The sequence below is a fragment of the Balaenoptera physalus genome (assembly GCF_965194825.1).
Source record: "Balaenoptera physalus genome assembly, chromosome: 2".
NCBI lineage: Eukaryota > Metazoa > Chordata > Mammalia > Artiodactyla > Balaenopteridae > Balaenoptera > Balaenoptera physalus.
The window spans coordinates 2,317,177-2,442,204 of record NC_138883.1 but is presented as its reverse complement, the minus strand read 5'-3'; the positions used below and the strand labels follow the sequence as shown (position 1 = coordinate 2,442,204).

Sequence of the window (125,028 nt, the reverse complement as noted above, 5' to 3'; positions counted from 1 at the left end):
TGTTTTTGTTTCTGCACTTGGCATAAATGGAATCATGCTTTATATAGTCTATATGAACTGTTTTTGTACTCAAGAACTGGGATTCATTCACGTCGTTCTACATGGTTGCAATAAAGTTCTCTCTGCTATATACTATTTCTTGGCGTGAACATGCTATATTCTTTATTCACACAGATAATGGACAACTAGGTTTTTTCTAGTGTTTGCCTATTACAAATGGCAATGTGGTAATATTTTTATGCATGTCCCCTGTGCACATGGTCAGGAGGTTCTTTAGGGTAAATACTGTAGATGGCATTGCTGGGTTGCAGGGGATACACAACTTCAAGCGTACTCACTGATGCCAGATTGTTTCCCAAGATGTCAGTTGTATTCATTTTTGCCAAGGAACCAATTTTTGGCTTTGTTGGTCCTCTGTGTGGTGCATGTGTTGCATCTCATAATTTTCTGCTCTGGCCTTTTATATCAATTTCCACTCCTCCCAGCAGCATCTTAGAGTTCCTTTCGCTCCACATACTCACCAACACTTGCTTTTGTCTGACTGTTTCTGGTGGCTGTTGCATGGTAACTCATTATGGTCTTGGTTTGCATTTGCATTAACAAGTCAGTTTCAGCATTTGTTCTTTACATTTATTGACCACTGTGAAGTGCCTGCTTTTATGTCTTTCCCATATTCATATTATGCTATTTATCTTACTAAATTGTAGACATTCTTTTTTTTTTTTTAAAGTATTTCTTTCTTTCTTTATTTTTGGCTGCGTTGGGTCTTGTTGCAGTGTGCGGGCTTCTCATCGCAGTGGCTTCTCTTGTTGCGGAACACAGGCTCTAGGCGCGCGGGCTTCAGTAGTTGTGGCACGAGGGCTCAGTAGTTGTGGCTCGTGGGCTCTAGAGCGCGGGCTCAGTAGTTGTGGTGCACGGGCTTAGTTGCTCCGCGGCATGTGCGATCTTCCCAGACCAGGGCTCGAACCCATGTCCCCTGCATTGGCAGGCTGATTCTTAACCACTGCGCCACCAGGGAAGCCCCAATTGTAGACATTCTTTATGGAGTATGGATATGAATCCTTTATCAGTTACATCTTCTCTCGATTTGAGGTTTGTATTGTCACCTTCTTGATAGTGTTTTTGAAAAACAGAAATTGTTATAGGGTGGAGGGGAGCTTTTTTGTAACTGTATGTTCCTTTGCAACTTTTAAATTTTGCACCATGTGCATCTATTACCAAAAGAAAAAAAATGAATAAAATTTGAATTAAAACAAAAGAACTAGGGAATGCCCTGGTGGTCCAGTGGTTAGGACTCCATGCTTCCACTGCAGGGGGTGCAGCTTCAATCCCTGGTTGGGGAACTAAGATCCCACATGCCACGGGGCAACTAAGCCCATGTGCCACAACTAGAGAGCCCAAGTGCCGCAACTACAGAGCCCACGCAACACAACGAAAGAGCCCGTGTGCTGCAACTAAGACCCGACTCAGCCAAAAATAAATAAATAAATAAATATTTAAACAAAGAGCTAGTTTCTATCACTTTACCCTGATTAAATTTTTTATTAGTCATTGTCTTAAAATTATATTATTCTTGAGTTCTTTTACACGTATCCTGTAAGTGACGCTTAAGAACTTAACTTTTTCTGTTCACAGCTATATCCCCAGTGCTGAAACCACTGCTTTGCATAAGGCAGGTGCTCACCTAACACTGTGGAAAAAAGGAACAGAGGAAAGAGAGGAGGGAAGGATAGAGGGCCACCCTTAAGGGCTAACACGGCTTTTTGTGGGGGTCCCATGGCTCCAAGAGTTGGGCAGGAACCTATATAATGGAAGAAATATTCTTTCCTCTGACAGAGCTTAGATTTAAAAGTTATGATTTGTATTTGGGAGATTTGTATTTTCGGGGGATGTTAACTTTAATAGGACAACCCTAAAGGAAGGGGCAGATATGACGCTCCAGGAAAGAGCAGGTTTTATTTACCCACTCATCCTTTTTCTCCCCCGTTCTTTTGTTGCCCATCTGTCTTTGCCGCCAGCATGGTGTCAGAGCCACCAGAGTGGAATCTGAGGGCACTGCTTTCTGCCCTGGGCAGCTTGAGCACGCCTCCTGCCCTTTCTGAGTTTCCATGTTCCTGTCTGCAAAATAGAGGCAATAATAGAAACACCAACACCTTTTGTATTGCAGCACCCCTTACCAAGCTCTTTTGTACCCATTACCTCCTATAATGAGCTCAGTGCCCAGTGAGCTAGGTGAAACTGGATGGGGCGAGGACTGACAATCTGACTCGCAGCCGTGTGTGGCCTGGTAAGCCTTGACCTTCGTCTCCAGATTCCAAGTCCTGTGCTCATCCAGGGGAGGACTGAGGAGCGCAGCTGCCCGGGAAGGAGGGTCCTCTCTGCGGTGGGAGGGTGACCTCTGCACATACATGCTGGCTCTTCTCTGGGCATTATCTCCATGGATCCCCACAGCAACCATGGGTGGAAGGTTCTAATATTCCCATTTGACTGATTAAGAAATTGAGCCTTAGGACTTCCCTGGTGGGCCAGTGGCTAAGACTCTGTGCTCCCAATGCAGGGGGCCCGGGTTCAATCCCTGCTCAGGGAACTAGATTCTGCATGCCGCAAGGAAGATCCCACATGCCGCAACTAAGACCCAGCGCAGCCAAATTAATTAACTAATTAATTATTTTTAAAAAAAGAAATTGAGCCTCAAACACATGAAGTGATTTGCCAAGGTCACCTAGCATTCAGGGTCATAGCCAGGGTTGAAATCCAGGGTTGAAACTCCAGAGCCCTTGCTTTCCTACCACCTCTGTTGTCTCCATAGACCTTTGGATACAGTTCTAAACAGTGGGTTTTCCCAGCTCAGAGCCGAGTGGATGGGGGAAAGGGCCTGCACAGAGAGCTCCACTGTCAGGATGTAGCAGCGACACCCAACAGAAGGTCATATACGTGTGCTTCTGTACCTAGATCTGGATCTATAATCTCCAACGATTGAGAGAATAGAACATTTCAATAGCCTGGGGCCGCTAACTGCAGGGGCGAATGGCCCTTTCTATCCCCATATCCCCCAAGGCCATCCCAATATTGCAGTGCATCATGGGAGATGATAAAAGGACTATGAGTCCTTCATAAAAGTTGAAAATTTCAGAACAGTGTGTTTAGGAAGGCTGGGAAGTCTGTGATCCGTCTCAGAAGCAGTCCATCCACGATTATCCTGAAAAGATACAGAACTGTGGAAGAGAGACGGGCGGAAAATCCCTGACAGATCTATGCTGGGTCTCTAACTGGGCCCTCCTTGGAGCTAAGCAGACGGACTAGAATGCCCTCCACTTACCAGAACAAAAGGAACCAATCACCGCTAGACAACTGGAGGGCAGAGCACAGCTTTGGAGTCCGATCGTGGCTCTTCTCTGAACTGTGGTGACGTGGGACAAGTTACAGCCTCTCTCTGAGCACTGGCTGACACCTCCCTCACCGGGCCGGTGCAGTTAGTGGTCTTACCCTAGGTGCTTGGTGCATTGCCAACAGAGCTGGAGCACAGTAAATGTACTCAAAATGGAACTCAGTAAATGTACTATGACCTCAGGCAGCAAAAATCAAGGATTCTGGGAGTGGGGGAATGCTCACTGAGAGCTAGTCTGAGAAGGTCCCATAGAAGAAGTAAGATGACAGGGCTTTGTAACAGTAGGGAAGATTCAACTAGACCAGAAGCCATCCCAGGCAGAAAGGCAGGGACAAGTCTTGGATGTGAGAATTCCTAAGCTGCCTGCTGGCCCTCACAGAGGAAAACAATGGCCCCACTGGGGTGAAGAAGGAGACCAGAGCAGTGAATTAAAAGAATAGCAGCATGTCTGCTCTGACCCCTGATATGTTGGGGAAGGTGGAGTCTGGAATGGACTTTATATTTCCCTGCGTGGCGGCCTCTAAGCATCTGTGGCCTACTTGGGGGCACACCTGTCCCTGCCTCCAGGCATGATGACCCCAGATGTCCCACAATTATCACACTCCTTCTCTTCTTGACTTTATTCTCAGTGCTCAGCTCTCTGCTCCCTATCAATTACACAACAACAACACACACATGCACACACATGCTGAGGAATGGATCCTGGATCCCAGCAGTTCCCACACCTTCTCAAAGGGGAGTTGTGCTTGTGAGTGCTGTGGTGTGATGGCCAGGCAGAAGCAGGCCTCTCCACCTCTGTCCAAACTAGGTGTGGTGCAGAGAACACAGGCCCAGGGGTCAGGAGATCTGACCACTTGACATGATAGTCTTGGTTAGGAATGCACTGGGCTGCAAGTAACAGACAGCTTAAACTCTCATGGCTTAAACAAATGGGGACTTATTTTTCTTGCGTAAGAAGTCCGGAGGAGAGCAGTTTCAGGACTAGTGCAGTTACTCTTTCTTTCTGGTGCTGGGATGGGGTGGGTGCTAAACAAATCTCCCCACCACATGCCCACAGTAGCTGTGGAGCAGGGACATAGGCCTGGGGCTTCTGAAATCTGGGCCCCATTCTGGCTCTGCTGCTAACCAGCTGTGCAACTTCAGACAAGTCACTTCACCTCTTTGAGGCTCAGTTTCTCTTGTGTCCTACAGCAGCAAGGGTAGGGCTAGATTATCTTCAGTTTCTTACCTCTCAGGATGACCTTCCTCCTTGACATGAAAGTAGGCACTACCTAGGCGCATACACAACTTGGTACATTTAGTTATGTCTTTTCAGTTTAAGGAGGCTGAGACACAACCTATTTTAATATGAAGATAGGAAACAGGAATATGAAAAAGGACAGAAGAAGGGATTCCAGGAACAACTTCCAGATCCTGAGCTTCCATTCCTTCCAGACCATAGATCCACAGAAGTACATATTTCAGGCTACAGAGGGTCCTTCAGACAGAACAATGTGTTGTTTTTTCTTTTTTCTTTTTTCTCCTCCTCTTCCTCTCCAGTTTTCATGTAACATGTACGCCTTGCCTCCCATTTCCAGCTCCTTATGGTACCATGATATCATTTGACATAAGTGCTATGAAAAGTTCAAAGTGTTTCTTTAATTCTAGCCTTTATGAAAACCAGAAGCATCTTGAGTTAAGTACTGTCAGTTTCACTTCCTACCTCTTGGCATTCACTCACTCATTATTTAATGTGTGGCTTCAGTGAAAAAAGCATCAAGGTGGAAACCTCACCCCCAGCCACTTCTCTGGCCAATGTGGAACGTTCTGAATCATCCAAACCCTTTCTCTCAGCTCCTGCCCAAGGCTGAAACCCTTTTGTGGGTCCTCTGGGTGTTTTCCCAGCTGACCTAGTTGACATTCCTGTCGTCAGGAGTGCCATGCTGTGTCTAAACCTGGCCTGGCCCCTGCCTACCCCTCCAGTCTCACCTCTCATCTCTTGACATTGACCTAAACCCACCATGTTGTTCCTCATCTGTACAGGCCATCCTGCTTAGCATCCCTTTCCACCCATCCTCACCTAGCTAACTCGACTCATGCTTCTAGACTCAGCATAACCACCACTCTTCCAGGAAGCTTCCTTGACCCAACTCCCCAAGTTGGGCTAAGTGTCCCTACAGGGACTCCCACAATTTTGTGCTCACCCACATTTCACTTGAACTGTGTGAAACACATGTGTAACTAACAAGAATTCAACCATCTCTGCTTGGCCAAAGAGGGAGAAAGAGAAGGGCATTTTAAACAGGGCTGTCCTTGGCCCAGTGAACACTTTCCTGACAGGGAGAGATGAAAGCCCTGACTGCATCTTAGCCCTCGCATGTTCTTACGCTGTGAGCATCTGTCCTCTCTGGGAATGATTCTGGTGATTAAAGACGTATATGTCTCACGGAGCAGGAAATGTCCCAGACATAGCAAGAGGAGTCACATCCTGGGGGACCAAAGGAGAAAACATTAAAAATAGAAAAAGAAAAGCAAGACATACCCACTACAAAGGCTTATCTATTATGGAAGTTTTAGGATATGGGTTCAAATCCCAGCTTTGCGGCTAACCAACTTGGGTACTTTGGTCAAATCACTGTAACCTGTTTAGACTTGGGATCACAAGGTTTGTCTGCCCATCTTGTAGGGTTACTCTGAGGCTTAAATGAGGTAACAAATGTAATGAACCCACAAGGTAGACTCTCAGTAACAGTTCATGTTACTCCAGCCCATTCCGCTCTTCCTCCTCAGAACCCTGCACCAAAGCATTCCATCCAACGCTGGCCAGGCTCTAGGCAGGTCCACGGGAAACATTCAGAGGCTCGAGAGCAAGGAAGGCTTCTAGGGGAGGTTCCATTTCCAACGTCCCAGTCTGCAAGCGTCCACCGAGCTCCGCCCCAAGGTGGAGCATCCGTCCACTGAGCGTCCGACCCGGGGATGAGGAGTCTGGTTGTAAATCCCCTACAAGCATTTAGGCGGTGGTCCCAGGAGGCTTCTAGGGCTCCCCGCCCCCTTCTAGCACTCTTCCTTCCCAAAGGCTTTTAGCTGGGTCCGGGTCCCTCTCCCTCCTGACCGCGAGCTCCTTGAAGGCAGGACGCGTCTGCCGCCTTCGGGATGCTGAGCCCAGCCCCGGCTGCTCAGAGCCGGAGGCAGGAAGGGTGATTTGAGTCCTCGGCTCCCGGGTCACCGTTAACGATGCAGGAACTCGGCTCCTCCCCACAGCCCCGGCCCTATAGTTACTGTCATATCTCGATTTGGGGCAGCGCGGTCCCAGCTTTTGAGGGGCGCTACCTCAGCTTTTGCATACAGCAGGCGCTCGATCAACACTATAAGTATCAATCCAGCAGTCAAGCTCAGGCCGCCGCCCAGGGCCTTTTGCCGGCTCTTTCGCGGGTGCCGCGTGCTCTGGACGCTGGGAACCCGCTGCCCCGGCTGCCCGCCGGCACCCGCCAGCCCTGCCCAGCCTTGGGTTCCGCCCCCTCGGCCCCAGACCAGGCCGAGTCGCCCCTAGCAACAGCAGCCGGGCCAGCTTCCTCGGGCCGCGCTGATTGGCCGGACTCCGGGAGGTGGCGGTGCCGTCACTTCCGGCATCCGGAGGCAGCAAAGGAAGCCGAGGGGCGGCCATCTTGGGTCTGTGAGGCTCGGAGGTGCCGGGGGCGGCGGTGTCGGCGGCCACCGGGCGGAGGCTGAGGCGGAAAGCGAGCCGGAGGGAGAAGAACAGCCGGGTGCAGGCGCCGCCTCCGCAGCCCCCTCCATGGTCGGCGCCCGCAGCCCGCGGGGACCTGTCTTGCACTTCACCTCCTCCACATCCTCCTCTTCTTCAGGGGCCGCCGGCGGCGCTGTGTGGAGGCTCCGGCGCTGAAATCCGCGGCGCGACGGGCGGGGGCGGAGGAGGAGGCGAGGGGGTCCGGGCTCGCGGGGCGCCCGGAGGCCCGGGGACGCCAGTGGGCCGACCCGCAGCCCGCCGCCGCCGGCCCGGCCCCGCCACCGCCGCCCGCGGGGCTCCTCGGCGCGGCCGCCGGGGCCGGGGGAGCATGAGCCCCGCGACCCGCCGGGGGACGGCCCGGGCCCGGCCCGGGATCTAGACGGCCGTGGGGGAGGGGAGCCGCCCTGCCGCGGCGCCGCTCCGGAACCGCCGGGCCCTCGACGCCGCTTCTCCGGCCCCCGGGGCCGCGCTGTTTTGTTTCACCCTCGCGTTGTGCAGAAGTGAAGTGAAGTAAAATGTCCACTAGGACCCCGCTGCCGACGGTGAATGAACGGGACACTGAGAACGTGAGTAACCTAGGCGACTGCCCCGGGCCGGGTCTGCGCGCGCCGTCCCCGGGAGCGCGGCCGCAGCCCTCGCCTCGCCTCGCCTCGCCGCCGGCGGGTCCCCAGGCCGCGGCGCTCTGGGCCCGGTGGACGGCCGTGGGCCCCGGGAGGCGGCCTCGGCGGCCCGTTTCCCGAGCGCGCGGGCCGGGGAAGTGCATCCGCGATTACGCCGGGGGCTCGCTTCGTAGCGAAGCCTGAGGGCTGCAGCGTGGCCGGCCGGTGTCCTGAGAGGCCGGTGGCCGCGCGGTGGGCTCTCCGAGCGTGTGTCGGGTCCCCGCAGCGTACAGGGCTTATTTCCACTGAACTCGCCTTTTAAATTAGGTAGGCAGCTTCGAGGGGCTGTCGGGTTAAAAACACGTTCGTGGTGTTGATTAAACGCAATTGATTGGATCGAGTGGACTGTCCGTTATGCCTCGTTTTTTAAGTTGTCTCGAACTAAATTTAGTGACAGTCACTAAACTAAGTGACAGTCACTAAAACTAGGTGCGCACTGAGGAACCTTCTCGGCCCCCTTCGACGCAACTCCGAAGCTATTCAGAAGTTCTTGGAGAGAGCTAAGACTTTGTCGAGGAGTAGCCTCGTTTCCATACGAATCTGTTGTGAAGGAGCTGGTTAAGCACATTTCAGAGGAGGAGGTGTAGTCAGCAGCCCTGCCACGCACTGCCTAGCGGAGGGCCACCCACTCTGGGCTTAGCTTTCCTCTTTCCCCAAAAGAAGTTGGCTTAGATGAGCTCCTAGGTCCATTCTGGCACTCACATTCTATGATTCTGTAAAAGGAACCTTTGATTTTGTTCACGTAAACCTTTTCAAAAGGCCAGGAACAGCAAGCAGTTTTTTAGGGCCTGACAACTTGTAGTAGAAATTCCATTGGAGAAATGTTGACTCTGTCCAGGTGCATTCTGAACTCTTCTCTAGCACTGGCTTCAGGACTGTTCCAAGCTACCTGGGAGTTATCTTCTGTTAAGAGCAAAAATATCTAAAAAATAACTCATAAAGAAACTTCACTGGCCTTTTATTATAAGTGTTATGAGGTAATTCCTGGCAAGAAAATGCGATCACTTAGGAAAAGCTTCCTGGCTCTGCCTGTTTTCATGCTTTCAATAACGTCCTGAGACCTTGTGGCCTAGTGGTATCAAATGCCTTCATTTTAATCTTTAAAATGCCACTTGTTTGCTGGATAGCTGTCAGGTGATTTAATCTGTTTGTGTAAACCTTGGTCTAAAGTATCCCTTCAGTATATTAAGGTGTGGTATTTAATGCTCTTTAACCTGGTAAATAAGTAGTACGGTGGTGTATGTTCCTTCACCTGAGATGGATTAGAAAGTTGCATAAAAAGTAGTAGAAAATCTACACTAGGTGAGTCAGTGAACTCATTTTCTCATAGATCCTTTGAAGAACCTAATTCTTCATCATTTTGTTGTTCTTCGACTACCCTGTAGGGCGGAGCAAGCAAAAAAGTGAGTTGATTAGCTTTGATCACTGACTTCCATTGCAAAGTCTTACATTGAACCAGAGCAGGAGCTCCATACTTACTGAATAAACTGAAGCCAGAAACAATCATAGCAGGTTTGTGATAATGAAGGATTTACACCAAATGGGTCTTTACCTTGTTCTCTGTTGAATTTGTTGAATTATGGTGTAGTCTTTCTGTGTTGTTAGGAATTACTAACTTTAAAAACAATGTAGGGTATGGAGTATGCCTTTATTCTCATGGAATGTATTTAAAATGGAATTTTTGACAGTGCTAAAATAGAGGTTTGTAGCACATCATTGCATTAATTCACCATGCCCTGTTTTTAACTCCGGTAATGACATGTTTTGGAAGTAGTTGTGTATCTTTTACAGTGTGGTGCCCTTGTGGCAGTGTTACACATCTGGCATATACCATATTATTTACCTACCACTACTGAACTGCTAAGTGTTAGACCTCCTGCCAATCGAGTGATGAGGGTTCAAGAATGAATGGGAGTTCTCAGTCTGTTGGGCAGCTCTTTTGTTAAAGTTGGGTGTATTGAGATAGAACATTCACTCTTTTTAAGTGTACAGTTTGGTGAGTTTTGACAAATGTATAATCACGGAATCACTATCACGGTCAAGTTAGAGGACGTTTCCATTGCCTAAGAAGGTCCCTTGTGTCTCTTTACAGTCAATTCCCTCTCCCTTCCCCCAGCCCCTGGCAACTACTGATCTGTTATCTGTCTCTGTAGTTTTACCTTTTCTAGAACGTTATTTAAATGGAGTCAAAGAGCATATAATCTTGCGTGTAGCATCTTTCACTTGGCATAATGCTTTTGAGTTTTATTCATGTTTGTGTGTGTATCAATAGTTCATTCCTTTTTATTGCTGAGTAGTAAGTAGTTCATTGTTTGGATGTACCAGTTTTTTTTAATCCATTCACCAGTTGATGGACATTTTGGCTGATATGACAAATAGCTTTGTCTTTATATTTTGTAAAAAGACTCTCCATTTTGCTTACCCTAGGAATCTCATTTAAATTTTAAGTAAATATAATTGTGGTAAGAATTTTGCTTATAGATCAGGAGTAATAAAAGGCAGATAATTTGCAAGAAGAATATTATCTTCATGCTAGTACACTACTCTCTTTTCATTTGTTTGATTTCCAGATGTGAGTATTCACCTTTAGCTGATAGGTGTATAAAAAGATAAACTGTTATCAAATCATTTTAAAACTCAAAAGGACTAGTCAAACAGTCAGACCTAATGAGGATGTTGAGGTTCAGAGAGGTGACAGGAGCTGCTTGTGACTATTCACTGTTTAGCAGCAGAGCCTGTACTAGACCTCAGGTCTCCATCTCAATTCTCTCTGCTTTTTTGTGTAGCAGGCTGTTTCTCAAAAGCTATGTACTAATTATTCAACCAGGGAGATGTAGTTGTACCAATACACAGAGTATAATTAAAATTAGACTTTTAAAAATGTTTTGCTATGGAAAATTTCAAACAAGTAAAGAGAATTTAATAAGTATTTATCAATGGTTCTCAACTGGGGACAATTTTGCTGCCCGCCCCCCCCCCCCCCCCCCCGCCCAAGTGGACATTTGACAATGTCTGGAGACACTGTTGGTTGTCACAACTGAAGAGCGTTGCTACTGACCAGAAATGCAACTAAACATTTTACAGTACATAGGACAGTGCCCCCTGGCCCTCAACAAAGAAATATTTGGCCCAAAATGTCAAGAGTGCCAGGGTTGGGAAACCCTGGTATATAGTTAGCCCCCCCATGTACTCAACAGCTCAATGACCAGACTTCTTTTATTTGTTCTCTCCCCAAGAAGCAAGCTCAATACATCATATCATTTCATCTCCAAAGGTTTTAGAAGAGATAAAGCTTCTTTAAAAAATGTAACCTTAGTCCCTTTATCATAATTTTTTAATATCAAATATCCAGTCAGTGCTCGTTTCCTCAGTTGTCTTTTTTTAAAAAACACTTTGTTCAAATTAGAATAAATGTTGTTTCCATGTATTATAGATGGCTAATATGTGAAATAAGATGCTTTTTTAAATTTATTTTTTAAATCCTTCACAGATGAGTCTTTTTAAAAAAAAAAAAAATTTATTTATTTAGTTGCACCGGGTCTTAGTTGTGGCTTGCGGGGTCCTTAGTTGTGGCATGCGAACTCTTAGTTGCAGCATGCATGTGGGATCTAGTTCCCTGACCAGGGATTGAACCCGGGCATTGGGAGCGCGGAGCCTTAGCCAGTGGACCACCAGGGAAGTCCCCAAGATGTTTTTTTTTTTTTTTTTTTTTGGCTGAGTTGGGTCTTAGCTGTGGCATGCGAGATTTTTCCTTGTGGTGCGCGGGCTCTTCGTTGTGGTGGGCGGGCTTCTTTGTAGTTGTGGCGTGCGGGTTTTCTCTTCTCTAGTTTTGGTGCTTGGGCTCCAGAGCGCGTGGGCTCTGTAGTTTGCGGCACGCGGGCTCTCTCGTTGAGGCGTGTGAACTCAGTAGTTGTGGTGCGGAGCCCAGCTGCCCCGCCGCATGTGGGATCCTAGTTTCCCGACCAGGGATCAAACCGGCGTCCCCTGCATTGCAAGGCGGATTATCTACCACTGGACCATCAGGGAAGTCCCCCAAGATGCTTTTTTTTAAAGGCAACAAAAAAGTTTGCATTTTAGTTTATGTTCTACAGTTGACTTGTATAGAGGTCATGGACAAATCCTGTTTGTGTACTGGTAAAATTAGAAATGTATTTTTCACTTACATTTCAAAGCGTATGACACTTTGTAAGTAAGCCTGGGTTATTTGCCAAAAGTACCAGAGGTCCTGGAGGGCTTTGCCAATTTAACAGCTCCTGGTGTGTGTGCACACCATGTACTTACTTATTATTAGTTAATGCAGACAGTCATCAGAATTCCTTATCTCTGTGAAATAAATAAACTGATGGTGTTATTGTCTAGCCAGCTGTTGGTTGTATGAGACTGTTAACCTGTTAAGATCTGAGTGCCTGCTATGTGTATGACACTGTGCTAGGCGCCGTAGAGGATATACCTAGGAACCATATCACTCCCCTGCCTTAGGACTTCCCAGTCCCTGCAGAACAAAGCACCCTGAGCTCTGTGAAACTAGTCTGTAAACTCTCAAACTGGAACAAACAACACAATCACCTGGAGGGCTTATGAAAGCACTGATTGCTGGGCCTCACCCCCAGACCTTGATTCTACCTTCGGGGCCCTAGAGTTTACATTTCTAGCAAGTTACCAGGTGATGTTGATGCTGCAGGTCCAGGAACCACACTTTAAAGAATTGCTATCTTAGTATTCAGTGAAGACTTGCTGACTAAACAGTGTTCCTTTAGATTGTATTGTGACTAAAGAAAAGAGATTTCAATGGTTTCAATAACATTTTCAGTTTCCTTGAGGTTTTTTTTTGTGTGTGTGTGACTGCACTGGGTCTTCCTTGCTGCGCGCAGGCTTTCTCTAGTTGCGGCAAGCAGGGGCTACTCTTCGTTGTGGTGCACGGGCTTCTCATTGCAGTGGCTTCTCTTGTTGCGGAGCATGGGCTCTAGATGCACGGGCTTCAGTAGCTGGGGCTCGTGGGCTCAGTAGTTGTGGCTCGTGGGCTCTAGAGCACAGGCTCAGTAGTTGTGGCGCACAGGCTTAGTTGCTCTGCGGCATGTGGGATCTTCCTCGACCAGGGCTTCAACCCGTGTCCCCTGCGTTGGCAGGCGGATTCTTAACCACTGAACCACCAGGGAAGTCCCAATAGTCCCTGTTATTTTTAATTTCAGAGAGGATTGTTCTGGATTCTGAAACGTAGCCAATTTTTTTTTCATCTGTGCCGGGTCTTAGTTGCGGCACGCGGGATCTTTTAGTTGCGACATGTGAGATCTAGTTCCCTGACCAGGGAATTGAACCCGAGCCCCCTGCGTTGGGAGCACGGAGTCTTAGCCACTGGACCACCAGGGAAGTCCCCATAGTCAAATTTTATCCCTGGAATTTGTTTCCAAGCTGGAAGTAAGAGTCAGGGAGTACAGCCCCTTCTGATCACCATTGGGAGGACTAAAGCAGAAATTCACTTGTCTCACATCCATTTTGAACTTTCAGAATGAACAAGGAGAAAACAAATCTCTTCCTTGGGAATCTCCCAGCTTTAATGTTGTTTTATGTAGGAATTTAAAAAATGTGCTTGGAGTTGGTCTGCAAGTAGTAATAAGGGGTTTGTGCTGACCCACATGGCACCTGCCTGAACAGTAATTGAGAGGGCAGAAGTCGGCACTGGAAGAAAATGACTTTTTGAGGGGGAGTCCAACTTTCAAGCTAGAGTTTTTAGCACTGCACTTTAGTCACCTGAGCTGCTTGGCCATGGTTAGTCTTATACAGTCTTATGCAGACTAGATAAGGCATTGTTTCTGTGGGTTACCTGGGATCTTGGTGTTCAGAGTTGAAGCTTGAATAAAGCTTGAGATGTTTTGTTTGTATTTCTTGCTAATAGTTAGGTGTTGCTTGGGGGTGGAGTTGAAATATTGTGGGGTTTGTATTATGGACATTTTACATGGAAATCTGTATTGGAAGAATTTAACATGAAGTTCAAGTAAGCTGAACCAAAGGTTTTATTCCAGAATTTTATATAACCCCATTCTTTATGTAGTCAGTACCTTTATGACTTCATTGAGTACAGTAGCAGACTAGAATGAGGGTCTTGGAGAGGAGCAGACGTAGAACCATTTCCTAGCACAGCCTTTTGCCCTTAGCCTTGCCATTCTTTGTCCAGAAGAATAATTTAAGCTGGGCAAGCAGCTTTTGTTGTTCAAGGCACTTGAGGTATTTTTGATGGCATTCTATTCACATACTGTCTCCACCTCTTTCCTTGTCTTCCTTCCCTTGTGTAGCCCTTGCCTACCTTAGGCCTGCCTTGGTATTTATAGGCACATGTTAGCTTTACTAGTGGAATGGATTAAAGGAACTTACATTTTCTTTTCTTAAAAGAAGATTGCCTTCTAGACATTAAAGATATTCAATGATAAAGAACCTTCTACATACCATGGTAAGGTATTCTAGTTGCTTTTTCCATTTCTGTTAATTTAGGTCAGGTGCTTAACATTTATATCCTGCTTATTGTATAGTTGTCCTACTTATTACTGCTGTGGAACTAGCCAGTCCACAACTTAGTATTGTAAAACAACAAGTGTTTCATTCTACTCACAGATTTTGTGTGAGGAATTCAGACGGGAATGGTTTATGGCTGGGACTTCAGTTTGGGGGAATAACGAAAGGCTGGGGGATTTGAGTAGCTGGGCTGGAAGATCCACATCCTAAGACCGCTTCTTCACTCACAGATCTGGCACCTTGGCAGGTATTGTTAAAAGGCTGGGCTCAGCTGGGACTTGGCCAGAGTGGCTACCTGGGCCTCTCCAGCATGGAGACTCCAGTGTGATCAGACCCATGAGGCGGCTCGGCGTTTCAGCAAACAAGACAGAAGCTGCTTGCCTTTTATGACCCAGCCTCAGAAGTCACATAGTATCACTTCTGCCATTTATTCTTAAAATGTTAGAGCAGTCATGGGCACCCCGATTCAAGTGGAAGGGACATAGACCTTTCCTTGTAATGGGAGGTATGTCAAAGACTTTGGGCTCATGTTTTCCAACCAGTATAATAGTAACTCTTTGGGTTTATAATCTGACCTAGCATTTTTTGTGTGACCTTGGACAAGTTATTTAACTTCTTCATGCCCCAGTTACCTCATCTATAAAGTGGGATTGGTAGTAGTAATGACCTCATAGGGCTGTTATAAGAATAAGGCCTTCCATGCTGTGGCCTCCCTTACCTCTTTGTCCTCATCTCCTACCTCTCCGCACCCACTACATTCATAGACCCAGGTGTCTTCTTGCTGTTCTTTGAACACACCAGGGACACTCCAACCTCAGTGCCTTGACATTGGCTCTTCTCTTTGAACACTTTTCTTCCAGATAGCCACATGGCCGTCTCACCTTCTACTCTTTTCGAACATCAGCTCAGTGAGTCTTACTCTGACCATCTATGGCCCTCCCAGCCTCCCTAATCCTGATCTAGTTTTATTTTTCCATTGCATTGTTACCTTTAACATATTATATAATTTACATATTTCTTATGTTTATTGTATTTTGTCAGTTTCCTCTGGTATACTGAAAGCTTCCTGAGAGCAAGAATATTTGTTTTGTTTATTGATACTATTTCAAATACCTAGAACATGCTGGTCATTTATTACAGGTGAAGAGTAAATAAATATTGGTCGAATTAGTGATTAAATGAGACAATATGTGTAAAGCATTTAGAATGGTGCCTGACTCATGATAAGTGATAGATAAATGTTAGCCATCATTAGTGGTTTGTTTACTGGTCTATTCATCTCTCATCTCTATGTTGTCATTTCTCTCATCTCTCGTGTCCTGTATCTTCAGCCTCTTCCCTCTGTAGTTCCAATGAATTCATCTTCTTTCTCCTTTCTTAAAACCTCAGATAGCTTTCTTAAAGGGAGGCTTGATGGAAAGAGTCTGGGCTTGGAAGTGAGAGATAAAGTGGGAGCCTAGGACTGTGGTTGAGGGAGAGATTCTGAAGACACTTCTGAGGAATAGTTGACCAGATGAGGAGCCAAAAAGTAAGATTGACAGAACATAAGAGAAATTGGGATTTGGAGTTAGAGGCTTGCATTTGAAACCGGTCTTCAAATACAAGTCACTTAACTATGGGCAAGTTAATTACTTGTCTATGCTTCATTTAAAAAATTTTAATAAATAAAACTTTAATTGATATAATCGACATATAACATTACAGCCAAACAATTCTCCTTGGCTGTCTATTCATCTAGCAGTTTCACAGTTGCTGGTTGCCAGGTCCTGTGTACTAAGAATACAGAGATGAGATAATTCTTACCCTCAGGGAGCTCATTGTCAAGTACTTTAGTGTAGGAATTAACTAAGCTAAGCAAGGGGATGCAAGACAGAGAAGTACCAGCCTAGTCAAGAACATAAAGATAAGAAACTGCCAGCAATCATGATGTCAAGGAACTAAAGCCATTTTTTTTTTTTCAGTGTTAGAGTTGTGAGAGATGAAACTGGCTAGACTTGCAGGTTAAGGGAGGTTCCACCCCCCCCCCCCCCCCCAATCCCCCAAGCTTTTTAAGCTTTCCTTGTGCTGGTGCCTGGCTTGAAATGGCCTTCATCTTTCATTAGAACTCTACTACTTGTCCCATCGAAGACTCCATCCCTTTTTTTCCTTCATCTCACCCAAATGTGATCATACCCTCTGAGTGCTTAGAGCTGCATTGTCCAGCACATGTGGCTACTGAGCACTTGAAATGTGGCTAGTCTGAATTAAGATGTCCTGTGAGTATAAAATATATACTAGATTTCAAAGACAGTATGAAAAAAGGAATGTAAATCTTACTCTTTTTATATTATGTGTTGAAACATTTGGGAATATATTGGGTTAAATAAACTATTATTAAAATTAACCTATTTTCATGTTTTTTAAAAAGTTTATGTTATTTTTAATTTTATTTTTGGCTGCGTTGGGTCTTCGTTGCTGCGCGCGGGCTTTTCTCTAGTTGTGGCGAGCAGGGGCTACTCTTCGTTGCGGTGCACGGGCTTCTTACTGCAGTGGCTTCTCTTGTTGCAGAGCATGGGCTCTAGGCGCGCCGGCTTCAGTAGTTGTGGCACATGGGCTCAGTAGTTGTGGCTCGCGGGCTCTAGAGCGCAGGCTCAGTAGTTGTGGCGCACAAGCTTAGTTGCTCCGCGGCATGTGGGATCTTCCCGGACCAGGGCTCGAACCCGTGTCCCCTGCATTGGCAGGCGGATTCTTAACCACTGCACCACCAGGGAAGCCCTTTTTATGTTTTTTTAATGTTGCTACTAGAAAATTGAAAATTTCATGCATAGCTCACAAATCTATTGGATGGAGCTTGGAGTATTCACTCTCTGATTTTCTCATGGGGCGGAGATTGCCCCTTGTTTCAGTTACTGTTCCCCGTGTTAGCTCCCCAGCTAGATTATGAGTGTTAAAAGTTTGACACCATACTTTTCTATTTCTTTTATCCCCTTATAGTGCCTGCTACTTAGTAAGTGCTTAGCATATAATTAACTGGTCGAAAGCTACCAAGTCAAAGTTTTCTTTAGCCACAATTTATTTGTGCCTTATTCTTCTGAGGATTGGTCAAGTAAATTATTTTTCAGTTTATTTCATTATTATGATAGCTCACTTGCTATGCCAGTAATAAGTGCTTTATTACAAGTGAAACCAATTTGAATTTATGCATATGAACAATAATAGTTCCCCTTCCCTATTATTCATATTTTTGGAAACATTTTCATAAACTCAGCTGCAAAAGTCGTATCTTTGATCTGAACAGTGTGAGGCTGTTCTCTTGCTTATTTATTCCTGTTAATTCCTATATGTCATTTTCCTTATCCTTCCAACAGGTTACTGTTCTAACATTTTAACATATTGTCATGCGTGTACATGTATGTGTTCTTAGAACTGTATGTTTCATACTTTGTGTAAATACTGCATAGTCTCATCTATGCGTCGAATCTGTTGCTTCTAACTGCTGCATAGCACTCTGTGGTATGAGTCTACCACATTTTACCTACTTGCTGAGGTAGACTACTTGCCGCCTCACCCCCCCCCCACCATGCAATGCAGCAATGAATATCTTCGTACATGTACCCTTGTGGAGCTGTGTAAGAATTTCTTGGGGATGTGTAGCTAGGAGTGGACCTCCTGGGTCACAGGAAATGTCAGATAGTGCCAGGTTGCTCTTCTGGATGGCTCTGTCAGCCCACACTCCCGCCAGTAGTGCACAGGGGTTTTTGTCTCCTTGGTTCCTCCAACATTTAGAATTATCCAGCTTTCTAATTTTTTTTGCCAGCCTACTAAAGTAGTTTAATGTGCTACTTCATTATTAACTTGCGTTTCTCTATGGTTTTTAGTATGTCTATATATTCCTTGGCTCTGGGGGCCTTCTGTAAATTGCTGCTTTTCCTTTGTCCCTTTTTCTATTTGGTTGTTGTTTTTTTCTTGTAGATTCTTAGGTGTTCCTTGATTTTCTAGATATTAATCTGATGTAGGTTTTAGACATTGCATGTATCTTCTGTCATCTTTCTATAAGACCCTTATTGGACAGAAATTCTTAATTTTGGTGTAACCAACGTTTGCCTTATGTTTGTGCTTTTGAAGTTTTGCTTAAATGCCTGGCTCACAAGGATATATTCTCTCACATTTCACATTAACCTTTTATCATTTTACCTTTCACATGTAGGTTTTTTAATCCCTCTAGATTAAAAGGGAGCCTGCCTTTTGTGTATGGACTTAGGTAGGGATCTAGTTTTATTTTCCTCTATAGACTGATACAGTGAACCAGTTTTCCTACTGCTATCCACTCAATGGTCCATCCTTTCCCCATTGGTTTATAGGACTGCTTTCATTGTATCTTATGTTCCCATACATTCATGTCTTTTAGCTTTGTATTTTGCTGCATTGGTCTGTTTTTCTGTTGTGCCGATACCCTACAGGTTTTCTTTTCTTTAAAAATTACCATGGCTTTGTAATATATGTAATCTACGTACCTTTATATGTATCTATTGAATTTTTTGTTTTAAAATAATTTTAGACTTAAAATTGCAGGATTAGTACAGAGTTCATGTATACTTTTCACTCAGGTTCTCCTGATGTTAACACTTAGATAACCATGGTGCAGTTATGAAAACCAGAAAGTTAACATTGGTCCGATACCGTTAATGATGACTGCAGAACTAATTTGAATTGTCACCAGTTTTTCTCCAGGGTTCTTTTTCTGTTCTAAGTTCCAATCGAAGATCCCACAATTTAAGTTTGTCTGATGTTTTCTCAAAATTAGATTAAGGTTATATATTTTTGGCAAGAATGCCACAGAAAAGATGTTGTGTCCCTCTCAGTGCATGCTTTTAGAGGGTGCAATGAAAGAGATACGTCTTGTTACTGGTTTTAACCTTGATCACTTTTCATTTCTGAACTTTTTTTTTTTTTAACTTCTTTTTCAAGGCTGACCTGGCAGCCGTGAAATATTCGTCCATGTACACTTTAGAGTAAGTTTAAGATTACTCATAAATTACTGGCTGGAAATTTTAATTGATATTGCATTGAACTTATTGATTAATTTGGGTAGATTGTATAATATTATCTATCTAAGAGTGTAGAATTCCCATTTATTCAGAGTATCTTTTATGTCTTTTATTAAAAATTTAAAGCTTTCTCCAGAGAGCTCTTATATATTCTTAATTAAGTTACTTTCTACCTACTTTCTAGTTTTTATTGCTATTATAAATACTTATTTTTAGTTAAATTTTGTGGTACGTTACTACTGGTGTAGAGAACTGTGGTTATAGGTTGGTCTTGCACCTTGCCAGGCTCTCTCTTGAGTTCTAGTGGTATTTCCAATTCTTTTGGTTTGCAGTTAGATCATATCATCTACAGATAACGACACTTTTTTCTCTCCGAGTTTTTTGGGTTTTTTAAAAAATTTATCTGTCTTATTTATTTATTTTTGGCTGCATTGGGTCTTCATTGCTGTGCGCGGGCTTTCTCTAGTTGCGGCGAGTGAGGGCTACTCTTTGTTGCGGTGCACGGGCTTCTCACTGCAGTGGCTTCTCTTGTTGCGGAGCACCGGTTCTAGGCGCGTAGCCTTCAATAGTTGCGGTGTGTGGGCTCAGTAGTTGTGGCTCGTGAGCTCTAGAGCACAGGGTCAGTAGTTGTGGCGCATGGACTTCACTGCTCCGCAGCATGTGGGATCTTCCTGGACCAGGGGTAGAAGCCGTGTCCCTTGCATTGGCAGGCGGATTCTTGACCACTGCGCCACCAGGGAAGTCCTATGTGGTATATATATATACCACATCTTCTTTATCCATTCCTCTGTCAATGGACATTTAGGTTGCTTCCACGTCCTGGCTATTGTAAACAGCTCTGCAATGAACATTGGGGTACAGGAATCTTTCCCAGTTGTGGTTTTCTCTGGATATATGCACAGGATTAGGATTGCTGGATCATATAGTAGCTCTGTTTTTAGTTTTCTAGGGAACCTCCATACCGTTCTCCATAGTGGCTGTACCAATTTACATTCCCACCAACAGTGCAAGAGGGTTCCCTCTTCTCCACACCCTCTCCAGCATTTATTGTTTGTAGATTTTTTGATGATACCCATTCTGACCGGTGTGAGGTGATACCTTTTTGTAGTTCTATGGCTCTTATATAGACACATTTTTTTTTTAACATCTTTTTTGGAGTATAATTGCTTTACAGTGGTGTGTTAGTTTCTGCTTTATATATATATATATATACACACACACACACACACACACACACACACACACACAAATATATAGACACATTTTTAAAGAAGAACTAATATATATAACATAAAATGGAGTGCATTCCCCATTCACTTTTCTTACTGCCTCTTACATTAGTATTGATATGGCCCCTGTAACAATTTAGTAGTGCTTTGGTTGAAAGTAACTAAACCTTATATGATGGCTTAACCAAATAAGGGTTTATTTTTCTCACAAAAGAAGTCTGGACAGCTTCTAGCTTTGGTTCAGCAGTTCAGTAATATTGGAGCTGGTGGTGTTTAAAAATATTTTTGTCTTTTCTCTCACATTTGAGACCTTAACGGCTGCAGGGTAACTTACATAGCTCTAGTTGTTACGGTTGCATTCAAGGGAGGAGAAGGGAGGAAGGGGCTGTGCTAGTGTACCTGTCTCCCTTTATGAGAAACAAAAAGTTTTCCAAGGACCCCCCAGTAGACTTTCCCTAATGAGAACTGACCAGAACTAAGCCATAAGCTACCTCCAGCTACAGGGAAGTTTGGGAAAACAGGAATTTCACTGGCCATATTGCCTCCCCAAACACACATCTGGCTTCTCTTAGAAATGAAGAAGGGAGGAATGGATATGGAGTAGATACCTACAGTATTTGCTCCATTCCTTAATATTACCTGGCAACTTAAATGTGTTGCAATAAACGGAAGTTTTAGTTTGAAAATGAACACTTTATGGGTTTGTTAACAGTGTTCTCTCTTTGACTTGATTCTGCCTGATTTTTAGTAGCACTGCCCATATTCTAGTTTTCATGGTGGATATAGTGGTTCAGCTCAATTCCTTGAGGAGAAGGAGAAGGATCAGGACTCCTTTAATCTTTTTTTCTTTTTTTTTTTGGCTGCGTTCGGTCTTTGTTGTTGTGCACAGGCTTTCTCTAGTTGCGGCAAGCAGGGGCTACTCTTTGTTGCAGTGCACAGCCTTCTCATTGCGGTGGCTTCTCTTGTTACGGAGCACGGGCTCTAGGCGCACCAGCTTCAGTAGTTGTGGCACACGGGCTTAGTTGCTCCGCGGCATGTGGGATATTCCTGGACCAGGGCTCAAACCTGTGTCCCCTGCATTGTCAGGTGGATTTTTAACCACTGCGCCACCAGGGAAGTCCCTGGACTCCTTTAATCTTTGAGATTAAATTAAACAGCTCTGAGTGCCTGTTGTGTGTTTAGTGCTGCCACAAAAAGTGGCTACTATTATGTAACTTTTTTTTTTTTGGTCCTCAGGTTGTTTATTGTCACCTTAGGAAGAAAAAAAAAATTCATGCATGAAGTAATCGGCTAATAGTACAAGAATTCAAAATTATTTTTTAGAATACTAGGAAATTTTTTCTTCTTTAGGGCCACTGATGGATGCATGGGAAAAATAAAATGAAGGCCAAGAAAAGGCAATTTAATTTGCTTCTGTTTGAGAGAATTTTTTAGTTAAACACAGTAGATTTTAAAATTTCAGGACTTTATGTATCAAACTAAATATACTAAGTTCAATAACTGTTGGAATTTAACAAACATCAGATATTTCAATCTGTTATATGAGTTTACACTCTTACGGGGAAGTACGGGTTTCTTTTGGGTTTGTATTATGATTATTTGCATAAGGGTGTATTAGGTTAAGCTAGGTTATGCTGTGGTAACATACATGACCAAAATCTTAGTGTCTTAACACAGTTTAAAAAAACTGTCAACTTCATTGACTCCATGGAGAGTGATCTCCATTTCCAGGCCATTTGGTCCTGTGACCCTCCATCTTTGGACAGTGCTCTGGGTTCAGGAGAGACCACAGGGCTGGAGTCAAGCACTGGCAATAAATGCTTCAGCATGGAAATTACATGTCACTTTCACTCATATCTCACTGGCCAATCTTAGGCACATGGCTATTGGGAACCTCAAGTGAGGGGAGTAAGTTTCTCTGGGAAGTCAGTGTATTGTGGTGGATAATTGTCTACAACAAAGTAGCCAAATAGAGATAGATACAAGCAGAGTACATCCAGAGCCCAGAGGAAAAGAAATTCTGATGGGATGCAGGGAGAGTCATGGAAGGCTTCATAAAGATGGTGACAAATGACTCAAACATAAGGGAATGAGTAGGATTTTCTTAGGTTTGAAGAGAAGAAAGGGCGCTCAAACTGAGGGAGGATCATGCTAAAGAATAGTGGATGATGTAGCGGGAGAGGAGGAATGGATTACATCACAGAGGGCCTTGAATTCATTTAACATTCACTCAACAACAATGTATTGCACAGCTACTATGTGCCAGGCACTGTTCCAATTTCAGGGAATATCTGATAAGGAACAAAACAGACAAAGATCTCTGTGTTCTCCTGCAGGTTACATGCTAGTGGATGTAGTGCTAAGGAATTAGTTTTTATTCTAAGTAGATCGGAGAGTATGCAAAGGTATAAACTAGATGCCTTTGAATTTTAAGTTTCTGATATTTCTATTTTACGTGCAGAAGACAGTTGATTTGCATAAAAGTTAATATTTTGTCTGTTTAACTGTACCTCACTCTATAAAACTTAATACATGAAGGGCTGAATTTATAAAACATATAAATTAGAAAGTGTATGTTTGCATTTAAAAAGCTTTTTTGACCAAAATTTTGGATAGCAGTATAATTTTAAAAACTATATTTTCATTGCATAAATAGTAAAACCACTTGACGTATACCTCGTGGGAACAGGGACTTTGTTTTATGCACTGCTGTTTCTAACACTCAAAACAGTGCCCAGCTCATATTTATATAACATCTATTATACAGGGCTTCCCTGGTGGCGCAGTGGTTAAGAATCTGCCTGCCAGTGCAGGGGACACGGGTTTGAGCCCTGGTCCGGGAAGATCCCACACGCTGCGGAGCGACTAAGCCTGTGCACCACAACTACTGAGCCCGTGTGCCACAACTACTGGAGCCCACGTGCCTAAAGCCTGTGCTCCGCAACAAGAGAAGCCACTGCAATGAGAAGCCTGTGCAGCACAACGAAGAGTAGCCGCCACTTGCTGCAACCAGAGAAAAGCCCGCGTGCAGCAACAAAGACCCAATGCAGCCAAAAATAAAAATAATAAAATAAAATAAAATAAATTTATTTTTAAAAATCTATTATACATTATCATTTGATAAATATTTGAATGAATGAATAGAAGAAAGAAATTTGGGAGATAAAAATTTCCCATAATTTAACCATGTGAATGTTACAGTGATCAGTATTTTGATATCATTTATTTAGTCATCCCAATATTTATTAAGTACCTGTTCTATGCCAACTGCTAAGATCTGAGGAACAATAAATTACTGTCCCTGTTTTTATGAAACTTACATCTAGTTTGGAAATAAACATAATGGTTACCAAAATTTTTTAAAAACTGTACTCCAGCTGATCTACAAAAATTTGCATTACAATATACCTATTTTGTGTAAAGCCTTAGTGTAATAACTTAGTTGTTATTTTAGTTTTTTCTTTAATCAAGTCCTCGTTTATAATAGGCTATTTTTTAAATAATCTTTTTAAAATTTATTTATTTTATTTATTTTTGACTGCATTGGGTGTTTGTTGCTCTGCGCAGGCTTTCTCTAGTTGGAGCGAGTGGGGGCTGTTCTTTGTTGTGGCGTGCGGGCTTCTCATTGCGGTGGCTTCTCTTGTTGTGGAGCACAGGCTCTAGGCGCATGGCCTTCAGTAGTTGTGGCACGCAGGCTCAGTAGTTGTGGCTCATGGGGTCTAGAGCGCAGGCTCAGTAGTTGTGGCACATGGGCTTAGTTGCTCCGTGGCATGTGGGATCTTCCCGGACCAGGGCTCGAACCCGTGTCCCCCGCATTGGCAGGTGGATTCTTAACCACTGAATCACCAGCGGAGACCCTATAATAGGCTATTTTATAATTTGGAAATTAGAATCTTTTTGTTATAGGAACAAAGTTGCTTAGATTTGTAACCAGTTTGTAAAAAGTCTATTTAACCTAAAATATACATTTACAGTAAAAAACATAGAAATTGTTGTTTGCAATGCAGTATTATGTGATAATTGAATAAAACAGAAGAGAACCTATCCCAAAACCTGGTACATGAGAGACAGAGATTTACTTAGTGGAATACGAAAAAGTAGATAGAAATTAACGTGGACATTCTGAAAAGGACATCTTTTGAGGACTTCAGTTGATGGCACAAATTCTTAAGCTTTTACTGTAAAATACTTGTTTTTCCTTTTTCCTTGATATGAGTGTGTTACAAAGTATAGTTTCTTATGTTTATCACCTAGAATCAGGCTTGTTGTGATCTATACGTAGAGAGAGAGAGAGCATGAGAAACAAGGGACATTTTCCTGGACAAAAAGTTGGAAAAGAGAAAAGAGTGAAAGAGGTTGAAAGTGTCTTTGTAGAGTGTTGTGAGAGTGAGAGGCCTTCCTTGAGCAGGAAGGAGTTAGCAGCCATGAAAAGTAGGCAGTGGGGCATGGCATCCTTTGGGCACTAGGGGAAAGAGGAAGCACTAGGCAGCTGGCTGCTTGTACGTACAGAATTGTACACATCAGGCATTTGTATCTCTCGTACCTTTATATTTAAGATGGTTAGAGGCATATATGATTTGTTTTACCTTTATGGAGTATATTGAGTACTGTATTCATCTCTTCAACAAATATTTGTCAGGGACTACAGAGTCTGGCTGTTTCTTTAAACACATTGTTTTAAATTATCGTTAGCAGCATAGTTTAGAAAGAAGTTGGGAATCTAGGTTCTCTTTGAATTTCTCACTAGTGATGTGGCAGTGAATAAATCTCAAGGTATGCTCATCTGGTGAATGGTGATATTAGCTGTTCTGCCTGCATCACAGGGTGTGTTAAGGATAATATGTGCTGGTACATTTAATAGCATATGAAAAAGTCAAGTTCCTTTTTTTTTTTAATTTTTATTGGAGTATAGTTGTTTTACAATGGAAAAGTTAAACTCTTTACGACTGTAAGGCAGTCCTGTTTCTCTTATTTTATGTTACAGCCACATATAGAAAATATCTTCTTTCTTTCTGAACAGCCAGTTGAATTTCAACACTTGGTATTTCTCTTCTCAGCATTTTCTTGTTTTCCTCATAAATTTATATCAGGTGGGCAAATCCCTTTAAAGTGCCACATGTATTGGGATTAAAATTAAAGCAGTGATGTGTTTTTTTAAAATTAATTAATTAATTTATTTATTTATTTTTGGCTGTGTTGGGTCTTCGTTTCTGTGCGAGGGCTTTCCCTAGTTGCGGCAAGCGGGGGCCACTCTTCATCGCGGTGCGTGGGCCTCTCACTATCGCGGCCTCTCTTGTTGCAGAGCACAGGCTCCAGACGCGCAGTCTCAGTAGTTGTGGCGCATGGGCCTAGTTGCTCCACGGCATGTGGGATCTTCCCAGACCAGGGCTCGAACCCGTGTCCCCTGCATTGGCAGGCAGATTCTCAACCACTGCGCCACGAGGGAAGCCCCAGCAGTGATGTTTTGTTTCTTCAACTAGAGGCTCTTAAAACTTGTCAAGTACTGTGGGTCTCTCATTTCCTAATGTTTGTTGTATGTTTTATTGTAGCACACGTCACATGGAGACGGGCGGCAAGAAGTTACCTCTCGCACTGGGCGCTCTGGAGCACGGTGTAGAAACTCTGTAGCTTCCTGTGCAGATGAACAACCTCACATCGGAAACTACAGACTGTTGAAAACAATCGGCAAGGGGAATTTTGCAAAAGTGAAATTGGCAAGACACATCCTTACAGGCAGAGAGGTAAATACAAATTATGCTTGATTTCTGTTAGTACACTTGCTCTGTTTAGTTCCATGTGAGAGAAAGAGGAAAAGAATGTATATATTTGGGCTAATTAAACATTTTTTTAAGAACAAGAAGCTTATGTATTAATTATGTGGGAGTTCTTTTGCTTTCTCATTTCTTTAAATGTTATAAAGATTATATTGAGTGTTTGAATAATCTTTTGCATTTAAAAAGAGGTAGTGTTCTTTTCAGTGGTAAATGTATACCACCACAGTAAAAATTTTTAACTTCATTATAAGCTCATGGTGCTTGAAAAAATCAATAGTGTTGTCTGTTTTTATAGATTTATCCTCAAGAAGTTTCTTCATCTCCCCAAATATTTTTCTCATAGCTTATGTTTGACAGGTTATTGTGCAGGAAGGCACCTGCTTTCCTAGTTTTTGTGATATTGGCTTTCTACTCGACCACATGCCATATTTATTAAAAACACTTCCATTAAAACTGCTACTAGGGGGACTTTCCTGGTGGTCCAGTGGTTGAGAATATGCCTGCCAATGCAGGGGACACGGGTTCGATTCCTGGTTCGGGAAGATACCACATGCCGTGGAGCAACTAAGCCCTTGGGCCACAACTACTGAGCCTGTGCTGTGGAGCCCACGGACCACAACTGCTGAAGCCCGTGTGCCTAGAGCCCATGCTCAGCAGCAAGAGAAGCCACCGCAATTAGAGGCCTGTGCACCACAATGAAGAGTAGCCCCCGCTCACTGCAACTAGATAAAGCCCGCGCACAGCAATGAAGACCCAACGCAGCCAAAAATTTAAAAAAAAAAAAAATCATAATAAAAATAAGTTAATTAAAAAAAAACAACTGTTACTAGGGACTTCCCTGGTGGTCCAGTGGGTAAGGCTCCGCTCTCCCAGTGCAGGGGGCCTGGGTTCAGTCCCCGGTCGGGGAACTAGATCCTGCATGCATGCCGCGACTAAGAGTCCGCATGATGCAACTAAAGGATCCCACATGCTGCAGTGAAGATCCTGCCTGCCGCAGCTAAGACCTGGCACAGCCAAAATAAATAGATAATAAAATAATTAATAGGGACTTCCCTGGTGGTGCAGTGGTTAAGCATCCGCCTGCCAATGCAGGGGACACGGGTTTGATCCAGGTCCGGGAAGACCCCACATGCCATGGAGCAACTAAGCCTGTGCTCCACAGCTACTGAGCCTGCGTTCTAGAGCCCGCAAGCCACAACTACTGAGCCCACGTGCCACAACTATTGAAGCCCGCACACCTAGAGCCCATGCTCTGCAACAAGAGAAGCCACCACAATGAGAAGCCCGCGCACCACAACGAAGAGTAGCCTCTGCTCGCCGCAACTATAGAAAGGTCTTAGTGCAGCAACTAAGACCCAACGCAGCCAAAAATAATAATAATAATAATAATTGGGCTTCCCTGGTGGCACAGTGGTTGAGAATCTGCCTGCCAATGCAGGGGACACGGGTTCGAGCCCTGGTCTGGGAAGATCCCACATGCTGTGGAGCAACTGGGCCCGTGAGCCACAACTACTGAGCCTGCGCGTCTGGAGCCTGTGCTCTGCAACAGGAAAGGCCGCGATAGTGAGAGGCCCACACACCGCGATGAAGAGTGGCCCTCGCTTGCCGCAACTAGAGAAAGCCCTCGCACAGAAACGAAGACCCAACACAGCCAAAAATAAATAAAATAAATTTAAAAATAATAATAATAACCATAATAATTAATAAATAATTTTTTAAACGAAACTGCTACTAAACTAACTCCCTCCTCACATTCTACTTATTCAGTACAGAACTGTTCTGCCTTTTTTTTTTTTTTTTGACATAGTTTATTGCATTTGGATCTTTGTACCTGCAATTCCTTTGCCTAAAATACACTTCACCCTTTTGTATAGGAGTCACTTCTTCTGGAAAGTAGTCATTGACAGACTCCCTTTCCCCAGGCATGGGATTCATGTTAAAAATCCTGATACTTTCCTTAGATAGCATGTTTTACTATTACAATTACATAAACAATTATGTTTTACTGTTACAATTACAATTATATTGGAATTGCTTGTTTACCTGTCTTCCCCCTCTAGTCTATAGGGTAGACGTCAGTACTTAATCATGTTTGGCACATATTAGGTACTTAATAAATATTTATTGAATGAATTTAATGTTACTTTTGAAGGAAGCTTTATAAAGAAATGCCTCCCATGTACCAAAGCCTCGTGATATGTGTGCCAAGGTGGTATTACAGATGTGCCATGGTACTGATGCCTGCAGCCCACCATGCTGAGGGCTGCTGGAGCAGGACCCACCCTGGGTTTGCTACAATTTGCCCTACAAATATTCCGATTTTCTGTGTGTGCTGACCTGAAGAAGGTTGGGGAGCATTGGTCTGTGCTAACTGGAGTCTTAAGTAAAGACTGTAACTAAAAATTTGCCTCTTCACATTTCATCTCAATTTTAGTGACAGTTCCCTGGTTAAGACTTCTGGTTGTAGAGATGCCTGGACTGCTTTTGGAACCAGTAAATAGCATGAGTGGGTGCAGGTTTCTTTGCTGCCCTTGATCAAAAATTTTTGAAATAAGGAACAAAACCTCTGAGTTTATTTCCCTCACCAATCTCGAGTGGTTACTCGGCCAGTTTCCTTACATAGGTAGAGATGGTGGGTTAAAAGAGGAGTGGGACGGACAGACCCTCTCCCCTTTTACATAACATGTGTGCTGGAGTGTGGCTTACCATGTTTATATCTAGTAGGTTCTCTCTCCAGAAATGGCTTGAATCTGACTAGATAGTGGGTAAATTAAAACACTTTTTTTTTTAATTTGAAAAAAACAATTTTATTCTTTTTTTCCCCCTATTGTAGGTCTTATCCAGAATCATATAAAATGTAAACATTATAGAAATTCATTATGTAGAAAATAAAATTCCTTGAACTTTCTCTCCTCAAAGAGGATCATCATTTTCAGCAGTTTGGTGTAGATTACCACAGTTTTTTATATACACAGTAACTTTTTATTTTAACAAAAAGGGACTCATGGGACTTAATGTTAATTTTTCTTAGCAACATACTTGATCACGTCTGGATCTTAGTGCTCATAGATCTGACATTATGTTTAATGGAACGTCATCTTCCAGTGTGTGCTGGCACCGTAGTTCACCCCCGTTGGTGGGCATTGGGTGGTTTCTGATTTTTTTGCTATTACAAACATCTGCAGTGAACGTTCTTTAACATAACTTTCTGTGCTCTTGTTAAGAGTGTTTCTGAAGGATAAATTCCTAGAAGTGTGGAGGTCCTGGGTCAGAGGGGATGAATATTTGATACTGTAATAGGTACTGCTAAATTGGTTTTGAGAGAACATTGTACTGTTTTATTAGCCCTACCGGAATGAATGAGAGTGCCCATTTTTCTACACCCTTGCTAACATTGTAGATAATTTTTGTCTATCGGATGAGCAATAAACGGTATTTTTAAAAAAAGATTGCTTTTTCCTGATAACTACTTAGATTGATGATATTTTCATATATTTGTGTCATTTTTATTTTCTTTTTAAAATAAGTTTCCTGTTGTATATCCTTTATCCATTTTTCTTTTCTCTTTTAAATCTTAGTGATTTAAACCTTTTATGTGTTTCAGACATCAGTCTGATCTGTCTGGGTTTCATGTCTTGGTGAGAAAGGTTTACTTCCAAGATTTTTTAAATTGATTCTGTTTTTTCTTCAAATACTCCTGTGGCTGGCATCTGAATGTTTAATTCATTTGGTATGTATTTTGGGGGATTAGTATGAGGTGTAGGGCTCTAATTTTTTTTCCCCTATGTGCATTACTCCTTGTCCCACATCATCTGTTCTTTCCCCCCTGTTTATTAAATTCCCTTTTGTTTCTTTGATTTAATTTATTTAGTTTTGTACCCATATCATGGTGTTTTTATTACTGCACCTTTTGATTGTACATTTTGATTTTTCTGGAGTAGGTTAAGTCCCCTGCTGATTATTCTTATTTTTTACAAATTTCATTGCTCTTTTTTGCAATTTACTCTGTCAGATGAATTTTATTTCATTTCATTTCATTCCATTTCATTATTTTGGTGGTGCCATGCAGCTTGCGGGATCTTACTTCACCGACCAGGGATTGAACCCAGGCCACGGCAGTGACAGTGCTGAGTGGTAACCACTGGACTGCCAGGGAACTCCCAGTCAGATGAATTTTAGTAATAAGTTGCCATGTTCTAAAAACAGCCTTACTGGAATTTTGATTGGATTAATTTTGATGAAATTAATTGAATTTATAAACTGATTTGGAAGGCAATTTGCTGTTTTAATGATACCCAGTGTTTCTATCCAGGCATATGAAGTGTGTCTCGATTTTGTTTTTAAGGTTCATAATTTTCTTCATCTGGGTTTTGCATAGTTCTTGTTATGTTCATTACAAAGTGTTTTATAATTTTTGTTGCTGTTGTGAATGGGGTTTGTGAATATATGGGAAGGCTACCAAATTTGCATAATATCTTGTATCTGAGCACCTTTTGAACTTACTCTCATTTTGGATATCAAAATTAAGCAAGTTTATGTTATTTTTAAAATTATACATCATTTTTTCTTTTGATGTACAGTTCTGTGGATTTTAACACATTTATAGATTGATGTTACCAGTACCGTAATCAAGATACAGAACAGTCCCATTACCTCAGGAAATTCCCTTGTGGTCCCTTTATGGTTGCTCCCTCCCCCATCATAACCTCCTGTAACCACCTGTCTATTCTTCATCCTCATAATTTTGTTTCTTTCAAGTCTGTCAAGTAAACGAGATCATACAGTATATCTTCTCTAATGCCTTTGAGATTGATCCAGGTTGTTGCATATAGTATTCTTAGTTTGTTCTTTTTTATTGCTGAGTAGTATCCCATTGTATGACTGGACCACAGTTTGTATCCACTCCCCCACTAAAGGACATTTGAGTTGTTTCCATGTTTGGCAATTATGAATAGAACTGCTATAAACATTCCTGTACAGGTTTCTATGTGAACATAAATTTTTATTTCTCTAGGATAATTAACCCAGGAGTGGGATTGCTGTCATATGGTAAAAAACTGAAGTTTTTCTAGAAAGTTGGTTTTATTACAGGCTTATTATTGTATAATATTCCTAATAGAAAGAAACTTAAAACTCTAGTCTAGTTATTATTTTTATCACTTGGTACTGTTCTCAGCCCACTAGAAACTAAAGTTTTTCCATCAGCATTCTCTTGCCCTTTTATGGGAATGTGATATATCTTTCCTATTGAGGTAGTAAGACTGCTAAAGAAAACCCAGAGTGCTCCAGAAAGTGGTATTGGTGATTCAGAGACTTAATTCATTCTGAGTCAGTAGGAGATAAAGAGTTACTATATGTTATGTTAAGAGACAGTTTTAATTGCTGTCGTTGGGATAAAACTAGCAATGTAGTAGAATTATATAGTGGAAAGAATTCCCTGAAAGAAGAGAGTGGGGATAATCTATATCATGCACTTAGGTCACAAGGGCATTGTGAACATAAAAGATACTCAAGAAAATTTATGTGATGGAAGAATGGCATTTTTACTGAACAGACAAATTAGTTTTTGTGAGTTTTTTTTTTTTTTTGGTCTGTTTTGTGGGGGCTGAGGTGCGCACCGCACGACTTTTTGGGCTCTTAGTTCCCCAGCCAGGGATTGAATCCAGGCCCTTTGCAGTGAGAGCGCTGCATCCTAACCACTGGACTGCCAGGGAACTCCTGTGAACAGACAGATTAGATTAAAGAATTATAACCAATAGAACGTCTTACATCTAGTGAACAGTTTCTAATCAAGTCTTTAAATAGAATGATTGTGGTAGAAGTCCACTGTAGATGAGACCTATCTCTCTAGGATGATTCTTAATTTTAGACCAGAAAAACACCAAAATCCTTATTTTATATATATTTAAAAATACAGGCACCAGTCATAAAATTCATCTGATTTAACTCTTTGATGAAAATGCTACCTATTGTCATAGAAGCAGCTATCCCATATTTGGGATTTGGGGATGTTAGTTCCATCTGCTGTCTTGGTTTTGGCTAGCTTTTCACAGCTGAAGATTATTTTGGGTTTTGAAATATTGTTTGTTTTAATATTACAGTTTTCTTTCAAGTCAAGTTTTTCTTTCAAGTTCATTTTTCCCCATAGTTATTTTCATAGGCCCCCAGGGATCTCTCCCCTAACATGAACTATAGGAGAACTCACTTGTATCTGTCATTTGGTACTTAATTGAGGCTGTTTTTTTACTGCCTTAAAAAATTATTTTCCAAAGTAATACATGCCTATAGCTTAAAAAGTCAAATAATACTAAAAAGCTTCTAACTAAAATCGGACTTTCTTTGCCTCCTCTTTATCATTCAGTACCATTAATCAAAGGCTCCTACTTTCAATTTTCTAGGCTCTTTTTTCTGATACTCTTTTGGTTATCTCCTGATTTATAATTGTAGACATCACTGACTTTCTCCTTATGGAAGATGGATATAGCTTTCTTATGATTCACTTCCACATCTACTTTCCTTTCCTCAGCCTTTCTATTGCAATGATATATTTAGTTAAAGTTAGATTTTTTTTAACTTAATCAAGCTATGTAAATGTTCAGTGTTGGACCACAATAATTTATTTTCTTATATAATTTTTTATTTTGTCTAGAATTAATAGTTACCTCAAGTTTTGTGTTTTTTTTTTTTAACTTTCTTATGGTTCTATGTATTTTCTGCAAATTGTTCCAACATATCTTTCAAATACCTTGCAGTACCGATGCATATGATGTAACGTATTAGTTCAAGAGAGAATAGGTGGGTAGAGGTTAGAAACAGCAAGATAGCGCTTTCAAGGCACAGATGAATGGGGTGGTGGCTACAGGGAGATGTCAGGCCAAGATATTTTTTAAAAGATGGGCAAAATACCAACATGTTTGTCTGCTAGTGGGAATAATTTAAGAGAAAGGGTACAAATGGTGCTTTGAGGAGAGGTGCTGGAATGGGTGAGAGGGGATGGTAGAGGTATTGGCTTTGGATAACGTGGACAGTCCTTACTTAGAAGTAGGAGGAAAGTAGAGGGTACTATGCCAGTATTCTGCAGGTGAGTGGTTCTAGATGAGGGTGGGAGCTTGAGAAGTTTTCTTCTCATTGCAGCTCTTTTTTCAGTAAAATAGAAAGCAAGATTACCAACTAAGAATGTGACTATCAAGGAGATAGGAGATATTAGAGATCTGAGAAAGTTACAGTAATTAGCAGGTTAGTAGGAGAGTGAATGGACTGAGAAATATAGTAGAATTACCAGGCAGCCTTAACGCTTCCCTGAGGTTACTGATCATGGATTTAGAGCGGGAATAGACAGCCTGGCTGTAATTTACTGTCCAGCAACATTCAGTTAACCAGACACAGGCATAGCATTTGTAGATGGTTGGGATTTTGCTATAGTAAGTGTAGTGAAATGGAAACAGAGCAAGGGCATTGATTTGGAATACCCAAGGGAGTGATTTCAATTAAAGACAATAGATTTAAGTAGGAAGTAAGTACTTGAGGGGGAAGGCAGACCATAAGAAGGTGATGGTTAAAGCAGAAACTAACACACCATTGTAAAGCAATTATACTTCAATAAAGATGTTAAAAAAAAAAAAAAAAAAAGAAGGTGATGGGATCAATGGCTATGGATCCCGGTGAGTTCAGATAGTTATTGGGATTCTAGAGTGGGTGGGTGGGAAAGGTAGGAGGAGGTGGTTGGAGAGTGGGAAACTCAAGATTAAGATCATAGTGGGTTTTCCGATATTGGTAGTTCCAAAGTCTAGAGTATAACAGTGTAAATGGCTTCAGTATGTGGCTTTTCCCCCCCTCCTTTCTAGCAGCTTTTTAGACTCTTCTTATTTATCCATGCTGTTGAGACATTTCACAGTGAAGTGCCAAGGAGTTGGTCTTCATTCTTTGTTCCTGGTACTCATTGAACCCTTTCAATATGAACATTCTTATCTTTCAGTTCTGGAGAATTGTCTCATTTTATTATTTAAAAATCGTCATTCTAGAATTCCTTTTTTTTGGCTGCGCCGTGTGGTTTACAGGATCCTGGTTCCCTGACTAGGGATTGAACCTGGGCCCTGGCAGTGAAAGTGCCCAGTCCTAACCACTGGACTGCCAGGGAGTTCCCAAGAGCCTTGATTATTTATTTTATTTACTTATTTATCTATCTATCTATCTGTCTGTCTTGGTTTTCTGTCTCTGTTTCTGTTTTACCTTCTGAGTGTCGTCTTTAACTTTATCTTCCAATCTTCCTGATAAATTTGTTGGAGTTCCTGCGTGTGTCCTCCTCCTAGTTCTTTCCTGTTCTGATTATTTGTCTTTGTAGTATCCAGTTCTGGCATCAGTACTGTTTCTTCTGTTAACTCTCTGAGGATAGTAAAAGCTTTATTCTTTTTTTTTTTTTTTTAAGTAGATTTTTTGCTCCCTACATTGTTTCTCTTTTCTCTGGGATTCTTTCTTGGTGTCTGTCTTTCATACAGAGACTTTCTTTGGAATCTGGTAACCCCTGGTTGTCTGTGTCTATTTAAGGTGGAACCCTAAGAAGCTGATCAGAAGCTGGTTTGCATGTATAGGATATGTTTGACCACAGAACTTTCCTTTGGGAGTCATCCAGTGCTTTTATTGGAGGACCCAGATATCTTTGTCTTTAGATCTCTTCTCTGGGACCATTCTGTTCTCTAGGTTAAGAATCCTCTGTTCTGCCCGGGAGGAGCCATGGTCCCACCCCTCAGTGGCAGTCTGACACTTAATCTCCGCCCCCCTTTTCATCTCCATGCCTCACTCCTGCCCTCTCCTGGGCCGGTTGACCTTGAGTCCAGAGCCTCATTGTCTTCTCCACAGAATTAAGTTTACAGTCCCTTAAGAACTGGTGGTCATTGGTTTGGTTGGGGAGCAGCAGCATTCTTTATACAGACTTTTGACTTTGGAATTAGCCCAGCAGCTCCCCTGTCGCCTTTGGTCCCCTGGGACCTCCAAGTCTGGAGCTGTTTCCAAGTCATGCTGGGAAGTCACACTGTTCCTGGTTATAGTGTCCTTTCCTCTGTTGTCTCTTCTCTCTCTTTCAGGAAGTTGCTGAAATAGTTTTCCCACTGTTGTCTTCTCAGCTTATTGTGCTCTTGTGGCTGCATGCGTTTATTGTCAGTCTGTGTCCTCCTACACTAGAGGAGAGACCAGAGAGAGGCCAGAGGGAGAAAGATTCAGTCTTGAACCTCATTTGTCCTTGGCCTCTAAACACTCAATAACTATTTGTTGTTGGTTGTAAGAATGATAAAATCGTACTTCTTTTTCCTTGAATGTGCTAAACTTCTTGAGATTTTAGTCACAACTTTTTGTGTATATGAAGACTATGTTAATAGCTTTACAGGAAGTTTGGAGACCAGAGAGGAAAAAAAATTCCCACAATCAAAATATTCTGAATACCATTTTTATTTTTTGTATATTCTCCATATTTTATATGTATTTTCAACATACTTTTGGCCATAATTTTGTATCCTGGTGTTTTTCCCTCAGAATATTAATTATCCTAAACAGGTTTCCCTGTTGCTGCATAATCATAATTGTAGGTTTCAGTGCTTATGTGCAATTCCATTGATTAGAACAATAGTTCTTAAACTTTTTTTTTGGTCTCAAAATTCCATTAAACTTTTAAAATTGAGAACTCACAACAAGCTTTTGTTTATATGGGTTATATCTGTTGCTGTTTACGGTATTAGAAGTTAGCACTAAGAAACCTAAAATATATATTAATTCATTTAAAATAATGGCAGACCTTTTACCTGTTAATATAATGTATTTTTATGAAAAACAACTATTTTCCAAAACAAATTACAGAGAAGAGTGACACTGTTTTAATTCTTTGCAAATCTCTTTAACGTCTTGTTTAGTAAAAGTTAGCTGGATTTTCATATCTGATCTGCGTTCACGCTGTTTTGGTAGTTGCTCTGGTTGGAGTGTATGAAGAAAATGTGGCCCCACACAGATAGGTAGCGAGAAGAGAAAGGAGGACCTCAGTATCTTTTTCAGGCGGTTCTGGGTATTGCTCTTTGATACTCTACTAAAACTCAATAAATAGTCATTTCTTGGAAGGGGGGCAGTGATTAATAGAATGTTTATTCAAAACCCTGTTGATGGACAAAAAGAGTTAATACTCTGAACAATTTGCTTCAATTGGAAGTTAATAGTAGCAGATTTGGAAGTGAGCAAGCAGAACGGTAAAGATAGCCTTAGTAGTCTGATAACAGATACAGCTGAAAATCATAAAGATGATCATCATGGTTTATTGTGGAGTATTTACAGTTAATGTGCAGAAAAAGAAAAAACTTCCCATAAACCCAGTTCCCACAAATTAAAAATCACTTAATTACATAGTTGTGACACTTTTTTTTTATCATGGTAAAATATACATAACATTTACCATTGTAGCCATTTTTAAGTGTGCAGCTCAATGGCGTTAAGTACATTTGCAGTGTTTGCAACCATCACTGTCCATCTTCGGAACAGATATAGTCAGTCTCATTATTCACAAATTCCATATTTGCAAATTCACATACTACAAAATTTATTTGTAATCCCAAAAATGAGTACTAGCTGTGCTTTTGCAGTCTTTTTCGGACATGCACGGAGCAGTAAAAAGTTTGAATTGCTTAATGTGCGTTTCCCCAGCTGAGGCCCAACAAGGTGACACTCTGCCTTCTTTCAGCCTTCATACTATAAACAGATGCCCTTTTTGTGGTTATTTAGTACACATTTTCCACATTTTTGTGCATTTTGTTGGTGATTTTGTTGTTTAAAATGGCCCCCAACTGTAGGGCTGAGTATTAGCCAGTGTTCCTAAGTGCAAGGCTTTGATGTGCCTTACAGAGAAAATACATTTGTTAGGTAAGCTTCATTCAGGCATGAGTTAGATAGTGCTGTTCAGTGTTAATGAATCAATAATGTATAGTAAATGAGGTATCCTTAAACAGAAACACACATAAAACAAGGTTATGTGTTGATCAGTTGATGAAAATGTTATGACCAGGGGCTCACAGGAGTCTTAACTCTTTCCCCCCAGGAACAGTGGTTCAGTATTCACTAGTTCAGTGTTCAGAGTGACTTCATAGAATGTAATTACTGTGAATAACGTGAATCAACTGTCCTTTTTTTTCTGAAGGAGGAGGGTTAATTGTTACTGGTGTTTTCCCCTAACAACAGATATATGGGAAGGGGTATTAGAAAAGGGTATAGGCTTTCCTCAGATGTCTGATTCTTGAAAACGTTTTTAAGAGCGGAGAAATAGGATTCACATTGAGAGCTCTCTACATGAGGTGTGTGGAAGGTGCTGCTCAGGTGCCTGGCTTGGCTTCACAGTGGCTGGGAGGAAAGTTGGCCTTTCGCCGGGATCTTCCGTATTCAAGGCACTGAGTTATTTTCTCTGGTCAGTACTAAGTTTTTCCTGGATTGCACCCTTCTTAGAGCATACTCTAGGCTTGTATGTGCCCTGCTCTGGGTGCCTCTGATTTTTGTCCCCCAGAAATTATTTAAAGTCACTTGTCTGCTGATGCCACCTCTCCCATTCTCTTTGCCATTCTTTGTCATTTTGTCTTTATTGTTTAATTGGACTATCAGGTGGAAGAAGAGAGAATGCATGTGATTAGTATGCCATCTTTAACTGAATGTCCTCATTATGGGTATGAAGGAGCTTTTCATTGTTATTTTTATTCAAGTTAATTATATATTATACAGTTTAAAGAGTCAAGACTTTTTTTTCTTTTTTTTATGTGTTCCCTGCCCACCCCCACCAATTCCCTAATCTCCTAAGATGGCCACTTTCAGTCTTTTAAACTGATTCTTTAGGTTTTACTTTCATATCTTTTAATAGCATGTTTTATTCTTAATTATTTTTTCAGTTTTAGGCATCATTATCTATTAACTTCACTATGATTTTTTAAAGTCATCACTGACTTTTAAAAATTAACTCCTTATTGATATATAGCACACATCCAGAAAAAGTGTAAACATTTGCTTAACCATGATCCAGGGCAAAAATATACCATGACTTGAACCCCAGAAGTCCTCCTTTCTACCTCCTTCTAATCATTTCACTGTCCTTCCTCCTCAAGATAGCCACTATCCTGACTTCTAAAACACCATATTCTGGTTTTTTCTCTTAAAGTTTTACTAATGGAATCATACAGTATTGATGATTTTGTGTCTGCCTCTTTTACTCCGCCCTGTGCTTGTGCCATTCACCCGTTTTGTTTGTATTGTTAGGTGTTAATTTGAAGTTTTATTTTGTAGGGAGCTGTTATAGTTGATAGGCTTGTTCTCCGTTGCTGTAGACTGAATTGTGTCCCCCAGAATTTAGATGTTAAAGCCTGTTTGGAGGTAGGGCCTTTGTGGAAATAATTAGGTTAAATTAGGTCATAAGGGTAGGCCCCTGATCTGATAGGATTAGTGTCCTTATAAAAAGAGACACCAGAGAGCTTGCTTGCTTTCTTCCACTTGTAAGGACACAGTGAGAAGGTGGGCATCTGCAAGCCAAGAGGAACTGCCCATGCTGACACCCCGATCTCTGACTTCCAGCTTCCCAAACTGTGAGAAAATAAATTTCTGCTCTTTAAGCTGCCCAGTCTGTGGTATTTTTTGTTTTGACAGCCTGAGCTGACTAATATACCATGCTTCTGGATTACTGTGTCCTCTTAAAGGACTTGGGATCTTTTTTCTGCCTGCTCATGTAGATGCTGGCGGTTGTAGATGCTTTAACACCAGTCAGGAGCAGGATGTAAGGATCTTTTGACCAGTAGTTAATTGACAGGAAGTGGAAGATAAGGATTTTTCCTCCAGTGAGTATTTGCTGCAGGTTTGTTGGACTCTTGATTTGAGGAATGTGGGGGGAAGCCCTTCTCATGTGTGAGCTCTCTTTATCCCTATTTTGTAATTTTCCACTTTGCTTTAGGCGTCAGAGTGAATAAATGGAATTTCCCAGAATTTTACACAAGTGCCAGGAACACTCCTCTTTCCTTGCCTAGTGAATTCCCTTGGCTTTTGCTGTGTGCGCATGCACACGCACACACGCACGCGTGCACACACACACACACACACACACACACACCCTCCACAACCTTGGGAATGAGTCAGTGGTCTTCTCTGCGGTCTGCATCTTTCTGAGGCACCTAGTGATGCCCCACAGTTGCCTCCTCTTTTGGTGACCTCGAGGTCTGAGCTCTTCTCCAGGCTCCAGCTCTGGGCCAAGGTTATTTTGGTAGTTGAGTCATCCCAGCAAGGGAACTGGAAGGAAGAGGGGATTAGGAGCTTCCCCCTCAGTTTTCATTGCCACACATAGACACATCATGTTAAATGATAATGTTTCACTCTGAGGACACTTGCTTTTGATAAAATGACTCTCTTCTACAGTTTGATTTAACTGAATGCAACACTTTTTTTTGTTTTTGCTTTAGATACTTTTTGAACAGCAGTACTTGAAAATGAAAATGTATAATAACAAAATCAGAATAGAATTGAGCAGAACCAGAAGAAACTAGTGATCAAAGGGCCTGTCATGAGAATAGAAACAAAGTCTCAGAAGATCAGAAGAAAGAGGAAGTGGAAAGGCAGCATTTTTGATGGATTTGGCCATGAGAATGAGGAAGAAAACAGAATCGTGGCCAGAACAGTGTTATTGAAGGGGTTTCTTTAGAAATCCCTTTGGGAGATGGAAATCCCTTGGATCTTTGGGAGATCCAAGTATACCACATAAAATTACTTATGAAAGTAAAGTTTGAAGAAAATTCATTCATTCAACTTTAAATTATTATTTTCTTTTTTGGCCACGCCACACAGCTTGCAAGATCTTAGTTCCCCGACCAGGAATCGAACCTGTGCACCGTCCAGTGGAAATGCAGAGTCCTAACCACTGGACTGCCAGGGAGTTCCCTCAACTTTAAAATAACGGAATTTTAAAACCACATTGGTATTTGTTGAAACACCAGAAACCATGTTTCTTCACTGTTCTGTCTCTATCTCTGATGCGAGTGTTCGAGGCCTCAGATCACCCCAGTAAGTGTTCACTGAATGCTTCTTGTGTACAGGTAGTGCTCTAGGGCTATAACAGGATGTCTTCTCCCCGATTGAATTATGCACAAGGTGGTCCTTGTTTGCATATTCCAGCAGCCAGTATTTCCTTTAGACTTATTTACTGTAGTTTCCATCAAGACTTATATTTTCCAAATATAGAATCAGAATTTTGACTTTGCTTTTTGCAAGCACACACACTCATTAACTCTCCCCTCCTCCACCAATTCTGATTTTTTTTTCCTCCCCCAGTCAGGGGTGAAGAGGTGGTGGGTTCCTTGCACTTCAGGGTCAGACTCACTGGATGCCTTGCCGCAGTGTTTCCCTTTCTTTAGCTCCTTAGGAGGTTAATAGGTTCATAGGAAGTAATCAAATGGCATGGGCAGATGGAGGCTTTAAACCAAGTTAATCAGTTAAAAAAAAAAAAGCATTAATATGAATAGTGCAGCAGTTCTTGAAGTAGGGATGTGGACCCCTGGAGGTTTTCTGAGACCATTTTAGGGGGTCTGCAAAATCAAAACTGTTTTGGTAATACTATTTAAGACATTATTTGCTTCTTCCATTCTTTCTCACGAGTGTACAGTAGAATTTTCCAGAAGTATGTGACGTGTGATATCATAACAGATTGACTATGGGAGGACATATGAGAATTTCATTAAAATGTTATTTATATTGACACTAACAGACTTTTTTCTCCAATTTTTTTATTGTGATAAAATACATATAACATAAAATGTTTTAACTGTTTTAAAGTGTATATTTCAATGGTATTAAATACATCCATAATGCTGTGCAGCCATCACCACCATTCATCTCTAGAACTCTACATCTTATAAAACTGAAACTCTACACCCATTAAATTCCCCATCCCCCCTGCCCCCAGCCCCTGGCAACCACCATTCTACTTTCTGTCGCTATGCTTTTGAATACTCTAGGGACCTCATAAGAGTGGAAGCATGCAGTAGTTGTCTTTTTGTGACTGGCTTATTTCACTTAGCATAGTGTCCTCAAGGTTCATCCACGTTGTAGCAGGTGCCAGAATTTCCTTCCTTTATAAGACCGAATAATATTCCATCTTATGGATGTACCACGTTAAGCTTTTCCATTAATCCCTTGATGAACTTTTTTATTTGGCCATGCTACGTGGCTTGTGGGATCTTAGTTCCCTGACCAGAGATTGAACCTGTGCCCCCTGCAGTGGAAGTCTGGAGTCCTAACCACTGGACCTCCAGGGAGGTCCCCCTTGATGATCTCGAGTTGCTTCCACATCTTAGCTACTATGAATAATGCTGCTATGAACATGGATGCACAAATAGCTTTTTAAATCCTTGCTTTCGGGCTTACCTGGTGGCGCAGTGGTTAAGAATCCGCCTGCCGGTGCAGGGGGGGACACAGGTTTGAGCCCTGGTTGGGGAAGATCCCACATGCCACGGAGCAACTAAGCCCATGGGCCACAACTACTGAGCCTGAGCTCTAGAGCCCGCGAGCCACAACTACTGAGCCTGTGTGCCACAACTACTGAAGCCTACACGCCTAGAGCCTGTGCTCCACAACAAGAGAAGCCACCGCTATGAGAAGCCCATGCACCGCAACGAAGAGTAGCCCCCAGTCACCACAACTAGAGAAGGCCTGCGGTGCAGCAACGAAGACCCAACACAGCCAAAAATCAATCAGTCAGTCAATCCATCTGTCCATCCATCCTTGCTTTCAGTTCTGGGTACATACCCGGAAGTGGAGCTGCTGGATCATCTGGTAATTCTATTTTTAATTTTTTGAGGAACTCTGTACTTTTTTTTTTTTTTTTTTTTTTTACAGTGGCTGTACCATTTTATACAATCCTACCAACAGTGTACAAGGGTTAGTTTCTCCACATCCTCACAAAGGCTTATTATTTTTTGGGGGGTTTTGGCAGTAAGCCATCCTGATGGGTGTGAAGTGGTATTTCTTAGTTTTGATTTGCATTTTTCTAATGATAAGGGATGTTGAGCGTCTTTTTTATGTGCTTATTGACCATTTGTATATCTTCTTTGGAGAAACATCTCAAGTCCTTTGCCCATTTTTAAGTCAGGTTTTTGTTGAGTTTTCAGAGTTCTTTGTATATTCTGGATATTAATCCTTTATCGCATATGTAATTTGCAAATATTATTTCCCATTCTGTGGGTTGCCTTTTTACTCTGTTGATAACGTCTTTTGATGCATAAAATTTTAAATGTCATGAAGCTTTGCCCTATGTTTTCTTCTAAGAATTTGATAGTTTCATAGGTCGTATATTTAGGTCTTTGATCCACGCTGAGCTAATTTTTGTATTTGATGTTAGGTCAAGAGTCTGATAACTTCATTCTTTTGCATGTGGATATCATTTCCCCAGCACCATTTTTTTTTAATTTTTAAATTTTATTTGTTTATTATGTTTGGCTGTGTTGGGTCTTTGTTGCTGCGTGCGGGCTTCCTCTAGTTGTGGCGAGTGGGGGCTACTGTTTGTTGCAGTGCACAGGCTTCTCACTGCAGTGGCTTCTCTTGTTGCAGAGCACGGGCTCTAGGCGCATGGGCTTCAGTAGTTGTGGCTCACAGGCTCTAGAGCTCAGGCTCAGTAGTTGTGGCGCACCGACTTAGTTGCTCCGTGGCATGTGGGATCTTCCTGGACCAGGGTCGAACCCATGTCCCCTGCATTGGCAGGCGGATTCTTAACCACTGCGCCACCAGGGAAGTCCAGCATAATCTTTAAGAATATAAAGGGGACCAAAAAGTGCGAGAACCGTTGACAAAGAATCTTTGAACACTTTCCCCAGACTTTGACTATAGTCCCTTTCTTCATTGGTGCTTCTTATTGGATCTGTGTTCTGAGGGACACATAGTAGGAACACAGCCTCATTGACATGGGGTGAGATCATTTGTTGTTCTGGACCTCAGGTGCAAAGCTGGGTTAATTATGTTCCCTAATTCATAGCAAAGCCTCTCTCTTCACTTATGTTTCCTTCTGTCCCCTATCACCCCATCCCCCCTTCTCGATATCCATAATTCCTAGTTCTGGTTATCCGTAGTTCACTTTTTTCTTTTAATTAATTTTTATTGGAGTATGGTTGCTTTACAGTGTTGTGTTAGCCTCCACTGCACAACAAAATGAATGAGCCGTACACATACAGATATCCCCTCCCTTTTGGACTTCCCTCCCGTTTAGGTTACCACAGTGCACATAGTTCATTTTTAAGCAAGAAAAGACAGACTGACTAGGTGAGGATGTCAGTGCAGGGTTAGTACAACTTAATTTTTTTTTCTTTTTTTTTTAAGATAAGAAGTGCATATAATTAGAAGCTGTAGCTCTTTCTTCCTATATCTTAGTGGCTTATTTTTAGACTGCCTCACCCCTTTTTGAACAAAGGCTACCAGGTGACCCATTTGTTGCCTCTGTACATACTCATTTGGTTAGCCTGTAGATTGATCTGAAGCTAGGGTCTTTTCCTTCTTTAAGGAAGAGTGCCTTTTCCTTCTCAAAGAGCTAGTGCCTCTTCCTCTTCTCTAAAGAGCTTTTCTATTTTATTGAAATAAGATGTTTTTAAAGTTTTCAGATTCAACACCAACTTATTTGTTCGTATATTTACTCAATTAACCAGCTCCCACTTTGTGCCGGACACTCTGGAAAGCATTTTGGGCTGTATAAACCTATAAAAGCTATAGTTCCTGCCCTTGTATTCCAGAGTCAGATAAAATTAAACTGTCAGAAAATAATGAATAGATTTGCTACTACACTGCCATGTTTTTAGAAGTATTTTCATTGTATAATCTCTCTCCCCTTTTGGGAGGGGTTAAGAGGTGGTTTCTGGGAGACTTTTTTTCCCTGTGTCTATAGGTAACTTAAAATGTTATAAAATACCCTTATTTGCATGAAGCCCCTCTTGTCAATTATAAAATATTTATAAGGTGTAAAATATAATTGTAACTGGTTGAGTTTTGGGTTTTTGAGGTTTGTTTACTTGCTTGCTATTTAACAGTGCTACATGTCTGGGCATTTACAAAACTATTACTAATTAGTCTGTAATGACCAAATTCTTAAAATCCATAAATATTAATTTTTTTCTAGGTCGCAATAAAAATAATTGACAAAACTCAGTTGAATCCAACAAGTCTACAAAAGGTAAGATTGGTCCAGTATCCAGTATTTTTTTTTTAATGATTTTCAGTGCTAATTGTCATCTAATTTGTCCATTAATTACCTCTACTATTATTTTTATTTATTGTGTTTAGTACACAGTAAAGCTTCCTCTTCCTCAAATGAATGCAACTTAAATTTAGTATGGTTTAAATGTTGTATTGTTGGATTTTTTTCCTTCGGTTGAAGATAATGATTTTTAAATGTTCTTAATAGCACAAACTGAAGGCTGTACTTTTAAATTGAATATTCTAAATATTGACTAGAATAGAGTTATAAAAAAGACAGAACAACATAGTTTCATGTAATTAGTCTTAAGCAGAATTACACATCTTTCTTACAGCTGATACTGAGATCTCTAAAGTCAGCACTTTGGCTTTATTAAACTACCACAATATGTCTAATCAAGGAGTGATGATTAATTGATATAAAAGGAAAATATAAAAGTAAAACTAAACTGATGGTTGAAAACATGTTTGTTAATGCACTATTGCCATTTGTATTATCTAATGTAGATCAGAAGTTCTCAACCCGGTGCATGTTAAAATCACCTGGGCCTCTTTTCAAAATCCTGATGACTGGCCCATGGGGAGATTTAATTGCTCAGGTAGGGCCTGGTCATAGGTATTTCACTGGTGCATCAGTGAATGATTAATGATCTTCATAATAAGATCCTTCTAGTTCCTTTTGGTTTTGCAGAGCCTTTTTACATACTTCATTTGATTTCTAGACTTGGCCTTTGGTAGCTGGGGGATACAGAGACCTAGAAATAAGAACAGGAAGTCTTCTGCCACTTAGCTGAATGTGTAACTTGACCTTGAGCAAGTCACTTAACTTTCTGGATGTTGGGTTTCTTATCTTTAAAAATGAAGATAATTTCACTAAGTGAAATAAGTCAGAAAGACAGGTACCATATGATCTCATTTATATGTGGAATCTAAAAAATAAAACAAATAGACAAACAAAACAGAAACAGACTTACAGAGAGCGAAACTGTTGGTTGCCGAGGGGAGTTGAGTGAAATAGGTAAAGGGGATTAACAGATACAAACTTTTAGTTATAAAGTAAACAAATCATGGGGATATAATATACAGCATCAGGAATGTAGTCAGTAATGCTGTAATAATTTTGTAGGGTGACAGATGGTTATTGGACTTATCATGGTGATCATTTCATAATGTATTTGATTGTCACATCACTATGTTGTACACCTGAAACTAACGTAATATTGTATGTCAACTATACTTCAGTTGAAAATAATAATAAAAATAACTAATTAAATGGAGATTTAATCTTCTCATGATGGATTATATTAATGAAATAATACATATAAAAGAGTTTTGTAAACTACAAAGCAGTGCGTAAGATGTTTTAAGGGTAATGCCCTATGTACATTTCTAATGTAGTTCTAGTTCTAATGATTATTTTCTATTTATATCATCATAATTTTGAAACTCTGTGTGTGTGGGGTGGTGGGATTAAGGTGGAGAGGGAGACAGATTTTATCTTGCACTGAAAATGTTATTTAAACAAGTGGTTCTGCAGGGCATAGTGGGCCTTAAGAGTTCTCAGGGTGGCCCTGGAAGGATCCAAAAATTCCAGTCCTTTGTTCTGAAGATGAAATTGTATCCATTTCCTTAAACTCATTTCTTCATATATCTAAGGACTTGGTACTAATTAATAAGTTAGGGGTTACTAAAATGTGGTATTCAGAACTAAAATTAGCATGTAGAGAAGTTTGCTAAGGATTCTAATTCAGTATTCTAATGTTACAGATCTTCCACTATTCATGTGTACTTGCAGATAACTGGAATTCTAGCAGTTTTCTAGGAAGAATTTTATTATAGTATTGTCTTGAGTTGGTTGTGATTTTTCTTTCTTGCTTGCTTGCTTTTTTTCATTATTTTTGGTCATAGTTTTTAATTGCCACTGTTCTTTTTTGTTATTATTCCAAATTAGTGTTTGTCACATCATTATCAATTTAGTACCTGGTAGGTTGTCTGTTTAACTTGATGGTGTGATGCAGATTTGCATCAGTATTAATTTTGGCATATAAATAATAAGACTTTTAAGATTTGTTTGGTATAGTTCAAGTATGAACCATCCACAAAAGATTTATACTACAGGCAGATCCGTCCAAGTTAAATAATTTGATAAGTGTAATGTTTTCAGTTTGTAAGGTGTTGTTTTAAATCATAAATCATGTGTTTGTATTCTTATAAATTAGAAGCATTCTATAAATATTTCCTTCACATTCTTTTTCGCTGAGTTCCTTTTCCATGGAGAAGTGGCAGCAGAGTGGTGTATACCTGGCATCTTTTGCCCTTGGAATAGTGGTGCTTGCAGCTTGTTTTCTTCCTCAGCACCACTCACAGTTGTATCACACCTGCATCAGGAACAGTTCTCTTTATATTGTAATTTTAAACTCTGGAGCTTGGTGTATGGCCTTAGGAGCTAACATTTACATTAAGCAACATTCTGCCATCAACAATATGCGATCTTTTTGTACTGCCACTACCAAAAAAAATGTGGACTGGCTCATTCAGGCAGTGTTTGAACACAGGTGTTAAAGTAGTGTCATTTCAAAATGTTCACAATATCCTGGCTTACACATTGAATCATGTACATCTGATAAATGCATTTAAGCAAACCTGAGTTGACTGCATATTAGTAAACTGATGTTATTTTCACTGACAAGTTCTTCACTTTTCCTTTTAATTTTTCCAGCCACTGAGTGAATAAATGTTAGATTCTAGTAAGATATATTTTTCTCCATTGTTTTTGTACATCTCAATTTCTGAGTACTATCCCTGAGACATTTTCTGTTCATAAATGTCTTTTAGGTCAGCCTTTAAAGAACTCTGTAATGTTGTGTACCTTTAATGGTTTTGAAAACAACAGGAGAGAAAAAAATGTTAGTCTTCCTCCTGGTTTTACAAAGTCATTTTTAGCTTTGATTTGGTTACAGATAATCTTGTTTTATTAAATTCAAGTCTGTCATTAAGAAGCAAGTTATGACTTTATTAAGACATGCAGGTAGGGCTTCCCTGGTGGCCCAGTGGTTAAGAACCCACCTGCCAGTGCAGGGGACACGGGTTCGATCCCTGGTCCGGGAAGATCCCACATGCTGCGGAGCAACTAAGCCCATGTGGCACAACTACTGAGCCTGCGCTGTAGAGCCCGTGAGCCACAACTACTGAAGCCAGCGAGCCACAACTACTGAAGCCCTCAAGCCACAACTACTGAAGCCCGCGTGCCTAGAGCCTGTGCTCTGCAACAAGAGAAGCCACCGCAGTGAGAAGCCCGTGCACAGCAACGAAGACCCAACGCAGCCAAAAACAAATAAATAAATAAATTTATAAAAGAAAAAAGAAAAGACATGCAAGTACACTAAGTGTAACTCATCTAAAGTTATTTTCTTTTCTCATCTTGGAGTAGTGTGTTAACGTAAAGAGGGAGTATAGAGTAATGGTTAGGAACACAGTTAGGCCAGCCTACATGGATTCAAATCTCGGCTTCAACCCAACCTAGCTGTGTGACAAGTCACCTTCCTGGATCTTAGTTTCCCTGTTTGTAAAATGGAAATAATAACAGTACCTCTAGGGCTGTGGTGAGAATTAAATAAGTTAACATTTAAAAGCCCTTAGCACAGGGAGATCAGCTTGGTGCTTTGTGACCATCTAGAAGGGTGGGATAGGGAGGGTGGGAGGGAGATGCAAGAGGGAGGAGATATGGGGATATATGTATATGTATAGCTGATTCACTTTGTTATAAAGCAGAAACTAACACACCATTGTAAAGCAATTATACTCCGATAAAGATGTTAAAAAAATAATAATAAAGTAAAAGCCCGTAGAAGAGCTGAGTGTAGTTCCTAGCACATGGTAAGGACCGAATGTTTGCTGTTATTGTGTGTCCTGCTGAATATTGGTTTTGAGGGAGAGTTGGAGATTTTTTTTTTTTTTTTTAATTTTTATTTATTTATTTTTGGCTGTGTTGGGTCTTTGTTTCTGTGCGAGGGCTTTCTCTAGTTGCGGCAAGTGGGGGCCACTCTTCATTGCGGTGCGCGGGCCTCTCACTATCGCAGCCTCTCTTGTTGCGGAGCACAGGCTCCAGACGCGCAGGCTCAGTAGTTGTGGCTCACGGGCCTAGTTGCTCTGCGGCATGTGGGATCTTCCCAGACCAGGGCTCGAACCCGTGTCCCCTGCATTGGCAGGCAGATTCTCAACCACTGCGCCCCCAGGGAAGCCCCTTTTTTTAAACTTTTATTGGCGTATAGTTGATTTACAATGTTGTGTTAGTTTCAGCTGTACAGCAGAGTGAATCAGTTATACATATATATCCACTCCTTTTTTTTTTAAGATTCTTTTCCCAGGAGATATTTTTTGTTTGTTTTTTAAATTTTACCCTCACAGGAAATAAGTAAAGCTTAAGAATTGAATGGTAGGTTGTGGCTTAGGTCTCATAGGACTTATTTGCAGTAGACTACTTCTGATCACGGCTAATATTTGCTCATGTAGTATATATTGAGTGCTGTATTAGTTTGCTTGAGCTGCTATAACAAAATTCTGTAGACTGGGTGTCTTAAACAACAGACATTTATTTTACACAGTTGTAGAGGCTGTAGAAGTCCAAAATCAGGGTTGCCAGCATGGTTGGGTTCTGGTGCGAGCTCTCTTTTTGGCTTACAGAGGGCTGCCATCTCACTGTGTCTTCATGGCAAAGTAGGGGGAAGGTACATGAGCATGCTGTTTGATGTCTCTACTTATAAGGGTACTAATCCCATCATAAGGACCCACCCTCATGACCTTATCTAAACCAACTTAATTCCCAAATGCCCCATCTCCAGATATCACAGTGTGGGACAACTTCATGAGGTAAGTTCTGTTATTCAGGAAAGAGAGGCCAGGGAGATAAAGTAATCTGCCCAAAGTCCCCTAACCAATAAGTGATAGATGCTCGGGCAGTCATTTTATGATAGGTGTAGTCATCATTGAGTCGAGCATTAATGATCTCTAAATGAAAACATGTTTACCACAGTTTAGACAATAGAGCATTTGCGGTAAGCAATGTCCCAGGTTTATTAATTGGATAGGAATTCATTGTCATTAGATACTAGAGCATGTGCTTCCCATGTTCTTACACATATAGGCTTTCTCACAGTAGCTAGTCTGATAGATATCTTTTCACCTTCATACTCTGTTAGGTGAGTATTACTACCATCTTGATTTTCCATTGAGGAGACAGACTCTGAGAAGTTGATATAGTCAGACTCTCCAGTTCGTAAGTGATGGAGCAAAGATGTAAATCTTAGTCTGACTCCAAAGCGTGGACTATTTCCATTTCATTATGCCCCCCTCCTGTAATTAAATTTCCCTAACTGAGATGGGAACTAACCTGAGGCTTTCTTTGTAGTAGCTATGAAGAAGTTAGTAAATAGTTTCAAGGTTGAGGAAATATTGGGTTGGCCAAAAAGTGCCTTCAGTTTTTTTGTTTTTTTTTTTTTTTAGTTTATTTATTTTAATTTATTTATTTTTGGCTGTGCTGGGTCTTCGTAGCTGCACGGTCTTTCTCTAGCTGCAGCGAAAGGGGGCTGCTCTTCGTTGCAGTGTGCAGTCTTCTCATTGCGGTGGCTTCTCTTGTTGCAGAGCGTGTGCTCTAGGCACACAGGCTTCAGTAGTTGTGGCACACAGGCTCAGTAGATGTGGCTCACAGGCTCTAGAGCACAGGCTCAGTAGTTGTGGTGCACGGGCTTAGTTGCTCCGCAGCATGTGGGATCTTCCCGGACCAGGGCTCAAACCCGTGTGCCCTGCATTGGCAGGCAGATTCTTAACCACCGTGCCACCAGGGAAGCCTGTGCCTTCAGTTTTAAAATAAAAATAAAAGACACATTTTTCATTTTCACGAAGAACTTTATTGAATAATGTATTCACCCTTTTGTTCCACTACCTTCTGCCATTTTTCAGGCAACTTCGTAATTCCATCTTCCCAAAACTTTTTATCTTTTTGAGCAAAGAACTGTTCCAGGTGCCTTTTACAGTCTCCCAGGGAATTGACATTTTTTCCATTAAGAGAATTTTGTAAAGACCGAAATAAATGGAAATCTGAAGTTGCAATGTCTGGTGAATACGGCGGATGAATCAGAACTTCCCAGCCAAGCTGTAACAGTTTTTTCCTGGTCATCAAAAAAACATGCGGTCTTGCAGTATCCTGATGGAAGATTATGCGTTCTCTGTTGACTAATTCTGAACGCTTTTTGTCAAGTGCTGCTTTCAGCTGGTCTAATTGGGAGCAGTACTTGTTGGAATTAATCATTTGGTTTTCCGGAAGGAGCTCTTAATAGAGGACTCCCTTCCAGTCCCACCATATACAGAACATCACCTTCTTTGGATGAAGACCGGCCTTTGGTGTGGTTGGTGGTGGTTCATTTCGCTTGCCCCACGATCTCTTCTGTTCCACATTATTGTACAGTATCCACTTTTCATCGCCCGTCACAATTTGTTTTAAAAACGGAACGTTTTCATTATGTTTCAGTAGAGAATCGCATGAGGAAATACGGTCAAGAATGTCTTTTTCGCTTAACTTACGTGGAACCCATACATCAAAGCGATGAACATAACCAAGCTGGTGCAAATGATTTTCAATGCTTGATTTGGATATTTTGAGTATGTCAGCTATCTCACGCATGGTATAACGTTGAGTGTTCTCAGTTAATGTCTCGATTTGATCGCTATCAACTCCAACTGGTCTACCTGGCCGTGGAGCATCGTCCAGCGAGAAATCTCCAGCACGAACCTTCACAAACCGCTTTTGACATGTTCAGTCACAGCACCTTCTCCATACACTGAGCAAATCTGTTTTTGCATTTCAGTTGAGTTTTTACCTTTCTTGAAATAATAAAGCATAATATGCCGAAAATGTTGCTTTTTTTCTTCCATCTTCAATATTAAAATGGCTACACAAAAATTCACCAATTTTGTTAAGCCTTTTTTTAAATGCACTCTGATATGATAGCTGTCACACACAATCTAACAAAATTGTTTCAAATGAAGTTAAAGACAACTAAGTGCTACTAGAGCCATCTTACAGAAAAAACCAAGCAAACCTTTTGGCGAACCCAATATTTCAAGTATGAAAGAGAAGTAGGCCTTGTACCCCACCTCCCCTTCCAAATTTTGCGTAAGTCATATTTTTATGCAAATTTGTTTATTCACTCCTTCACTTAACAAACACGTATTAGTAAATACCTGCTGTGTGCCAGGCACTGTTCTAAGCACTGAGGGTACAACATTGAACCAAATGAAGTTCCTACTTTCATGGAATTGATATCATAGTGGGAGAGCAGCAATAAACAGATATATGATATAATGTCATGTCAGTGCCATGAAGAAAAATAAAGCAAGATGTATGAACTGTATTTTCTTATTTTTTGTATTCTTGTTGCTCTGGCATCTGGGACCTTGCTGACCTGAGATAGACTACTCCCCAGGGCTAGCTAGTTCCTGGAAATAGTAAGCTACTCCCCTGTGAGTACACTGTTCAGATGCAAACTAACCAGTGCAGAGCCCCTACTCTGAACCACCTCCCCTGTCTGGCTCTTAAACTCCAAGAGGCAATATTTCTCTGCCCTAATCATTGCAGAGCCGGTATCAGACACCTAGAGACTGTACTTATACCCAAGAACCTGCTGAAATTATTCCAATGAACCAGTCCTCAGCCTGCTTACCCTGCCTGGACTTACCCTTCCTGTGGAAACCAGAATAAAAACTCTTCCTTGTGCTTTCCCCTTGCTCCATCGGCCTTCTAACCCATCCTGGTGCTTCCTCACATGGCCCTGCATGGCGCTGTGTGCCCCCTTCTTTTGGGAACTATAAGTAACAAACCACCATACCTGAATAATAATAGAACCTACATTTTAAAACACAGGGTGGGGACTTCCCTGGTGGCACAGTGGTTAAGAATCCGCCTGCCAATGCAGGGGACACAGGTTCAAGCCCTGGTCTGGGAAGATCCCACATGCCGCGGAGCAACTAAGCCCGTGCGCCACAACTACTGAGCCTGCGCTCTAGAGCCCGCGAGCCACAACTTCTGAGCCTGCATGCCACAACTACTGAAGCCTGCATGCCTAGAGCCCATGCTCTGCAACAAGAGAAGACACTGCAGTGAGAAGCCTGTGCACCGCAATGAAGAGTAGCCCCTGCTCGCCACAACTAGAGAAAGCCCGCCTGCGCAACAACGAAGACCCAATGCAGCCAAAAATAAATAAATTTTTTAAAAAACCAAAAACACAGGGTGAGGAGATAGTATGCGAGGAATGTGTAGATTTCAAGTGAAAAGTAGGGGTGCCCTCTTAATAATTCGTTTAAGAAACATTCTTGTTCTCCTGAACCAAGCGTTGTGATAAGAAGAGTCAGATAAGTACAACAGACTCTGGGTGAACCCATGTGGTTTGCAGTAAAAGTTTACTTAGGCCTTTAGGATCTAAATGTTTTTTACCAAGTAATAAAGAATGGAAAGACCTTTGCAGTCCTCCTTGCAGCGTTGACGTGGAGGTCCTCACTAAGTGTTCCTGGGAGGATTGCACACACAGCTCGAGGAGCAGCACCTGCAGCAGTGGGCTGCCGAGGCCTGCGAGCGTGCAGGGCAGTGCAAGGTCCTGAGCTGGCGGTTACCTCAGGCCAAACTGGGAGCCTTGAATGCCCCGGCTCTTTAAGGAACAGTCATCTCTGTGTAATAAACTTTTCAGTAATCCCCTAACTTTCCCCTGGGTTCTTCTGACTAAGATTTTGTTATCTTAGAAATACTCAGTCTTCTCAGTGGCAGAAACTTTCATTGTCACCATACTGTGACATAATCAGTTTAAACAGTAATCTCTTTTTCTTAAACTGGAACCATTAGTTAAAAACAAATGTGTGAATGTAATGAAATAATTGATTTTTAAAAATATGTGTTTATGATAGCTGGTTAGCCAGCTTTAAACATGTATAAGGATGGAGGCACACTCCTTCCTATGCTATCTTGTTCCAGTGTTGGACGACTCTAGTTATTAAACAGGTTTTTTTTTTCTTAATTAATTAATTTATTTATGGCTGTGTTGGGTCTTCATTGCTGCACACGGGCTTTCTCTAGTTGTGGCGAGCAGGGGCTATTCTTAGTTGTGGTGCACGGGCTTCTCACTGCGATGGCTTCTCTTGTTGCGGAGCACGGGCTCTAGGCGCGCGGGCTTCAGTAGTTGTGGCTGGTGGTCTCTAGAGCGCAGGCTCAGTAGTTGTGGCGCACGGGCTTAGTTGCTCCGCAGCATGTGGGATCCTCCCGGACCAGGAATCGAACCTGTGTCCCCTGCATTGGCAGGTGGGTTCTTAACAACTGCACCACCAGGGAAGTCCCTAAACAGTTTTTTTTCTTTCATAGTTTACACTAGCATCTGTCTTCTAGAAACATGTACAATACTGTTCTCTATTCTTTCACTTGGAGCTTTGGAGGTTAAATCTACCAATCCACAAAAAAAAACTCTACCAATCCAACATAACCATCTATCTTGGGTCTTCTTGGTCCCTTCTCCAGAGTAAATACTCAGCCTCTTGGGCCAGCTACAGGACTTGCCCTCAACACAGGGCTAGTTTATTCCATATCTGTAATTGATTTTTTTCTTAATTGAATTTATTTCATTCTTGCTGAAGACCATTTAAATGGTTTCCTACCATAATTCCAGTCTGTTTAGGGTATTTTTTAAAAATGAGTCTTTTGTATTAGCTATCACTTCTAGTTTGGTGCTGTATACATTGGACAAGGATGTTTTCATCCAATTAAAATATCTGACAAGGTAGGGACAAGGCACCTCATTGGAGAAACCACCCTTTAGTTGGTCCTGCTGACTCATCAAGCAATTTTTGAGTAATATTCAAGCACCATTCTTAAATCCAGACTTTTAGTAAGAGAGAAACGGAAATCCCTGTGTTCAAAAAAAATTAATCAAAATTACTGAGAAAAAAAAAAAGAATGATTTTAAATTCAAATATGTGCATAAATTCAAGTATGTGCAAAATACGGGAATTCCCTGGAGGTCCAGTGGTTAGGACTCCACGCTTCCACTGCAGGGGGCACGGGTTTGATCCCTGGTCGGGGAACTAAGATCTGACATAGCCGTGCACTGCGGCCAAAAGAAAAAGAAAAAAAGTATATACAGCAGATTGCTGAATGATTATCGGAGTATTATTGACTATAGATTCCTTTTATCAGGGTCTTTGTGGGAAATTTTACTTACACCCACTCAGGTCTGGTTGCTTTTTAAAGTTGGTGTTTATTTTGGAGCCACTGTTAATGGTTAGAGTTCTGTAATAGCAGTGACCTTTTTTTGGCATCCCAGGGAATCTTAGTCGTGGGACAAGCCAGGGAACTGTATATTTGGAAGCAGAGAGAGCCCGTTCATGCTTTTCTTATGGTCTACAATGTAATTTACTCTTACTGTTACCACCACTGAGTTATTTGGGGTACTTTTGCTTCAGCCTCCTTAGGGCAGTCTTTTTTAACCCTTGTTGTGCAGTAGAATCATCTGTGTAGTTTTAAAAAAATTCTTAATTTCTCTTCTTTTTCTAAGGGTAACCTGTTTTAAAGGTGACCCCCTCCTCCAGTGTTTTAAGTCTTATAGACTGCTGCCACTACAGCTGCCGAACATCTCCCCCCTCTCTCGAACTCTTCCTGACCCAATTTCTGGACTTCTTTCCTTCTCCTTGCCCATCTGGTGAAGCACAAATCATTGTTGGGATCTTTTTCATTGATGAGCGCTGTCCATCTTTTCCTCTCTTAATATCTTCCTCTTTCCATATTGACTTGTAGGAGACTAAACAGCTCAGGCCATTAACAAAAGTAGTTGTTAGAATCCTTTTTTTAAAATTTTTAAAAATTGAAGTATAGTTGTATAATGTTATATAAGTTACAGGTGTACAATATAGTGGTGATTCACAGTTTTTAAAGGTTATACTCCATTTATAGTTATTATGAAATATTGGTTATATTCCCTGTGTTGTACAGTATATCCTTGCAGCTTATTACCTAATAGTTTGTTTCTCTTACTCCCCTACCCCTATATTGCCCCTCCCCACTTCCCTCTCCCCACTGGTAACCACTAGTTTGTTCTCTGTATCTGGGAGTCTGCTTCTTTCATATATGTTGGATACTAATTCCTTATCAATCATATCATTTGAAAATATTTTCTCCCATTCAGTAGGTTGCCTTTTCATTTTGTCAGTGGTTGCCTTTGCTGTGCAAAAGCTTTTAAATTTAATTAGGTCCCATTTGTTTATTTTTGCTTTTATTTCCTTTACTTTAGGAAATGGATCCAAAAAAATATTGCTGCAATTTATGTCAAAGAGTGTTCTGCCTATATTTTTCTCCAGGAGTTTTATAGTATCCAGTCTTACATTTAGGTCTTTAATCCATTTTGAGTTTATTTTTGTATATAGTGTTAGAGGATGTTCTAATTTCATTCTTTTACATATAGCTGTCCAGTTTTCCCAACACCACTTATTGAAGAGACTGTCTTTTCTTCATTGTATATTCTTGCCCCCCTTGTCATATATTAATTGACCATAAATGTGTGGGTTTGTTTCTGGGCTCTGTATCTTGTTCCATTTATCTATGTGTCTTTTTTTGTGCCAGTACCATACTGTGTTGACTACTGTAGCTTTGTAGTATAGTCTGAAGTCAGGGAGTGTGATTCCTCCATCTCTGTTCTTCTTTCTCAAGATTGTTTTGGTTATTTGGGGTCTTTTGTGTTTCCATACAAATTTTCTTATTACTTTTTTTTTTAAACATGTTCCTTTTTTTTTTTTAATTTTTTTTTTTTTTTAATTATTTATGGCTGCGTTGGGTCTTCGTTTCTGTGGGAGGGCTTTCTCTAGTTGCGGCAAGTGTGGTCCACTCTTCATCGCGGTGCGCGGGCCTCTCACTATCGCGGCCTCTCTTGTTGTGGAGCACAGGCTCCAGACGCGCAGGCTCAGTAATTGTGGCTCACGGGCCTAGTTGTTCCGCAGCATGTGGGATCTTCCCAGACCAGGGCTCGAACCCGTGTCCCCTGCATTGGCAGGCGGATTCTCAACCACTGCGCCACCAGGGAAGCCCCTCCATACAAATTTTAAAATTATTTGTTCTAGTTCTGTGAAAAATGCCATTGGTATTTTAATAGAGATTGCATTCAATCTGTAGATTGCCTTCATTAGTATGGACATTTTAACGGTATTGATTCTTTAGAGCAGTCCATCTGAAAGCAGCAGAATACACATTTTCTTCAAGTATACATGGAACGTTCTCCAGGATAGATCACATGCTAGGCCACAAAACAAGCCTTGGCAAATTTAAGAAGCTGTAAATCATATCAAGTGTCTTTTCTGACTACAACACTGTGAGACTAGAAATCAACCACAAGAAAAAGAGCTGCGAAAAACACAAACACGTGGAGGCTAAACAATATGGATCACTAGACCAGTGGATCACTGAAGGAATCAAAGAGGAGATTAAAAAATACCTAGAGTCCTGACTATTAATTACAATCCAGCATCTGCATTCAGATCAGTGTAATGAATTAGGTAAACTTTTACAAACAGGATATGGTAAATGAAATCTAAGTCAAACCCTCTTCATTTTACATGTTTAAAATATTGAGAATAAAAATATATGTATATTGTTACCTTTCAAAAATGGTAATAGGAGTGTAAGAAAATATAGCTTCAGTGTTGCTGCTGCTTTATGGGGAAATTTTTAATTTATTGCCAGACTTATTTTCACTTTGGCAGCAAATTTAGAATATAGATTGTGAATTGAGAATATTAGAATTTATTTTTAATTGTACCAGTTGTTCATTGTGCTATTTTAGAAAAGCCACTGAAGAACCAACTATTTTATTTTATTTTATTTTATTTTATTTTGCTGTATCGGGTCTCAGTTGCGGCACACAGATCTTCCTCACGGCATGCAGGATCTTTCGTTGTGGCGTGCAGGCTCTTTGTTGCAGCGCATGGGCCTCTCTCTAGTTGTGGTGTGAGGGCTCCAGAGCGCACAAGCTCAGTAGTTGTGGCACATGGGCTTAGTTGTCCCATGGCATGTGGGATCTTAGTTCCCTGACCAAGGATCAAACCTGCGTCCCCTGCATTGGGAGGCGGATTCTTAACCCCTGGACCACCAGGGAAGTCCCAAGAACCAGGTATTTTAAATGGGTTAAACTTAGAGCCTAGCATGGACCCATTTGTAGAAAATTGAAAGTTGGGCAAAAACTAGACCTTTGGGAAAGAATCCTAGCAACAACAACCAGAATCACAGCCTCATGTTGCTTATTGTGTGCTAGGCACTGTTCCAAGATCTCAACATGTCAGGTTCCTTTATCCCTGGGGGTACCAGAGGCCCAGAGAGGTCAAGCCACCTAGATTCAGTCAGTGAGTGGTAGATCCCCAGGTGGGGCCAGATAGTGGGCTCCAGAGTTCAAATTCTTAATGACTGTGCACTAACTGACACACTGACTGAACTAACATTAGAACTTAAAGCCCTAACTTCAAATAGCCTTTTCCCAACATGTCCCCTTGGAAGGAATCAGGCCCAGCACCTTCCATATGGGAAGGATACAAAGGAGCTTACTGAAGCCCCTTCACCTTGTGTGTGGTAGATACCCAATAATATCTGTTCATTATTTTATAAGTACCAAATTTATTTTAATACTAAATTAATATTTTTCTCATATTTCCCTAATTCCAGGAATCTTGACCACCAGAACCTTAGGTTTTGAGGGGATAGGAAAATTTCTTTGTCTTTGAAATACTTGATCATAAAAATGCACATTGGGCTTCCCTGGTGGCGCAGTGGTTAAGAATCCGCCTGCCAATGCAGGGGACATGGGTTCAAGCCCTGGTCCGGGAAGATCCCACATGCCATGGAGCAACTAAACCCGTGCGCCACAACTACTGAGCCTGTGCTCTAGAGCCCGTGAGCCACAACTACTGAGCCCATGTGCCACAACTACTAAAGCCTGTGCACCTAGAGCCCGTGCTCCGCGACAAGAGAAGCCACTGCAATGAGAAGCCCACACACCACGACGAAGAGTAGCCCCCGCTCACCGCAACTAGAGAAAGCCTGCGCTCAGCAATGAAGACCCAGTGCAGCCAAAAATGAATGAATGAATGAATAAATTAATTAATTAAATGCTTTACATACAGAAAAATGTTACATATTTGCCATGTAAATATGTTCAGGGTATTTGATTCAAGAAATGGATCAGTCACGTTGTAACCTTCCCCAGCCTGACCTCTTTCTTTGTTTCCCACCTTGTAAGGTAATCACTAACAAAAATTTTGTGTTACTATTTTCTTTCTTTTTAAAATTAATTTATTTTTATATATTAATTTTTTATTTATTTTGGCTGCATTGGGTCTTTGTTGCTGTGCGCGGGCTTTCTCTAGTTGCAGCAAGTGGGGGCTACTGTTCGTTGCAGTGCGTGGGATTCTCATTGCAGTGGCTTCTCTTGCTGCGGAGCACAGGCTTTAGGCATGTGGGCTTCCGTAGTTGCAGCACGTGGGCTCAGTAGTATAATTTTACCACATAAGGATCCCTCATCAGTATAGTGTGAAGATTTTAAATATTATATAAATGGAATCATGTTATTTGTGTCCTTCTCCTATTTGCTTTCTTTTGCCCAAATTGTGTTCCATGTTGATGTATTTAGATGTAATTTACTTTCACTGCTATGCTTATTTTCATGGTTATATAGTATCCTATTATATGAATATTTCATGATTTATTTATCCATTTTCTGTCTGATTCAGAGACATTTGGATTGCTTATAGCTATTTGTATCACAGACACTGCTACGGATTGTCCCGTATGTGTCCTGGTGAAGTTGTTTATGTTTCTTAAGGATACGTGTCCAGTAGTAGAATTATTGGTTCACAGGGTATGTACATCCTCATTCATTAGAGGAGGCCAACTTGTTTCCAAAGCAGTTGTGTTAATTTATATTCCCACCATTAGCATATAAGACAGCTCAAGTAATGTCACATCCTTGTCAAAATTTGATTTTGTCTGATTTTTCAATTCTTGCCTATCTGATGGATATAAAACTATGTCATTGTGGTTATCATTTATATTCCATGATTGCTGATGAGTATTACATCATTCATATTTTTATTGGCTTTTGTTTCTTCTTCTGTGAATTGCCTGTTCAAGCCTTTTCAGTTTCTAGTGGATTTTTTCTTAATCATTTTAGAGATTATGTATTCTGGATACTGACATGTGGCACATATCTTCTTCTGTTTGGTGGTATATCTTTTCATTCTCTGGATGTTGTCTTTTGATGAATAGCAGAATTTCTTAATTTTAACACACCTGAATTTGTCAGTCTTTTCTTATATGGTTTGTACCTTTTCTGTGTTCTTTAAGAAATTCTTCCCTGCCTGGGGCCATAAAGATATTTTTCTCTGTTGTCTCAAAGGTTTATAATCTTTAATCTACCTTGAAGTTGTGCATATTGTGAAGTAGCAATCCAATTATGTTTTTTCATACATGTTACAACTTATTGCCTCATCTCTCCTTTCCCCACTCCTCTGCAATACAGAGTTTCCGTATCTACCTCTACACACACATACTGTGTTCTTCCAAAGTGGTTATTCTGGTTCACTTCACAATGGCTATTTTAAAGGCAGTTTTTTTACATTTATTTTCATATTTAAAATTTTTATTTTCAGTAGTAGAATGGCAGGGCTTCCCTCGTGGCGCATTGGTTAAGAATCTGCCTGCCAACACAGGGGACACCAGTTCGAACCCTGGTCCAGGAAGATCCCACATGCCGCGGAGCAACTAAGCCTGTGAACCACAGCTACTGAGCCTGCGCTCTAGAGCCCGCGAGCCACAACTACTGAAGCCTGTGCGCCTAGAGCCCGTGCTCCGCAACAGGAGAAGCCACCGCAATGAGAAACCTGCGCACTGCAATGAAGAGTAGACCCCGCTCGCCGCAACTAGAGAAAGCCCGCACGTGGCAACAAAAACCCAACACAGCCAAAAATAAATAAATTTATTTTAAAAATAGTAGAATGGCAAATGATAAACAGAACCCCAAAATATATGACAGGAAAAATCTGAGCTAAATTTATAGAAGCACAAGAGTGACAAAGGAGACTTATCCTCTCTCAGGCTATGTATGACACATTAAGTAGAGGAAAAAAAGATACAGATCTTAATATAGAGCCCCTCTACTAGCCCATGTTACAAATTGCGCATTTTTAATTTAATTAATTTATTTTTTATTTTATTTTTTATTTTTGGCCACACCGTGTGGCATGCTGGATCTTAGTTCCCTGACCAGGGACCGAACCCGTGCCCCCTGCAGTGGAAGCACGGAGTCTTAACCACTGGTCTGCCAGGGAAGTCCCACACATTTGTGCATTTTTTTTTAAAAAAGTGCCCCTTTCTTAGGAGACTTTACAGCTCTGTGCCAGGAAATTATTGTGATAACTATTCAAATCTATGATGACTGCAGCGTAAATGATTTCCTCACCGTTGGGCAATGCATAACTTGCGCAGCTATAAACAGTTAATATGATTAATAAGCCTGACTAAGAGATCTTTCCAGGCTACATTTTCTGAACAAGCAATAAAAATAGAAACCAATAAAAATAGAAACAAACAAAAAGTACAAACATGTGGAACTTGAAAACAGTCTTTGAATTCATGGGGTCAAAGAGAAAATGCAAACCAAAATTGCAGTGTATCTAGAAAGTAACACTGTGTATCCGAACCTATAGAATACTGCTTTTGGTGTTCAAGAAAATTTGAAACCTTGAACACATTATTAAACAAAAAATGACAATACATTAAATATTCAACTAATACGTTAGAGAAGGGAACAAAATAAATCTCAGGAATGAAGAATAATGTAAGGAACTTACAAAGGGCAGAAATTAGTGAATTGGAAAAACAATCAAAATGATCTAGAGCTTTTTTTTTTTTTTTGAGAGGGCGATGAGAAGGGAGGCAGTAAAATAGATAAACCACTAGTTAACTTAATCCAGGGGATAGGGAGAGACAACACAAAGTATGAGTATGAAATGAGGGGCAGGGAAAAGACCAGATAGAGAAGAATTAAAATTATTATGAGAAAACCTTTTGTGCAAATAAACTAGAACACCTAAAAAATGGATAATTTTCTAGGAAAATGTAACTTATCAAAATTAAGTCTACAAAAGAATCTAAATGCATCAGTAACTACAGAAGAAATTGAATAGTGGTAAAAAGGCCAGCTGCCACCTCAGATTGCCATATGCAGAATTTCATGATTGGCTTCTTTGAAACCTTCAGTGAATAGATCTTGAAGGGAAGCTTCCAAATTCTTCTCTGGAATTCACATACATGGCATCAAAATGTATTAGAAACAGGGAAGAAAACTATAGTTCAATCCCACTTATAGCATCCATTCAAAAATTGGGAATTAAAGTATTAGCATATAGGACTTCCAGTTAAACATTAGTACATTTATGTTTGCTCCTTCCTCCCACTCACTAAATAGTAGTAAAGGAATTAAAAAGGAGTGTCAAAAATAGAGAAGACTGGCAGACAAAGAATTAAACCTAGTTTGCCAGATGGAAAACAGATGGATGAATAGTTGTGTGTGTGTGTGTGTGTGTGTGTACACTATTGTATATATTTTTTCATGTAATAGACTTAGCAAATCATAGTGAACTGAAACCAGTGCCTAAGGGGAGCACTTAGGGGTGGGAATAGGTAGGCTGGTGCCAGCAAAAATCATGCTGAGTCATGCCACAGAATTCAGAAAGTTGAAGGATGAGTTCTGTTAGCTTCTTTTGTGGGTGGAGGTACACATAGAAATGGAAACAGGATTGGCTTAAAATGTATAACTGGGGCTTCCCTGGTGGCGCAGTGGTTGGGAGTCTGCCTGCTAATGCGGGGGACACGGGTTCGAGCCCTGGTTTGGGAGGATCCCACATGCCGCGGAGCAACTGGGCCCGTGAGCCACAGCTACTGAGCCTGCGCGTCTGGAGCCTGTGCTCCGCAACAAGAGAGGCCGCGATAGTGAGGGGCCCGCGCACCACGATGAGGAGTGGTCCCTGCTCGCCGTAACTAGAGAGAGCCCTAGCACAGAAACGAAGACCCAACATAGCAATCAATCAATCAATCAATCAATAAAATAAATAAATCTTTAAAAAAAAAAAAAAATGTATAACTGGGCCTCATATCACCTTCAGGCAACCCGCCCTTCTCTGCCCCAGTAGAAATTGGGCACTTTATTTTCTGAAGAGGCGGAATTGAAGAGCATCTAGACTTGGGGACCTCATACTAAAAACAGGGGCCCACTGAGTGGTGAGACACTCTTTCTGTCTTCCCGCTCCTTGCGTGCCTCCCAGAACTCTTTAGCCCTTCATGTGTTGCCTGAAAAGGAGATTGGAGGATTCTTCTCCAGGAAAATTGAGTTAAATGAAAATATAGGTAGAGACATTTATTGTCTTTCAGTAAATCTACTTAATCTCTGCCCGGTCATCCTATGGTCCAGCTTTTATATATATGATGTTTAGTCCAGCATTTTGGTGCCTCTTAAATATGGGAGGACAGCCAAGAATCTCCAGATATTTGAGGATAACCTGAAACTAAAACAAACAGGAATAAGAAAGAGAAAGGAACACTGGAAGAGGAAACTCAGCTACTTTAAAAAACAACAACACTATAATTATGTTTTCAAAGATTTTAAAAAGAGGGAGACGGAATGCAATAACGGCCGTTATATTCATGAAAGAAGAACATGGTGCATTGAGAAAGGACTGTTGGGGAGAGGGTAATTTATGGTATTGGAAAGAAATTCAATAAAGGGGTTGGAAAATAAAGTCAAGGAAATCTCTCAGAAAGTATTACAGAAGTTCATAGAGATGAAAATTAAGAAAGATACCATGTGAAATTGAGGTACCTATCTAGGAGGTCTAGTTTCTGGTAAAGAGGTGTTGTAAAAAGAACTGGGGATAGGAAGGGAGATTATCAAAGACTAACAGAAGGTGATTTCCCAGAACTGTAGGACCTGAATTCCAGATTGAAAGGCTCAGTGCCCAATGCAGTAAATGACAAAAGACCCACAATATATCTGGACTGAATGCTAATGTACCACAGAGACTGAATCTGTGGTACATTAAAATTTAAATACATCAAAATTAAAGAGAAGGAAGAGGAAAAAATAGGTCACAAAGAATTGTAACAGAATGTCATCATACCATTCCACACCACTGTAAGCTGGAAGGAAATGGATCGAGGCCTTTAACATTCTGAGAGAACTGGATATTCATGTGTAAAAGAATGAAACTGGACCCCTGTCTTATACCATGCACAAAAATTAACTCATGGATTAAGGATTTAAACGGAAGGTATGAAACCATAAAGCTCATGGAAGAAAACAGTGGGAAAAAGCTCCTTGACATTGTTCTTAGCAATGACTTTTTTTTTAATGACACCAAAATCACAAGCCAAAAAAGTGGGACTACAAAAAACTTCACAGCAAAAAAAAAAAAAAAAAAAAACAGTCAACAAAATGAAAAGGCAGCCTACAAAATGGGAGAAAAGGAACCCCTACAACCAGTAGCAAATAAAATCCCAAATAATCCAATTTAAAAAGCAACAAAGGATCTGAATAGACATTTTTCCAACGAAGACATTCAAATAGCCAACAAGTGCATGAAAAGGTGTTCAACATCACTAACCATCAAGGGAATGCAAATCGAAACTGCAGTGAGATATCACCTCAACCTGTTAGAATGGTTGTTATCAAAAAGACGAGATAAATGCTGACAAAGGTGTAGAGAAATGGGATACCTTGTGTACTGTTGGTAGGAATGTAGATTGGTACAACTACTTTGGAAAACAGTATGGAAGTTTCTCAAAAAATTAAAAATAGAGCTACCATATGATTCAGCAGTTTCACTTCTGGGTGTATATCCACAGGAAATGCAGTTACTATCTCAGAGAGATATCTGAGCTCCCATGTTCGTTGCATTGTATTCTCAATAGCCAAGCTAGGGAAACAACCTAAGCGTTCATTGACAGATGAATGGATAAAGAACGTGTGAGGAGTATTATTATTATATATTCTATCCTATAGTAATAGGAATATTATTCAGCTGTAAAAATGGAAATCCTGCTCTTTGTGACAACATGGTTGGACCTTGAGGGCATTATGCTAAGTTAAATCAGACAAATACTCTATGATATCAGTTATATGTGGAATCTTTAAAAAAATTGAACTTATAAAAACAGTAGATGGTGGTTGCCAGGGGATGGGGGTGTTGAGGGAAATGGGGAGCTGTTGGTCAAAGGGTACAAACACCCAGTTACAAGTTAGAAAGTTCCAGGGATCTAATGTACAGCATGGTGACTATAGTTAACAAGTACTGTGTACTTGAAAGTTGCTGTGAGAGTGGATCTTAAATGTTCTCACCACAATGAAAACAACAACAAAATGATAATTATGTGAGGTGAGGGATGTGTTAGCTAACTTTACTGTGGTAAAGATTTCACAATATATATGTGTATCAAATCATCACATTGTACAACCTTAGACTTACACAGTATTCTATGTCAATTATATCTCATTAAAACGGGGGGGGCGTTTCTGAGAGAAAACAGTTATGACCTAGAATTCTTTTTTTTCTTTTCGTTTTTTAATTTGTTTATTTATTTTTGGCTGCTTTTGGGTCTTCGTTGCTGTGCGCAGGCTTTCTCTGCTTGCGGTGAGCGGGGGCTACTCTTCGTTGCGGTGCGCGGGCTTCTCATTGCGGTGGTTTCTCTTGTTGCAGAGCACAGGCTCTAGGCGCATGGGCCTCAGTAGTTGTGGCACGTGGGCTCAGTAGTTGTGGCTCGCGAGCTCTAGAGTAAAGGCTCAGTAGTTGTGGCGCACGGGCTTGGTTGCTCCGTGGCATGTGGGATCTTCCCGGACCAGGGCTCAAACCCATGTCCCCTGCGTTGGCAAGCGGATTCTTAACCACTGTGCCACCAGGGAATACCCGACCTAGAATTCTTTACCCAGCCAAAATGTCAATCAAATGTGAAGATAGAATCAGAACATTCTTGCAAGGTTTTAATCATACACTTACCCTTCCTCAGGAGCTATTGGTGGGATATTTCACCACAACGGGGGACAATACTAAAAAAGAGAAGAGCATAGGGTCTAGAACAGGAAATCCAACACAGCAGGCCTTGAGAGCAGGACAGAGGCCTCCAGAATATGCATATTTCCGGGGGGGAGAAAAAAGAATACTTGACTATTTGAAAGTATTTGAGAGGAGGTATACACTTCTGTTACAAAGTTTAAGGATGAATTAGTAAAGTGAGAGATACATAGAAAACCTAAGTGAACAAAATAACCGAGACAGTCATTAGCTCAAAGGAAATCAGAAACATTTTTGATAAACAAAAAGAATGGAAATGCATTCCTAGCGTGGCTATAAAGAATATTTATATAATGTAAACTGAATACTTTAGCCAAATATTATGATAACTGATCAGGAGGAAGGCGGGAAGGGATGTGGGGTGGGGGACAGGATGTAAGAGAGCTAAATCTTCACTGCCAATACTAAGAAAATAGCTAATATCAGGGGGAGTGGCTAAGAAATCATAGAATAACAGCACAAGCATGCTATTCAGAAGTAAGGTAGCAGGGACTTCCCTGGCGGTCCAGTGGTTAAGACTTTGCAATGCAGGGGGTGCGTGTTCAATCCCTGGTCGGGGAGCTAAGATCCCACATGCCTTGTGGCCAAAACACCAAAACATGAAACAGAAGCAATATTGTAACAAATTCAATAAAGACTTTAAAATGGTCCATGTCAAAAAGAAAAAAAAATCTTATAAAAAAAGAAAAAGAAGTAAGGCAGCAAATACCTGAGTTGAAAGTGCTTGACATTATGAACAAGGGTTGAGGGTGGAGAGATATATTACATTACACAGTTCGACTTTTAAAACTATATGTACTACTTTTAGCAATAAAAATTAAACATAATATTTGTTTAGCCAAAACTGTAATAGAACCTCATGAAGAGGATGGAGAGGGGAAGCATAAGTCTGTGTTTGGAAGGGTGTAGGAAAGCTAAATCCAAAGTGGGAGTCACAAAACAGTGTCTAAAATGGTAAATCAAGGAAGCAATATAATCTGGCATTTTAGAAATATGCAGTAAACAATAGATGAAATAGCTAAAAAAGTTGAAAGGATTGCTCATGATAGTCAGCAAAGGAGTCAGGGTGAATTTGAGTAAGGACCCAACATTGTCTGCTATGGCAGACAAAGGTCTTATTTCCATACTATATAAAAGGTCTTGCAAATCGAGGAGAAACAGGAGTATATAACCTAATAGAAAATAGTCAAAAGAGACACTCAGGCAATTAGTAGGACAGATGGTCAATATTCAAGTAAAAAATGTTTAACATCCGAAAAGGTAACATTTTTTCACCAGATTTGCAAAAACCTGGTAATACATATTGTTGACAAGAGTGTAGAGAATCAGGAACTCTGTTATTGGTGACATAGTTTAAATTAATATATTTTTAGACAGTAATATAGCACTAACAAAATTTTAAAAGCATGTATGCCCTTTGGCCCCCCAACCTACTCTGCCAATATATTTGCATAAGTGTATGAGGATGTATATATACAAGGATGCTCATTGTAATGTTACAACAGCAAAAAGTTAGGGATAACCTACATGATATCAGTAAAATTCTGGTTAATTACACTATAGTACACCCACACATATATCTCCCCCCATCTATAGACAGCTCTTCCTGGGTGGGAGATAGGTCACTGCCTTTGCCTAGTGTTAAACAAATGGTCTTTAACAGTGCTCTTATCTTCTCTGTTATTTGTTAACTTTCCTATTCTGTTGTTTATTTTAATGTTAGGGTGGTTCTGAGAGTAACTAAACTCTCTTTAAGCTCCTTAAGTTTTGCCTTACTGTGCTGGCTGTCATATTTGCTGGACTTTAAAGATATTCCCTGGAAGACTTGCTTGCCTTTCATCCATCAGCAGCCTTGGCCCACACTATGGAAAGGAATAGTAAACTCTCTTCTTGTTAACAGTCCTCAGAATACAGCAGTTTTCTTTTGCAGGAATTCCCCTTTTGTCAAAAAACACTTTTCTTTGTTCATTCTCCACCTTTTTCTTAAAATTCAAATTAATTGGAGGAGAGGAGATAGATACTACAGTTGTGATTCAGAGTTTAAAGGACAGATAAAAGTATAGAAGGCAAAGTCTTCATCTACTGCTTGACTTCTATCCATCCAGGTCCCTGCCCTGGGACCACCAGTGGCATCAGTTTCTATTTGTCCTTCTAGAGGTATTCTGTCTATAGAGAAGCAAAGACATTTTTTTTTTTTTTTTTCTTTTTCACATCAGAGCATTTTGACAGTTCCTTCTCCATGAACTCTTTGGGCTTTTGCCAGGCTCTCTCCCTCAGTTTTGTCTGAGAGGGTCTTTGATTTGTTCTTTCGTTCAGCAGAGGTGCTGTGATCAGTGTGGTGAGTGAGACAAAGGGACCTAATGAGGAAGAGCAGGCACACCATCCTTCTCTCTTTCCTTCATGAAGGACCCCAGAGCTGTTCCAGGGTCTGGGAAGCTGCTTACAAACAGAGCTTTGTGACCCCACTTGTAGGTCTGTGGTAGGCATTAGATTCCAGTGTCTGGATTTCATTCTGTCACTCTGGCTGCCTTTTCTGAGTCTCCACTGTGGGCCTCAGCTCTCTTCTCTCTGAAATGCTTGTTCGTTGATGTTTCTGTTTTTTCATTTTACAGTTAAGCGGTGTCATTTCCTTCCAAGGATACTATCCCTATGCTAATAATTCTACAAAATTTATCTCTAGCCCAGATTTCTTTCCTGAGCTTCAGACCCAAATACCAAGTACCATGCTATGCTTTCAGTATCCTCACTTAACTGCCCCTCACATGGCATGTCCAAAGCCAGACTCACCTTCCTCACTGCAGCTTGAGTCTTCTCTGTCTCAAAGTGGCACCCAGATTCACAAACTTGGGTGTCAGCTTCAACTCTGCCTCCCTCTCCCTTACCCCCTGAATGCTTCTTACCTGTATCTCCTTCTCTTCATCCAAGGCAGCTAATAATTACTCATAATCTTGGATTTACAGTTCAGCTCTTTCCTAGTAAAGAAAAGGTTGGCAATTATATTCCTGTCCATTATTTCTAACACATAAGTTGTCACCCAGCGTGTCACTCAGCTGCCATGAAAAGCACAGGCTCTCAACCTTTGGCCTGTTCATTCTGTCTCATACCTATGTATCTGGAGAAGCAAGTCTGAACACTTTGGTCATGATGATTTAGATCACAGTTTGATGACTATGATAACATCTCACCCCACCCTATGCTGTCTCTTATATGCTCATTTTATTTTTATATCAATTGGTAAAATTGTTTTTTTCCCAAGGATAATTCCTGTACATCCTCAGTACAGGCTTTGGGGGCATTTCTTTACTCTGTAGTACTGTGGGCTTAGTGTGTTCAGTGTTCTCGTCACCAGGGTCCAAGTCTTTGCCTTTAGAGATGTTTGTTCTCCTCCTATCTACCAGTTCCTAAAGGACATAAAAATGGGAAGATGTGTAGAGGATGGAGATTAGTTGATGAGGAGAGAACTCTTTCACTTTACACATTTCTGTGTTATTTCATTTTATTTTTTACAACTAGCATCTGCATAAGGTTGAAAGGGAATGTAGAGAAATAAGATAGTAGAAATAGGTGAACGTCTTATTTAAATGTCCTTTTATAGTAGCAAAACTTTAAAAAATATGTTGTACAATCCTAGTAGGGACTTTGCTTAAAGTTCATGTTTTCTTTTCAGTAAATTATTTATATCCAAATTTGTCTTCAGCCATCAAGTTCACAGTTGATACAAATAAATGAAATCTCTGGCATCTTAACCATATATGCAAATTGTCAACTTTTAAAAAAATTCTGTGCCAGTACCCACCTGTTGCTCTGGGTTTTCTGTATTGCCAGCTTGTAATCTCTCAGCTCCGGCATGTGTTAGCTGAGAGAACTTGGGCGAGTTTCTTAACTTTCTTAGTCCTCCTCTCCTGTACATTGGAGATGATCATAGTCACCTGACAGAGGTGTGGAAATTAAGTTAGATAGGATCATAGACGTGAAGCATCTAGTGCTGAGCTTCGGACAGAGGTGACACTTGATCACTGTTAGCTTCTTGCTTCCTCTCCCCACCCCCTTTGATTAACTTGGTATAGAGTTTATGAACTCATTTCTACCTGATGTATCATTCTGATAGAGGCAGATATGTAAAGTCATTTTGGTTAATACCCTGACACTATCCTGCCAGGGAACCTTTGGCTATTCTTTCTACAGCCTACAGAAAGAAGCTTGTACTATCCATCCTTCTATCTGGTGCCACTCACCTTTCCTCTGTTTTCACAACGCAGCCCTTGGTGTGACCTCTGCTGTATGTAACTCAGGGGGTTTCAAACTTCAGTGTGTTACCGGTAGTGTACTACTACTCTCTAAAAATTACTCCAAAACTTAGCAGCTTAGAACCATGTGTCATCTCACAGTTTCTGTGAGTCATGTGTTAGGGAGTGACTTAGTTGGATGGTTCTGGTTCAGGTGCTCTCAAGAGATTTGGGGTGAGAGCCACAGATGCAGCATCGGCAGATTTGATTGGTCTGGTGTGTCCGCTTCCAAAAGGCCCTCTCACCTGGCTCTTGTCTGGGGCCTGCAGTTCCTCACCAGCGTGGGTAGGAGTCCTCATTTCCCTGCCATCTGGGCCTGTCCATTGACGTGCTCAGTGTGCTCATACATGCAAGGAGGTGATCTGTGAGAGCAAGGAGGGAGTCCCAGTGCCTTTTAAGACCTAGTCAGTCTCTGAAGTCCCCTCACCGTTGCCTCTGCCTTACTCTGTTCATTAGAAGCAAGTCACTCAGTGCAGCCCCCACGCAAAGGGAGGGGTATTAAGTTCTGCCTTTTGAGGGTAGGATTACCAAAGGATTTGTGGACCTGTTTGAAAACCACCACACCTGGGGTGGTGGTTGAAAGGTGAGATTCTCAAGGCCCATTTCAGATCTAGTGATGGGTAGAGCCCAGGAACCTACAGTTTGCACAAACACCCTAGTGATTCTGATGCTGGTGGCCAGAAGCCCACACTTGGAAACCCACTGCTCTGCCAGATGGATCACTTGGTCTTCTTCTTTTTTTTTTTTTTTTTTTAATTTTTATTTATTTATTTATTATTTTTGGCTGTGTTGAGTCTTCGTTTCTGTGCGAGGGCTTTCTCTAGTTGCGGCGAGTGGGAGCCACTCCTCATCGCGGTGCGCGGGCCTCTCACTGTTGCGGCCTCTCTTGTTGCGGAGCTCAGGCTCAGTAGGTGTGGTGCACGGGTCTAGTTGCTCCGCGGCATGTGGGATCCTCCCAGACCAGGGCTCGAACCCGTGTCCCCTGCATTGGCAGGCAGATTCTCAACCACTGCGCCACCGGGGAAGCCCCACTTGGTCTTCTTTAAATGGTCTTAGTTGGTTGCACCTCCCTGTCTTTGCTCCATATATGGAGCACACATAGCCAGCCCATTTCAACTGCATAAATCCAGTGACCTCCATGGTGCCCACTACCCCGCACATAAGTGAGGTCTCCCTCCCTTGAATCCCTATAGTATTACATTTTTTTTCCTGCTCTTTGGTTCTAATCACTTTAGTTCTGATGTTTTAGTGCTGCACTGCTAGTAGGGATTTAAAAAACAGTCGCTTTCATCTGAACTCTCTCGCCAGCAGAACTACGGCAACCCTGTAATAGGCATTCTGCTACTCAGGATTTCAAAGCAGTGTGGTCATTAGAATGCGGAGGATCCTGGCTCAGACCACACTTCTTGGTAGTTAGTACTTTCCTGCAGGCATTTGTCGAACAGATGAGTTCCTGTTGTGGGCCAGGCTTGGTTTCAAGGATGCATTAGTGAAGGGAGACAGACACGCTCCCTGTGGGTGAGGACACAACAGTGAACTGGTAAACAGAAATGTATTATCACAACTTGAAAGACAGTCTAGGAAGGAAGTAAACAGATTGCTATGATGTAAAACAAAGGAGACCTACTTAGATAGATGAGGTTTTTAGAGAATCTGCCTGCGTCTTGAAGGATGAAAAGGAAAAAGACTCTAAGGAAGGAAAGAGCTTAGTATGTTCTAACATCTGAGAGAAATCAGGGTGGCTGGAGCTGAGGTTGGAGGGTAGGCAGAGGCTGCCATGGCCGTGGTCAGGGTTTCATTCTAAATGCAGTGCCCTAAGCTGTGTTCGTATGGTATCCAACTTGGCGCTCTTCTAATTTAGCATTTGTAGAAATAACTGGGAGGTTCAAATTATAGCTACAAGTCCAGCTATAATGGATTGGAAAACGAGATTCCTGTGTTAGCTTGACAGAGGGAAATTAAGAACTGAAGCCTGAATGGTTGTCAGGGAGGCTATCTTCTCATCTCAGGACAGAAGATGTGGGAATGACCACAGCAATAGGAAGTATGTATGTTGGAGATAAAAGTGCTCCTGCCTTTAGGGATGATCCCTTATTCTAGACAGGAAGGCTCTTCACCTTGATTACATGTTTTTAAGCTCGGAGCTGTCTGTAGGTCAGATACCATGGCTTTCAGCTGTTAGTTGCTGATTCAGTTCTCCATCAGACCTGGGGACAAGGACGAGCGCGGGGAGGGCCCCAGCTTCCTTTTCCCATAGCCGGCGGCTGCTCGCTGCCCAAACCACCTGCCAGCCTTGTCTCCTGTAGGCTGTGTCGTACGCTGGGTGCTGGGAGACTAGTTCTGGCCGTATTCCCCATGGAAAGATAGGAGGACCTTGGAAGATCTTTTCCTCTCTTTTTCTGGTTCCCATTTGTTTGCAGGAGGGTTGTATAAGATGACCTCTAAAATTCTGTTATTTTCTGCAATCTCATATTAGCCCAGGCGCTAATGCTGTGACCCGCCTCTGAACTCACAGCATGTGTTTGTGCAACAATTTAATATTTCCCCTTATTCTGTGTGATGGGTAGTCAGGTTGAAGTGGTTTTATTCAAAATCTTCTTACAGAATTACTTGGAATTATCATGATGCAGTTCATTGTGACTATACAAGTTTTGATTTGCAGAATTAGAGCCCCTAGGTAGTTATTGAATCAGACTAAGTCTAATCACAAACTATTCCTGCTTAAATCTGATTTCTGTGTTCAAGATAGCAAAATATAATTCAAAGTATAATTCACAATAACAAAATATCATCCTCTTCTGGGACCTCTGCTTTTTCGTAAGATAAAATTAAAGTATTTAGTATTAGGTAACAAAACTACCTCATAATTACCCTGGATTTCTATTTCTTAGATGTGGACTACTAAACATTATCAGTGAATCAGTTATCTAAGAGAAAATTTAAATTTATATTGCAACCATGGAATATAAATATATCTTCATTAAATATATATAATGTTTAATAACCTGTGTTGGGGGAATTGTGTGTGTGTTTGCTTTTTAGCTCTTCAGAGAAGTAAGAATAATGAAGATTTTAAATCATCCAAACATAGGTACTTTCTGCTTTCTTAAATACTTTTGGGTCTAAATGCATTCTTGAAAGTATGTCATAAAGCTAAACATATATTCCAGGAGTGACAGGAGATTTCTTCCGTTCTCCCAGCCCAGGTACACTTTTAGAATATATATGTATATATATATTGATCATTTCTGTTAACTTTTTGAAATTACTAAAGACAGGTTAAAAGATTAATGTAAAGCTTTAATTCAGTAGAAACATACGTAATCAGATTATAATTTTCTAATTTATTAGAAAATGTCATAATTGTACTTAATTTATGGATAAAGAAGAAGGAATTATAGTAAGTTAGAGTTACAATTTTCAAAGGTGTAAAACTTTCTGCTCTAGCTGTGTTCCCAAGAAAATACTGGTACATTGAATCATACTTTAAAAGACATAGGGAACTAGCTAGCCAACTCTGGATTTCAAATTCCAACTTCCCACCAAAAAATAACTGCCAAGAACTAGCTAACTTAAACCTTTTTGTTTTGTTTTTTAATTACTTACGTTGTACCCTGATTAGAGTTCTCTATACTTACTACTAAATGACATATCTTTGAAAATGTAAATTTCTAAAAATTTAAGTTCCCATTGGATTAAAATAGTTTACACAGAAGAGCCAATATTTGCATTGGAATTTTATTTTATTTTATTTATTATTATTATTTTTTTGGCCGGGCCATGTGGCTTGTAGGATCTTAGTTCCCTGACCAGGGATCGAACCCCAGCCCCCTGCAGTGGAAGCTAGGAATCCTAACCACTGGACTGCCAGGGAATTCCCCCTGCATTGGAATTTTAGAAAGCTATTATTTATATGTTGATGGTTTACCAGCATATATGCCTTACATTTCTTTAAATTTTTCTTAACAGCCTGAACATATATCATCTTAGAAATGATATGATACTTTTATTCATCAGTTTGACAAACACATCCAGTACTGTGTAAGGTACTTTATTTGATCTAATACTCTGTGTTAAAGCATCAGAAAATAACCTACAATATAAGAGATTAGCATTCTCCCTCCCTGCTCCCTTTTTTGCTAAATTTAATTGTAAAGTATGTATTACCAAAGTAGATACAGGAGATAGTGATTTGATAGCTTGAGAGATTAACTTCAGTTTCATTTAAAAATTTTATATTTCTGATTTTGTTATGGTTTTATGAATTAGCAGTAATAGAAATATTATTTGTATCTGTAACAAGAGTGCTATAGTAGTCACACTGACCCATTGAAAATAATTCTTTTTAAAAAGTTATTTTCAATTATTTATAGTATAATTCCTTCTACTTTGCCATCTCTGGCTTTAGAATAGAAACAAAGGAACCTCCTTAGGAATTCCCTGGCAGTCCAGTGGTTAGGACTCCGCACTCTCACTGCCAGGGGCTCCGGTTGGATCCCTGGTTGGGGAACTAAGATCCTGCATGGCGCAGCCAAAAAAAAATAAAAAATAAAATAAAATACATCTTTAAGAAAAAGAACAGAAACAAAGGGACCTTGTTCTCTGAGAACTGTGATAAGTTTCCCAAGCAACGGAAGTCTCAAGAGGAATTATATGTATCCTTAAAGCCATAATGACAAGTGAATGGACTTGCACTTTTAGGAATAGAACAGATATAGACGTAATACAGGAGGATGAAATGAGAGCAGATACACTTCACTAGACTGCTGAGTGCATCCTGAAGTTACACCGTTTGAGCACCCAGAAACTATGTTTATTTTTATAGAATTCCATGTTTTTATAAAATCTTTTCTGCTGTTGTAATATATTATAAATTTTCCTAAAAGAATTTTGTAGAGGGCCAGCTATTAAAATCTTTAACAGGGAAAAAGTTACTTTTTGTAGTTATAGTTTATATGTACATAGTACTGTGCATATGGACATTTGTTTCTTTTTCTCCTGTATCTTCTCCCCTCCCCTAGTGAAGTTATTCGAAGTCATTGAAACTGACAAAACACTCTACCTAATCATGGAGTATGCCAGTGGAGGTAAGAAATTTATAAATTGTTTTTCTCTCTTTCTTCCCTTTTAGAAGAATACACAACCACACAGCCCACACGGATAATTGTTAAAGTTTCATTTAACATTCAGAATCATAATACACTAGGATGAGAATCAGGAAGGCTGATTCCTAGCAGTTCTGTGGGTTGCTATTAAGTGTTTCATAATTAGCATCATTAATTGATAATACGCAAATACTTGGATTTTTTAAATTATGGTATAACGTAAAATTTACTGTTTTAACCATTTCAAGTGTATAGTTCTGTGGCATTAAATACATTCACATTGTTAACCATTATCATCATCCATCTTCAGAACTTTCTCATTTTCCCAAAATGAAACTCTGTCTCCATTAAACAGTAACTCCCCATCCTCCTTTCACCCAGCCCCTGGCAGCCACCATTCTGCTTTCTTTCTGTATGAATTTGACTACTCTAGGGACCTCATATGAGTGGGATCATACAGTATTTGTCCTTTTGTGACTTCCTGTTTCACTTAGCGTAATGTCCTTAAGGTTCATCCATTTAGTAGCCTGTGTCAGAATTTCTTTCCTTATCAAGGTTGAATAATATTCCATTGTATATATATAGCACATTTTGTTTGTTCCAGTACTTGAATTTTCAAAAATATCAGTGCATTAGCCTATTTGAAATAAATGTGTACTGCATGTTGGATGGATGTCTTTATCAGATTTTTATGTCATTGGTGTCCATCACTTCCCAAGGCCAGAAATGGTGGTCACCGTGTTTATGGTTAGACTTCCCTAAAATAAAGATTAAGGACTGATAATTATTTGCCTATAAGGTTGTATACATGTAGGCATTTTTATGAAATGAATGTATATCGCTGTTATCTTTTACAAAGATTCTTATTTTAGGGTTATGTTTGGGCTATGCTTGTAGTTTTTGGACTGTGTGTGAGTTTTCATTGTTTGTGAAAGGCAGAAGCTTTCTTGTTTGTCTTTGTGTGTTCCCTGTCTCTAGCACAGTGCCTGGCACATAGCAGATACTCAGCAAATAAGAATTGAACTGAATTAATGAAATTATAAACTACTGGAGACATACTCTATTTAACTCTACAGTATAGATTAAATTGTTTTGATTATAGTAGAGTTTTGTTTTGTTAGCACTTTGATCCAGGATGCAGAACCTGGAGACAGAAAGTTGAATCACAGCCTCACTGTGGTGAGTTAACCATTAAATAAAAGATTGTAAACCTGTTGTGGGCAGAGCAGGCACACCCCTGGCACCACTTTTTCATACTCCTAATTCATTATTAGTTGTGTGCTTCATCTTTTAAATGTGTGGTTTGAGAGTTCTGTTGGGATTTTCGCAGTTGAGGAGCAGTAGGAAGAGCTGAAGGTTAATGGTAGAACCATAAGTCTGTACGGAGTTCGAATGCTATCTACTCATCTTACGGTTCATAGTCTTTTCATTTGTGTAGCCACTGCAGTGGACAAGTGCTTTTTTCTCTTTCCTGGTCTCCTTTGACTTTCACAATGCCTCAGTGATGTGGCCAGGCAGTGAGCGATGGGCTTTTACCCTTGAGGAAATGGAGGCTGGGAAATCTCACTGTGGTCATGTTGCCAGGCCTGGAGCCCAGCCTTCCGACACCATATAGCCTCTACTGATTGGTCAGTCAGTCACGGCTTTCCGTTCCCATCTGTTTTAGGTACCAGGGTCCTAGAGGTTGCTCTGTGTAGGAGAAGTCAAAAACATCTGAGAAGTGTCCATCCAGGAGGAGGATGGACTCCAGAAAAGACAGACATGGAGTCCATCCAGCCAGTGCCTCTCATTGGCAGTGTGACCTCATAAGTTACATGTCTCTGAGCTTCTTACTGGGCATGGGAGCACAGCCCTCACAGCCCTCCTTTGAGGACTCGGTGCCATTGCTCAGCATTATAACAGCGCTGATGGGTGGTGGTGGTGGTTTATTGGCTTGGGCCATTTGTTTTAATCAGCTCAACAAAGCACCATCTCCAGGGCAGCTGTTTTATTGTTGATACGTTTGCCATTTTGAACAACAAACGTTTCATTAAATTGGCTACCTAGGGACTTCCCTGGTGGTCCAGTGAGTAAGACTCCATGCTCCCAATACAGGGGGCCCAGGTTCCGTCCCTGGTCGGGGAACTAGATCCCACATGCATGCCGCAGCTGAGAGTTCGCATGCCACAACTAAGAGTCTGCATGCCACAACCAAGAAGCCCGCATGCCGCAACTAAGACCCCACGCAGCCTAAATAAATAAATAAATAAATAATTTTAAAAAAATGGCTATCTACTCCTCCCCAGCCTCGTATTTTTCAATTTGGAACAATCGTGGAATTTTCGAATTGGAAGGAATCTTAGACGTCATCCAGGGCAATTGCCTAATTTTTACAGATGAACCTAAAGCTCTGAATGGTTGTTCTATGCCAGTGGTTTCATCACTGGTTATAGTGGCAGGACCTGAACCAAAACCAAGGGCTTTCTGAACTGTCCTGTCCAGTGTCCTTTCATCAACCACATGGGCCGTGACCTGGGCAGGGAGAGCTCCTGTTTGTAATTTTCTCTCCTAATAAATAATAGCCTTTAGAGGTTTTCAATTCAGCTGCTTAATCTGAGTGTTAATGCATTTTTAATAAGGGGAAGAGTAAGAGATCTGAGTTGTATTCCTGGTTTATAACTTAGTGACTGTGACTTTATGGTTCCAAAATCTCTTAACAGGTTTACATTGCATTTGAATTTTAAAATATTTTAAAATTATATTGACAGACTTGGACTTTATCTGTGTGACTCTACAACTACTGGGTTTAATCCATTAAGTTTTTCTAAAAAGTCAAAACTGTTACGTATGTTATGCATGCATCTTTGTTTTCACTTTTTAACTACTTGTTTTGACATAGTATATTTTTCTGCAAATAGAAAGGTCATTCGCATAGAAAATACTGACATTTTACTGAGCTGACATTTAATTTTATAATTCATCATAGTTAAATGAATTGCGTAGTATAAATTAACAATAGGTAATTCCTTTTAAAAGATCATTAGGCAGTCAGTGATAACTTGAAAATATTTATACCCATTTATTATTTTAAAATTTATTCAAAGTTAGGGCTAAAAGTTTAAGTCAGATATTGATGTACAGTTCAGAATAACCTTTTCCTCAAAAATATTTAAGTCCTGAAACTAAGCGTTTTTTAAGTATCAAAATATTTTAGTTAACTGTTGTCACTAAGCTGATGGAAATATTCTTTATTTGTATGAAGTAAATGTGATTTTTTTTCCCAAACACATTTTATATCCAATTTGGTAAATTAGTACTCTTGGTTGATTTCAGAGGTGTTTCTTTATTCCAAATTGATAAGCAATTGGCAGTACTGATAGGTTCCTTGAAATGTCACTTCTCTTCCCTGAGGAATTAATACTGTGTAAAACTACCACCTAGACGTCCACCAGCGAGTTCTATTGGCTTTTCCTTTGCACTGTGTCCTGAATCTCCCCACTTGTCACCACCACTGCTGTTTCCCACTCTAGGCCCGGCCACCCTCTTTCTTGTCCTGAATATTGCGCTCTTCCCAGTTGGTTTCCCGGTCCCTTCCTCAGCCTTAACCCTCTTCTCCCTCTAGCAGCCAGAGTGATCCTTTAAGAAGCCAGTCATTTCATGTTCTCCTCTGCTTCTCCTCTCACTTAGAACAGCACCCACAGGACTCTTCTTGATCTCGCTTCTCCTACCATCTCTGTGATCGTTCAGCACCTCCCTTTTCCCTTGTTCACGCTTCTCCAGCCTCATGGCCTCCTTGCTCTTGTCTCTGTCTAGAATCTTTCTCCCAGATAACTAGTGTCCACTCCCTCACAGTAGTCAGCACAGTGCTTACACACACAAACACACTTCCTGTTTCTTTCCCCTGACTTTTCTCCACAGTACTTTTTAAAATCTGATATACTGTATATTCATTTGTTTGTTTATTATCTGTCTACCCGCTCCTAGAGTGTAAACTCCATGAGGAAAAGGACTTTGCTTTGTTCACTGCTATGTTTCCCCAGAGCCTAGAACGGTTCTCAGCAGTTAGTAGACACTCAGTAATTATTTGTTGAATGAATGAGTATATTCAGGAAATGCTTTTTTGTCATGGTCCTATAGTGAAGACATCTTCTTTTAACACAAATAACTTAACCATTTTAACTTTCACTTTTCATTGCCAAGTTTTTATTAAAGCATACTGGAAACATAACCTTTAAAATAAAAGTTGTATAATTTAAACATATGAGAATTTAACGTTAAGGCTTATCTTTGGCTTAAAAGATTTTGTCTATAAACTTTGCCTATAGTTAAGGCTAAGTTAGTTCAGATTCCACATATTTCTGTTTATCTTCATACCTATATTTTAAAAATTAAAATTAGAGCATTGCTAAAAGTGAAACATTTTCAGTTTATGGGAAAGTTAATGCTCAGAAGTAGGACTTCTGCTTACTTTTATTTCTCTCAATTATAGGTGAAGTGTTTGACTATTTGGTTGCACATGGAAGAATGAAGGAAAAAGAAGCAAGAGCTAAATTTAGACAGGTATGGATTGCTGCACCTTTAATTTATTGATTTAATATGTTTTCTTGCTTAAGCCCTAAAGCAAACAAGTGTTTGCCTCTATAAATGTCATAAGGCCCATAGAATGGATCAGGGTTTGGCCGTTCAGTTCAACACAACAAAAATTTATTAATTTATTAAGTGCTTTCATGCCTAAGGCACTGTGCTAGAGGCAACCATGGGTTCTAGTTCTAGCTTTGTAATTGAAATTTTAGTCCCACTCTTTTTTTTTTTTTTTTCAGTCCCACTCTTAACCTTAGTTTTTTGACAGTTGAGCCTTAAAAAACAAGAGCCTTGCAAACACTTGAGATTTCATTAAAGAAAACCATTTCCAGGTTTTTAGCAAGAAGTGTCACAATCCCAAAATTCATTATTAGTTTTGTCTTACATAAGCCAAAACCAAACAGAACTTAACCTGTGAATTAATGGTTTACCTTCTTGCTTTCTTTACCCCATGGCCTTAAAGAGACACTCATTTTAATAAATAGGTTTTAAACATAAAGGTGACTTAACTCTCTAATAACGATTACTATTTATTGATTGATCATTACCTGCTAAATATTGGGATAAGTGCTTTACCTACATTAATGTAAATCTTGCAGCAGCCTTGTGAGTAAAGAGTATTATGCCCATTTGCTAAAGATAAGGAAACTGAGGCACAGGAAGACTAAATAATTTGCCCAAAATTTGATGCCTGGCAAGTAGGAAACCTACCATTGAGTCAGAGACAGGTCCTCTGACTGCAGGACTAAAATTCTTAATCATTATGATGTGGTCTTACTTAGATTAGGAATCAGCAAACTCTTTCTGTAAAGTGCCAGATAGTAAATATTTTAGGCTTTGTAGGCCATACAGTCTGTTGCAACTATTTAACTCTGCTGTAGTAGCACAGAAGCAGCTTAGATAATATGTGAATAAATACACTCATATGATTGTGTCCCAATGATACTTTATTTGCAAAAACAAGTGGTGGGCCAGATTGAGCCTACAGACCATAATTTGCCCACCCCTGATTTAGATTAAAGGAAGGAGCAGGTACTTTATTACTTCTTTTTTTTTTTTTTTTTTTATTACTTCTTAATTAACGCTGTCCTCCCATAGTTTTAAGTTCTGTATTTAAATGGCAATATAGCCTCATTTCTCTCAGAACCTTTAAATGTTTGTTTTATTAACATTTAAGGTTGTTAAGGTAGAAGTATAGATAGGAGTCTTTAAGGGTTTCACAATATTTAGAAAGGCAAGTTTAACCGATTTTCAAGATTTCTCTTAACAGTTGCCTCTCTTGATTTGCTTAGTCTAGTGTTTACAGTTAAGGACTTATAAATAAGTTTCTTAACTTTTGCTGTTGCTTAAATTTAATTTGATTTAAAAGTACTAATGGGGGACTTCCCTAGTGGCGCAGTGGTTGGGAGTCCGCCTGCCAATGCAGGGGACACAAGTTCGAGCCCTGGTCCAGGAAGATCCCACATGCTGCAGAGCAACTAAGCCCGTGCTCCACAACTACTGAGCCCACGTGCCGCAACTACTGAGCCTGTGCTCTAGAACCCGTGAGCCACAACTACTGAAACCCACACACCTAGAGCCCGTGCTCCTCAACAAGAGAAGCCACCGCAATGAGAAGCCCGCATACGGCAATGAAGAGTAGCCCCCGCCCGCCACAGCTAGAGAAAGCCTGCGCGCAGCAACGAAGACCCAGTGAAGCCAAAAATAAATAAATTAAAAAAAAAAAAAGTACTAATGGTACTTTGAATTAAAACCTGTTAAATATCAAAGTTGAAATTGACTTTGGCCATCATTTAAATTCTCTGATCCTCAGTTTTTCTAGCTATATAAAGAGGAAGTTATACTTGATTAATTCTGAAATCCTTTCCAGTTCTGGTATCATTTTATCCTGTGGTCTATGGAAGGAAGCTCAAATTTCTCTTTATTACAAAACAAGTTTGTTTGGCCCTTTCCATAACTGTACTCTTTTTTTTTTTTTTTAAATTTTTATTTTATTTATTTTATTTTTGGGTGTGTTGGGTCTTCATTGCTGCACGCGGGCTTTCTCTAGTTGCGGCGAGCGGGGGCTACTCTTCATTGTGGTGCGCGGGCTTCTCATTGCGGTGGCTTCTCTTGTTGTGGAGCACAGCCTCTAGGCACGTGGGCTTCAGTAGTTGTGGCACGTGGGCTTCAGTAGTTGTGGCACGTGGGCTTCAGTAGTTGTGGCACATGGGCTCAGTAGTTGTGACTCGCGGGCTCTAGAGCACAGGCTCAGTAGTTGTGGCACACGGGCTTATTTGCTCTGCGGCATGTGGGATCTTCCTGGACCAGGGCTCGAACCCATGTCCCCTGCATTGGCAGGCGGATTCTTAACCACTGTGCCACCAGGGAAGCCCCATAACTGTACTCTTAATTTTTATAAATTGACCACCTAAAAGTCAAGATTTTTTTGCCTCATAAAACTGAAATTCCTTCCCACTCAGGTGAATCTATCTGACTTGCAAATGTTTGTGCACATGTGATTTATTGACTGTGAGGAGAAGACTCTTGGCGGCGGCGGCGGGTTTGAGCCTGGACCTTCTCCAGGGAAGCAGCGCAGTGCTTAGACCTGTCCTCTCTTCTTCCATCTCCGCCCGTCCCCCGCGTGGGGTCTGACTTGTCAGGGCTACTTGGACGTTTATCACGCAGCTGCTTATCTTAATTTCCTGCGGAAATTCTGAAGCATTATTTGAGGGACCTGTTAGTTGGTCCAGAAAAGAGAGTTTATGTACTTGTACAATTACTGGCTTGATTTACAGTGCTTACAATTAATGTAATCTTTTCTCCTGCCATAGTATTTCCTTAAGTCCACTTACTAAACCTGGAAGGATCAGGCATATTGGTGCTTCCACTTTTCTCTGTTTCTAATTGCCATGCCTTCCAAAAGTTTATGTCATTATGAGTTTGATGAAATATAAAGTTTTCCTATTTAGTACAAAGAGAAAGGTATGCCACACACAGAGTACACTATGCTTGATCTGTTTTCTGTCAAAAATAGGCCCTTCTTTCCATATTCATCAGCAGATGGCTTTCCCTCTTCCCATTTTCTTCCCCACTCTCATACTTGTTACTGTTTATGCTGTTTTAATTTTTTGGCTGAGCTCTCATTCTTTTCAAAGAGAGAGAAGAGGTTCCTGGCTCCGTCTTCTTTCCTTAGCTCTTTCTGGGTGGGTTGCTGGTGTTGCTGCCTCTGTTCTTTCATGTGTGGCTGGAGGTGAATTAGGCGTGCATTCTTATTTCACCTGGGAAACATCTGGGTTGTCAGCCTTCTTTGGAAATAACTGCTTTTGCCTTAAAAGCAGAACGCAAAAAAGCAATAATTGAAAGTTGAGTACTTTCAGGTTATTGTGGCATCAGGTTAGCTTTGAGCTGTTTGGAGGTAAAAGAAGAGAAATTCTCTTTGAGAAAGGGTAGGACATTGTCAAATCTGGTTCGGAAGCAGAATTTGAAAATAACCTATGAGAGAAATCTCAATATGGGGGCCGGGTTGGGGGAAACGGAAATTTTGATCAGGCAGAAGTAAGATAAAATTTACCTATGTCCTTCCTAGGCAATAAACCTGTTACTTTGAGGGAAACAAATCTATCGATATTTCACTTTCCCAGTTTTCATGCTGACAGAATAGAGCAGCGTAATTGTTAACAGATGCTCTAAAACCAATATTTTGGCATTGGAATTTGTGTACCTTTAGTTGATTATGAGTGGGCTGGTCTTCTGCATATGCACTTTATAAAGTATGAAGCTGCTTAGTGAAGCCTTGATTTTGGCATCATTCCCACCCTAACCCCAGCCCAGCTTATCCTTGCTGCTTATTCTGAACCAAAATAGCAACCAATAGAACAGCCCTCTCTGAGTTTTTGTGTCCAGTGTAGTTACGTGCATGTTGCTTACAACAAAGTTGATGATGATTTGGAGAAACAAGCAGTATTTTCATTATAACCCCAGTTTTGTAGATGTGTAATCATATATATTTAAATACACATATGTAATACCAAAGTAGAGACTAGAAGCAAATGCACCAGAATAACAGGAGATGTCATCTCTATTTGCTGGTTATAAAAGCATATTCTTGTATGTACTTTTCTGTATTTCCTAAAGTTTTTATAATAAGGATATAAAAGTTTTATAATTAGACAAGGAGACTTAAAAATTGCTAGTAAGTGTGAAATTTCAGTAGAGCAGTTATTTAACAGTGCCAATCAGGGAATTCCCTGGCAGTCCAGTGTTTGGGACTCCGTACTTTCACTGCCGAGGGCCCAGATTCAATCCCTGCTCGGGGAACTAAGATCCCACAAGCCGCACGGCGCAGCCAAAAAAATAATAATAATAACAGCACTAATCACAGGAGTAATCAAAAGTTGGCTAAATGAAAGCATGTCATTTGCTGAGAGTAGGAGGGATTCTTATTGATAAAGCACCTAATAGTTTTCATAGTTTGTAGTTCACATACATTACAACATTCATCCTTCCATTTTAAGGAAGAGGAAACTGGTCCTCAGAGAAGTTAAGTCATTTTTGCTGTCCTTGAACCTACATTAGCCAAGAGGAAGAGGGTGTTGTAGGGACTGGCTGGGGAGAACCAACCTAGATAAACACCCAGTGCAAATAGTCTGTATCTGCCGGCTTGGTTGTGAGTTGACAACGTGGGCGTGCAGAAGTTGCACCAGAGCCTTCTGATCGAGGGCAGGGCTCAAGAAGAGACTTTCTAGTTAAAATTAGAAAGAACAGGAAGAACAGCCTCACTTAGCTCTTCTTGCACTCAACCTCTCCAAATTGAAAAGTTCAAAGCATGAGAAAATTATATTTAGAGATCCACACAGACATCGAAGTGAGTGCTCACCGAGTAGTCTGCACCGGCGATGACTAATAGCCTTGCATCTCTCCTGTCCAGATAGTGTCTGCAGTCCAGTACTGCCACCAAAAGCGGATCGTTCACAGAGACCTCAAGGTGAGTCATAGTGCCCTTACTAGTGTACACTTGCCTTGTGTGTGCTCAGTTCTCCCAGTGCTCATGACATAAAGGAGGCATAGATTAGAATGTGTTATTAAATTTTTTTAAAAATCCTAAGATATATTTTACATTTCAGTTAAGGCAGCTCATAGTTGGTCTCTGGAGAAAAATCATCCTACCACCAACCAGATGGGGGCCTCCAGAAATGCACGCTCTCACCTGGACAGTGTCCTCAGTGCAGCCTGGCATCCCTTTCTGTTTTTCTAGTCTGCATTCTCTCTTGTTAACAGCAGCGGTATTTAAATGAGACCTACTTCACGGTTCTCCACCTCTGCCCACACTCCTGGCATAGGATAAGGTTTCCTATTTCACAGAGAAAATAGAAACACCAGGCAGAAACTCCTTCTTTCCCAGCTGCACCTGCATCCACCCTTAACCTTCCAGGATTTCCCTCGTTACAGGACAGCGGGGTGCCTCTGCTGACCCTGCCTCTGTGTTCTGGGTCCTGTGTCCTTCCAGGGGCTGCTTCACTCTGTTTCCTCCCATCTTTCCCTTCTTCATCCGCCCTCTCTCTCTGCTGGCGTGTCACTAGCAGCATGTATAAAAACATGCTCAAGTTTATACCCTCTTTTACCGAAAAACCTCCCCACCCCGATTCCCCTTCCTGGTACACCCTTTTTTTCCTCTTCACCTTCACAGCTGTATTTCTCTAAACATTGTTTAGATTCTCTCTTAACTTGATATTCACTTATTCTTTCTCCTGACATAACTGTTATCGATTTGCTTGTTCTCTGCTCACCCACCCTTGCTGCATTCACATCCACTCCAGTAGCTGCAGTGGCCACCTATATGTTGATGACCCCCAGATCCATTCCTGCAGCCAGAGCTCTCTTCTAGGATTTAGTGTCCAGCTGACAAAAGGACACCTTCACCTCAGCATCCCTCAGGTAGCTCGGGTTCAGCAAGTTCAACACCTAAACTCTTTCTTCCTAAACTTGAATTTTTATTTCTCATTGTGGTGACTGTCCTTCAGGTGCCCCTCTCTCCTTTACTCTGCTGTCCACTCAGACCCCAGGTCTTTTTGCTGCTGTTTCCTGAGTATCACTTGAGCTCACTCTTTTCTGTCCCCACTCACTTTCCTAGTCCAGACCACCAGCATATCTCGTACCTGATTACCACACTAGCCTCTTGCCTGGTCTTCCCTGCTTCCAATTTTGCCTCTTTCTTCCATGTCTGTTTCCTACATTGTAACCAGAATGGCCCTTTAAAAACACAAATAAGATTGTCATCTCCCGCTTGAATGACTTTCTCAGTGGCTTCCTGTTGCCCTTAGGTTACAAACCCAAACTTCCTGACTACAAGTCACTGGGCTGGCCGTTTGTAATTCAGGCATGGCCCCGTCCCCAGCTGTGTCTCTCTGCATCTCTGTACCACACACTGCCTTTCAGTTTCTTGAGGAAAACGTGTTCTGTCTCAGCAGGGTTTTCACGCTGTTTATTCTGCTTCAAATACCTCCCGTTAACACACCCACTACTATCAACTAATCTTCCAGGCAGCAGTTTCAGTTTCATCCCCTCTAGGAAGCCGTACCATATCTTTCAGTGCTGGGCCCGTGACTCCCCACTTATCTGTCACAGCAGTTAGGCCCAAGAGTGTAGCTGCTTATTTTTCTAAATTGTCAGCTTTTTGAGGGCAGGACCCTGTCTGTCTATATATCCAGACACTAATATAACACCTGGTGTGTAATTGCCACGTGGTAAATGTTTGTTGAAACAAGTGGAAAAGACTGTGATCTCTGTCTTGAATGAAGTTTAGGATGCTCCCTCCTCAATAATAGCCATTATACAGCTTACTTAGCAGTGTTTTTGAAATGTGACTATCCACCTAAAGCAAGTATCTATTTTTTAAAAGCCCCTTATTCTTCAAAAGCTCTTTAAAAATTTTATTGATCATGGACATTTGCTGTATAATTAGTGCTAGAATCAATCTTTACAGTTGGGCCTCCATATCCCCAGGTTCTGCATCTGTGGCTAAGGAGGGCTGGCTGTACTATACCGTTTGGTATGATGATGGGTTATGGTATCCACAGGGGGTCCTAGAACCAGTCCCCTGAGAAGACTGAGGGATGACTACAGCTCATATCTGTTACTGGTTATTAATGCTGAAAAATGAGGAATTCTGATTTAGCTCCTATTTTTTCTCTCTAGAAAGAATGTTTTCTTATTCATTAGGATATATTAACTTTACATCATTACAAAAAGCTTTTGTGAAATGCCTGATTCTATCACAGTTCTGATTATATTTTGGTTAAATTTCATTTTTGTCTTGGTGTTTTCCCTCTAGGCTGAAAATCTATTGTTAGATGCTGATATGAACATTAAAATAGCTGACTTTGGTTTTAGCAATGAATTTACCGTTGGCAGTAAACTGGACACGTTTTGTGGCAGTCCTCCGTACGCAGCGCCAGAGCTCTTCCAGGGCAAGAAGTATGACGGGCCCGAAGTGGACGTGTGGAGCCTCGGCGTCATTCTCTACACCTTAGTCAGCGGGTCGCTCCCCTTTGACGGGCAGAACCTAAAGGTATAAGAAGTGGTTCTTCAGAAAGCTAAAAGGATTTTATAAAACGATAAGAGTTAATGTGTTAATGTTGTTTCAGCGGGGTTCTTTGAGTTCTTTTCTAACCTAAAAGTTGACTTACTAGTTTTCTTTCCTCTCTACCTCCCCAAAGGAACTGAGAGAGAGAGTATTAAGAGGGAAATACAGAATCCCTTTCTACATGTCCACAGACTGTGAAAACCTTCTCAAACGTTTCCTGGTGCTAAATCCAATAAAACGAGGCACTCTAGAGGTAATCACATAACTGGAAATAAGGAAGAACTTTGGAGAGTCTTTAAAGTAATTTTAGAACTTTGCTTGGTTTGTATGATGTATTGAATACTATCCTGGGGTTTTTTAAGTAACATTGAGACATTTTTTAAAAGTTATCCTTTGAGCCATAATCGATGAAATGTTGAAAATAAGCTTTCCTAAATATTGTGATTATCAGAATGTTTCATTTTATGCTGCTAATGAACAGTTCACCTTTCAGCAAATCATGAAGGACAGGTGGATCAATGCAGGGCATGAGGAAGATGAACTAAAACCGTTTGTTGAACCAGAACTGGACATCTCAGACCAGAAAAGGATAGGTAATTATTCTGTGCCTGCATGTTGGTGTGTGTACAGGTTACATATTTCTGTTTTGATTCATATGTGTATGCCTAAAATGGGGATAATGGGAAGTTAAGCATAAGTTACATGAATCAGCTTATATGTTTTGTCATATTTAGAAACTTATCTGCAGTTTCCTGTAATAGCACTCAGTAACTCAGAAATAAGCCAACTGCCCGTTTATGTTAGAAAATGTGTGATCTTTTGGGTCAAATAAAGGAAATTATTTTACCCTGTAACATAATGATTTCTTAACCAAACGAAGCACATAAACTATATTATACCCTTCTTTTAGATATTATGGTGGGAATGGGATATTCACAAGACGAAATTCAAGAATCTCTTAGTAAGATGAAATATGATGAAATCACAGCTACATACTTGTTGTTGGGGAGAAAATCTTCAGAGGTAAGAATAATTAGATAAAAGCCTGCAATATCCTTTTTGTGAATTATTAGCTCATGTAAACTCTTCTTTTTTTTTTAGTGTGTATAACATTTGATAATATTTTAAAATTTACCTTCAAATAACTAATCTAACTCCTATGACTATTATGAGATACTATTTTAACTTTAAGATAATAACCTTTAATAATTTGGCTTTCATTAAGTTAACCTATAGTCATTAGTAGTTTTTAAATGATGTAAAGTATCAGATGAAATAAATAGAGCGTTTTAAGTTTTTTGAAAAAGCGTGGAAAGAAGAACGTAAATGTTTATCCTTGTGTGAGTTTTTCCAGCAGTCAGAAAAATACTTTTGCCTGAGTTTAGGGTTGTCATTTTTGTACACTGTGATTCTTCTCTCTAAATGAACTACTTATGAGAGGTTTGTGTATTGTAAGTTTAGTTTCATAATAAACCATTTGGGCTCGTGTTGTGGTTTGCTCTGTTTTTCTCATTTTCTCTTAGCTGGATGCTAGTGATTCCAGTTCTAGCAGCAATCTTTCACTTGCTAAGGTTAGGCCAAGCAGCGACCTCAACAACAGTACTGGCCAGTCTCCTCACCACAAAGTACAGAGAAGTGTTTCTTCAAGCCAGAAGCAGAGGCGGTACAGTGACCATGGTAAGTCTGAGGCCATTCCAGTGTGTTCTCCCGGAGCCTCCCGTTAACCAGGAAGCCTCCTAACACTGGAAGCATCCTTTTGCTTATGGACTACTGGGGTTGGAGTTGCTTGATTTCCCTTCTTGACGTTTCTTTCAAAGCAGTCCTGCAGGTTCTGGCATATTTATCTCAAGGCTCTAATCTCCTTGGTACACTCAATAAGCTTTTTTTTTTTTTTTTTTTTTAATTTTTATTTATTTATTTATTTTTATTTTTGGCTGCGTTGGGTCTTCGTTGCTGCGCGCAAGCTTTATCTAGTTGCAGTGAGTGGGGGCTACTCTTCGTTGCAGTGTGCGGGCTTCTCATTGCAGTGGCTTCTCTTTGTTGCAGAGCACGGGCTCTAGGAGCACGAGCTTCTGTAGTTGTGGCTCGCAGGCTGTAGGGCGCAGGCTCAGTAGTTATGGCTCACGGGCTTAGTTGCTCCGCAGCATGTGGGATCTTCCCGGACCAGGGATCGAACCCATGTCCCCTGCATTGGCAGGCGGATTCTTAACCACTGCGCCACCAGGGAAGTCCCTCAGTAGGCTTTTATTGAGTAAGGCCTGGCCGGGTGGAAGCCTTAGCCACATGTGACTGTTGAGCACTTGAAGTGTGGAAATGATTTTCAGTTTTGTCTCAGTTAAATTTATAAAGCCATGTGCAGCCAGTGGCTACCACATTGGACAGCACAGCCCTGGAAAATGTATAGTATCGCAGTTTTGCCTTAATTGGTTTAAATTTTTGACATGTGTCTTTCTCAGCCACACTCTAGCTGTTGGTGTGTCTAACCACCCTCACTCTTAAAAGTTTTCACCATAGAAGTGAATATTTCATGAGACTTAAGACCCTAAAGGATATGCTTACCAAACTTGACAGTTATTCTACCTTCAAGGCAGCCCCATTTGTTGGAATTCAGAGACTCTAGTAGGTGTGTGTTTATTCACATATTATTATTTCCTTTAATTCCAGCGTGCAGGAACCGAATTTATGTTGGCCTGGTCCTAACTTTTAAAAATACATCCTCACATGAAACACCCATTCATCTCTTTGTTCAGTTCATTTCCCTTCTCTGGACTTTGTCCACCTCCATTCTTTCACCTTGAGATGTGGCACTTAGAATTGTACAGAGTATTCCAGGTGTCTGCAGCTTTGGTTTTGTACCAAAAGTGATGACGCTTTGGTTTCCATTTCTCTCCCTGCTGCTGCTGCCTCTCTATATGGTTTGGGCCAAAGCAGCACATGGTACTGACACTGTCAGTAAACTGTCTATATGTCTGCTGTTTTCTAGGGTATAACTGAGAGCTCAGAACCTGTCTGATGCCAGGATTTGTGCAGGTAGCATTTGTAAACCAAGTGTTGATCTGGGTCTCTGTCTCTTGTGCTCATATTAGTTGCTTACAAGGAGGGGTTTTCTGCGTACTGCAGAGCAATTAGCAAAATGCCTACGTGTTGCTCTAAATCAACCAGTTTAAAGGGACTTGTTCCTAAAGCCTGGAAGAAACCTGGTGATGGAGTTTTCTCATATCCCTTTCCCCAGCTCAGAAAATTTTAGAGCTAAAAAGAGCTCACCAAACCCCCATATTAGCAATAAGGAAATAGGGCAAGAGAGTTCACCAGGTCTTCTGAGGTTAAATAGAAGTGGGAACGCCTGAGACAGACCCAGGATTCCTGGCCCCTGGTCCTATGGCTGTCTCCACTAACCCGCCCATTACCTTTTATAGTAGTGCTTTTATAATAATAATCATCCTTCTTTCTTGGAGCCTCTGATATTAAAAAGAAGTTCACAAAAGAATACTTCCAGAAATTCTGTATATAGAAAATCACTGACCCAATTCCACATTCTTTGGGGATGAAGATGGTGGTCAGCAAAAAAAAAAAAAAAAGATTTGATTATGCCTCTGGCACTGTTCATTTAAGTGCTGAAAATGAGATAGGTTCCAAATAATGAAATCTAGTAAAGCACATCCACTTGGTACCAAGTGAAGGCAGACAAGCCCATAGACAGACCAACTTTTAGCTTGCCCTCCCACCCCATCTCATCTCTCCTCTTGTTCCCTACCTCTAGATGCCAATGATTTATATCTGCCTGCTTCTGTAAAATCATAACTTAATTTTTATTTGTGTTTCTTAATTTCAGTCCCATGTGTGAACCCCCCTGTATGTATGTACATTTTTTTCTAGGAAGGGTGATCTTCATCAGATTTTCAAGGGGTTCTTTTATTTAAAAAAAAAGAAAAGAAAAGAAAGTGAAGAATCACTGTTCTATTAACCAGTCAGTGGTATTGGGGAGGTTGGTAGTGATCAGAAAAAAAAATAAATTTGCATCCATTTCTCACATCTTATACAACGTTGGATTCCAATTGGAATAAAGGTGTAAATATTAAAAAAAGAGGGCTTCCCTGGTGGCGCAGTGGTTGAGCATCTGCCTGCTAATGCAGGGGATACGGGTTCGAGCCCTGGTCTGGGAAGATCCCACATGCTGCGGAGCAACTAGGCCCGTGAGCCACAACTACTGAGCCTGCGCGTCTGGAGCCTGTGCTCCGCAACAAGAGAGGCCGTGATAGTGAAGAGGCCCGCGCACCACGATGAAGAGTGGCCCCCGCTTGCCGCAACTAGAGAAAGCCCTCGCACAGAAACGAAGACCCAACACAGCCAAAAATAAATATAAAAGTAAATAAATAAATAAAAGATTACTATTTTAAAAAAAGAAAGAAAGAAAGAAAGAAACTGGGACTTCCCTGGTGGTCCAGCAGTAAAGAATCTGCCTTCCAGTGCAGGGGACTCAGGTTTGATCCCTGGTCAGGGAACTAAGATCCCATATGCTGCAGGGCAACTAAGCCCGCATGCTACAACTACTGAGCCCGCGTGCCTCAACTAGAGTGCCCGTGTGCCTGCGTGCCCACGTGCTCTGGAGCCCGCACGCCGCAGCAAAAGATCCTGCATGCTGTAACGAAGATCCCACGAGCCACAACTAAGACCCAACGCAGCCTAAAATAAAATACAAAATATATAAATTAATTAAATAAAAATTATATTTTAAAAAATCATATTTTGGGGAATTCCCTGGCAGTCCAGTGGTTAATTAGGACTCTAAGCACTTTCACTGTTGTGGCCCAGGTTCACTCCCTGGTCAGGGAACTAAGATCCGCAAGCTGTGCGGTGCGGCCCAAAAATAAAAAAAGAAGAAGAAGAAGAAAAATCACATTTTTGCGTGATACATCCACACCACGGAACACTACTCAGCAATAAAAAGGAACAAATTATTGATAAATACAACAATTTGGATGGATCTCAAGGGAATTATGCTGAATGGGGGGAGACAATCTCAAAAGGTTACATTGACTCCATTCACATAACATTCTTGAAATGATGGAATTACAGAGATGAGAACAGATTGGCGGTTGCCAGGATTTAGGGAAGGGACTTGAGGTGGAAGATAGGTGGCTGTGGCTGTGATAGGATCGCCCACAAGGTCCTTGAGGTAGAACTGTTCTTCGTCTTGACTGGTGGTGATCACATGAATCTGCACATGTGATTAAAGTGTGTAGAGCTGAATACACACGCACATAACACACAGTGCAAGTAAAACAGGAGCAGTCTGAATGAATGAGGTCACTGGGTTGTATCAATAGCTGTTTCCATGCACAATCTCAAATCCTAAGATGAAAAAAAAATCTTTTAATTTTCTGAATAGCAATAATAAATGTTTCAAAACAAATTGGTAGTAACCCTAAAGATTCAGAATGTCATTAGATGTATCATGATATTGAGAAGAAAGAAAAGTATTAAGGGTAGTATCACCCTATACTTGGCTGATTCTTTGTTTTATATGTTAAAATTGCCAAACTGAGAACTTGATTGTTGTTCTCCCATAAATCAAATCTTTGTTTACTTTTAATTCAGTTCCAAATAAAGTTATCATTTATTTATTTATTTACCACACCACGCAGCTTGTGGGATCTTAGCTCCCCAACCAGGGACCGAATCCGTGCCGTCAGCAGTGAAAGCACAGGGTCCTAACCATTGGACCACCAGGGAATTCCCTAGATTTACCATTTGGATTTTTGTCCTAGAGGTAGTTTTACTGTACCCCACCCCATCCATTTTTTTTAATGATTTATTTTTCTGTTGAAGTATAGTTGATTTACAATGTTGTGTTAATTTCTACTATACAGCAGAGTGACTCAGTTATACACATATATACATTCTTTTTCATATTCTTTTCCATTACGGTTTATCTCAGGATATTGAGTATAATTCCCTGTACTATACAGTGAGACCTTGTTGTTTATCCATTCTATATGTAATAGTTTGCATCTACTAACCCCAAGCTCCCAGTCCCTCCCTCCCCTTCCCTCTTCCTCCTCCCATCCATTTTTTAATAGACCTAAAATATAAAGGCTTTTCTACCATAAATGATGAGCATTTGGTGCTGTTCCTTAAGATTACCACTGGACGTCATATATAATGAATATACTAGTTATCTCGTTCATTTCCAAAATTCTTTGAACTCCGAATCGCCTGTGTCATCAGAGTCTCTAGGTGATTTACTGCAGGACATCAGTTAATTGCCCACCTGAGATGTCCCTAGGCATCCTCCTCCTGGGAGGGGGTCTGACTGGGAACATCCACCCATGTCCTCCCTGTCACTTCCATGAGAAACATGCTTTCTTTTGCTTATACTGTCTCTCCTTGTCTACTCAAATTCCTGTTTACCTAGAAGATTATTAGTGCTTTAAAAAAGATGCAAGATAAAACTTCAAAAGAAAGAGCCTGTAAATCTGTACTGTTCTTTTCCAAAAGGTGACGACATCTCTTATACAAAAAGGATGAAATTCACTCAGATGTATAGATACCAGGTGAACCAGTTCATGCTGCATGATGTGTGTGCATCAAGTTAGTTTGATTATTTATCTGTCCAGTAACACCCCGTGAACATGTTTCAGAAAGACAACTATATAAGCTTATTAGTTAAAAAAAAAAACAACTTTAAAACAGTAGAATGTTAGGGACTAATAAGTGAAATTTTAAAATTGAATTCAGGACTTCCCTGGTGGTACAGTAGTTAAGAATCCGCCTGCCAATGCAGGGGACACGAGTTTGGGAAGATCCCACATGCCACAGAGCAACTAAGCCCGTGCGGCACAAGTGCTGAGCCTGCGCTCTAGAGCTCGCGAGCCACAACTACTGAAGCCCGTGCACCTAGAGCCCGTGCTCCGCAACAAGACAAGCCACCGCAATGAGAAGCCCACACACCGCAAGGAAGAGCAGCCCCCGCTCGCTACAACTAGAGAAAGCCCACGTGCAGCAACGAAGATCCAACGCAACCAAAAATAAATAAATAAATTTATTTTTTTTTAAAAAAGTGGTTAGGTAATTTTAAAAAAATAAAATAAAATTGAATTCATTGCATAGGGAAAACGTTATACATGAATGGGAAGCATCTTAGAAGATTTTTACTGTCTTATATTTTCTTAGATGAATAGAAATCTTGGGTCATCTTATAAAGTGTTCATTTTCACAGGATAAAATATAAAACTGTATTCTGACTTTTAAAAAGTGAACTCTGTATTTTAGCTGGACCAGCTATTCCTTCAGTTGTGGCGTATCCGAAAAGGAGTCAGACCAGCACTGCAGACGGCGACCTCAGAGAAGATGGAGTTCCGTCCCGGAAACCAGGCGGCAGTGCTGCTGGAGGAAAGGGAGTTGCTCCAGCCAGTCCCATGCTTGGCAGCGCGAGTAATCCCAACAAGGCGGATATTCCTGAACGCAAGAAGAGCTCCACCGTCCCCGGTGTAAGTAGGGTCGTACTGTAGGGCAGCCTAGGGTTGTAGGATTGAAATGATAAGACATTTTGCTCCTGTGTGTTCATCTCCTACAAAGCCCTACGCACTGGGCCACGAGGCACAGTCTCAGCCTGTAAGGATCACTTGCTCTGTTGCATGTATTTCTTGTTGAGCCGTATCCCACTGGATGAGTGATCAGATCCTTTATGTCAAGGGCTGTTTTTAGTTACTCCATAAACATCTGCTAAACTTTAGACTGTATCAGATGCTGAGATATGGAAAGACATCATAATCTAACAGAGGAAATGAATAAAACCAAATGGGGACAGTGCAGACAGGTGATGGCAAACAGAAACCTGATGGAGTCTGTACAGGGCACTGTGAGCTCTGACTGCCAGGGACTTGGTGTTTGCCCTGCATCTCAAAGGGCTCTATCAATACAGAGTGTTGACTGAGTCCTTACCATGTGCCACGGACCATGCTGAGTGCTTTTTCATTTATTAGCTAAATGTTAAGGTGAAGAAATTGAAGAAAAGTTAGGTAATTGTCTAAAATTATACTGCTAAACTGAATCCATCTCTTAATCCCTGCCCTGAACAAAATCTCCCTAGGAAGTAGGTAGTATTTGTTAAATTGAATCTATTCAGTTTCAGAAACTTCTTCGTGAATTGAAATGTGTTCTCTCTGACCTAACATAGTGATTATTATTCTTAGCACTCCAAAAGTAATTTTTTTAATGATTTGATGTTTGTATTTATTGTGAAATGATCTCTAAGTCTAATTAACATCCATCACCATACACAGTTACAGAATTTTTTTCTTGTGATGAGAACGTCTTAGATTTACCCTCTTGGCAACTTCCAAATATGCAGTACAGTATTGTTCACTAGAGTCACCATGCTGCACATTGCATCCCCAGAACTTATTTATTTTATAACTGGAAGACTCAAAAAGTAATTTAAAAAAGAATTTGCAGAGAATGAACAATTTTAAGGATATTCTGTAACCACATTTTTCCCTAAAAGTTAGCGGTGACAAAGCCTTCCCTCTACCCTAAAGAAACCCCAAACTGAGGAGCCCACATGGAATCTGTGCTGCTCCCTTTGGCCGGTTCTTGGGGAGGGGCTTATAAAGGAACCCAGAAGGTTTTGTGTGTTCCATCCTTCGATATTGTGCTTTATCAGAGTAAACGCTGTGTGGAAAGGTTTTTTGTTTGGCTTCCTAATGCAGTAAAATTGGATCGTCATTCCATAGCCCTGCAATTTAAATTCAGCCTCCACTTTTTGTTGACAGTTACCAGAGGAAGAAAAATACTTTGTTCCCTGCCTTCATAACTTCCATTCCTTCACTCTACTCATCTGCACACCCCCCTTTTGAAAGTATATCCTAAGCATTATTAGGCACTCATATATGATTATTTATAAAAGAAAGAAGTATGTTATTATAATTTTCTCCCATTTGTCTTCAGCTTCCCTATACTGCTCATGCTGTATTAAAGGTGACTGCTTTTATCTTTGTTTTAAAATTATCTGATAAAAGTTTTTACTTGTGACTTTTGTTCCTTGCTTTTTAATTTTGAAAGTATTAGCTTTTTACAAATTGATGTGAAATTCACATGACATATAATTAGCCATTTGAAGCATACTATTCAGTGGCATGTAGTACATTCACAGTGTTGTGCAGCCTCTACCTCTCTCTAGTTCTGAAACACTTCAGAACACCCTGTGCTCATTAAGTAATCACTCTCTCCAATCCTCTCTTCCTCAGCCCCCGGCAACCAGTAATCTGCTTTCTCTCCCAATAGGATTGCCTATTCTGGAGATTTCATATAAATGGACTTATACCTCTTGCTTATATATACTTACTTATACCTGTTACCCCTTACATATAAGGACTTATACCTTATACTTAGACACAAGCCTCTTGTGTCTGCCTTCTTTCACTCACCGTAATATTTTCATGGTTCATCCAAGTTGTTGGGTGAACTCATTCCTTTTTATATGCCACAGTTTGTTTATCTACTTATTCATTGATGGACATTTAGATTGTTCCTATCTTTTGGTTATTATAAGTAATGTTGCTGTAAACATTTGTGTACAAGTTTGTGTACTGCACCTGCCATATTTGAGTCCCTATTTCTCCACATCCTTGCCAATACTTGTTATTTTCTGTTTTTTTTAATTATAGCTATCCTGGTGGGTGTGAAGTGGTACCTCATTGTGGTTTTGATTTGCGTTTCCTAAATGACCAGTGATGTTCAGCATCTTTTCATGTGTTTATTGGCCATTTGTATGCCTTCTTTGGAAAAATGTCTATTCAAGTCCTTTGCCCATTTTTAAATTGGGTTGTTTGTCATCTTGTGGTTGAGTTGTAAGGGTTCGTTATATATTCTGGATATTAAACCTTTACCAAATACAGGATTTGCAGATATTTTCTCCTATTCTGTAGGTTCTCTTTTCACATCCTTGATAGTGTTCTTTGATGCACAAAAGTTTCTAATTTTGATAAAGTCCAATTTATTTTTTTCTTTTTGTTACTCATATTTTTTTGTGTGTGTCATATCTGAATCTCTCGTCAAATCCAAGGTCATGTAGATTTACCCATTTTTTTCTAATAGTTTTACAGTTTTAACCCTAATATTTATTTTTTATTTTTTTAATTTTTATTTTATTTGTATATTTACCTTATATTTATAATCCTTGCTTTTTAATTTTTTACTTTGAAAGTAGTACCTTTTAAAAATAGTGGATCTCTCTGCTTTGTTTTAAATAATCCATGAGTTATTAATCTGTAGATTATTATGGCCAACTTTTCAAAGTCACTTTACTGTAGTCATTTTTCATTATTGCAGAAACGTTGGAGGGTAGGAAGGAGGGTAGAGGTTGCTGCCTTCATCCTCTTCTCTGATCTAGTGGCCAGTACTGTTGATATTTTAGTGTAGGTTTATTTAAAGAGTATTCACGTTTATTTAAATTAGGTGGGGTTTTTTTCCCATTGTACTATACTTACTAAATAGTTTAAGACCAAAATGCCCTTTTTTTTAATAGAGTAATACAGCATCTGGTGGAATGACGCGGCGGAATACTTATGTTTGCAGTGAAAGAACTACAGCTGATAGACATTCAGTAATTCAGAATGGCAAAGAAAACAGGTATGAAATTTTACCTGTTGGCAAGAAAATTTGTTTTTCCCAAGAGAAATGGAAGAATGATATTTGCTTCTCAGTTTTTATGATCAAAATTCAAATAATAGTGGTAAGTATTCGCTAATGGTAAGTTAAATTTGAACGCAGAGTTTTAGTGAGATCCTAGAATTCCAAATTCCTCTCCTTGTCCAGAGCTTATCCTCCTGGCCAGCTGTGTATGATGATTGGAAGGGTTGAGTTAAAGCAGGGTGCTTTCCCAGAGGAAATAGATGGTGAGCTATGGTTTAATTGTAGAATTATGAACAGGGAAATGGAGATTATTTTGTGCACGTGAATAACTTGAACCAAGGCTGGAAGGGGGAAGGATGAGGACCTGAGACTGGGAGCCACACCTCAGGAAGATGCGGAGCACCTGGTGGGGTGGGTGAGCCTTCAGGTATAGGTCAGCAGTGTGTCAGAGGGGCATGGTGGACGAGTAGTAACACAGTCTTCACCTTAAAAGAGACACACTTGAGTATCCCAGAGAAGTGGAGAGTGCAGTCTTCTGAATGATTTTAATCTGGTAGGGAGGCAATCATACACTGGATAAGCATGATCTAAAATACTAACAAGGTAATGTATCAGTAAGGAGTTAGATCATGCAGACAGTTTTCTTGGGGTTTCAAAATAAGAAACAGAGTCAGAAAAGTGGGATTAAGTACATCCAGAAACCATGGAGTAGAGCTAAGTTTGGGCAGAGGGAAAAGTGGGCGGGGGGAGTTGGATTGGTAGAGTAGTTAAATATATTCTATATAGAACGAATTTCCCAAATGGGCATGATTTTCCTTCTTTCTTTTTGGAAAAGTAGTATAAAACTAAATTCAAAATGGTGAGATAAGGTCAAAGTGAGCAGATAAAGTTCTGGAGTAGAAATCCATAAAATAAATTCACATCATCTTTCATTGTCCCCTGGCCTCTCTGAACATTGCTTAGTCATATCACATTCTCATGTGTAGCATCAAAATTGTTTTTCCTCTTTTTCTGACATTTACTTTCTGAAATTGCATTATAAGATTTCTGTTTCCTTTAGATCTCATCAGTCAAATGAAATGTTTGATCAGTAACTTCTATAACAACCTAAGCAAAAATTCTTCTATCCTCTTTCATCCTTAAAACCAGACTATTTTATCATTCCCCTCTTCCACAGACCACTTATGTTTGAATTGACATGAAGGTAAAAGCTTACTATGTGAGATTACATTCATTTTTCAGTGAATTTTTAGAAATATTTACATCCTGGTATTCTGTCTTCTGATTCCTATGTGTGTGCTTGTTTTAACATTGTCTTTTTCGTATGATTAAGAACTATTAATAATTTGAGTAGAGCAACTGGGCTAGATAGCTTATAAATTAGTGGCTGGTATATTTATTTTTTAATAGTGGTCTATTCTTTGGTAAATTTTCTTTTCTTACGGTTACTTTGTCAAATCTATCAAATTTCTTCTAGTTCAAAGTGATTGAATAGGAGATATCAGTAGAAGACTTAGAAGTTTCTTTCTTCTTTTTTTTTTTTTTTTTGGCCTCATGGGATCTTAGTTCCCTGACCAGGGATTGAACCCGGGTCCCCCACAGTGAAAGTGCTGAGTCCTAACCACTGGACCGCCAGGGAATTCCGAAAAGTTTCTAATATGTTACGGATTTTAGTCTGTAGAACTAGAAAAATGTTGTTTCATGACCCTTCTTCTTACAGATTCTTCTAAATTGTTGAATTATTCTATCAGATTCCTTTTGAACTTTAGAATATACAGTTCTCTGAGGTACAGAGTCAGACTTTTATTTAAAAAGCTGTTAAGACCCAAGATCTAGGTCTGCTCCCTTGATTTGTGTTTCTGTGTGTGCATCTACTCCTCTAATTCTTCTTCCCTACAGTTATTCAGTTCACTCTTTGGAAATAGTTTTAGGAATGCTCTGATTTCTTTGGAGTCATAACCTGTCTGTGTTCTACCTGCAGACGCCTTCCTCAATGGGGCTGCCTCCTCCTTATCCCAACCTGGGCCTTATGGCATCTGTTAGCATCAGCTCTTTAAATGCTTTGCTTCTGCAAGTGTTGTCTTTATCTTCAGTCAGACAGAGCCTCCAGCCACACAAGCTGGGGCCCATGATTTTAATAATATCTGGATTTTCTTTTTCTGTCTTACAAATGAATTGAAAAATTGTGGGAAAATATTGGAGGTTTGAGTGCCAAATTGGTGGTCATATTTTTTACTTCCAGTTAAAGAAGGCATTAAATGCGACAACTTTCTCACCCTTAAAATAGATGCTTCAGTCATAAATTATGCACTGAGCCTTCTTTGTGCGCAGATGACTTCTTTGGCAGATTGTTGCTTTTTCCTCTCCCATATATATCTTATTCCTTGACTACAATACTAATGAGGTACAGGATGCCTGGATCTATGTTAACTTCTGAAAGAAGGACATTAATTCCCATTTTAGCCTTCAATATGTTGGACTCTTTTCTTATACATGTGAGTGTTTTTACAGAATTCCAACAAGAGAATGATCGTGGCTAATGAAAACTAAATGAGCAAAGAAGGTTTTATCACAGTTAACACATGTATCTTTGGATTGTATTTTTAATTTTGCTTTTTGCCCAATCACTGAGTATGCTTTGAGTCAGCAACCAAAGTATTTCATATCAGAATGTTCTGATATGGGATAGATGTCATATCAAACAAATTGAAAATACCTTTCCTTTAATAACAGTAAGTGGATTAGAATTAAAAAAAGATTATCAGGCATAGATATAAAACCAGAAGATTAACAGGAACTTCACATAATGTGAATTTTAAGAAATCATACTATTTCTGTAAGTTTAAGGTTTAAAAAATGATTTTTCCTTGGACCCAGAACTACTAAAACTATAACGCAGTTACTGTTTTGTTTGTGTAGATTCTTGTGGGGAGGTCTATGAACTACAACCATCGTTTTTGCCACTTTTCTGGGGGAGAAATTCTGTCCAACTTGATGCCGCCCATGGTGATGTTGGGGTTGTATGTTGTAAAGAGAATTTTTGTGAGTTTGTACAGACTTGACACTCAGCAAACATTTATTGAGTTTACTGTTTCCTAAATTGAGGTGCTAGGCCTACTTTAGAAGTCAAAAAAACCATATCTGTTTTGTTGCTTGCTTTGTGGAACTCGTAATGTGACATGATTAAATTTCTAAAGAAATAATTCATTTAAAATTGCCTTTAAGATTATGTAAATATTTAATAATTTGTAATGAATATATCAATTTACACTTCCTTTTTAAGAAGGCCTCTGACTCTAAGGAGGGTCAGTTTTTTGTTGCAAAGCGTCGGTCCACACAATCTTGCCTTCACTGTCCAGCCAGGGAGCAATGGCCTCACGGGGAAAAGACCGAGCATCTCCCTGCTCTGGACGAGGAAAGCCATTTCCTTATCCAGAGTCTTTGGGGCCATTTATATTCTCCAGGGAAGATGCCAAATAACCCCTGCCTCCTCTTCTTCCCCTGCTTTTTTTTTAATGCATCTATTGATCTTAGCTCCTAATTTGGGCAAGAGAACATCAGCAGCTGGGCAGGGGGATAAAGTGTGTTTGACAACTCTTGACCTGCTCGGAACAGGTAATAGAGCACAAAAGACAGTTGTATTTATCTGTAACTTATTAAAGTAAAATTATATGTATCTATGTGTATGTATGTCTGTACGTGCATATTGGAAACAACAAAGCATTTCTTCAGGTAGTTGAATCACTTAGGACTCTCTGTGTTGCAGGTGACAGAAACCCAGTCCAAACAAGTTTAAATGAAAAAGGGCATCTGTGAATTCCTATAACTAAAAGAGTCCAGGGATAGAGTGAGGGTTCATCTCATAGTTCTGCTTCTTCGGCAGGAGTTCCTTGATGGGCTCAGCAGCATCCGCCTTGACATCTTCCCACACTCAGCTCTGCTCAAGCAGAAGCCCTGGGGCTGTCTTCTGGGGCCCTGTTGGTCTGGCTCTGGCCATGTGCCCATCTCTTAATCTGTCACTGGCCAGGGTAGCTGGGAAAGTCTGGGGTGGAGTCAACGACATCGAGAGACCAAGAACCTATTTCTACCAAAACAGAATTCAGGTGTTTTTGCCAAAGGAAAAGACTGGGGAAAACACAAAAGTGAATCTATGTTTAATCTTTATAAGCCACTCCCCCAAGTGAGAGGGCAGGATTGTCAAACAGAAACGCAGGGACAAGCAGATGTTCTTGAGCATTTTATTACAAAGACCTGTCTCCTTCATATTGGGACTGTTAGAATTCCAGTGGCTCATTTCATTAATGTACCTTTTCAGTTAGGAGACCCCCGGGACACGATGAGATTGCAGGCCGTGCTTCCAGGGCGCATGAGCAGACAGGAGTCACTGCGGTACAGTGTGGTGTGCAGTAGCAGGTGCCTGCACTGAATACATAGAGTGGAATGAGTCACTCCTGCTGGGAGAGGGCACCGGTGGGGACTTCACGGAGGGGATGACCTCTGGGTTGAATTTTGATGCAAATAGAAAGATGCCAGCTCTCCAGACACGGAGAATAGCTCCTGCAAAAGTTCTTTGACCTGATGCACGACCAAGCGACTGCACATCATCAGGTGGGCCCGAAAGTCTAGTTCCGGGAGGTAACAGTGGAAGGTCAAGCCTGGAGAGGTGGCAGGGGCCGAGCTGTGGGCACCTGAGGATGCGACTTGGATGCCAGGGTGAGGAGTTTGAACTTTATCCTGAAGACGCAGTGTGCTTTTGCATGGTTAAAAGCAATGAGTGACAAGGTCAGGTTTGTGCTTTAGAAAGTTCACAGCTGTATGGTTGACAGATTGGAAAGTGTGAAATTGGAGACGAGTAAAGACAGATGAGTTAGGATTGGGCCTGTGGGAGAGGTGAAGCGCTGCACGAAAACCCTCAGAGTAGAGGTAGGGAGGCCCGGGCTCGTTGAAGTGCTGTTAGGAAGTTGACACCAGCAAGATGTCCCAGTTGCTCTGGATGTGGGGCATGAGGGAAAGAACCTGATGTTTCTAGGTTTTGGGCTTTGAAAGGATTTCTGTAGAAAGTCACTGAAAGAGTATGATCAGAATTCTAAATCCCTGATTATCTTTTAAAGGAAAGAAACTGCCCCTTTGAAATTCCAAGGACACGATGACTGAGCTGGAATTAAGGATGGGGAAACTCCCTTAGGTAGTTTTGTCCCATAGCTGTCTGTGCCAGGTGAAACTGCAGACATGTAGCCACTTCTGTTCCTCTTTTTCTGTCTATAAACAGTTAATGCGCTCTTATTAGTTTTCCCACCTTGAAAAATGGGGCTCTGTTGACCCCTTAGGAATTCTGAGTGTTGTTTATAAAGAAGTGAAAGTCCTTTGAGTAGGAAGGTTTTAACAACAGGATACTTTTTTTTAAGTAAATTTATTTATTTTATTTTTGGCCGCATTGGGTCTTCGTTGCTGCGTGCGGGCTTTCTCTAGTTGCAGCGAGCGGAGGCTACTCTTCGTTGCAGTGCACGGGCTTCTCACTGTGGTGGCTTCTCTTGTTGCAGAGCACAGGCTCTGGGCGCTTGGACTTCAGTAGTTTGTGGCGCGGGGGCTCAGTAGTTGTGGCTCGCGGGCTCTAGAGCACAGGCTCAGTAGTTGTGACGCACGGGCTTAGTTGCTCCGTGGCATGTGGGATCTTCCTGGACCAGGGCTCGAACCCGTGTCCTCTGCATTGGCAGGCAGATTCCTAACCACTAGCGCCACTAGGGAAGCCCAACATAGGATACTTTGATAAATACAAACAACATAGGATATTTAAACAACATAGGATACTTTGATAAATACAACTAGTTACTACTATACCTGTGATTTTACTAGTCCATTTAAAATATGACAGTGTGCTTTGGGAACAGGTCAAGAGCATAGTGTGCTCATATTATAGATTCACTTTGATTTGAATGGAGGCATCTCTTTTAAGGTAGGCTTAATTTTATACATAGCTCAGAAGAGATCGTCCCTCTCACATAAATATTCAAACATGTATGATGTTATTTTCTTTTCTTTAAAGCTAATAAACTTTTTAAATTGCTGTTTTAAAAAAAGCAGATACAGATTAGCAATTGCTCCAGAATCCCCAAAACAGGTTTAAGAGATTTTTGTTCCTTGACAAAGACGAGATGGTTTGGGGAGGAAGGTTATATGCTTTGAACAAGAGTTGCTCTTTTTGTCACTAGTCCATCATACTGTTGTTTCTGCCTCTGCCTGAACCCAAACCCCCTCCCAGCCTGATGGAAATGTTCGCTTACGCAGCTAGCCCTGCCTCTGTTTGTAAGACATCTTCCACCTGTCGGCTGCGACATCACAAGTCGATGTCCATGTCAGGCTCTGGGCGCCCCAAGATGATGTTACCTCCAATAGACAGTGAAGGAGATAACTTCAAGGCTATGTAAGAAAAATGCACATTCCTTGTGAAACTAATGTGTACCCACTGCTTCTTAATTTTGTGCTGTGGATTTTATAGTCCAAGATTTTGTTCCAGTTGTCTACAAAGTGTCCTTCCTATGTGTGGTTTTAGTTAAGCGCATCCTGTCTCATGGTGTCCCTGGTCATCTTTGTGTCTTCATGCCTTTGCATATTATAAAGGGTGTAAGAAATTCCCCCTTCTTTCCAAGTTGCTTTCAGCATGTGGAATTTTGCAGTACTTATGCCATTTTTGTGCTTCCAAAACTTTTTAGTTGCCTATTCTTCAATTTCACCTGCATAGCCTTTATTTCTTTTGTATTGGCAAGGTTCTCTGCATGTAAGCAATTTGAGAGGGAAGCAAAGGAAAAAAAGCTTGAGTTAGCTGTTCTTTGTTCTAGAATTTCCCTGCATTAATCTTGTCCTTGAAAATATGTGTGTACTGTTCCCTTAAACTCCATGAGGTTTTGTTTATGTACTATTCCTTTGGTACCCTTTGCCATTTAACTTACCTTTTGCTCCTAAGTCCTATAAAATACCCCTTGGATCTGGATTTATATAACTGGTTTTCTCCACTCTATATCAAAGGTATATTGTGATTGTAAATGTTTGTGTGCCATGTTTGCTACAAAGCCAGGGTTTTGTGAACAGAGATCTAAGAATCTGTCATTTTCTGATCTCAAAGCACTATTCCTGACCAGAGAGCTCCAGTTGCTTCAACACACAGTATTAGCAGCACCACCACCCCAGATCGAACCCGCTTCCCAAGAGGCACTGCCAGTCGTAGCACTTTCCACGGCCAGCCCCGGGAACGGCGCACTGCCACGTATAACGGCCCGCCTGCTTCACCCAGCCTGTCCCATGAAGCCACACCATTGTCGCAGACTCGAAGCCGAGGCTCCACTAATCTTTTTAGTAAATTAACTTCCAAACTCACAAGGAGGTAAGTGCCTAGGTGGTGCTGGTCGGAGCAAACGCAAGGGCAAAAGGAGAGGTGTCGTCTTCCTCGTTGTGTGAAGCCACTGCCCAGATGCTTTTCATTTTGTCTTTAGCGCACATTGTTCTGGTTTGCATATCTAACGCTATACTTTTAAAACCTTTCAGAAGAGAAATTATAGAGCTCAGAGTCTTTTCACAACACTACAAGTCCTCTAGCACTTGGGAGGTTGTTGTTGTTTAATTACTTTTCCTTTTAATCTCACATCTCTCTACACGGTGTGTGCACTTCAGTTTAGCAAAACCCCAGATCCAGTGTAGTCCGGGGGCTGGCGCCCCATAAGTGGCCACTGAGGAAGACGTGTCTGGTGTGATCGTCCCTAGACACGGAGGGGAGAGGCATTTCCTCTTCTCTCGTTGCATTCCAGTGTTGTTGAGGGGCGCTAAGTTTCTTAGAGCTTCAGTCTTGGAGTTGTTCTCTCTGTTGGCCTGAGGTATAATGAGAAGAAGGTAACATTCTGTATTGAATAGCTTTGGAGATAAAATCCTTGCCTTATTCTCAGGAAGAAGCTAGTATCTGGTCATGTATAAAATCTTTTGTGTATGTCCTGTAGACTGTCAGTCGGGGCCTTGGGAAATCTCTAAAGGTCCCTTGAGGTACTTTTAACTTTATTTCCAGAATCTAGTCTAGCAATTGCAAAGCCTAGAAACATTGGCTGCTATAAGAGGAAAAAGAAAAGATAACACTCTGCATTATAAGCAAAGGCACCTTTAGCCAGGAAACCTGAGAGCCCCTGCAGTTCCAGGACACCCAGAGGAAATTCTTTGAACTTAAGCCTCTCTGTGGATTAGTCTGTCTGAGGTGTCCTGCAGGTTTTGCCTGTTACAGACCTTCTGGTTCATCACCTGTGTCTTCTTCACAGAACAACAGTGGGGTCTTCCCAGAGTCTAAAATGATACACGTCCTCCTCCTCTCTTCTCTGACTCCCTGTGGCCCATTAGCCTACTGATCTGTTCCGTGCCGTCTTCTTTATTTAACCTGTAAGCTAAATATCACTTTTCAGTCTCCCCCAGTAATTTTATCTTAAATCAGTCATCTAAAACTTAGACAAGTCACATTAAACTGTCTTTCCCCAGATGATCTGTTCGTTGTCAGGATGTCAAATACCAGATTAGGGAGGACTTCTGATATCCACTAGCATTGACTAGAAGTCAGAGGAGTCCAGAGTTTCTGGTCTACCCTATTATTCTCTTAGCCCCTTTGCTGAGACATCCCATTCTGGGCTGGGCAGAAGAGCAGAATGGTCTGAAGGGCCTTGCCAGATTTGGGGCACCCATTGGTGGCCAGCAAGAGAGACAATGAGGTCAACCCAAGAAGAGTCTGATGACCCCCAAAATAACGCATTGCTTCCTTTCAGGGTCATCCCAGGTGCTATCCCCAGCCACCCTGTGCCTCAGCTCCTTCCTTGGAGCCTAGGCTGCTGAATGTCAACTGATATTTTGCCCTCTGATTCCCGAGCACAGAAGGGATGTGTGGCAGTCAGGTCTGTCTAAGCTTCAGTCACAGGACAATCAGCTTTGTGTCCTTACATTTTGGTCAGTAATGGGCTCTTTAAAGCCTTGCACATCATTAAAATCCTTGAATTTATTTGTTTGCCTCCTTCGTGGGTTTTTTTGGTCATCTTAATACTATCATTGATAAAAATAGCATCAGCCACAATATACTGAATGCTTCCTATGTGCTAAGCTAAAGAGATGTCTGTAGATTTATAGATGTAGGAATACTCATTTTATATACATAAATAAGTATGTGTGTATGCACACACATGCCTTCTCTCTCACACGCTCATTTAATCTCCATAATCTACCCTGTGGAATAGACATTGTCCCAGTTTCATAGAAGAAACTGGAGGCAAGGTTCAGAGAGATTAAGGCACATGTTCAAGATCCTACAGCAGAAGAGTGCTGAGTCAGATCCGTGGCTCCAGAAGAGCCTTGAACCCACTATGTAGTGTCCCTGGCAGAAAACGGTAAAGCACTGTTACAGACGTGAGTCCTTTTCCCACATTTTCTAATTAAATTTATTTCATGTATTTGAATTGAAATTGAAGGCTGAGTCTTCTTGTTGAAAATATTCTAGAGGGGGTCATCTGATTTTATAATTTCCACCCCAAAATTTTTACAGAAAGTCTTCTGTTTGTTAGTTTGCAGACTGAGACCTGTGGCCTCCCTTGGTGCTGTACTTCAGCTGTAGTCGGTTCATTCTTAAACGCAGTCAGAGTTCTTGCTGCCGCAGCATCACTTCTTATCCTCTCCTAACAATAATTGTGAGGGTTAAAGTTCTAGTGCCGGAAAGGCTCAGGTGTTGGCACATAGATGCCGCAAGGAGACCTGCTGTGATGTGGTGGGACTGGCATCAGAAAACTCGCCCTCTGCTCCTGGCTGTGCCCTGGATGTTGTGAGAGCTTTAGAGAGCTATGGGCTCAGGGCGCTCAGAGTCGCCCATACTCTGCAGGCGGGACAGCCCGGGCGGAAACGCAGGTGCCTCTGTGCTCCTCAGTCATCCACGTGGTCCCGGGCGGCGTGTGAGAGCCTTAAGCCCGCAGCTTCCTCCTCTTTATACCTCAAGGGATTTGAGGGAGGAAACGTTAAGAAAGTCAGTCCTATGGTACCTGAGCAGTCCCCTTGACTTTTCTCAGGTGGAAAATTCGGAAATGAAAATACGTTTTAAAGGCCTTTTAATCAGTTTTCACGTGCATGATCTTTCCTACTGTGTGTAATCCTGCTGTATGCTACTTTTGATCTGATTATGGAGTGATTGGCGGTTATCTCCAGCCGTTAGATACTTTTAAAATTGGTAGGTATCTGAAGCAATGCAAAAGTCATCCCAAATTAGGGGAAAAAAACAACGAAGGAAGTTATTAATTCAGTCAATCCTCAGGTACATTTGAGTGCCTCCTGTGCTCTGTCTCAGAACTGAGATTTAGAGATAGCTTGACAAGCCCAGCTCACACTCACCCAGGAATGCTTATTGCATGATCATACAAGCCTGAGCCATAGTTTGAAATTTCTTTTGTCAAATTCTGTTCAGCACAACGTAAACATCTCCTTAAATTTTTCTTAACGAGCAGAGTCACTTCTTTTAAATACAGCTTTCTGTTTATTACATAAAACATAAAAATGAACCCCCCACTGTTGTCATTTAATTTTCATTCATTTTGATATCTAAAGCTCTGAAAAGTCTACTTCATTTTAAACTCCCAATAACTTATTACAGTGCTGTATGTCAGTTATATCAAAACTGGAAGGGAAAAAAAAAAAAAAACTGGAAGGGAAAAAAACCTAACCTCCAATGACTTTTTTTCTTAAAAAGTGATTTATACGAAACCACTGTAACAGACATTCTGTTAATGTCTAAATCATCTTCCTGAAATACGTAATGATTCTCTTCATGGATAAATATTTTTATAATGAAATTTTTAATGTTTCTGTATAAGGTGATATTTTTGTTCATAAGATATTCTGAAGAAAGTTGAGGAATGTTATTTTATTTCTAGTACGTTGCAAATGACTTTAACACAAAATGTTGAATTTTATTATCTTAAGGTATACCCATCTGAAGAACCTTAAAACATTTAATTATAGTTAATGTCAATGTTTACTGCTAAATTTTTTCTTACAAGTACAGATTTTTTAATATTTCTGTTTAAAAGATCACATACTCAATTATTTGTGATAATTTTACTTTTTCATCAAATGTCGCTGTTTCATTGTTCATTGGACAGAAGAGGAGCCCTGTTTTACTTGCTGTTTTTTGTTCTATCTGTAATTGACTATTTAACTTGTGCAACTCATTTTTGTTAATGTTTTTTTTTGGCTTAATTTCTTTTAGAAACATGTCATTCAGGTTTATCAAAAGGTAGGATTTATATATACACATTTTTTTTTCAATCCTCACCCTGAAATGGCTCCTGCAATTAACATCAGGTTTGGCTTTTCTAGCCCTGTTTTTTTTTCCTTAAACACTAAACTTTCTGCTGAGAACTAAATACTTCTTTGAAAGGAAGCTGGAAAGAAAGAGATTAACTCTGTCAGGCATTTTTAAAGGGACTGTGGCACCCATGTAACAAGAGGCCTACGCATGCTCTATGCATTTTCTTCCTTTGGTAGAATTATTTAGCATCCAAATAATTCTGTCTTCATACTAATAACACTTAGCATGCTTCTGTTTGAAGAATGAGATGTTCAGTAACAATGTGCAATTAATGATTAGCCTCAAGCATGCAAACGGTAAGTGGTAATTGTGTTAGCTGTCGTTTTTTATTTCATGAAGGATTGCATTAGCAGAAGGCTTTAAAATGACAGATAAATCAGCTAATATCCTGATACTGGAAATAAATGTAAAATTCGCACCTACAACCTCATTTGTTGGGGTTTTTCAGAAATTCGGACGTGGGCAACTGTATAGCAGAAATGTTTTAATATTTTCCAAGAGTTGAAGAGTGAATAGTATTGTATCTAAAAGGCACTTTCCACCAACCTCTGAAGAAAGTATGTCTCATTTTTACTGAAAGCGCTGTAGTAAATGTTATTCTTACTAGGTAGATAGTTTTCTGGTGGTGACGCTCAAGAGACCAGAAGCGTTGCTCGCTGTCTCGGGACGCACACACGCTTGAGGGGAAGAGCTGCCGCTGCAGCCGCGCCGTGCCTGCTCCTCTCAGCCCACCGGAGGGCCAGGGTGTGGGTGTTTATGTGGAGGCCACCAGTGGGTCACGGAGAGGCTGTGCTCACGTGAGCTCTTTATCAGAAACCGTGGGAAGAGTGCTTTCTTCCTGTGGGAAACTCCACTCCATGATTATTTAATTGGAAACCCACTATACTTTGGGTAGTGATTAAAAAGAATACCTCCAGTTGAAGGCCGTGAGTGTGCGCAGATTCCAGAGCTGGGCAGGAATACCTGTTGTGTATGTGAAGCAGGTGTGCAGCCAGCCTCCTGCACGGCCTTCATGAACACATGGGGATGGCCTCTGGCAGAGTCACACCTACAAGAGTACGAGTTTTAATAAGCTCAGCTGGTGACCAAAAAGTGCTTTGGATTTGTTCATTTTATGATGTCTGTGTTTATATTTGGGTTGGTCATGTACTGGTGTGTAAGATATCTTTTCTCTTTCCCACTTCTCTGTGCTTCTACATTCTATTCATTGAGGCTTCCAACTGAATATGAGAGGAACGGGAGATATGAGGGCTCAAGGTGAGGGAAACGATTTTTACTTAAAATATTTTATAGGTATTTACCTCATTTCTGCGGCAGAGGCAACACCCTTTTCTGAACGTTCTGCATCTATCCCTGCTCCAAGTGGGATTGCTTAGTGCCACCAGCAGTATGTGGTCAGGAAGCATTGCTGCTGCCGCCGGCACCTGGCAGCCACATGAGGGCGCTGGAGTGCTGCAGCCACCTGCTGGTGGAAGCCTCGGGTCCCAGCCCCACCTGGGTTCTCACTGGTGTTTGGGTATTAAAATACGCATTCCTAGGCATAGGAACGTGGAATTGCCATTTGAAAACTGTGACCAGGTAGCCTGGACCTCAGCGGCAGATCAGCCAGTGGCCTAAAGCCATTTCAAGTATAGATGCTGTTTTGGGACTACAGTTATATAAATTTGAACATTAAGTGTAATTTTTCCCTCTTTTTCTTTTTAATATTTGTAAACTCAAAGCTGAGCAGAAGTGACTTTACTTTCTAAAGTTTGATATTAAGTTGACTGTGTTCCTTCCTTTACCACCTCACTGTTCCCCTTCCCTTTCCTAAGGCAATAGTGCACAACTTAGGTTATTTCTGTTTCAAAAATTTGAACAAAAAACTTCATGCCATGGATTAGTTTTCTTTTGCGAGACACCTGTATATACCTTTGTTCAAATGTAAATGTTCCCTTATGCTTTTGAAATAAATTTCCTTTTGTAATTAGAAAAAAAAAACAAAAACGCATTCCTCCTGCCTGAGCTCTCCTGACCCGAGGTGAGGTCTGGGAGTCTGGAGCATTGTCGACCTGGTGAGAACTCTTGGCATAGTTGTAGTCTCAAGGAATGAAAGCAGAATATTTAGGAGAATTTTTTTTTTTTTTTTTTTTTGGGCTGCGCCATGTGGCTTGTGGGATCTTAGTTCCCAGACCAGGGATTGTACCCCGGCCCTGGCAGTGAAAGCGCCGAGTCCTAACCACTGGACCTCTAGGAAATTCCCTAGGAGAATTTTCATATTTCAAATTAGATGTCTTTTTTTTTTTTTTTTTTTAAAGAATGATTATGTAGGGAATTCAGTGGTTAGGACTCTGCTTTCACTAGGTCCCAGGTTCAACCCCTGATCGGGGAACTAAGATCCCACAAGCCGTGCAGTGCGGCCAAAAAAAAAAGAATGATTATGTAGTTGAGTGTTTTGCTTTTAAATTTTCTGTACCTGTCATTGCATGGTTGTGGCGGCGGGGGGAGTCACCAGATGGGCTCAGGACTCCAGATTTCTTCCACTTGCGCCCTTTTTTATGCCAGTCGCCACCATGCTGTTTCAGGTCCTTGTTAGCCCATTTCCTCTCTTCCTGGTCTTCCTAAAACACAGCTCTGATCATATGACTACCCTGAATGAAAACCTGCAGTGGCCCCATCGCCTGGCCGACCATGTCCATACAAGTCCCTGTGTGGCCTCAGCAGCCCCAGTTTCCCCCCCCCCACAAATCCCTCAGTTGATATAGAAGTTCGGGGTGAGAGTCAGGCAGCATCCCCCAACCTGCCCTTGAGCAAGTCTAGCTGCCCTGAGTTTGTCTCCCCAGCCATAGTTGGGAGGGACTCACAGAACCCACCTCCTGGTGTGCTGAGGATCAAGGGCTCAGTAAACGCCAGCGGCTGTCGGCGGGGTGGGGGGGTGGGGGGGAAGGGGAACTGCGCCCTCAGCTCCAGTCCGTGGGTCCCTCGACATGTTCTGTGCTTTCCATACCTCCTTGCCTTCACTTAAGAGATTTCCTCTGCTCTAGACACAGACTTTCTCCCACCTCAGTCATGTTGTTGAAATCCCATGGGCTCTTCGTAGCTCTTCTCAAATGCCCTTGCCCACCCCACCCCGCCCCGAAGCTGTTTTCTCGTCTTCCCCCCTGCCTTTCCCTGCGCTCCACTCCTCCCTTCTCTTGCACTCCTCCCGTCAGGCGGGCTCCACCTCTCTGGGACTCTTAGCTGACTGCCCGTGCCTTACCTGTGCTATTGCTGTTTCCTTGTGTTTTAGTCTTTCCTCCCCTGACCCCAGCTTAGAGAGCTTTTGCTTTTTTTTGTAACCTATTTAGTATTTAACAGCATTTTATACTTAGGAAGCTTTCAAACAGTTTTGGTAGGTGTGAACCAAACTGAATATTCTGTTAGCAGGTGGATGACAGGGAGAGTTATATACATAGTAAAACCTATGGCCCACTCTCAGCTCTGATGAATTTGCCATAGGATTGAGTGTATTTAACATACATACACTGTGAGTTTTTAATGCACAAGCGTGTTAGGTATTCACCCTCCTAATTGAGAATGTCAGTAACAGTTTGTGGCAGTAATGGTTAAATACCGCAGAGCAGTGAGATGGTAGGTGCCTGTTGGAGTTCCTGAGAGAGCCGTGCCTGGGATCACAGCCTACACCTTGTGAATCTGTACAGTTTGAGTAAGCCTCAACATTTCATTTTCCTATTTCAGTAGTAAGGTAGTGTCATCTAAGAATTCTTTTTAACTGTGAAATTGGAAGTTTAAATTACCAAAGTAGAAGGAAAAATGCTAAGGTGGTAGTAGGGGACTGAGAATGGCCCACCCCCTTCCCTAGCTGTGCTCAGCATCTGGGGCCGTTTGCCGGGAAAGCGATTTTCAACTGTGTTGAGTCACTGGTTATCCTGAGTAACAGTTAGAGTGGAGATTATGATGAATTGAATCTTTAAAGATTGTGGTAGGAGAAGCAGCCAGGCCAAGCGGACCTGGTGGCTGGGCTGCTGCCGCCACCTCCCCGAGCTGGCCTGTGAAGGGCCCTGCGGCCCCTTGGCGCCGGCAGCCAGCCTGGATGGCAAGGGCTGGGCTCTGGAGACGTGCTCAGCTCGCTCTCCACTTTGCCTGCTCCCAAGGGTTCTGTTTAACAAATTACTTTCTTAATTTTCACCGATGACTGGTGCAGATTTTTCGGCCTGGTAGATTTTTTCCATCTGTGGCTTATGATTGGGACGGGAAGGGGGTTGTGGAGAAATAGGTGAGTACTTCTTAGCAAAGGAACAGACTACCAACCATGAGCCTATGCGGGAAAAATGTGGAAGTCATTTATTATGCTGTATCGAAGATGTTGGTCATGAGCTGGGTAGAGTAGAAAAGGTGGGTTTTCCTGTGCAATTAAGAATAAACCTGCCACTGTGCCTTTCAGTCGCAACGTATCTGCCGAGCAAAAGGAGGAAAACAAAGAAGCAAAACCTCGTTCCCTGCGCTTTACCTGGAGCATGAAAACCACTAGTTCCATGGATCCCAATGACATGATGCGGGAAATCCGCAAAGTGCTGGACGCCAATAACTGTGACTACGAGCAGAGAGAGCGCTTCTTGCTCTTCTGTGTCCACGGCGACGGGCACGCGGAGAGCCTCGTGCAGTGGGAGATGGAAGTGTGCAAGCTGCCAAGACTGTCTCTGAACGGGGTCCGGTTTAAGCGGATATCAGGGACGTCCATAGCTTTCAAAAATATCGCTTCCAAAATTGCCAATGAGCTAAAGCTGTAACCCAGTAATTATGGTGTAAATTAAGTAGCAATTTAAAGTGTTTTCCTGAACACTGATGGAAATGTATAGAATAATATTTAGGCAATAACGTCTGCATCTTCTAAATCATGATATTAAAATATAAGGACGAGAGCACGCCTGGGAGCGAAAGCTGGCCTTTTTTCTACGAATGCACTACATTAAAGACGTGTGACACGTGTGCCCTCTGTCTTATTTCCATTGCCCTGAAAGTCAGCGTGTGACATCCATCTCCACGTGCCTCCTGTCTGTGCGGGTGTGAGAGTGGACGGTGTGTGTGTGAAGTAGTGCTACGGAAGCATCTCCTTACACTGGCAACCAGAGTTGTTACGAGTACCTCTGTGGGAGATTATTTGGTGCTAAAACATTAAAATTGCCAAGGAGGAAAATACTGAATTACTACTAAGAATTAACTTTAAGACTAGTTGGTAATTAATGCAGGTTTACAGTTCATGCCTGTGGTTTTGTGTTTGTTGTTTCGTGTTTTTTTTTAGTGCAAAAGGTTTAAATTTATAGTTGTGAACATTGCTTGTGTGTGTTTTTCTAAGTAGATTCACAAGATAATTAAAAATTCACTTTTTCTCAGTAAAATCTTGCATTGTCTCCTAATACTGTATTTAAGACTCAGATTAAGGCAGTGACTTAAAAGTATGTGTTTTTGCCTCCACCACCAAGTTGAACAAAAGCAAATGGAAAGTGTGCGAAGGCCGGGCCACTTTTTCCTTAGCGTGGATCCCAACATTTTGTGATTTCTAGCATATTTTTTCCCCGAAGGCAATAAAGGGAGAAGATGGCCCTCCTGGTGACCTGAGCAGGATGGGAGTCGGGAGTGGCCGTCAGCCTCAGCCTCGGGAGCCCCGGCACACCCCCGTGTGGAGAAACGCCAGGCCTTGGCAGTTCTGGGTTTGTTTTCCATGAAGTATGTAATTTTCCTCTCCTGTTCTTTGTGGTTCAGTACATGAATTAGACTCAACAGCCTTTTCCCAACACCTACATGGTTACATAAAGAGGGTAATGAACTCATCAGTCAGTTTGATGCTTTAATCTCACGGGGATATTATCACATTAATTGGTGTGCTGTTTGGGTTCTGGGTTTGTCGGTGGTGGTCCAAGTATGAAAGTCTGGACAGTCACTCAGTCACAAATACTGTCTACCACAGGCAGAGCACTGTTTTGGGTATTTGGGATACATCCCTAGCCTCTTAAAGAATATGTCCTAATAGGAGAGCAGTCAGCGAACAATAGTACAGTATCTAGTATGGAACAAAGTGGTAAATGGCATGAAAAACATCACAGGGCAGGGTCAGGCATTCCAGAGGTCCTGGGGCTCGGGTGGGGATGGGGTGCTTGAGCAGCGGCATGGCTGCGAGGGAGGCATCCGCGCACGTCTCCCGGAAGAGCGTCTGGCCAAGGCCGGAGCGCACCAGCGAGCTGGAGCAGAGTGGAGGGCGTTTGGTCAGGGTGCCAACTGGGCCACGGAGGCGATGCAGATGTGTTTTTACTCTGAGATGGGAGCAGCTGGGGGGTTCAAACAGAAGAAGAAGAGTGGCCTCAGGCTTTCAAACGCTTGTTCTGGCAGCTGTGTTGCGAATTCATCCCAGGGCGTGAGGAGAAGCCAGAAACGCCATTTGGAGGCTGTCGGCCATAATTAGGTCAGAGGTGATGCTGCCCTGGTGAGACAGTGGTTGGATTCTGGGTATGTTTTGAAATACGAGTCAACTGCATTTACTCCTGGATTAGAAATGGGTAAGTGAGAAAAAGCCAAGGATGACCGTCTAGTTTTTGGCCGGAGCAGCAGAAAGGAGAGGGTTGCTGCCCATGAAACAGGACGGGTTGTGGGAGAGTTTGGGGGTGGGAGAACAGGTTTGGACACATCGAGTTTGAGGTACCTTTACACACAGGTGGAGACTGAGGAGAGACCCCAGGAACCCTCGGCAAGTGAGAGAGAAGCTCATCAGAGCAGAGGAGAGGACCAGTGCTGAGCCCCAGAGACAGTGCCTGGGGAGGACGGGGAGAAGAGGTGGGCCTGGCGGGAGAGCCTTGTGGTGGGAGGAGCGCCAGGCCTGTGGTCCCCAGCCAGGGTCAGGGAAGGATGGAGGGGTCAGTGCCCTTTGACCTAACAATAGAGCCAGTCATTTTCACCTTACTGGTACTTTCAAACCTTTGTGATTACAGGAAAAAAACAAGTCCCCTCCTTTTTTCACTTGAGGCATTTTTCTTTCTCCTCCAGACCCATCCCCTTTCAGCATGCACTTTTCCGAGAGCTCAGTGTGCACGACTTCCTGTGCAAGATGGCCCTGCGGGAGCTGCGGGGGTGAAGCGGAGCTCTGCCAAGCGAAGGTGTGGCTGCACCAAGTTTCTTCTGATCCTGTTGCCTTAGACGTGTTTTAAATTGTTTTCCATATTTATGTTTTCAAGGACAAATTGAATACTAGAAGTTAAACTCCTTTAGGAGAAATTAGTTTACCACATGCCCTAATGAAATGGCCACTCTTCATACAGACACAAATGTTCATATTATTTTTGGTTACTTTGTCATAAGCCATATCTGCATCTTAATATGTTACTGATCCAATGAGAAACTGTGTTTGTAGTACCAGTATTCACCTGCAGAAGTCACCTGAACTGGTTGTATGTAAAAGGCTCTATTGATGAAGGTTTGAGTTTAGTGGCAGCATAGGTAGTGTTACCTTTACTGAGGTTAAAACATGAAATCTCATCCATTACTGAGGGGCCCATGTCCTTCCTTGAGATACTACGTCCTCAGGATATGGCATTTTTATTCTTCATACAGTGAATTTTTTTTACGTTATTTGGCTGCGTTGGGTCTTAGTTGCAGCACGCGGGATCTTTTGTTGCGGCACACAGGCTCTTTGCAGCACGTGGGCTTCTCTCCAGTTGTGGCACACGGGCTCCAAAACACACAGGCTCAGTAGTTGTGGCACACAGGCTCTCTAGCTGAGCACATGCTCCAGAGCGCGGGCTCTCTAGTGTGGCACGCGGGCTTCAGAGCTCACGGGCTCAGTAGTTGTGGCACGTGGGCTTAGTTGCCCCGTGGCACGTGGGATCTTAGTTCCCCAACCAGGGATCGAACCCACGTCCCCTGCATTGGAAGGCAGATTCTTAACCACTGGACCACCAGGGAAGTCCCCTACGGTGAATTTTGAAAGGGAATATTCTAGAGTACTTGGATTACTTGAGACAAAGCCACACTTTTTTCCTCATTTACTTCCCTGGAATCCCTCCGAAGTGAGGTAAGGTACCTGGCGAGGCAGTACTACTGGTTTTATTTACCTGACAATCAGAGTGTTGTCTTACTCTTGAAAATAAGGCTTATCTTCCAGTTAGGTCGACTTTCCTCTCATCTAGATCAGGCAAATCAGAGGAACCAAGACAACGTTTCTTAATGACGTGCCTTGTTCTCAGGCTGTCCTTCCGTTTCTAAAAGTGAAGACCCGTGCAGAAAACTGTTAAGAAACATGACTAACTTTCAGAAGCACAACTGTGATCGCTTCCACAGCATATGTTTCTCCAGAAGTCTAGAGAACAATGATGTTTAAAAGAAAAATCTCCCTCCATGTGCGGTATGAACAAGTTACTGTTGCCGTGGAAACTGTCCCTGGAGTACCCTCTCCCGGCAGTTCTTGCTCAGTGAGTGATGCTTGGTGACCGTGGGGTCCACGGAGCACCTGGGGCTTCCACGAGCAGCAGCAGGGAGACACGGGCGTGGGAGGCATGCCTGTGAAGTGCTCTCTCTTCTGGTCGGGCTCAGGCAAGAGGGGCAGCAGCAATGAGGAAGGGCTTGGATCAGAGGGTCCAGAACTTTGCTTCTTTTGGTTTTTATTGTTGGGTTGTTTTTTGTTTTTATTACTAATTTGCCGTGGGATCCTTTAGACAGCTCAGCAGCAACTTTTGAATGGGGAGGGAAATGGTTGCCTTTGAAGGGAGCGACGTAAAGAGGGTGACATGCCTTGCAGGTGTCCTGACAGTGCACAGGTGAGTCCAAGTGTGACTGTCCCCGAGCGCAGACCCCGGGTGTCCTTGCCAGTCATCGAGGAGGCCAGAATCCAGCAGCTTCGTGAGTTGGTCTTGGTTTGCCACGCGGAGAGACCAGAAGCCAGCCAGAGGTGGTGCTTCCTCACAGGCAGGGCTCGCTGCGTGGTGCGGCGGCGTCCCAGGGTGGCTGCCCGGCCGCTGGTGAGATTGGGGGGTATGTGACAGAGCAGCATCACAGCCCTCAGCAGTCAGAAAGGGGGACGTCCCTGGCGGTCCCGTGGTTAGGACTCCACGCTCTCACGGCCGAGGACCCGGGTTCGGTCCCTGGTTGGGGAACTGAGATCCCACAAGCTGTGTGGCACAGCAGGAAAAAAAAAAAAAAAAGCACAAGCAGGACATCTGGGCCAGACTTACGTCCCCAGGGAAGGGAGCTCACCTGGTGAGAAGGAGATGTGATGTGTGTGGAGAGTGGGTTGTGGTGGGAGAGTCCGAGACCTTTCTTTGTGTTTGGGCCAGACTCTCAGGGGTGGCTTTAGGGCCCAGAACAGATAGCAGGGTGGGCATTGCGAGGAGGCCTTTGTGAACTCAAGGTCCTCTGGCAGTAGGGGAGTCCCTGGCCACAGCGGGGGCGCTGAGCCAGTCCCTGCTAGTTGCTGCAGCAGGGGCTGCGCGGCCAGGAAGGCCGGGGCAGGGCGGATGCCAAAGCAGGACCTCGGGATTCCCTCCAGGCAGACTCAGAGCCCTGTTTAAAAGTGAATTGGGCAGCGTGGCCTAGAGGTGTAGCACTTGACCTGGGCAGCCTGGTGTCCAGATTCCAGCTTCTGAACCTCGGGTTTCCTCCTCAGAAGGTCAGCATGTTGTGAGAGTGTCTCACTCTGGGCTGTTGGCAGGGTCCACCAGACGGCCAGGGCAGAGCAGGGCGCCTGGCAGGTGTCTGGAGGCGCAGGTCTTTGTAAAGAAGAACACCAGCCGGTCCTCTTCCCTTCCCTCCCGGCTTGCCCAAGGCGCAGAAGTCCTTGAACTGCACACTCTGGCTCTCGGGGGGACACTGCCCTGCCAGCAGAGACTTCATAAGGACATTGCCCCAGTGTCTAAGGTGTAGAGTTCTGGGCTCAGAGCCTGCTGTTCGGAAAGTTGACGGGCCTGTGCCACCACCTTGCTGGCCCCAAGCCTTTGCCAGTGTCCGCAGAGGACGGGGAGAAGCAGCAGGCCTGGTGTGAGCGTGCAGACAGGAAGCCGACAGCGCCGCCTCCACCAAGGCCGGCCCTGGCCTCTCCGGGCCTGCTCGCCCAGCTCTGTCCTCTCACCGTCTGCTGCTCCTGCCGCCCTGACCGTCAGCCTCATTTACAGATTTATTCTGTCTCTCGTCTCCTGCCCTTACTAGAACGTAAGCCCTTTTTTTTCATGTAACCCAAGTACCTAGAGTAGTGCCTGGTACACAGCACAACATAAGTATTCATTGAGTGATGAGGCTCAGGATGATGATGGAGCGCAAGCAGGAGAGATCTGGAAAGCACGAGGCAGCTGTCATGAGTTTCCCCTGTAGCTGCCTGTCCCCCGACGGCCCAGGCTGAAACAGGCAGCAGCTGTGGGAAGCCATGTTTGGTTTGTACAAGGCCCATCCTCCTTGGTGTCCGGCAGCTCTCCAAGCCTTTCCTGTTTTATAGACGAGGCCCAGAGGTGGGCTGAGAATGGAGCCCGCAGTCCAGGTGACCGGTGCACTGTACTCTTCACCCAGCTGCCTGTATAACTGATGCCCATATGGTGTCATTCAGCTCAAGTGGGGCTCAGACCGTGCAAGTTCCTGGGGACGTACAGGAGAGGCCCCGCATCACATGACATTTGCCATCAGATGTGAAACTGCAAGTTGAAACGCTTGGCTTAGTGCCGTACTCCGTCCCACGCCACAAAGAATCGCTCGGTCAGTGTAGCATTTGGATTTCAGACTGCTGAAAGAGTAGCGACCTGAGGGTCGGCAGTGCGTGTGAGCTGTGTTCAATCAGGTGGTCCGTCAGATTCGCTTGCGTGTTAACGGTGGCCCCCCGCTCTGACTCTTTGTCATGCGCAGGAGCCTCCTACAGAGCAGGGTCACCTTGGGGTGGAGGCCAGACCACGCTTGCCGAGACGACCTGGATCTCTTGGGGTGAGGGCAGGGGAGACTGGGGGCCGTGTTGGGCACTTCTGATGCCATCGGCATTGGTTTGGTCACCTTGCTGATTTATTTTGTTTTTTTGGTTATTTGTGTGATGGGGCTGAGTGGTTGCACACTCTGAGTTTCTCACATCCTCTCCCAGCTCCCTGGATATTCATTCTTGTGGTTTCTAGTTATGGTGATAAGTAGAGGCCTTCCTGGGGGTGTCACCAAGAAAAGAGACGACCGATCATACCACGGCTCTTCCCCTGTGCCACTTGTACTTCCTGCTCCCTCTACATCCCACCCACTTAACCCATCTCTGAGTGTTATTTTAAGCCAGAATCGTCCCTCACACAGAAGGGAAGTCTGCAGTTGCTCATCAGGAACTTCTCTGGTTTCTGCTGGGTGCCTCCAGTGCCAGAGGGCTGCGAGGAGTTCGCGCTGGTTCTGCGTTTTCCAGATGCACAGCAGCTTCCTGCACCACCCTGGGAATCTCTCCTGCTCTCCTTGACTAGCCTTTAACTAGTCAAGGCTCAAGTATTTGAAGATAAAAATTGTATTCCATCCCTGAATTTTGCTTCTCTAAGTTAAACTGCCCCAGTTCTTTTCAGATGTTTCAGGACAAGATGTGAAGACTTTCTATCATTGTTTTTATGTTCATATATTCCTTCATTGACATTCATACTTGGGGGGGTTTAAGGTGGGACAGCTACTCTGGAGGGCCCTGTGCTGAGCTCTGGGGATCCAAAAATAAGGCAAAACCCGTGTCCTCTAGAAGCACGTTCTCACAGGAAGAAGTACAAAGACACAGCCTTGAAACCTGGTATGGCCAGCGCTGCATGAGGGAACACCAGGGCTTGGGGCCAAGCAGGAAGCCCAGTCTGGGTGGAGGAGGCACGTAGAGATGACAGGTATGGCCTGCAGCCCCACAAGTTTGCTCAGTGGAAGAGGAGGGCGTAGCTTGTACAAAGGCAGGCACGGAGGGCCCATCCCATCTCCAGCTCGGGACGTGTAAGGGCAGCGGTGGGCCTGGCATGCTGCTGGACAGGCTTTCTTGTCGCCATCCCAATAAAGCACGTCTCAGACAATGCACCTCTGTTCTGTTAAGGGGACTTAGGGCCAACACTTCCTTAGGCAGTGATGTGGCAGGCTTCGGGGGAGAGTTCTGCTGCCAGACCAAATGAGACCCTGCTGCCCTGGGAAGCCAGGTCCTGGGGACCAGAAAGGAAGCATCCTAGTGTGGGGCATCTGGCTCACCACCTCTTTCCAGAGCGAGGTCTGCACTGACTTGCCCTCCCTCTCTCGGGAGGGAACTGCCAGCAGGCGTGGGGAGGTGTGAATACTTTCTCAGAGCAGGCATGTTCTGCATGGAGATAAGCTGGGAAGTAGGAGCATATGCGGTTGTGTTCATTAGCATGGCGCCAGGAGTCCTCTGGTAGAGGGTGCCCCTGAGAGCCATGTGCCAACGCCAGAGCTGTGAGCTGCTCCTCCAGTCCCAGACGCACCCCGTTCCCCGAATGCACTGTGCGGCCTGGGGGCTGCTGTGCTGGTCCCTACTTGGCTCGGGTCCGCAGGCCAGTCTCTGCTTGTCCTTCAGCACCCAGCTCAGCTGTCACCTGCTGCCCCCAGTCTTCAGCGTTCTCACCCTCAGCCCACCTGGCTTCTCTTTGTGTCTCTGGTCCTCTCCCCTCCTTCTTAGAGCTCTGGAGGCTTGGCATGGGCTTGTCTCATGGCTTGTCACATACCAACTTAGCCTGTGGGTAGAGGGTGGGAGTTCCTGTTACCCTGAAAGGCTGTGCAGGACATCCTCTTGTCTTGACCTCGCTCGGTGTGTAGGGCACGTTTTGCTGGGTTGAGTTTCCCAGTATCACAGCATTAATGAATTGAACCAAAACACTGGAACGGGACTGGAAAAGCAAAGGCATGTTATCCTATGTCTTTGAGGCTGGAGAAGAGAGGAAAGCCATCAGCATCTGGATCCTCCTTTCTGGTCTGGTCTCGAGGAAGGAGGAGGAGGCGGGACCTCTGGTCCCGACTTCTGCTCACAGCATCTCCTCTCCAAGACAGGCACTGGCGCCGTGACTGCTGGTGCGCAGCCCAGGTGGTCCCTGTCAAGCAGAGTCGACAATTTCTAGTATGGATGAGTACGGACCACCTTTATTCTTTTTTGAAATTGTAGCGCTACTTAATGTGTTGGGCAGTTGGTGGGTCAAAAGTATTGACAAAACTAGACTTTTCACTCCAGTGAAAATTTGATAGTTTTGTTTATTTGCTAAATGGTGTAGTAAACTGGGCGTGTATTGATATTAACACAGACCACCTGTACGAGAAATAGGAGCAGCCCAGTTTGGGTGAGGTGGGATGAATGGGGAAAAACCCAAAGCCTGACCCCATAGCCAGTGTTCTCTGGAGATTCACAGTGAAACCATTGCATGATGGGGACAAGGAGAAGGACGGGTGAGGGCTGAGGTCCTTCCTGGTTTTGCTTGTTTGTTTAAAAGAGAGAAAAGGTTTATGCAGGGAGATGAGTACTCCATAGACAGAGTGTGAGCCATCTCGAAAGATGAAAGAGGCACCAGGGTATGGGGTTGTCAGTTTTTATAGTGGTGGGTAATTTCATAGGCTAACGAGTGGGAGGAGTATTCCAGCTATTTGTGGGAAGGGGTGGGGATTTCCAGGAATTGGGCCACTGCCCACTTTTTTACCTTTATGGAACTGTCATGGCACCTGTAGGTGTGTCATTTAGCTTCCTGATGTGTTTCAATGAGTGTATACTGAAACTCAGGGTCTAGTGGAAGTTGACTCTTCCGCCATCTTGGACCAATTTGGTTCTAATCAGTTTATGTCGTGTCCTCGGGCTGTGTCATTCTTTTAAAGGTTGTGTCTGGCCCCCTTCCTCTCTCATTCCCCCCTCAGAGATTTTACTCCCATAATCTTATGGGAAGCAGAGGGGCGATGGTCTGCCTTCTGTAAGCTGCTTCAGGGCTCAGTAGGGTCATTGACCCTGCCTGTCAGGGAGTAAAAATCTCTAGATGCCTGATCTAGGGGGTCCCAGGGGTGGGGGGGGTGGGGGACAGCTTCTTGCTTTGAGTTGGTATGGGCAGGAATCCTCTCATAGCCATCATCTTGATGTGGAACTGTGGTAACTGCTTCCCTAGCCTTGCTATGAATCTTTTTGAAGATGAAGCACTTTTGTAACAGCATCGGAGTACAATAACTCTATAAATGACAAAAGACTTAAAAGGCGGGACTTCCCTGGTGACGCAGTGGTTAAGACTCCGTGCTCCCAATGCAGGGGGCCCAGGTTCGATCCCTGGTCAGGGAACTACATCCCACACACATGCCGCAACTAAGGAGCCCGCCTGCCACAACAAAGACCCGGCGCAACCAAATAAGTAAATAAATATTAACAACAACAACAACAAAAGACTTAAAAGGCATGGTTAAGCATCTGATTACAGTGTAATAAAGAAGCTTGGTTACTGTTGTGACATAACATTTTAAGGTAACAACTAGAACTCTAGCCTTATACCAGGACATACCCAAATTTTAGAAACTTTATGTAATTTTTAGAATGTCTATATTAATAACATTCATCCATACAGTATATTTTTAAGTAGCTTTATGGCTCGTGTGATAATGCTTTCTATGTAATTCAGCATACTAAATAATACTAGTTTGGGACTTCCCTGGTGGTCCAGAGGTTAAGAATCTGCCTTCCAATGCGAGGGACGTGGGTTCGATCCCTGGTCGGGGAACTAAGATCCCACATGCCGCGGGGCAACTAAGCCTGCGCATTGCACCTACTGAGCCTGTGCACCCTGGAGCCCACCCAACACAACTAGAAAGAAGCCTGCCCTACAACGAAAGATCCCACATACCTCAACTAAGACCCGACACAGCCAAATAAACCAATAAATATTTTTTTAAATAAAATAAATAATACTAGTTAAATATTTCTCTCTGAGATGCCTCAGGAGCCCTCTAAAGCATCCCAAAGTTAGCTGAAAGTCAAAAGAACTTTGATTAAAATTTGAATTTGGGGAGTTTGTCAAAAAGTTTTAATTAAAACACTTGATCAAGTAAGATCATCGGTCTCTGTGAGACAATACTAATTTCTTAACCAAAGTTACAAGAGGTCTCAAAAACAAATACAGATCACTTAAAGACAATCTGTTATCAAAAACGGCATTCCAAGAAAACTTTGTTCTCTTAACAGAAAGAAAAACCAAATCCAAGTCTTACCTTAGCTTACTGCCAACAAAATCCATTTACCCAACTAAATTAAATCCAATCTTAGAAAACCCTGATCGCGCATAACTCTTTTCAGTATTTTTTTCATTCCTCACACCTTTTACGGAAAACACATATCTTAAGTTTTGTTTTTTCCACATTGAGTTATTTTTCTTGCTGACAAGTTTGCAATAGATATAAGGTCTAGTAAACCTAGGGTCAACAGAAGTATTATACTTAACATTGATGACTCTGAAGACATGTCTATATTAAACCAACAAGCTTAAGCCACCTTCAATACCAGATATCAGTTTAGTACTAAATATTTTCCAGATGACATGAACCTGAAATTCATTCTGGCCAGATTATTTTCTATTTCTGAGCATTTATATAAACACGTAATTTCCTTTAAGTCAATTAAATAGAGCTCTTTTACAAATTAATTTTTGGCAATACCATACATCTACAACACACATATAGATACAAATGAACACACAAACAAACACAGAGGCCTCGTAGTTCCCATTCCAAAATTTCAGCCATGAGTCAGGTACAGCAATGTAAAATCCATCAGTCTACAAAGAGGTTGGATTAAAATTGGGTTTCTAGCAGATGGAACAAATCAAGCTCACTTATCTAGATGG

At 41.7% G+C, this 125,028-nt stretch overlaps 1 protein-coding gene across 19 annotated transcripts; it reads left to right on the top strand.

Moving 5' to 3' along the window:
• The first annotated feature begins 7,019 nt into the window (after positions 1-7,019).
• Positions 7,020-114,202, top strand: MARK3 (microtubule affinity regulating kinase 3). 19 transcript variants are annotated; one of them, XM_082450997.1, is made up of 19 exons: positions 7,021-7,678; positions 26,084-26,275; positions 44,454-44,507; positions 73,048-73,096; positions 75,027-75,092; positions 79,579-79,649; positions 84,580-84,636; positions 86,983-87,219; positions 87,368-87,487; positions 87,728-87,827; positions 88,145-88,257; positions 88,806-88,911; positions 94,507-94,724; positions 97,763-97,866; positions 104,129-104,290; positions 104,990-105,247; positions 109,133-109,159; positions 110,423-110,491; positions 113,658-114,202. In XM_082450997.1, the coding sequence occupies exons 1-19, from the start codon at positions 7,628-7,630 to the stop codon at positions 114,001-114,003; spliced, it is 2,400 nt and encodes a 799-aa protein (XP_082307123.1). In that variant the 5' UTR covers positions 7,021-7,627; the 3' UTR covers positions 114,004-114,202. The 19 variants fall into 19 exon arrangements, with proteins under 19 accessions (XP_082307125.1, XP_082307115.1, XP_082307123.1 ...); XM_082450996.1 differs by having other exon boundaries at positions 88,758-88,911; positions 110,447-110,491; XM_082450985.1 differs by having other exon boundaries at positions 88,758-88,911.
• The last annotated feature ends 10,826 nt before the right edge of the window (positions 114,203-125,028 follow it).

What these genes read in the sequence shown, in the direction of transcription:
- MARK3 (XM_082450985.1), top strand. Translation starts at nt 7,628, where the DNA reads ATGTCCACTAGGACCCCGCTGCCGACGGTGAATGAACGGGACACTGAG. An exon ending in ACATCCTTACAGGCAGAGAG is followed by an intron (nt 26,276 to 44,453) that starts GTAAATACAAAT and finishes ATTTTTTTCTAG; the next exon opens with GTCGCAATAAAAATAATTGA. An exon ending in TCGTTCACAGAGACCTCAAG is followed by an intron (nt 84,637 to 86,982) that starts GTGAGTCATAGT and finishes TTTTCCCTCTAG; the next exon opens with GCTGAAAATCTATTGTTAGA.